Source organism: Paroedura picta, chromosome 15, assembly GCF_049243985.1.
Source record: "Paroedura picta isolate Pp20150507F chromosome 15, Ppicta_v3.0, whole genome shotgun sequence".
Taxonomy (NCBI): domain Eukaryota; kingdom Metazoa; phylum Chordata; class Lepidosauria; order Squamata; family Gekkonidae; genus Paroedura; species Paroedura picta.
The window spans coordinates 16,658,696-16,794,905 of NC_135383.1; the positions used below are offsets into that span (position 1 = coordinate 16,658,696).

At 52.0% G+C, this 136,210-nt stretch overlaps 8 protein-coding genes and 2 non-coding genes across 16 annotated transcripts in view; 5 read left to right on the top strand and 5 right to left on the bottom strand.

Moving 5' to 3' along the window:
* Positions 1-2,579: 2,579 nt before the first annotated feature.
* On the bottom strand, positions 2,580-36,195 carry BLTP2 (bridge-like lipid transfer protein family member 2). Its single transcript, XM_077311778.1, has 39 exons — positions 36,053-36,195; positions 34,232-34,361; positions 33,059-33,108; positions 31,796-31,955; positions 31,267-31,385; positions 31,044-31,104; positions 30,581-30,761; positions 29,198-29,324; positions 28,452-28,576; positions 27,478-27,545; positions 27,208-27,365; positions 26,579-26,694; positions 26,301-26,464; positions 24,882-25,149; positions 22,863-23,068; positions 21,011-22,094; positions 19,863-20,054; positions 19,492-19,694; positions 19,253-19,371; positions 18,563-18,783; positions 17,219-17,409; positions 16,486-16,585; positions 16,184-16,386; positions 15,332-15,614; positions 14,239-14,396; positions 12,959-13,165; positions 12,371-12,470; positions 11,705-11,887; positions 10,577-10,698; positions 8,692-8,847; positions 8,448-8,569; positions 7,496-7,676; positions 7,330-7,416; positions 6,726-6,836; positions 6,484-6,619; positions 5,768-5,892; positions 5,249-5,350; positions 3,712-3,846; positions 2,580-3,076 (listed from the first exon to the last, which is right to left on the bottom strand). Exons 1-39 carry the CDS (start codon positions 36,121-36,123, stop codon positions 2,894-2,896), a joined length of 6,708 nt encoding a protein of 2,235 aa, XP_077167893.1. The 5' UTR covers positions 36,124-36,195; the 3' UTR covers positions 2,580-2,893.
* Positions 36,196-38,564: 2,369 nt separating this feature from the next.
* SDF2 (stromal cell derived factor 2) lies at positions 38,565-42,697 on the bottom strand. Its single transcript, XM_077311788.1, has 3 exons — positions 42,356-42,697; positions 41,110-41,306; positions 38,565-39,657 (listed from the first exon to the last, which is right to left on the bottom strand). Exons 1-3 carry the CDS (start codon positions 42,519-42,521, stop codon positions 39,370-39,372), a joined length of 651 nt encoding a protein of 216 aa, XP_077167903.1. The 5' UTR covers positions 42,522-42,697; the 3' UTR covers positions 38,565-39,369.
* A 76-nt stretch (positions 42,698-42,773) lies between these two features.
* SUPT6H (SPT6 homolog, histone chaperone and transcription elongation factor) lies at positions 42,774-85,114 on the top strand. Of its 2 annotated transcripts, none has more exons than XM_077311779.1 (37): positions 42,774-43,249; positions 49,684-49,812; positions 51,194-51,349; positions 51,520-51,590; positions 52,442-52,637; positions 52,945-53,029; positions 53,426-53,702; positions 53,834-53,935; positions 54,719-54,835; positions 55,017-55,106; positions 56,100-56,242; positions 57,285-57,436; positions 59,577-59,675; positions 61,045-61,174; positions 61,277-61,427; positions 62,018-62,172; positions 63,407-63,602; positions 64,527-64,666; positions 64,744-64,861; positions 67,332-67,408; positions 67,601-67,736; positions 68,237-68,374; positions 69,201-69,368; positions 69,861-69,988; positions 70,839-71,046; positions 71,128-71,275; positions 71,503-71,645; positions 73,021-73,161; positions 74,364-74,559; positions 75,432-75,670; positions 75,773-75,886; positions 76,187-76,311; positions 76,531-76,643; positions 80,012-80,089; positions 80,180-80,346; positions 83,652-83,842; positions 84,718-85,114. In XM_077311779.1, exons 2-37 carry the CDS (start codon positions 49,707-49,709, stop codon positions 84,902-84,904), a joined length of 5,181 nt encoding a protein of 1,726 aa, XP_077167894.1. In that variant the 5' UTR covers positions 42,774-43,249; positions 49,684-49,706; the 3' UTR covers positions 84,905-85,114. The 2 variants fall into 2 exon arrangements, with proteins under 2 accessions (XP_077167894.1, XP_077167895.1); XM_077311780.1 differs by having other exon boundaries at positions 49,688-49,812.
* Positions 85,115-88,456: 3,342 nt separating this feature from the next.
* Positions 88,457-96,997, bottom strand: PROCA1 (protein interacting with cyclin A1). Its single transcript, XM_077311781.1, has 4 exons — positions 95,597-96,997; positions 92,169-92,301; positions 90,350-90,484; positions 88,457-89,685 (listed from the first exon to the last, which is right to left on the bottom strand). The coding sequence occupies exons 1-4, from the start codon at positions 96,018-96,020 to the stop codon at positions 89,193-89,195; spliced, it is 1,185 nt and encodes a 394-aa protein (XP_077167896.1). The 5' UTR covers positions 96,021-96,997; the 3' UTR covers positions 88,457-89,192.
* A 3,100-nt stretch (positions 96,998-100,097) lies between these two features.
* LOC143824454 (adenine phosphoribosyltransferase-like) lies at positions 100,098-107,482 on the top strand. Of its 2 annotated transcripts, none has more exons than XM_077311789.1 (6): positions 100,098-100,581; positions 101,072-101,228; positions 102,390-102,483; positions 102,938-103,084; positions 106,012-106,107; positions 106,190-107,482. In XM_077311789.1, the coding sequence occupies exons 2-6, from the start codon at positions 101,106-101,108 to the stop codon at positions 106,345-106,347; spliced, it is 618 nt and encodes a 205-aa protein (XP_077167904.1). In that variant the 5' UTR covers positions 100,098-100,581; positions 101,072-101,105; the 3' UTR covers positions 106,348-107,482. The 2 variants fall into 2 exon arrangements, with proteins under 2 accessions (XP_077167904.1, XP_077167905.1); XM_077311790.1 differs by lacking the exon at positions 100,098-100,581 and adding an exon at positions 100,609-100,685.
* Positions 107,465-120,014, bottom strand: RAB34 (RAB34, member RAS oncogene family). Of its 5 annotated transcripts, none has more exons than XM_077311783.1 (11): positions 119,814-120,014; positions 117,529-117,625; positions 116,425-116,516; positions 114,187-114,255; positions 113,438-113,539; positions 113,241-113,305; positions 112,219-112,270; positions 111,139-111,220; positions 110,435-110,525; positions 109,934-110,041; positions 107,465-108,609 (listed from the first exon to the last, which is right to left on the bottom strand). In XM_077311783.1, the coding sequence occupies exons 2-11, from the start codon at positions 117,580-117,582 to the stop codon at positions 108,542-108,544; spliced, it is 783 nt and encodes a 260-aa protein (XP_077167898.1). In that variant the 5' UTR covers positions 117,583-117,625; positions 119,814-120,014; the 3' UTR covers positions 107,465-108,541. The 5 variants fall into 5 exon arrangements, with proteins under 5 accessions (XP_077167898.1, XP_077167900.1, XP_077167901.1 ...); XM_077311785.1 differs by having other exon boundaries at positions 114,187-114,252; positions 119,814-120,013; XM_077311786.1 differs by having other exon boundaries at positions 114,187-114,252; positions 119,682-119,901.
* A 3,519-nt stretch (positions 120,015-123,533) lies between these two features.
* Positions 123,534-127,369, top strand: RPL23A (ribosomal protein L23a). Its single transcript, XM_077311129.1, has 5 exons — positions 123,534-123,689; positions 124,522-124,702; positions 125,659-125,835; positions 126,521-126,590; positions 127,299-127,369. The coding sequence occupies exons 1-5, from the start codon at positions 123,665-123,667 to the stop codon at positions 127,311-127,313; spliced, it is 468 nt and encodes a 155-aa protein (XP_077167244.1). The 5' UTR covers positions 123,534-123,664; the 3' UTR covers positions 127,314-127,369.
* Positions 125,494-125,566, top strand: LOC143824968 (small nucleolar RNA Z17). Its single transcript, XR_013226930.1, has one exon. It is a non-coding gene; the product is annotated as a small nucleolar RNA Z17 (small nucleolar RNA).
* Positions 125,876-125,940, top strand: LOC143824967 (small nucleolar RNA SNORD42). Its single transcript, XR_013226929.1, has one exon. It is a non-coding gene; the product is annotated as a small nucleolar RNA SNORD42 (small nucleolar RNA).
* A 7,197-nt stretch (positions 127,370-134,566) lies between the features above and the next one.
* Positions 134,567-136,210, bottom strand: part of TLCD1 (TLC domain containing 1) — a 7,717-nt gene continuing 6,073 nt past the window's right edge. Inside the window, exon 4 of the mRNA XM_077311128.1 lies at positions 134,567-135,270. Coding sequence (XP_077167243.1) covers positions 134,884-135,270 — 387 coding nt within the window. The 3' untranslated portion in view covers positions 134,567-134,883. The remainder of the gene's footprint in view (positions 135,271-136,210) is intronic.

Genomic DNA, 136,210 nt, shown 5'->3' on the forward strand with positions numbered 1-136,210 from the left:
TCTGAGGAAGTGTGCCTGCGTAACCTATATCATTTTGTTTTAATAATTTTTGTCAGTTTAGGATTTAGGACTAGGGAGGCAAAGGTTACTGAGCATGGGCAGTAAATTCAGTTGCTCACATATCAGTTGCAAAAGCCCCACCTCTCAGTCAGTCTGGCCCTGCACCAGGAGAGAAAAGAAGGTCCAGAGCTTGACTGAGGAAAACTGCTAATTCCCCCTTCCCTCGGCTTCCCTCCCCATGTAAACACTCTGTGCTATTAAGAGAGGCATGCAAGTGCTACTTAAATCAACAAAGGGCTCCTGGTAGGATTAGAAGCAAATCCCTTGGGCCTGGCTACCTTAATAGCATGGCAGAGCCGAGAGATAACAGCTTGGCCCTGGGATGTCAGCGCTCCATACGTCTGTGTAGAGCAGGGGTAGTCAAACTGTGGCCCTCCAGATGTCCATGGGCCACAATTCCCATGAGCCCCTGCCAGCATTTGGGAATTGTAGTCCATGGACATCTGGAGGGCCGCAGTTTGACTACCCCTGGTGTAGAGTAACTGGGTGAAAGCACAGGGGGAGGTACCCAGTGCCAGCTCGAACGGCTTCCAGGCAGGCCAGAGAGTGATCACTGAGGCACATGGACACACTTTCTTGCCAGTTCTATGTTCGTTTAGTCGGGCATCTCGGCCCTAGCAGCCCAGTTCTATTAGTGCATGGGAGCTAAGCAGGATCAACCCTGGCTGGTATTCAGGAGGCAGAGGTTACTATGCGGAGGAAGGCCATGGTGAACTACAGGCAGGGGCTCATGGGAATTGTAATCCATGGACAGCTCGACAGCCACAGCCTGGCCACCCCTGCTCTAGACACCGCACCTTTCCGAAATAAATCAAAGTCACAGCTTCTTTCAGATTGGTAGCCCATTGGTGGGGCCAAGTTAGCTTTAAAAAAAGAAGAAAAAAGTGGGGAACCATTGCCTCACTACCTCCAAAATTCTACACCAGCCTTTTGCAATGTCCTGATCATGGAAGAGCCCCTGAAATAATGTTTCAGGCTTCGAGGAGCACCAGAAACCATGTCAGTTGGCCCCGCCTCCCTGCCCCGCCCCCAGAAGTGATGTGTTACTGGAAGTGACATCACCACCTGTGTTGACAGGCAGACTCAAGGACTGAGAGGGGAGGCAGGTGGAGGTGTGCAGGCTCCACCCCCTCCCAGGCCCAGAAGCCACAAGAAAATGCACTCATGCTCAGGCAGGGGAGCAATGGAAGCGGCCAGTTCCCCAGCTGGTGGTCGAGTTCATTAAGGCAGGAGGAGAAAGGCTCCCCTTGGTTGCTCCCATGGACCCATTTGAGAATCCCTGCTGTACACTCTCGATGCAACCGCTCTCTCCCAAACTACACAGAACGTATGAAAACTTGGATCACTGCGGAATACATTCACGCAAGAATTTTGCGTCATACACAAATGGCTATCTCCACATCAGATTCTCGTGGGCTCCCTGCCTTTCCCGCTTGCTAAACCTGAGAGCAAAGAGGACAGCAAGACTGGACCGAGAGCCCTGGAAAGGACTCCCAATTTCTCCTCCGCTGCCGGAGGAGTTGTTGCAAGGACACCGACTCCTAATGGAACCCTTCCCCCACTGCGTTTGCTGCTGGACTATAAATTGCAATGGATATTTTGAGTCTTGTAGAAGAAAGTGTCCAGAATACTTAAGCGCTCTTGGGACAGGCCAGCACCTGATTCATCTTCAGCAGTGGTCCATGTGCCACCCAAAGGGGGTCAACTGCATTAAGAACTGTGATCTCCGAAGCGCGAAGCAGCTAGGGCTGAGGTGCAGTGGGGAGGGGTGGCGGCGGTGCCTGTGTGCTCTGCGCCTGTGCGCATTTGCGTGCGGCTACTTTCCACACACCACACCACACCGTGGCACTGCACTGGTTGCTCCAGGTGTCGGAAATCGTGATGCACCCAACTTGCACCTGAGCACACAAGCCGAAATTGGAAGAAGAGTTAGTTCTTATATGCCGCTTTTCCCTACCCGAAGGAGGCTCAAAGTGGCTTACAGTCGCCTTCCCATTCCTCTCCCCACAACAGACACCCTGTGGGGTGGGGTGGAAAGAGGGTCACGGCAGCTCGGCGCCAGAGGCCTCGGCAGTGACCCCTGGGAAAGGGTTGATCGACCCTCCAAGGGGTTGCGACCCCGAAGTTGAGAACTGCTGATCTACAGGGACCCAAATGCAGGTACAGGCAATGGGGAATCTTTGTCTCAAGACGTGACTTCTGGTCTGGTCTGGCCTGGCAGGGGTGAAATGTCCCTGGGGACCCGCTCTGTTCTGCTAACTCCTTTCTGGGCTAAAAACCATCCCCTGGAAACATCCGCAGCATGGTGCGTGCAACAGTCTTGGAAAGGACAAATGAGAGCCTCAAGGAGCAGTGTGTGCCTCGCACCAGCTTCTCAGCAGGGTAGAGAATCGAATTCTTACCAAGAGTGGCTTTCTCTGAGAAGACCTAAGGGGTAGACGGGGCCAAACAGCACCCGGCAACCAGCCGGCCAGGACCGCTCACCCCAGTTCTCGGACAAGGACGACCGACAAGCAACGCCAAATAATAAACTCTCTTCTTTAAACTCTTCTGCTCCCCGATTCCCAACCAACAATGCATGAAGCTGCCCGGCCTGTCCAGGGAAGGCTCCGGCAGCACCGAGAGGCCAGTGGGCCCGCCCTGAGCGTGTGGCTTTCAGCCTCCAGGCCCACGATTCCAGCCCAGGCTTCGCCATGCGGTGCTCCTTCATCTGCACGCAGCCGATTATTTGGCCCCGGCGGTGGGGGGGGGGGGGGGAACACAGTCAGTTATTGGAGATGCCCGTCTCCCCTTCCTTCCCTGGCCAGCCGGGGCGGGGTCTGTCTGTGCAATCTTATTTGTGCCTGCTGAAGATGGACTTCTTGCCAGGGTTCTTTTCACCGACGCTCAAGCCGATCAGGAGCCGGGCCTTCTCGTCTTCTTCCTGTTGCTGGACGTGGCCCTCCAGCTTGCCCTCCTGCTTCCCCCGGGACTCTGAGCCAGCAGCTGGCTTGAGACGCAGCTTCTCTTTGATGACCTGCAAAGGGCAGACGGGCAGGATTCACAGGTGGCCAAGAAAGGAGGTGAAGGCACTGGGTTTTTTTGTTTTTTGTTTGTACTCCGCTTTTCCCTTCCCGAAGGAGTCTCAAAGCGGCTTGAAGACACCTTTCCCTTCCTCTCCCCCATCACAGCCACCCTGGGAGGGAGGTGAGGCTGAGAGAGCTCTGCGAGAACAGCTCTAAGAGAACTCTGAACAGCCCACGGTTACCCAGCTGGCTGCATGTGGAGGAGGAAAGAGGAATCAAACCCGGTTCTCCAGATTAGAGGGTGCCATGCTTAACCACAGGTGGAGGAGGGTGGGGAGCCCAGTGCAAGCTCTGCTCCTCCAGCATTATGATAGCAGGCCAGCCACTACGCTAGAGTCTGCACCCTCTGTGTAAAATAAATACACGTAGGAAAAAACTGTGTGAAGGGGATCACGGAGTTACCTCTGAAATAATGCAGAAACACAGAAAGCTGCCTGGGAACCACACCTGTGCAGGGATGCAGATCTCCAGGGGCGCAAGCCACTCCCCGCCATTCCTGCAGAGACGCCTTGGTATCGGCTCTCTCCTGCTGCCCTAGGGGCGTTCCCTCCCCAGGTGCCTCATCAAGCCCTGCTTTCCTCCTTACCTGCGCCACCAAGGCCTTGCGACTGTCCCGCTTGACAGCCATGGCAAAATCCAGCCATGTCCAGGTGTTGTTGTGATATTCCAAGAACGGCAGCACCAAGTTCAGGTCCCCCCAGTCCACGCTGTTCTTCTCCCCCTGAGACAGAGACGGGACACGGCGGTTCAAGGCCCTGGCCTGACCAGACTGCCCCATTCCCTACCCCGAGAGAGGAAGGGCTGGCACTCACACAAGCTGGCTGCTTGAAGCCCCTTCCAAGTCTACAATTTTACAATTCTATAAATGTCCATAAACAAAAAAAAAACACCCTTTTTACAGGAAGGTTAAATAAAAGCCCTGGTCAACCCCTTTGGTTCCTAGCTTGGTTTACAGGTTGGGTTTGTTTCTTTTCCCTTCCCCTTTTTGTTTTAACACAAAACTGCTTCATCAGAATCCCCTTGACAATTTTGTATGAAGAAAGAGAGTGAGGGAGTGTGCATGTATGTGTGTGTATCATTGTGTATATATCATGCCGGGTTGTGTGATCCAACTCAACGGAGAGAGCAATTCAGTGGGGGAGAGGAAACCAGGATGACCAAGAACACGGTGGTTATATGCCATCGAAAGGGACACCGGTCAGAGCATCATTCAGCTAAAAGAAGTGGTGCGAGATCGGAAAATGTGCCGGCAGTTGAGCCACAGGATCGCCAAAGGTTGGACGTCACTGAATGGCTGACATCATCATCATCATCATCATCATCATCATCATCATCATCATCATCATAATATATAAATGAATTAAACATTGATCCGGCCTCAGCTACGGTGTACAATTGCCAAAGCCTAAAGAGCTGGGCACGAAATCTGGCCAAAGAACAACAAAAAAAGCGGGGGGGGGGGGGAGAAAACCCAACCTGGAATACAGTTGAGAGCCTAAAAAGGTTGAGAAAGCTGAAACTTTGTATGATATAAACATATTTCATTTGACTTTTATTTATGGAGCTCAAATATATAAGAGTATTAAAAACAATACAAAACAGCAGAGAGTGACACTTTTCCTAGAGATCAGACATATAAAAATTAGTTATAGCCTAACATCCAAAGACCTAATGTGTTTCCTCGGAGGTCAACATCAAACACACACAATTGTTTTAACACGCACAAGATATACGTAAAATATGTTTTGATGTCCTTTTTTTAAATCACCGGGGTGGTCAAACCAACATCTATATTCCAGTGAAGGTCCCTTGAATCTCCACTGGATGTTAAAAAGCTCTTATACAAACCAGGGTTTGTTTGTTTTCAAAGGGCTGCCTTCAGTAATCTTCCCTGGTTTCAAACAAAACCTGCTGGGTGCTCTTGTGTGCCGATCAAAAGACTCCTGTCAGGCACAAGGTGCTCCAGCCTAACTCTGAGAACTCATCTAACAATTCATAATGGCTAGATTCCTAATAGGTTCATAATAGGGGGGGAGCAGTGGCTGACCCCCAGCCAGGAAAATCAAAACCTCGTGCATGGAAGCTAGGACCTCCCCAGCACCACCAACGCAGAACTCACTTACCTTATAACTGACACACAGGGGCACCTGGGGGATCTTGATGTAGATGAAAGAGTTGTTCATGGCGGCTCGCTCCTTCATCTTGTCGATGTCGTCCACCGGGTGCTGGAGGAAGGCAATAAAGGTAAAGGTAAAGGTATCCCCTGTGCAAGCACCGAGTCATGTCTGACCCTTGGGGTGACGCCCTCTAGCGTTTTCTTGGCAGACTCAATACGGGGTGGTTTGCCAGTGCCTTCCCCAGTCATGACCGTTTACCCCCCAGCAAGCTGGGTACTCATTTTACCGACCTCAGAAGGATGGAAGGCTGAGTCGACCTTGAGCCTGCTGCTGGGATCGAACTCCCAGCCTCATGGGCAGACAGCTTCAGACAGCATATCGCTGCCTTACCACTCTGCGCCACAAGAGGCTCTTAGGAGGAAGGCAATAGGACAAGCTAAATGCTGCACGGGGGGGGGGGGGATACCCCTGAGCTCTGCCCACCTCTGCAAACTTCACCAACTTGGGAGTTAATGGAGCGGTTACCTCGGGCGTCTTGCGGAAAGAGCGCCTCACCCCCGATGTTCGGTTCAGCCCCTGGGCCATGCCTTTTCCTGACCCCATTGAGTCTTCGGAGACCATCAGCTGGCGTGGCTTCACCACCGGCATCCCTGTGCAGGGTGGGAAGACCCAGGTTGTCAATTCCCGGCAGGTCCTTCCCAGAAGGGTGGCAAGAATTCAAGAGCCTCTACAGCAAGAGGTGGAGCTGCTGCAATAAAGCCCAGGTACTCAAAGGGACTTCGTACAAATGAAAATGGGGAGTTTGAAGGGACCAAACAAGCAGAGATACAGGAAAGGGAAGGGGATTGTAAGCTGCTTTAAGACTCCTGGTAGAGAAAAGCAGCATACAAGAACCAGCTCTTCTTTTTTTTCCAGTAATCTCAGGGCTCTCTCAGCCTCACCCACCTCACAGGGTGTCTGTTGTGGGGAGAGGAAAGGGAAGGCGCTTCTCAACTGCTTTGAGACTCCTTTGGGTAGAGAGAAGCGCCATATAAGTACCAACTCTTCTTCTTCTTAACGTTTAATATTGAATTTGCTATTTGGGGGTTTTAAAGTTTACCTGTAGATTTGGTTTGACTAATTTAACCCCCCCGGTCCTTGGGGGTTTTAGATATTTTTTTATCATTCTGCAATCTGCCTTGAGTTTCTGAAGATGGGGCGGAATATAAATCTTGAAATAAATCGGCGTCCTGGGAGCTCACCCGTCGTCACGAGCTTGGACTTGTCCTCCTCGTCCCCCACCTCCTCCTCTTCCACGTTTCGCCCCGGGAAGAAGAAGCCCATCATCCGCTGGAAGAACTGGTGCGTCAGCTGGATGGTGAGGGGCACCACGTTCACCTGCGAGGGCAAGCGCAGCAGCCGTGGGTGAGGTCACAGCCTTCCTTGGCTCGCCACATCTGCTGGAGGACCAGTGGGGTCCCGCTCTCCCTCTCCTCCTCCTCACCTCAAAGTGCTCTTTGATGGAAATGCCTCCCACCGGAGGCCGGACTTTGCTGAAGATGCGCAAGGCCAGCTGGCGGCCGGACTGGCATGCACTCTGGGGCCGCAATACCACCTGCAAGGCAACGCAGAGAAGGGGGAGCTTGCAACAGAAGAGGCTGAGAAGAGAATTTCAAAGCCACCAACTTCCTAAAGCCCAGGGAGGCTAGCATGGTCTGAAAAATGAAAAGCACTTTGGGTAAGCTCAGAATAATAAGACTAATATGAGAATTTCAAAGCTAGCAACGTTCTAAGGCCCAGGGAGGCTCACACCGCCTGTGAAAGGAAAGGCGCTTTGGGTATGCTCAGAAGTACTCTTCTTAAAGGGGCTGAACCCATATCAGCCCAGGTTCGATTAGAGCGATCTCAGATTTCTGCGAGAAATGGTGGACAGTCACCAAAAGGCCAAGGGACTCCTCTTCAAAGGGCAGAGCCAGGCGTTCCCACCCATGGCCTCATTTATGCCCCTTTGACATTCAACAAGGCTTCCGGGGCTCAACTCTGGTAAGCGTATCACCACCACCACCATTACCAGTCTGGCTCCAGATCCTGGCCTCTCCTCAACCAACCTTGTAAACCGCATTGGGCAGGAGATTGTTCATGGTGAACCAGCCCAGTTCCAGGAGGTGCTCTGCGGTATCGTCTGATTTGTTCACCTGCAAAAGGACAGTTAGGCTGGCTGTGCCTGTCTCGTGCTACTCCGTGCCCTCCCTGCTTTCCCGCACCGGGCATTACCTTGCTGTAGAGGAAGCGCTGGAGTTCCAGCTCAGCGATGCCCAGCTGCCCGTCCTCTTCGGTAAGGCGCCACCGGGCCTGTGCAAAGTAGAACTCGGTGCGCCGGGCCACGCTGACATCCTCGGGCTGCTTCCGCAGCTCCATCTTGTTGGCGCGTTGAAGCTGGAAATCTTTAAAGCACCTGCAACAAGGCCAGGGACGTGAGAACAAGCTGGTGGGGGGACAGGCTTGGGGATTGGGAGGAAGGAGGCACATGTATCGTGGCAGTCCAGGTTGACGCCGGCAGCATGATGCCACACTTCTGCCAAAGCAATGGGTCATATTTCTATTTTGTGCCCCAACCAGGACCCAAAACAGCTTACAAAACTATCCTCTCTTCCTTTTTATCCTCCCAATGAGGGTGGGTTAAGGCTGCAGGTGTGTGACTGGCCCAAGGTCACTTAGCTAGCATCCGCAGCACAAGTGGGGACTCGACACTGGGTCTCCCAGATCCCAGTCTGAGACTTTTGCTATTCCTGACCTAACTCTTATGTGCCAGGCCCTGTTCTAAATTCTCGTGACCCGCAGAGGGAATTACAAGCTATATGTTTTGAATGAGAGTCTCCGCTTCTTGAATGCAGTATTTTGTATAGTTTCACAATTGGAAAACGGCAAATAAACCTACAACAGAGGACTGGTTTGGATTAGCAGAAAGGGATAAACTTTCTGGATCACCAGATTAGAAGCTGCCGCTCTTAACCACTTTGCCAAGCTGTCTTTAGGTAGCATTTAGTGTCGGACTAGGATCTGGGGTAATCAGGTTCAACTAAGCAAAGCTCTCGGAGGAAAGCCAAAGACCTATTTTCAGCCACTGCTAGTGACAGGGGAAGCTGGACTAGATGGCCTCTGTCTCTTCTCCCAAGCGAGCCTTGAGCTCAGCTCTATCTGCTTCCCGTCTGTTCCACCCCTGTACCTGATGAGGATATTCAGCTCCTCGCTCTCCCGTTGCAGCTCAGCCTTTTCCCTGCTCAGCTGCTGCTGCAACTGCTGATTGGCCTCCAGCAGAGCCTCATTCCTGCCGTCACCTTGCAGGGACTGCCAGGGGGAGGGAAGAGGAAGGTGTCACTGGGAGGGGATGAGCCAAGTCTGCCTCTCACGCCCTCCCAAAGATACAGGGTGGCCACGTTGTCAGGGCGATGACAGGGGGAATCAGTCACCTTCATGTTAGAGTACATCTGCTTCTCCAGATGCCGGATGAGAGCCACGTGCTGGCGGACGGCCTCCTGGAGGTGCAGGATGCTGCTGCGCTGCTCCTCAGGGTTGCTGGAGATCTCCAGCTGGAAGCGGACACGCTGCTTCTTCTCGCTGTGCTCCTGGCGGCCGGGAGAGAAAGGCTGAAGTCAGCAAAGGGAGAGCCCGGCAGCTCGGTTTGCAGACACTGATACCCCATCCTTCGTTTCAGCAGCTCAAAGAGGCTTCCGTTCCCAAATACCCAGGGGACTTTGTGGACGTTTATGACAACGGCCACAAGACTCTTATATGCTCATAATTGGAAAGCAAACAAGACATGCAGTAGTAGGAAGATGCACTCCAAAAGTATACAAAATACAAAAGACTCTCACTCAAAACACATAGCATAAATTAACAAGTTACATTACATTACATTAACGGCCATTAATAACCCCAAAAAACCCGCAGTCCACACACTACACAAATTTTACATTCTTTCTTTGCACACTGTCTTTTCTTGCCGGGTGGGAAATTTCCATGGAATCACAATCGCTGACTGTTGAAATCAATGCTCCAAATGGTAACAGTCCTCTTATACAGTGGTCCCCAACCTTTTTTTTAATCACCGGGGACCACTCAACGCTTGACAATTTTACTGAGGCCCTTTGGGGGGGGGAGGGTAGTTTACTCCTCTACTCTCAACCACTGCCCTAGTGCTCTCTGATTGCTATGGTAATGTTTAAACATCCCTTCAAAATAAGATACAGACACGCCACAACAATGAACATAAGGAACATTTTATTTTCATGGAAATTTTAACTCATGAACAATGACAAATCAATGGGAACCCTGAGCTTGTTTCTCTGCAACAAGATAGTCCCATCTGGGAGGGATGGGAGACAATGACACCCGAAGTGTGATGTAAAGGGCCGGGGGGGATGAAGTAAAGGGCCGGGGGGGGGGAGGCATCCTTCGGGGCCCACCTCCAATCAGTCGACAGACCACATGTGGTCCGCGGCCCACAGGTTGGGGATCGCTACTCTTATAGACAAAGGAAGACCAACAGAACTCCCGGTTATGGTTATTGTTTCTAATATCTTCTTCCCAGGGTCAACTGGGACTCACAAGTACATCTTGTAGTTCTCATAACAATCTGGAGGGCCACAGTTATTTGTAAGACTGTCTTAAAGCATGTTGTCTAGTCTCCCTAGTCTCACTAATACAAGCTATATGTTTTGAATGAGAGTCTTCTCTTCTTGAACGCAGCATTTAGTCTAGTTCCAGAATTGGAAAACTGCAAATAAACCTACAATAGCAGACTGGTTGCTAAAGAAGTTCGGATTAGCAGAAAGGGCTAAGGAAAAACTAGAAAACCTCTTATCGACCTCTTGCAGGAAAGAGGAAAAAATGAGTGGATGATTTGTGGTTTCAGAGTTTACAGAAAAGACATGCAGAAACAACTTCCATTCTAATACTGAGAAAGGTTTGGTATAAATTGATGAGTTTGATGTAGAGGTGGCTTATAATCTGGTTGGCTGGAGACTTGAAAAAAAATCAATGCAATAAATTTAATACTTCTTTGCTTTCTTTTTTCCTATTCTCTTTTACGCCCTTTTTAATTTGTGTAAACAAACTTTAATTTAAAAGGCTTTTAAAAAAAGGCTTCTCTTCCTCTCCCCAAACAATTCTGCCAGGTACACCTGTGACCAGCTCACTGTTCACCCAGAAAGCAGAATGGAGATCGGAGCCCGAATCTTGCCACAGCCTAAAGCTACAGAGATTATGGCAGACCCCACCCAGTCTCCTCCCATGGAAACTGCCCCCATCAAAGTGCCCCAGCCCTTTCCTGGCACTTGGGAAAGCAAAGCGCACCTTTCGCTTGGGCTCCACGTGCAAGAGCAGGTTGTTGACTATGTCGAGGATCATGGCATACTGTGCAGGGTTGGTGGAGATCTCCAGGTCATGGTGGATGAGCGTGAAGGTGTCTGCAGCCCCTGGAAGTGGCAAGTGAAGAAAGGAAGGAAACAGTAAAGGGACGCTGGCTGGCAAGTGCCCAGCAGAAAAGGCTCTTCTGAACCACCTGGCACAGACAGAATTTTCGCTGCATAAAAAAAGAGAAAGCTTAAATAAAAATGCAGGCCAAAGAACAGAATGCGCCTTTGAGGACGTCCACGAAAAGAGTTTCCGAAGAGTGACAGGTTCTATCCATTCAAACTGACTGGTGGTCCCTGGCGCAAGGAAATTCACCGGGCATCAACCAGAGACATGGCCTTCTCATCCATGGCCCCAACCTGGTGGAACAAGCTCCCCCCCCAAAATAAAGGCCCTGTTGGAACTCAAAACAGTTCTGTGGGACCTGCAAAATGGAGCTCTTCCACCAGACCTCCTGCTGAGACCAACTCCAGGGGCTTCCCTCAGCCTGACCCCTTGCCAGGCAACTCTGTCAACTCCACACACCCCAGCTAAAAGCTGCTACCCAGCTGCTATCTACCCCCCCCCCCCAACCTGATCTATTACCCTGTGCACAAATCCCCGAATTTTGGTTGCTGCCATGTTCATTTTGCTTTCTGTTCACCCTGTTATATAAGCTTTAAATGTAATAGTTCTGCTGTTTCCATGTATAGCAGCCCAAGAGGTCACAGCGAGGGGCGGTATATAAATTGATTGAATGAATGAATGAATGAATGAATGAATGAATGAATAAAAAATAAATGTCCATGTTTAGACCCAGTACCTCTGAGTTACGGATGCTGGGGAAAAGAAACGAGAGAGGAGAGCTATGTTCTCTGCGCACTCGACTGGAAAAAAAGGAAACGGCTGTTCTGGATCAGATCCAACCCTGACCCTCGCATTTCTCCTCGCTCTCCTGATGCCCTGCACCACCACAGCCCCCCTCTCTCCCACTGTGACCACAGTCTAGCAAGAGAGAAGAGTGGTCCGTGTGCCACAAGGGGCCAGCTCCACAGGGTGTGCATCCCCCCCCCCCCCCCATTACTGCACCCTCTTGCTTCTTGAGCAGGTCGTCCTTGTCCGGGTTGGCTGGCAGCTGGGGAGGCTTGATCTGGGCAGCCAGCTCGGGGTTGATGTCGTGGCTGTAGCTGATGTAGTACATCCGGCAGCTGCAGCGGGAGATGATCCGCTGGACTTGTTGCATCGGCTGGACCTCGTGGGGCTGGTTCCAGTCTGGGGAAAAGGGAGGAAGGGAAGGTTGCATCCTGGCTCCTGGGGAGGGCCCTGTCCCACCGAAAGGCTCAAAGCAGCCTTTCTCAACCGTCATGGAGAAACCCCGGAAACAGTCTTCAGGATCAAGAACCCCCAGAAATGTTCCAATGGTGCAGAACAGGGCTTGGAGGCATAGCTGTGTACATGCCCATCCAGGGCCCCACCCTTCCCCACCCCTTCCAGGCCCATCACAGGCCATTTTGGAAAGGAAGGGGGCAGGACCACATGATCATATATGGTCATGTTGCCTGATAAATGTATAACCAGTTTAAAAAATATATCTAAAAAAATCAACTTCCACCCATTCAAGAAACCCCAGGGTATCATGAAACCCAGGTTGAGAAAGCCAGGCCCAGAGGAAGGCTGCCTGACAGATCCCTGCAGGTCAATGGCAGGCCCTGGGGCTCCAGCCTTGGCCTGCCCGCTTCCCCGCGCCACACTGACCTGTGGTGGTGCTCACCATCCCACCCACCGCTTGCCCGCTCTCCATCAGCTCCTGCACGGAGTCCAGACTTCGTTGCCGATGTTCCTCAATGTTCTTGACCTGGAGACAGAGGAGGAAGTAGAGGACAGCAGCGGTTTGCTGGGCGCAACAGGAGGAAGAAGGGTTTGTCCTTATATGCTGCTTTTCTCTACCTGAAGGAGTCTCAAAGCGGCTTACATTCACCTTCCCTTTCCTCTCCCCACAAGAGATACCCTGTGAGGTGGGTGAGGCTGAGAGAGCCCTGATATTCCTACTCAGTCAGAACAGTTTTATCAGTGCCGTGGTGAGCCCAAGGTCACCCAGCTGGCTGCATGGGGAGGAGGAAAAGGGAATCAAACCCGGCTCGCCAGATTACAAGTCGGCGCTTCTGACTATGCTGGCTCTCTTGGACTGTCAACAGAACCTGCATATTCAAAATGCCAGATACTAGGAACCGGCATTAGCTGCTGCCTTCAAGGTCTGCTCGAGCGTTTTTGGAGGTACGTGGCAGAGCTCGAAAATAAAAGCAGAGATGAAGCAGTCGCCAGTCTCTCGTTTCTTTTGCTCACCTCCAGCCAGAGTTGCATATCCTCGTGCTCCGAGGGGCTGCTTTCCGTGGTGGCAAAGTACTGCATCCCATCCAGCAGGCACGTCCATGAGGTCTTCTGCTTGAGCGTGTCCCCGTACCAGGCCGGGTGGTGCTGGCACTGGAGCAGCTGGGCCTTGGCAGCGGAGACGATCACACAGCCTTCCGTTTCTGCTCCACGGAGGACCATCTGGGCAGCAGGAGAACCAAAGAGAACACTGGTGAGAGCCTCCTTGCCATTGGCTGAAACAGGGCTCACGCCCTCTTGAAGCCAGAGGTCCCCGGGGGACACAGGGAAAGTGAGAAAGCACAGGAGATCTCAGGGCCAGAAGGCAGGCCAAGTGGGAGGGGAGGAGGTGAAAAAGGGAGCGGACCCCAGAGAGAGGGGTGAGTGCCAATCAGTGCCAGGAGGCAACATCAGGGGGAGGCCTTGGCCCCCATGCCATGTCATTGGCCCTCCAGAGGAAATGATCTGCCACTGTGTGGGACAGGATGCTGGACTAGGTGGACCACTGGTCTGATCCAGCAGGGCTCTTCTTATGTTCTTATGAAGGCCTCAGCCTCTATGCCCTGTGGTTGGCCCTCCAGAGGAACTGGCTGACCACTGTGCAGGACAGGGTGCTGGACGAGGTGGACCCCTGGTCTGATCCAGCGGGGTCCCCATTGGAGAGAACGGCCACGTTCATTACGTTCTAACATCTATGCCCCCCCCCCAGGGACCCGGGACCTGGGATTGAGATTGGGGATTAGTACCATCAGTATCCCCTCTCCACCTGCTTGTAGTAGGAGGGGGAGGTTGATTAGCCTATCTTGCCAGGTTAGCTTGCTAACCGATAATGTTATATTGTAATTGTTGCTGAGGGTTTTTAATGGATTTTATTGGGGGTTTTAAAATGTTGTAACCCGCCACGAGCCGTAAGGAAGTGGCGGGCAATAAATCGAAAGATGATGATGATGATGATGATAATAATAATAATAATAATAATAATAATAATAATAATAATAATAATAATAATAATAATAATAATAATAATAATAATAATAATAATAATAATAATAATAATAATAATATCTGTTCCTGGCTACAGCAACCCGTTGGCCTGATTCGGCTGCCATTCTTCAGGCAGAAGGGCAAGGAACAGGATTCTTCTCTGATTCCCCCCCCCCCAAACCTGGACCCAGTTCGGCCCACTCCCAGGAGCAAACCCAGATTGCTCTGCCCGGTGATATGCCAAGGAAGAGGGGGGGTCTCCAGGTGGGCACCTGGCAGTTGACAAGCTCGATAAGGCAGTTGCGGTTGAAGATGTCGTCCGTCTGGCAGGCAGCGATCCCACAGAGCTGCTCGCTCACCCCCGACTCCTCCTCCGTGAAGACCACAAACTTGTCCGTCTCCTCAATGAGTTTCTGCAGCATGTAGGCGCCTGGGAGGGCAAGTGGGGCGGGTCAGATTGTGGCAGGCCAGGCCAGCGGCCTAGAAGCGTAGGGCCTGGGCTTCGCAGTCAGCCTAAGGCGGCCAGGCCAGGCCAAGCAAGACAATCGCCGTGGTCCTCATCCCAGCCACAGTGCAAACTGCCCCAAGGAGCACCTTGTGAACCCAGCGAAATGCACTGAGATCTCTGTGGTACGCGAGACTGTGCTCCAATCTAGGACCCCTTCTCACAATGCTCCTTGTTCCCAACTGGACCAACATCATGTCAGAGTATTCTTCTCTCTCCTTCTGGTTGTTCCCTACCCCTCCTCCTCCTCAAATTATAACATTTGGTTTATCTACACGGGACCTCAGGACGTTCAGCCCAGACACCTTCCTGTTTTGGTTTGCCCCCAAATAACCCAAGCCTTAGAAGAAGAGCTGGCTTTCTGCACCCAACTTTTTGCTACCTGAAGGAGTTTTAAAATGGCTGACAATCACCTTCCCTTCCTTTCTTCACAACCAACACTGTGTGAGATAGATGAGGCTGAAAGAACTCTGCGAGAACTGGAACTGGCCCAAAGGTACCCAAAATGACCAGCAGCTCCACGTGTCTCAAAGAGGCTTACAATTGCCTCTCCCACAACAGGCACCCCATAAGGCAGGTGAGGCCAAGAGAGTTCTGAGAGAACTGTGACTGGCCCAAGGTCACCCAGCTGGCTGGCTGTGGCAGAGGAGTGGGGAATTAAACCTGGTTCCCCACATTAGAGGCCACTGCTCTTCACCATAACACCAAGCTGTCTTTCAGAAGGCTTTGTTTCAAAGAGAAGCACGACTGAAACAACTCCATGGGATGAACAGGCGCTCCATGTGGCAGCAAAGCCGTGGCACTCGAGCCTCACAGAAGAAACATTGCCAGAAAGGTTCCCACCCCCTCCTTTCCCTCACCTCCAGAGGGGCTTCGCTCCATCCGGGTACTATTGGCTCGCAGCGGGGGCTGGGGGCTAGGGGGCAGCCCTCGCTTCAACTTCTTGGCGGGCAGATGCGTGTCGATCTTGAGGCCTTTCATGGCCTCCGTAGAGAGGTTGCGTTTGAGCACCGCGGACTTCTTGTAGCCGTCGTAGAGGCCAAAGGCAATGTCTCGGTTGGTGGTGGTCCAGGAGGCCCGCAGATCCACCAGCTGCAGTTGGTGGGTGTGGAAGGCGTCGTCACTGTCGCGAGGGAGCAGCTCCTAAAGGAGACACAGCAAGCCGCCTCGGTTGGCATCAGCTCGTTCATTCACCAGGGTCAGCGTTGCCTGCTCAGGTTGACAGGGGCACTTCAGGGTCTCGCACTGAGGTCCTTCCCAACTCTATGATTCTATGGATGCTATAGGCCAGGGGTAGTCAAACAGCGGCCCTCCAGATGTCCATGGACTACAATTCCCAGGAGCCCCTGCCAGCGAATGCTGGCAGGGGCTCCTGGGAATTGTAGTCCATGGACATCTGGAGGGCCGCAGTTTGACTACCCTTGCTTTAGGCTGATCCTGCACTGAGCAGGGGGTTGGACTAGATGGCCAGTCTGGTCCAACTTTATGATTCTTACGAATGTCTGAGGCCGATTCTGCGTCGAGAAGGAGGCTGCACTAGATGGATTGTCTAGTCCCTGCCTGCTCTATGATTCTACGGAAGCTTTAGGCTGATCCTGCACTGAGCAGGTGGTTGGATTACATGGCCTGTCTGGCCCCTCCCAACTCTATGATTCCAACGGGCTCAGTTTGCAGGCTGGCTGCCCCAGGCCAGAGAAACCAGGAAGAAGTACCTCCTCCGCCGTACGGACGCTGTGGCGCTGGTAGGTGAGGGACGAGAGGCTCAGCAGGTGGGTCTTCTTCACCACCAGGTCGAGGCGGTGGTCTGCGTTCTCATCGCAGGTGGAGGCCATGAGGTGCACCGTGACCAGGCTCAAGTCGCTCACCATCTGCGTGATGCTCCACTCGGAGATGAGACGGCGCATCACCGTGCCGGCTGCAGGCAGGGCCACGTTGTTAAAGGAGGGCCGCCGCAAGGGGTGCCGCAGGAGACTGGCCTCCCCACCTGGCTCCTCCCCCACCCTGCCCCACTCACCCTGGGGGATGAGCCGCTGGGTGCCGCGAGTGAAGATGTGCCCTTGGGCACACTCCAGTTGGATGCCACGCTGCTGGGCGAAGGAGGCCCAGTAATGCACCTAGGGAAGCAGAGAGAGAGAGGAGGCAGGGATGGGTTTGGTCCCCAGCTGGGGACCACCAGGAGCCTTGCTGGCGACAGTCAAGAGTTCAGGGCAGGATCCTGCCTTGCCGTGATGCTGGCTGGGGAATAAGAGGTGGGAAAACGAGGCCCGGGCCGACGGTACAAAGCAGTCAAAATTATTTCAGTACACAGTTTGTTAAAACTACCCTCCAAAAATTGGCAACGTGTTTCAACCCTAAAAAGCCTTCTTCGGGGAAATCTGCAGTGCGCAATGCAACAACAACAGTCCTGAGCTCCTGTCTATTTTGCACCATCAGCCTCAGCCTTATTCTTCGCAACGGGCAAAATCTGCCTGTGTTGCCCAATGCCAACACAGGAAAGGTGGTTGCCTCACCTAGCTTTCCAATGCTCAAGACTTCAGCGAGAAGCAAGAAAGACGGATTGTTGCGGGAGAAGGAGCTTAGAAATGTGAATCGCAATCTACCCTTTCTGCCGCAGGACGTGGACCCATATGCTACCAAGGTCCCTGGCCCCCCATCTCTGGGCAACTCAATGTCGAATTTGCTGTCGGAAACTGCTCTTGAAATTTGCCACCCCGCCGGGAGGCTAGGCAGCGAAGGGCAAGCCTCACCTGGAGCTTGGGGAAGAGGGCTGTGAAGGAGAGCTGGCGGTAGTGCTGCCCCAGCTTCTTTTTCCCGGGCTTCATGTTGCCGAAGAGCTTCCCGCGGCAGATGGGCCGGGTGATGCTGGTCCAGGTGGCCCAGAAGTTCTGCATCCAGCGGAGGGTGCTGCTGTAAAGCAGGATGCGGGGCTGGGAAGGCTCTGGGGGGGCGGAGACAGAGGAGCGTGACGAAGCCCAGCCCGACCCCAAGTCTCCTCCAAGGTGCCTAAGAAAGGGGCTCCCTGCCCAGTCTGAGAGGGCTCAAACCAAGAAGAAAAGACCTATCCTTATGGCATTGGACAATAATAAAGGATGTTTCCAAACCATGTCCTTTCTTGAGTTTACTTTTAGTTTATTTCATTTCCAAGGGCGTCAGACGGAACGGTTTTACAGATAAACTCAGTTTTCTATTCTCTTTTCCTTAGTGGCAAGTCCTCATCATCAATAAAGGTAAAGGTATCCCCCTGTGCAAGCACCGGGTCATGTCTGACCCTTGGGGTGATGCCCTCCAAAGATTTCATGGCAGACTCTATACGGGGTGGTTTGCCAGTGCCTTCCCCAGTCATTATCGTTTACCCCCCAGCAAGCTGGGTACTCATTTTACCGACCTCAGAAGGATGGAAGGCTGAGTCGACCTTGAGCCGGTTGCTGGGATTGAACTCCCAGCCTCATGGGCAGAGCTTTCAGACAGCATTTCTGCTGCCTTACCACTCTGCGCCACAAGAGGCTCTTTCATCATCAATACAAGTAATAATATAAATTGGCCGATGGCTCAAGAGTATGGAGATCCTGGTCCAAAAAGGCAAGGTCCCCAGGGGATCAGGATCTCCAAACTATTTTGAGCCATCGGCCAATTTATATTATTACTTGTACTGAGGACTTGCCACTGAGGAAAAGAGAATAGAAAACGGAGTTTATCTGGAAAACCGTTCTGGCTGACGTCCTTGGAACGAAATAAACTAAAAGGAAACTCAAGAAAGGACATGGTTTAAAAACATTCTTTGTTATCGTTTAATGCCATAAGGAAAGGTCTTTTCTTCTTGCTTTATCTGAGACCGTCCTGTGTTTTTCCTATTGTCAACCTGAAAGGGCTGCCAGGCCAGGGAGCCCAAGCCCAGGGCAGCAGAGTCCAAATGCATCTCGGGAGCTCAGCTCAGTCCCACAATCAAAAACCCAAGGCTGGACCTGGCCTTGGAACCACCCGGCCCTCGGTCCAGCAGCTCCCGGGTCACGCTCCAAAAGGGGGCACGAACCCCAAATCTATTGCTAGGGGCGGGGGGCCACCCTGCATCCAGCCAAGGCGGTAGCACGTACCCCCGCTGTGCCGCGACAGGTCCATGCGGATGGAGAGGTTGAGGTTTTCGGAGCGGAAGGCCCGGTAGGAGTCGTGCTGCTGGCCCACAGGCACCTCGGGCAGGAATTCCGGCGAGCGCAGCACCACGCCGTAGTGGTCATGGGGGTTGCCGTGGCACAGCCAGGTCAGGTCCAGCGTCATGCACAGCTGGGGCAGGTGGAGGAAGCAGCAGTCGTCGTACCTGGGGGAGTGTGGAGGAGGGAAGTTTACCCCTGGGGTGGTCTTGACGGTGGCTGCCCCCTTCAGCATATCCTGCCAGCTGGTGGGGCTGCCGGATCCCATCCTTGGATGTGTCAGATGGGTGAGGAAGCAGCCTCGAGGCCCTTCACGGGTGATCCCCGGGGTCAGCTGGTGTCTCCTCCTATCCTGCCTTCTCCCCAACCTCTCCAACACTGATGTCCGCAAACCTTTTCCCTCCTCACAGCGGCTGCGGGCATCTTGGCACAGCCGGCCGCAGAAGCCTGCAGGGGTGTTACAACCAAACAGAGGCAACGCCTGGGCCCAGGGCTCTACCCAATATGGCCGGGTGCAGGGTCACAGGATGGGTGAGGGCCCTCCGGGAGGCAGTCCGGCACGGTTGAGTCGTCACCGATCCGAATGAAGTAGCTGCATGGAATGCATTCCCCTGCCCCCCCCCCCTGAACACTCACTTGGATGCTGTGCGGACGTTGACGTCCAGGTCTCCCTTGAAGACGAACTGGCCGGGCTGCCAGTGGAAGGACAGGCGGCTCCACTCCCAGTGCATGTTCTCCGTGGTGTTGTAGGGGTCCTGCAGGAGAGGGCCGCATGTGGAAACATGGCAGAGGCCAATCCTGACCGAGGCTCCCAATCCCCCCTCCCCTCGTCTTCTCTCCCTGGCTTCCCGTGGCCCTCCTCCTCCGGGCTTTACCTCCGTGGCCACCTGGTGGAGGTTGGCCTGCTCGATCTCCATGTGCCAGTTGCCGTGGAAAAGCAGGCGGCTCTTGTCCCACCAGGGCAGCGGGGGGCTGGGATCCTCCGAGGGCTTGGTCAGCAGGTCGACGGCTTGCCCGATGAGCGTCCAGGCGGGGTCCCAGCACGGCCCCCACACAATGGTGTACTGGAAAACCTCCGCTGGGCCAGACAGGAAAAGCCTAGGTCAGACACGGGGAGAGGGGGCGGGAAATCCCTCGTGATCTTCCCCGCCCCCCCAGCAAACCATCACCCATCGCGCTGCAGAGGCTGGAAAAGCCGGCCTCTGCTTTGCCCTCTGGCTCGCACTTTGCGCTCCTGGGGACTCACAGTGGAAGTCGTGGTAGAACTTCAAGGGGGGCATGTTCCTCTCCACGATCGCGTCTCCCCAGGGGGCCCCAAGCTGCAGGACTTGCCGCCGGCGAGAACATGGCAGGCCTCGTTGCTCGGCACCAGCCAGTCGGCCGGAGAGCCTCCATTCCCGGATCTCAAACAGGTAGCGAGGGTAATCCCGTATGCGCACTGTGGATCGATGTGGAAAGCAGGGCAAAGGTCACTGGAAAGCAAGGACTGGGGAACGCGCAAGACTCCCTGCTCTCCGCTCACCATTATTAGAAAACTTTTTTATAAAGGTTCCCAGGAAGAGAACTCACTGGCAGGGGTAGCTTTCATCCAGCAGGGATCTGCAGCCTCCAAGACTTGGAGGGGAGGGGGACAGAAGGTGATTGGTTGGCTGCGGGACAGACAGGCAAGCCGGTTGGAGGAGGAGGCACTCAGGGGCGGGACAGCCGCCCTGAGTGGGTGTTAAGTGCTGAGTGACACTTAAACCATGAGACCAGCTCCTCCTCCAAGCCTTTACCAGAAATATTAAGTGGAACAGATTTCTCAACTGCCGCTCTTGGTCCAGCCGGCTCACAGCGGTTTACAACAATAAAAAACAAAATACAGTAAACCCCCACGGGCCCATAACCCTCGCTCAACTAAACAATACCCCACAACTAACTCAAAGGAACCCCTCCAGTTCAATGCCTCAGGGTGGGTGCACAGAGGAGGGACTCAGCAGATCTTCCTTGCCCTGGCCTCAACCAACGCCCGCAGGAAGAGCTTCGTCTTCCAGGCCCTGCAGAACTGTGATAACTCCGACATGGCTCTCAGCTCTTCCGGGAGCTCATTCCACCAGGTAGGGGCCAGGCATGAAAAGGCCCTGGCCCTGGTTGAAGCCAGGTGCACTTCCCATGGGCCAGGGATCACCAAACTATTCGAATTTGCAGAGTAAAGAGCCCTGCGGGGAGCAAAGGGAATAAGACGGTCCCTCTGGTTTTGAATAATTTTCCAAAAGTTTGTATATGGTTTGAATGATGCCCGGAGACCATTGTCAGAGAGGGGTGGCCTAACCCCCCCATATAAACAAATAGAATTAATTAAACAAAATGCATGGGAGAGAGCCAGCAAGGGTAGGATCCCTCCTGAGGACTGACCCAGGAAGGACTTGACGCTGCCTTTGACCATGCGGCACCAGTGGGTCACCAGCTCCAGGCCTTCGGGTGGGAAGGGGCTGGCGCTATCCAGCTCCTGGACCTGCTGGAGGACGCGTTCAGCACCGTGGAAGGACTCATCAGCCAAGGCCACCAGCTCCAAGTCCGATAAGGTCCAGGTGAGCAGGGCCTTGCGCATGGGCGTGTTGCTGTAGAGGCGATGGGAGCGCTGGATGTAGATCTCAATGTTCTTCTTCTCCAGGGAGGCGTACAGCTCCTCGATCTTGCGGGCCGGCAGCAGCTCGCCGTGCTGTTTGCGCAGGGCGGCCACCTTGGCGTCCAGCAGCCCCAGGCGCTTGGCGCTCTCCTTGCTCTCGTCCTTCATCAGCTCGTAGTTGTCCCGCAGCTTCACCTCGAAGACGTCGTCCAAGAAGACCCAGGAGAACTGCCGGACCTTCAGGAGGAGGTCCGGTGGGAGGACGGCCGGCTCGCAGCCAGGGTCCCGGTCGGCATAGTGGAGGCCCTTCAGCCACTTCTGCACGCCCAGCGCCTCGTCCAGCGTGGCGGAGAAGTCGTACTGGTAGGGGAACTCCACAGACACGCTGGAGCACGAGAGGACCCAGACGCGGTTCCGCAAAGAGGCCAAAGTGGAGAAGGGCCCACGGTGAAGCATCATCTCTTCCAGCTCGGGCAGGGCCTGCACTTCCATCTCCTTGAAGGCAAAGATGCCGTTGCCGTCGAAGCCTGCGGCCAGGCCGGGGCAGTAGGCGTGAAGGGAGGTGCCGTGCCGGTTCACTTGGACCCGGTCGGCCGCCAGGCTCAGGTAGTGGGTCTCCGAGACGAAGGCCGTCACCTTCAGGGAGCTCAGCTCCAGCGTGAAGCCCAGGAGCCGCTTGGGGGGGGAGCACTCGGTGACGGGGGCCTCATCGGTATCGTCGGGGCCCTGGAGGGCTGTGGGGGGTGAGGGCTGCGGCGGGAAAGTGCCCTGCAACATCTTGTAGCACTGCAGGGTAGCCAGGAAGTGCTGGAACAGGTACATGTGGTCAGGCGGGCTCCACAGGATGCTCAGGCTCTCTCCGCTCTGCACCTAGAAGACAGCCGTCAGGGGCCCTGCGTTACTTTGGCTCCGTTGCCTGGATCAGGTCCCGCTTTACCTTGGCCCCACTGTCTACGTCACAGATTCCCAACCTGGTGCCCTTTTCTGGTGTCTTACAAGTGCTTTAGAAAGTGGGTGGAGCCAGGTGCCTTAGAATGTGGGTGGGGCTGAGTGCCTTAGAAAGTGGGTGGGGCCGAGTGCCTTAGAATGTGGATGGGGCCAAGTGCCTTAGAATGTGGGTGGGGCCAAGTGCCTTGGAAAGTGGGTGGGGCCGAGTACCTTACAAAGTGGGTGGAGCCGAGTGCCTTGGAAAGTGGGTGGGGCCGAGTGCCTTGGAAAGTGGGTGGGGCCGAGTGCCTTGGAAAGTGGGGCAAAGTACCTTAGAAAGAATTAAAATAATAGTGTTTTGGTGGCAGCTACCATTACGGTGTTGATTTTATTCCTCTCTCTCTCTCTCTCTCACTGTTTTTTCCAGTGTCTTTTTATCACTGGTCCTCTTGGGCTGCCTTGGCGTGTTGATGTCTGCTCCCATGGCCGCAGTTCTCTGGCTGACTCCAACCCCCACAGGGGCCCTTTGGTGGCTTCGCCCTCCACCTTGGATCTGCTTTCAAAAGTTGCCCCCGGGATTCAAAAACCCTGATGACCCCTGGTCTGCATACGCCTCCCCCCGCCCAAAAAAATAAAGCTTGGACTAGCAATTCTGCCATTTTCTTCCCTCCCACGGAAGTGAGAAAGGGGAGGAGCTTCCCCAGCAGGTACCTCCAAGAAACAAATGCTGCTGCGGTAGGTGAGGGACAAGGCAGAGAGGCTGGCCACGGGGTTTGGGATAGCCGGGGCTTTGCAGCAGGGCTGCATCTTATCCGTGACGCTCTTCACTAGGGCGAGCGCCACCCCCTGGATGCTGACAGTACTGCTCTCAGCACTGCCCAGTACGGTCAGGGTGTCCACGCGCACCTCCGCAGCCCCTGGAAAGACAGACAGATACAACGTTCAGCTCAGAGGTCTGTCAAAACTACAAGCAGATACAATCAAATCAACAGAACCACAGAAATAACAGATACAATGAATTGCAAGCACATGACAGCTCCTGTGCATATGCTCCCCAGAACAATGTGACGGACTACGTCTTTGCTTCAATACTGTAAACTCGAAACAGGGATTTGTTTACTAATCAATACTATACATTTCAACATTAAATATTAATACAAAGCCAATATCGGTATACCAATACACAAATGCAATATCAGATTTGACACACACACACACACACCCCTGCCTAAATTAATTGAGGGCTACTGAAATATAAAATGTTTTACTGGTTATAGTTATTATTTGGTTTTATATTCCATGTTTTCAGCCACCCTGAGCTTCCAGGAAGGGTGGGCTACCAGAGATAGGGTGCCCCTGAGGATGGAAGTTCTCCTTAGCTCAACGGGTTGGTTTGAATTTTCTAACCACTTGTTTTTTTCATTTTGTTGTCATATCACAGCTGACTTATGGTGACCCTGTAGGGCAGGGTAGTCAAACTGCGGCCCTCCAGATGTCCATGGACTACAATTCTCATGAGCCCCTGCCAGCAAATGCTGCCACTCCCCTGAACAGTGAATGCTGCCAGCGAATGCTGGTAGGGGCTCATAGAAATTGTAGTCCATGGGCATCTGGAGGGCCGCAGTTTGACGACCCCTGCTGCAGGGTTTCCAAGGCATAAAATATTCAAAGGTGTTTTGCCACTGACCCAGATTGTGTGGATCTTGGAGTTGTGCCATCCTTGGAGTCCTCCCATCCAAATACTGGCCAGGGGCAACCCTGTTTAGCTCCTGAAATCTAATGATACTTGGCTAGCCTGGGCTATCCTCATTGACGTTAAATATACAGAACAACAACCGATACTTCAAAAGCAGAGAAATGCAGCAGCATCCTTCACATGGAGCACAGAACGTTATGTCATCCTTGCAGAGAGAAGAAGAGCTGTTTTTTCGTACCGACTTTTCACTGCACAAAAGAGTCTCAAAGCGGCTTACAAACGCAGATAAATATTACATTAGATAACATTAGATAATTGGCGAAAGAAAATAAGGCAGTTTATGATTTTGGAAAAAATTAACAAATAACATTAAAGTAATTCAAGGGGAGAGAAACAATGAAGATTTCAATACCATTTGGATTGATTTGGCAAATTACCTAAGGAAATTTTCAGACTGTAAGGCAGGGGTAGTCAAACTGCGGCCCTCCAGATGTCCATGGACTACAATTCCCAGGAGCCCCTGCCAGCATTCGCTGGCAGGGGCTCCTGGGAATTGTAGTCCATGGACATCTGGAGGGCCACAGTTTGACTACCCCTGCTGTAAGGTATGTGAACTCATATTGTCACTTGAGACTTGAATCATGATTAATGGTTGTAATATATGAAATGGACATGGTGATATCAAAAGATTGATGAAACTACAGAGTTGGGTTGGGATTTTGTTTTTGTTGGGGATTGTCTGTTGATAGCGTGATATTTAATAAAATAAAATAAAAAATTGCATTCCCTTCCTCTCCCCGTAACAGGCACCCTGGGAGGTAGGCGGAGCTGAGAGAATTCTGAGAGAACTGTGACTAGCCCAAGGTCCCCAGGCTGGCTGCATATGCAGGAGGAAGAGTGGGGAATCAACACAGTTCTCCAGATTAGAGGCTGCCACTCTGAACCACGACACCAAGCAGGCACCTTAACTGGGAATGCTCCTTAGTATGACACAGTCGTTCTGCATGGGTCATCCCCAGCCCAAGAGTACTCACCAGCCAGGGCAGACAGGGTGAATAAATTAACATCCTCCACTTTCAGGTCAACCTTCCACAGGATGCCCAGATCCTCTGCCAAGGACGGATGCAGGGCCTCCAGGGACTCCTTGGTCTCCGCGTTCCTGGGACGCAACTGCAACAAGACTCTGGAGAGGCACTCGGAACAGGTGTCTGAGCACTCCACCTGCAGGCCACGAAGGGTGCAGTCCAAAAAGAGGGTGTCTGCGTGGGCGCTGGAGGTGCCAAGGGGCTGGTTGTAGCTGCCCTGCAAAGCATGATGCAAATTTGAGTAGAGGGGAAGACTCTAAGAAGGGAGCTACACACTGGAACATCCTCTTCCAACCCTTTGCCCGTGGAGGGCAAATAATTTTTCAGACTTTGAGGAGTCCCGGAAGTGATGTCAGCTGGCCACGCCCCTCCCCCCGTGCCATGCTCCCAGGTGTGACATCACTACCCGCACCCTTAGCCCTCCTTTTGCAACCGTCCCCTTCCATTTTGTACTACTATGGCAGTTCTGACCTCATGTAGGCCAGAAAGAAAAGTCAGAGCTGAGAAGAAATCCTAGACCCCCTCCCATACCACGCCACTTCAGTGCTCCGGCAGACCCCCCAGGGGTCCATAGAATCTCTGCTCTAGAAAAAGTCTACTGATTCACCAGCTATCTGACCCTGGATTATGGAGCACAACCAGGTTGTGCCAGTCTGCAGCACTCCAGTGAGCACCCTGCTCATAGCCACAGTCCCAGGCTTTTAGCAGCTCTGGTGAGTCAGGACTAAGGCCAGGAGGAGTGGACCGTTCAGCCTAAATATCCCTGTTTCAGTTTCTCTGCTCTAAGAGAAACTGATGAGCACATTTTTATTTGTGCACCACTTTCTCTTTCCGTGTGCCAAACTTCTCTCTTAACAACCAGGCATTTTCAGTCTTCTTTCGACATTAAGGATGTAGAGCTTAATGCTCTACAGCAACATTAAGGATGTTAATGCATTCACTGGCAGGGGCTCGTGGGAATTGTAGTCCATGGACATCTGGAGGGCCGCAGTTTGACTACCCCTGCTCTAGAGCAACAGAAGAAACCGGAACGGAAGCAGCAGCACACGAAACTGAAATGTAAAATATCCAACTTGGCCTGTCCCTGGGCTACACGTTTGGTACCTGCCAGAACAAGGGACGCATCCTGTCTCTTTCCCTAAACAAAGTGCAACCATTCCCACCCATTTAGCGAGGCCGAACCTCTGTTCCGTTTCTGTGGCCTTTGGCCTTCTCGAGGGAGGAAAAGACACCAGAGCTGAATTCCAAAGCAACCCATCGGGGGAAAGAGGATCAAAGGGGCAGAAATCCTGCCAGGCAGGGGAACCCCCCCCCCTCCTGTCCCCCTCCTCTGGTTGAACGGCTCCCTCCGACCCCCCGCTCACTCACTTGCACGCTGAAGGAGTCGAGAATGAGGGCCTCTCCCCACACGTGCATGTTGGGGGGGTGCGGGGCCCGCTGGATGTGTGAGTCGGCCCCCACGCGCCAGCAGAAATGGTCGACCACAAGCACGGCCCGCTGGTGCACACTCTGGGGACGCAGGTGCTGGTAATCTGAGCGGGAGACAGAGAAAGTGGTCAGCCTCCCCTCACCTCCGGCTGTAGCCACCGAGAGGCGGCTTGGACACCCCCCCCCACCTCCCCTGCAAAGAAAGGACCGGATCTCACCGACAGACACAGAGTGGAAGCCTAAGGCAAAGGGCAGCATGTCTCCCAGCTGCACGGAGAGGTTGACGTTGGAAACTGAGGCACTGAGGATGATGGTGGCCAGGATCTGGGGCATCCTACACGGAAGAAGAGGAACTGCAGCTCAGTGGTTGCAGACCCTGCTAAGAGCGAGTCGCTAAGCCCGAGGTTCATATAGGCCTCTCCCCCCCACTCCGCCAACAAACACACATTTTGCCCTCCAAAATCCTTTCCCATGGAACACAGGCTTTGACCTACGCAAGAAAGTCAAAACAAGCAGTGGAGGGCTGCAGGATCCAGTCGTGGTATGCAGAGTTAGAACAAAACATCCAGGGAATGAATAGCAAAGGGAGGAGGGGAGTCAGAAAACCAAAGTGCAGAAATGAGCTGGATGTTGCAGCCGTGTAGCTTTCCCAGGACTTGGGAGTCCAAAGCGGGGGGCTACACGGCAGCAGAGCCAATACAACGGAGGGACTAGCATCAGTGTGGGTCACCTCTCCCCTTCGCCTGTCCCCGGGCACAGTTTCCTTGGAGGCCTCTGGACAACAGCCCACCCCAAGAGGCCAGAGGAGCAAAGAGAAACAGCTGAGCCCAGCCAGGGCAAAACTCACCTCCGGATGCTGCTGCCGTCGCCACTGGCTGGAGCAGGCAACCATACTTGCTGCTGGGCTAAAGCAAGCAGGCCCAGCCAGTGCGAGAACTCCTGGTGGCGATAGTGGACGATGCATGTGTTGAGTGTCACGGCCACCGAGATGTCTATGGCCATCACCTGGGGGGGGGGGAGGGCAGACAGTGAGAGTTGTGGCTACGATGAAAGAGGGGCAGAGAAGCAAATGCCAGGCCCCCTCCCTCTCCCGCTGCCACATCCGGGCCCTGCTCACCTGCAGGCTCGCTTGAAGAGTGTTGAGACACACGATCCGCTGGCGGCTCTGAGAGAGGAGCAACCCGTCTGGAGGGACGAGAAAGGGGAGAGGCAAGGCTGACTGGCGGGGCATGGGGGAGCACTTCACCTCCCCTGCAACTTCCTCTACTCAACAGCCTCAGGCTGCCCACCGTTAGAAAGCTCAGCTTCAATACGCGGCCCCTCCCTGCCCTCTGCCAAGATCGCCTTCGCCAGCTGTCACCCTTGGTCTATGACCTAAGAAGCCAAGATGCTGGCTGTAGCTAAGGACATAACCTTTCACGGGTGACCCCTAGAGTCATCCCTCAAGGAAAGAAATGTCTGTGAACTTCTAAGGTGGGATACGAGGATACCCTGAGATTATGGAGACCAGTGATGGAGACCAGTTCTCCTGGAGAAAAGGGCTGCTTTGGAGGGTGGTCTACATAGCATTCTACTCCACCGAGGTCCCTCCCTCTCCCAAATCCTGCCTACTCCTAGCTCCAGCCCCCAAAGTGTCCACCTATTTCCCAGCCCAGAGCTGGCAACCCTGGGTCCAGCGAAAGAGGAATATTCTTAAGAGGACAGGCTTCGAACCACCTCCTTCCATTTCACAGGGAGGTTTTGAGGATGGAATCCAGGTTTGGTAGGTCTAACACATGTCCGGGGACCATGGAGATTCTCGGTACAAGAAGAGGAAGAGGTAGCCAGAAGGAAGGAATCCACTAGAGCAGGGGTAGTCAACCTGTGGCCCTCCAGATGTTCATGGGCTACAATTCCCATGAGCCCCTGCCAGCATTTGCTGGCAGGGGCTCAAGAGAATTGTAGTCGATGAACATCTGGAGGACCACAGGTTGACTACGCCTGCACTAGAGGATACTCCAAAGGAGCAAATGGAGAAGAACGGGGAAGAGCCAAAGGGTTTCCTCCTTCTCCAAGGTTCCTCCGTTCTGGGCCCTCCCCCTCCGCACTTGCCTTCTAGCACAACCTCAACACTCATCTGAGGCAAGTCGCAGGTGGGAGTGAAGCTGCGGAGGGGGATCTGATCCCGGTCGCATTGAGACACAAACTGCAGCCGCTTTAAGGTCCATGTGAGGTGCCTGCAGAGAAAGAGACAAAGATATGGATGCGGTAGCATCACATCAGCATCTACCTGTTTGTCACCCTCCTGCCATGACCATTTGGCATTTTTATTCGTTATTTGCAAGATATCGACAAGGAGCCAGCTGCCAACATACAGTCAATTGTAAAAAAGGGGAATCAGGCCTGAGAAAATTCTAAACGCCCGTACCCTGCTTTATCATTTGGCTTTGCTTGAAGACTGTGTAGGCTAATTGCTGCATTCCCCTTGGGAGACTGGACTTGCAGGGGGGGGGGGCTGGAACGTTATCGGGGGAGCCTGGCCCTGGTCGACTCACCACGAGTGATGTCATGGGTGCCTTCTTCAGTTGGGGCGTGTTTAGGGCTGTCAGGGGGCGGGGACTCTTGGGGTTACATTGATCCATGTGTTGCCTATCAAATCAGTTCCAGCAAGATCATGAGCTTTGTAGCGCTGCCTCAATAAACAGCTTGTGCTGCTGGAGCCCAGTGCGTTCATTGGGAAAGCTGACGGGGATCTGACACTGAGGCAGGCTGGAGGGGGCCTCCCCAACTCATTTGCACTGAGAGGGACACGGTACGGGGTCTGTGTGCCCGGACACTTCCCCAGCCCCTCCTCTTACCGCTTTTGACTGTTCATGGAAAGAACCACGCTGGTGTTCTCCAGGTCCACCCTGACCCCAGAAGGCACGTACTGCAGGCCAGGCACGCTCATCAGCGATGATTGCGGCTCTCCATCTTCCACGGGACCTAGGGATGGGGAAGGTGCAGGTGAGAAGCTGCAGTGGGAGTTGCAGCACGGCCCTTGCAGGGAGCAGCGGAGCATCTGCTTTACATTAAGAAGGTCCTAGGCTCTGTCTCCAGCATCTCCAGTCCAAACACTCTGGTCACAGGCGATGGGAAGGACCGCCAATGGAGAAGCCCAAAAGGGCCGCCCACTACCAGGCAGAGCTGTCCTTGACGCGTGAACCAGGACAGGCACAACGCAAGTCAGATCACCAAGAGGTGAAAGTGAACTGCAGAAAGCAAATCTGTAGGCCTGGATGGATTTAACTCCTCCAGGTGCAGCCAGGCCCAGTTCTCTCAGAGCTCTCTCAGCCTCGCCTACATCTCGGGGAGGTGGGGGGTCCATTGTGGGAAGAGGAAGACAAAGGGGTTTGTAAGCTGCTTTGGGATTCCTTTGGGTAGTGAAACGTGAAATTGCCCTCCTCCTCCTCTGCCCCTTGGCCATGCCCCTGGTCAGAAATGCCATTCCACCAAGTGGCTTTAACTCCCAAGAGGAAGGGCATGAAAACCGTCCTGTTATCGTACTTTGGCATTCCTTCCCCTGCCCAACAACTGCATTCACCTCTGTGGAAGGGGTGCCTGCCTGCTGCTGGGCTGATGCCCCATCTCCTGGGGGCCTCCCCATCCGCTCCTGTGGCAGAACTCTCCCAAGCCCGCTGTGGCCCTTTGCAGCCCTGAAAGGCCCACTGCAGCATCATGGGTGGTGTCTTTTAACAGACCTTCGAGCCATCGCAGTCAACCCAGACTGGCAGCAGCTCTCCAGTGTCTCAGGGGGAGGCTTTTCACAGCCCCTCCTGCCTGACCCTTGCCACTGGGGGTGCTGGGGATTGAACTGGGGACCTTCATGCACTCAAAGTGGATGTTCTGCTGGCGAGCCACAGCCACAGCCCTTCCCTTTGGGCTGATCCTGCGTTGAGCAGGGGGTTGGACTAGATGGCCTGTATGGCCCCTTCCAACTCTATGATTCTATGGTTCCCCTAGCTCCTGGGCTCCTGGTCTGCTTTCTGGCTCCTTGAAGCTAAGCTGCTGGGGTGGAGATACTGCTCCGCTCCCTTCTCCCCTGAGCTCAGGAGCCCGGCTGCCCTTCCCCGCTTCCCGGAGCAGCCAGCCTGGCTAAGCCCCTCAGCCCCTGGCCAGCCGTCTCAACGTGAGATGCAGCAAAGTGGCGACGGGTACCTCAGCCCGCGGGGAGGAGGGGCCGGAAGGGGGACTCTCCTGACCTGCGTCCTCTCCGGGGCTGCCTCCCACTCTCCAGACAAGCTCGCTGAGGAACAGCCCCTCGTGCAGCTCGGCGTGGGTGCCCCGGACCCTAACGGCCATGCCCAGCAGCCGCTTTTGGCTCATGCAGACGTCCAGGGAGACGGTGAGGGCCAGGGACAGCTCCGCCAGGCAAGCTTCGTCCTGCGGGGAGAGGGGTGCACGCGTCAGGGCCCACCCGTGCGCATCAGCCCGGCCCCCTTACCCTCTCCCCACCCCTCCTCCAAAGCCAGCATCCCACAGGAGAAGCTTTTGCAGCAGACAGCCCAGAGTGCCCCACGGGGGCCCAGAGCCCTCGTCATCTCTACTTTCTGCTTGTGAGGACAAACTGCGGAGGTGGACTAAGCAGGATCCGGAAGGCTTCATGAGAACAGTGGCGTCGGTCGCCAGAATCCGGCACCGGGCTTTCTTTACCCCCCATCTCACCTGCTGGCTGCTCTTGAGCACCTTGCTGTTCACTTGGCCGAAGGTCACCTCGCAGGCCACGCTAGGAGGAGAAGGGAGGTTCCGATCAGCACTGGGGTGTGTGTGCAGAGAACTGCATCCAAGTGGGGAGGCCTGGGGAGACAACGTCCCCTGCAAGGTTCCTCCGCCCCTGGCCGGTCCCCACGGCATCATGACAACGTCCCCGCCCCCCGACAGGACTCACCTTTGCCCTTCGCAGCCCAGGAGGAGGCATGTTCTTGTGATCTGGACGTGCCACAGAGACTCAGAGGCCGCCACGTGCAGGACCATGATGTTGACGGAGTCCACGTGGACGGAGAAGAGCTAGGGGCGGGGGGTGAGGACAGGGATCTCAGCAGCTGAGAACCGTCTGGAAGGAACCCAGGCTCCCCCCCCCCCCAATGCCCCAGCATTCCACTGGAGATGCCTGCAGACCCATCGGTGGGAACGCAAGTGCCTTCTGAGTTATTGTCACTCCCTTGTCACCGAGAAGCCTTTTCTGTTTTGACGGTCAGCGGCAAGTCAAGGCAACAGAAAAGCTTCAGGTTGGCCAGGAGTCTGAGCCCAAAGACTTGATGGGAGAGGACAGTCGCACGCTTGCTCAGCAAAGAGCGATTTGAGCCAATGCCGTTTCTCGTCATGGCTTGAATGCTGAGCAGGTTGGGCCCTGGTTCAAGCTCGGGCGAGAGACGTCCAAGGAAGGGAGCCTGAACCGCCCTCCGAAAGCACCCTACCTGGTTGAGCAGTCGCAGCAGAGAGGGCCCGAGGGACAGCACCTTGCTCTGCTCTGCATCTTCCTGGGCTGGCACCTTGAGCGCTGGCGGCTGAAGCCCAGGAGCCTTCTGGAGGTCCATGCGGACACGCACTTCTCCAAAGCACAACGCCAGGTAGCGCCTGCGCGAGGAGCAGAAGGAAAGAACAGCCATGGCCACCTTTTCCCACCGCGTACACAATCGCCTGCCAAAAGGCGGGGTCTCCATGTGGCTACCCAGCAGCAGCAGCGATTGGTTTTTCTCAGCGCCTAAGACCACCGGTCTTCCCAAGGGGACCCAGAGCAGATTGTGGCGGTTGCCTCTCCTCCATCTTATCTTTGAAACAGCCCTCCAAGGGAGGTTAGGAGGAAGGGTATGCACCTGGTCTGAGGTCACCAGAGAGCTTTAATGATGGAGTGGGGATCTGAACCTGGGTCTCCTAGATTCCGGCTGGACACTCTAGCCCTGCCTCCCCTCCCCCCCCCTGCGGCGTGGTGTTGGCTGTGTCGGCCTGGAACGGCCGATTCGGACAACCCTGACAATGCCAGAAGGACCGCTGGTCCAGACCTACCAATAGCGCCTTGTAAAATACAACTTCAGGGAATGACAACCGTGTTCTCAAGGGAACTGTATTCCGTATGGCAATCGCCTGAGGTTTTCACATCTCCTACTAGTCTCTCCAGGACTAATCCCCAACTCACTAAGATGGCTGTGAAATTTTGTGCAATGGCAATCAAATCACGTCCAACAAATACGAATTCCTAAATTATTTTGAACAAATCTATTTAAAAATAATGTTATTAACTTTTCACTGAATATTATTCTCTATTTCCACCCCTTCTAAGTGCAACAATTTCTCCTTGATCTGTTTAGATGTTTTCTCCTGTGCTCAGTTATTTTTAGGCTTCTGCTTTTTCCCCTCTGTTTTATGAGCGGTTGTTGCAAGATAATTTCCTGATTTTAATTCTACGGTAAGCAAAATTTTTTGCATTCCATTTTGTACTTGCATTTTTTCGTATCACAAACTGGCTAGACGGCCGTAATAAATGAACTTGTCTTGGTATTCCAGATGGGCACCACTCGTGCCCCCAAATAAAACCCACCATACGCTGCAAGAGACAACACTCTGGAGTTGCACAGCAAACAGGTGAACATGGATGGTATTCTTTGAAGGTCAAAATTCCCAGTCAGGCTCCGAGCTGCAGCTCACACACAACCAAGCATGCTCACGGCGCAAATACTCACGGCAGATCATGTTTCCACAGCTTACTGGAGACCCAGATACTGTCAATTTCCTAAAACAATAGAAGCAGACCCTTTTGGTACATGGCATCTTTTGGTTTCACTGCTGCAGGAAACGGTAGCAGCTATAAGCATAGACAGTTTCAAGAGGGTACTAGATAAACATATGGAGCAGAGGTATCAACAAGTTAGCTCAGTGGTTCTCAACCTTCCTAATGCCGCGACCCTTTAATACAGTTCCTCATGTTGTAGTGACCCCCAACCATAAAACGATGCAAGTGTTCTTTCACAGAAATTAAACCAAAACTGACCAATGGCGTGAAAATCCATTGTTCATGATTGTATATAAATTGGCTATAAATTGTATATAAATTGTTGGGCGCCTTCAGGAGGAGTGACTCTAACATTGTAGAGAGTGATTAATTAGAAAATGACGCAATTTGGACTGTTATTCAGACTGTGTAAAAATCTTTACCCAATGTGTCTTGGTGTGGACGCTGGATTTTAGACGTGAGCCACAGTGCCACCCCTTTTCACTGCTGCAGCTATTAAAATGGTATCCGGGAAGAATTCTCTGGCATTGTGGATAATTTGGATCTCTCTTCACAATCTCTTGTGGCGCAGAGTGGTAAGGCAGCCGTCTGAAAACTTTGCCCATGAGGCTGGGAGTCCAATCCCAGCAGCCGGCTCAAGGTTGACTCAGCCTTCCATCCTTCCGAGGTCGGTAAAATGAGTACCCAGCTTGCTGGGGGGTAAACGGTCATGACTGGGGAAGGCACTGGCAAACCACCCCATATTGAATCTGCCATGAAAACGCTGGAGGGCATCACCCCAAGGGTCAGACATGACTCGGTGCTTGCACAGGGGATACCTTTACCTTTACCTTCACAATCTCTTAAAACGAACCTGACCTTCTTAATGATGGATGCACCAGTGGAAAAAACATTTTGGCTTCCCCTGTGCTGGACTCATTGCCAAGAAGGGGATGATCCAACCCATCTCGGGGACACAGGCACCAGGCCTGGTCTGACTTCACCGCATGTGGCAGCCAAGGCACAGAAGCAGGTTGATAATAGAAGCAACTGCTGTCTTCCACTTTAAAAGAATCCCCCTTCAAGAATTGCTTCCGAGAGACCTTTCCCAAAAAAACAAAACAAAACAAAAAACAGCACTCACCACAGTCTGCTGCTCCTCCTGGAACTTCAAGCTGAGATTGTGGATCCAGAAAAAGCCAAAAGAGCCGATCTTCAATTCTGCCTGGAGCCGCCGGTGGCACCAGCTGGTGACCAGAATGTAGAGAAGGCACCTATAAGAGGAAGAGAATTCAGTGGCTGGGCGGCTGCATCTCCTTCCGAGTATTGTCTTCTCCCTGTTCAAGGGTGTGGGGTAGGAACCTGGACAGGCTGTTTCAAGGCTCCCCAGCGGGACCCTTCAAAGGAGTCAGAGAAAGCGTCTACAAAGACCTCACTGGTAAGACAGATCACTGCCTAAAACGGATCCACTAAGGCAGGGGTAGTCAACCTGTGGTCCTCCAGATGTCCATGGACTACAATTCCCATGAGCCCCTGCCAGCAAATGCTGGCAGGGGCTCATGGGAAATGTAGTCCATGGACATCTGGAGGACCACAGGTTGACTACCCATGCACTAAGGATCACCTTAGTTATCCTAAAAGAGGAAATCGTCACCCCAATGACCAGCATTTTATGTGGAGAAAAGCAGAATTTTGCAGGCTGAAATTTAAACAACCAAGCAGCATTGATGGTAGAATCATGGCTCTTGCCTTGCACAGACAGACACATTTATGTTGTTCCAGCACAGGGTACAAGGATGCACAGGAGGTCCTCAACAGAAATTTCAGTTTGGTGCAATTCACCTGCCCAAAGACCTGGCTGGTTAACAGGCCAACACCAAACAGGAGGAGCACCCGTAAGACACAGAGAGACCTCTGCAAAACCAGACTGGTCCAAGATAAGCCAGAGCAGTGCCGAAAAGGCACCCAGCACATGCTCAGGAGCTCTCTCATCCATTTGTTTGGAGGGGGGGAGCATTCAAAAGAGAATGGGCTACATACTGAAACACACTGTGCAATGGGCAAAATTAGTAGACGAGCTGCCATAAAAAATTGCTGACACACAAAAAACAGTCTTGCATTTTGTCCAAAAAGGAACTGTATCACACAGAGAGGAATCCTCAAAGAAACCAGAAAAGAATTGTAGAGTTCACTAAAGAAGACCTGTTGACCCAAAATGGGTCTTTTTCGATTCACAACTGTCTCGGGTTCAATGGAATCTCAAGGCTCCTCATGCCCTCACATACGGTGCAGTAGGTTGAAGGTCCAACAGACCTTCAACAAGAGATCACCCCTCCACTTCCGGTGTGCTGAATACCCCCACCCCACAATCGACCATGTCCCATTACTGGCAAACATTTTTTTAAAAAAACTGTGAGCATATCTACTAATTTTGCCAGTTCAGTCTGCACTCACGTGTCACCCCTTTAAATATTTCAGGCAAGGAAGTGAGGGGACGTCTTGCATGCGTCCCAGGACACACACATGCACACGCACATATACACCCAACCAGCAAGGAAATGAAGCCTTCAAATCAAGCCACTGACACTGGAGGGCACTGGAAGGCACTGGAGGGGAGTGGGGAGCCCCAGGTAAGAGCCTGGATCCTCTGGGGCCAGGTGCCACACGGAGGGCGAAGACCCGTGCCACGTCCGGTCTGTCAAGCCGAGCAGGTTCGATGCCCTGGTGGACCCACGCCTCGCCAGACGCGCTTCATGTGCCCCATGCCAGGGTGGCCATCGTGCGGCGCTCCCGGGACCCACTGGCTGGCGTGAGGGGGACCCCTAACAAGCACCCCTGCGGGGCTGCACACCCGACAGGCCGCCAGGAGGCCGGGCAGGGGAGGCCGCGGTGGCCAAGCGGGCAGGCCGAGCAGGCAGGCAGGTGGAGGGACCCGGGAGCGGGGGAGGTGGGACGGGGCGCTCACCTGCCCAGGTAGAGGCCGCCCAGCAGCGCCAGCAGCGCCCCCAGCAAGGCGCCCAGCACCGGCGCAGCCATGAGCCGCAGCCGCCGGCCTCCGCCAACCGCCCGTCGCCGCCAGCGCCAGGGAGGGGCCGGCCGGCGGGAGCGCGCGCGGAGGGCCGCCCAGGGGGCGGGGCCAAGCCCGGGCAAGCCACGCCCCCGCCCGCCTCCCGCGCCCGGACAAGTGGCGCGCGGCTGCTCTGGCATCCTGCGCCAGGTCGACAGGTGCTTTCGCGGCAAGCGGGGGATCGCGTGCAAAGTTATTTATTTAAATTTCATCATTTATTAAATTTTATCTCGCCCTTCCCTTGTGGTATCAGATATAGATATATAAAATAAAATCATAATAAAGTTTGTTGCAGTTATTAAAATTGTTAATATTATTGCGCATCAGCCCCTTTAAAGAAATTTCTCTGCCGGGCCCCGGCGTGCCTTCTAGGTCCGATTTGAAGTCTCTCCCCGTTTGCAAGGGCTGGCCGGAGGTGTCTCGAGACCTGCTCTGGTAAATGCAGAGGCCTCTCCCCCCCACCCCGTTAAAAAGCCATGTCCCTTGCCCCCCACAAGATGCAACGGCTCCAGTTGCAAGAACGGTAAGCAGCCGCTTGTTGCCCTTTTATCTCCGCCTCCCCTGGTGCGTCCTGGGAAATGTCCCAGGAGAGGCAGACGGGCTGCTAACGAGGAAGCGGGGGCTTCAAGGCTGTGCATGAGGAGGGAGGGATTTAACCCCCCCCCCCCCAAATTAAAGAAATCATTAAAAGCTACTCATTGAATCAATGAAAATCTATTAACAATGGTCCAAGATAGAACATAGAAAGTCTGAGAATGCAAGAAAAAGTCAGGAAGAACTCATTGAGAAGTTTCAGGAAGGCTGTGGAATGTATTGCAACCACCACCACCTTTTAAAACTCCTGTGCACAGGTCTGGAGGTGTGCCAAGCAGAGCAGTCATGGAGGGCTCTCCTGTGCCAAGTCTTCATCTCCTGGGACATCCACTGGAAAAGCTTCGAGGATTTCTGGCTGTAGCTTTCATGGCTGCACTTCTCCAGATGCACATAAGAAAGCTGGCTCTTCTCCAGCCTAACAGACCACCACCCCCACCCCCAAGTCTCCAGAGGCCACCCACACCCACTCCTCAGAGCTTTTGCCAGCCTGGGACCTTCTGTCTTGCTCCCCAAGGCCAGCCAGCCAGCTGCCTCACACCAACTTTTGCAAACATTTTCAGAATTCTGCCTTACTGCTTGGCGGCCCCCAGGGTGGAAACACTGGTCATCTATGGCCTTGACCCCTGACACCTCCTCCACCTCCCTCCGCTGCAGGCCACTGGCCAATATTTTTTTGTTAGGATTGCAAATGAGTACAAGGGCAAGCAGTTCATCCTACATTTGTACAAAACTGCCAGGTTTGTACCTCCAAACAATTATTTAACTGGTGTGTGATGCAGGTCAAATGTCTGTTTGGTTAGAAATATGAAACTTAGAAAATGCTAATGTAACTTCTACAGGTAAGGGCACTAATGATCAAACTGTTCAACATCCTTGAAGGAAAATGTTCTCAGAACTGAAGGCTGCTGGAAGAGAGTGAGAAATCATGAATTGAAACGTACCGTTGGGAGTTCCAAACTGTGATGCTAAATCCAAATGAACAATTCAGTGCTCTTAATAACTTCAGCGTGCTTAAAACCTTACAAGGTGTCAAGTAGTTGTGCTAGTAGATTATTTTTAAATATATCATTCATTGAAGTGTATGAGTTACATTCCCATCAAGTTGCAACCCCTGATGGGGCTTTCAAGCCACGAGATTAAAAGGTGTGATTGGCTGTCCATGTAATGATCTTGGTCTTCTTTGGTGGCCTCTCTAATACTGGGTTGACCCTGCTTAGCTTCCAAGAATTGGCAAGACTTTTTATGAGGTTCAACAAAACCACCTAAGTAGTAAGCAACCTTACCTAATTCCCCACTGCAGAACAGATGTTATTTAAAAGGGACTGGGAGAATGATTTTTCCAGACATAATGGGAAAAGCTCGCTGTAGTTTTTAACAAGGGCAGCTCTATCAGGTTGGCTCCACAGCTCCAAAGATGCTCAAACCAGGTGCAGTTTGACACCCCTGAAAACTATATGCAGGGGACAGAGGCCCTCTCACCCTGGCATTGCTTTCAAAGATTTACTACACAATTACTGTTTAGTACTAGTTAATAGTTTGGCCCTTCAAGGCAAACGGTTGGTCACTGTATGAAAGGGGACAATGGACTATTGTTCTGATCCAGCAGGGCTCTTTTTATGTTCAGATCTTGGTGCACCATTTTCGGGTCTGGCATTGGCAATGCCTGTTTACTATAGCTCAGGTTTAAAACTTTCATTTATCTGTGTACTTTTAGTCATTTCTTTCCTACTATCTCCCAAAAACCACCTGAGATGGCTTATAGGCAAGTGAAGAAACAACAAAAGAATTAAAAGTACCAAAATAAAATAATCCTGCATTAAAATACCTTTTTTTTTTAATCAACAGAAAGCTTGGATCCCTGTTCAGCAGACACCAAAAACTCATACCTGGGGGAAGGGCATCCATAATAACATTTGTACAATACCTATCAGGTATTTCCAATACCTATCAAGCCTGATGAAGCAAAACAATTGTCCTGTGGGATTTGGCACTTGCGCGCCATCTTTAAACCAAGTTGGGGAACTGTATGCCAATGTAGGCTAATTGGGCATGTCACACAGCCACTTTATGTGGGTGGCAAATTAACCAGGTAGTATGTGCATGCCTAGCCCCATATGGAGAGCTTTATACCTCAGCAGGCATCACCATTAAATAAAAACCTAAGGAACACTGATGTACAGGAAAGAACTTCCAGGTCACAGGCCTCTTTGTCAGTTTTTTCAGATTAAGTAGCACAACCAGGACTCCTGCACGGCTAGCCACTGAACTTGGTGGGGAACTCAGACTATTCTTCTAAGGCTGACAGGAGAAATCAAAAGTGCTGTTAACAGCAAAGACAGTAGGATCGCTGTTTCCACTCACAAAGGAGTGTGCTCAAGCTCTCACGGAACTGTCAACGTGTCCTTTGACCACAGGTGTTTTTTGACGGCTGGTTCTTATGCACGTATGTGCCTGGCATGTCGGCAACAGAAGGTGAGTGGGGAAGGAGAACAAGGACAAAGGGAAATACTATTGGGTGGTGACAGAAGTCCTTCCTCCCATGGCAGGACATCATGCAGAGGAAACTGCATGCCCAGGTCACTCCTGCAGTTCAAGTCCAGAGAAAGGGTCAGATTTTACTGTCAGAGTTCTGTGCGGTGCAGTTCCATCTTCAGCAGCTCCGTGGGCCTCATGAAAATACCTTCCATTGCCTTCCAGTAGCTGTCCTGGCTTGCATAAGCCATCCCATGCACCTCTCGCTGGCCATGGATCGGCCGTCCATACTGTTCGCCAGTCACAGAAAGGAGCACGTCTGTGGAGGAGTGCTTGAACTGCACTTCACTAGCCTGATCCCAGTAGGGGCCACTGCATAGCACAATCCAGTCATCCAGGAAGTCTCCTTCACCATCTTCCCCAAAGGCACTGACCTCCTGGAACAGAGAATGGAATGGGTGAAAGAACAGCCCAGCCAGAACAGTCCCATAAGGCAAACCATGAAAGACCACCTTCCCAGCAACTGGCTTTCATGAGTCAACTGTCTCTGATCTAAAGGTATAGGAAGAGTTCCAGAAAGAGTACCCTAAGCAAACTCAGATTGTGTAAAACAAGTATTCTCCCCTCCACTGCTGACTATGAGGACATAACGTGGCTCAAGTTTTGGGGAGATACAGACACCCACTGGGATGAGTATGCTCCCAAGCAAGCCAATGGATGAGGGTGAACTGGTAGATGTTACATGCTTGAACTTCCAAAAAGCTTTGACAAGATCCCTCACCCCATTGTTCTTCCGTTCGACTATGTTATTGTTACTGCCATATTATTTTATGAATACTCAGTTATCTGTATTGTTCTTGTTTATGGAAACCGCCCTGAGCCTTTGGGGAGGGCGGTGTATGGGAGGGAGGGAGGGAAGGAAGACTGACTCTTGAGTAAACTTAGTCATGGGATAAGAGGATGAGTTCTCTCTGAAGGATTAAAAACTGGTTGAACAACACAAAATAGAAATAAAAGGACAGCCCTTGCAAGAGAGCATTGGTATTGGGACTGATACTATTTAGTTCGTTTAAAACTGATCTCTAACTGTGGGTGACAGTGTATTAGCCAAGTCTGCAGATGATGCCAAATTATTCAGGGTGATGAAAGCCAAAGAGGAACAATGCAGTGAATGCCATTCAGGGTAGACATGCATAAGGTGATATACACTGGAACAAAAATTCCAAACTAATGGAGTCTGAACTGGGAAATATCAAGAGGAAAGAGATCTTGGGGCTGTAGTGGACACCGTGAGGAAAATGTTAACTTGGTGTGCTCCATAAGTAAAAAAAGCCAAACTATGCAGGGAATTATTAGGAAATTGAAGGGAGGGGAGAAGTAGCTAATATTGTAATGCCCCTTTATAGCTCTCTGGTGCAGGTTCAATTTGAATATAGTGTACAGATCTAGTAATCAAGTCACATTGTGGAGCTGGAAAAAAATGCAGAAGACAGCAGCACTTTTCCTGTAGGGAAAAGCTCAAGACTCTGGGATTGTTCAAGAAAGACTTCAGTCTTAAATTGAGGGATTTACTGTCAGTGGATGTGGTGAGAACTACAAGCACGGCTTTAAAATTATATTAGAAAGAATCATGTGGCAGAGGTCCATCAACAACTCCTAGTCCTACTGAGTATATGGAATATCTGTATCCTCAGATGGGAAACCTCTAAATACAAATGCTAGGAGGCAATATCATATGAAGAAAGCCTCGACCTCTATGCTCTGTTTGTAAGTCTTTCAGGGCAAATGGTTGGTAGCCATGTGAAACCAGATGCCGGAATAGATGAATTACTGGTCGGATGAGACTCAAGCAGCTGGATCAAGTCTCCACTCCAGCCCGCCAGTCTCACCTGGTTGCTTGAGAGCGGTGACGTGAAGTGATGACTGTGCAAATTACGGCCTGTGTTGAGGTGGGTCAGCCTGATTGCCTGTCCGCACTTCACAGGGGTACCCCTTTCACACACAGTGGATGTCTTGCCCCGAACACGCCAGTAGCTGTTGCTGTCATCCATGGCCACAATCCCCGTCACTGACTGTTGCCCACTACCTGTGCCAGCCGAGAAAGCAGAAGTTAGTTTTGGCCTGCCACGCAGCACCTTTCCACCATGCCTGAAGAGTTCAGAGGCAGGGAGGCTTAAACTGGAAATATGCTGAGGATACAATATGTGATCGGCCCATGAAGGCGACTGTAAGCCACTTTGAGACTTCTTTGGGTAAAGAAAAGTGGCATATAAGAACCAACTTTTCTTCTTCTAAAAGTCATGGGTTAGAACAGGCTTTCGCAACCAGAGCTTCAAGAAATCCTGCATGGGAGAATTTTTAATATAGACGTTAAATTTGTTAAACATTTATTAGGTGATATGTCTACATATGGTGATGTAAACCTGCCCTCCCCATCCCCAAATGGCTAATGATGGGCCTGGAGGGGAAGGAGACAGGTGAGCACACACAGAGCTTTGCTTCCCAACCATATTCTGCATGAGTCTGCTACTTCTGGGGCTTCCCAAAGCCTAACAAATGTTTCAGGGGTTTCTCAATGGTAAGAAAGTTAAGAAAGGCTGGGTTAGAAGGTTCAGACCAGGTGGGGATGTGTGCCTTTTCCAAGCGAAGGAGAGGATGCTACTGAACAGCAATAAGGCAATGCTATACACTCACAGCAGCTGTCCCAATCAGTTCTCCATAGAGTTCCTAAGTTCCTCCTGGCCCTTGGGGGGGGGGGGGTAGAGTTGCCAGATCCAAGAGGAAAAGCTCCTAGAGATTTAGGGATGTAGCCTGGGGAGAACAGAGGGGCACAACGCCACCCTCCAAAGCAGCCTTGTTCACTGTAGTCCGGATAAGACCTGTAATTGCGGGGGACCCCTGCTCCCACCTGGAGCCTGGCATCCCTAGAACTTGCCAAGTGTCCTCTGGTGGCTACCCCAAACAAATATATGCTACTGCGCTCCCAGTCCGAAGGCAGGAGATGGAGAGGCGGTTTCCGCCGAGCGTCTCTGACTTAACAGAGCTCAAAAGGCGCCGCCCGGAACAGTCCCAGAGTTCCTAAACATGTGCAGAGTGCCCCGCTCATCTCTCCCTCCCTCCCCCGCGGGTGCCTACCGGACCCATAGCGGACGTCGTGAGAATGAAGCCGGACTCCGTGGCGCGCGTTCAGCAGCTTCACCACCGAGCCGCACGTCACCAAGCCGCCCCTCGCGACGCCCGGCCCGACGAGGAGACGCAGCAGCAGCGCCGCCAAGAGGCAGCGAGGGCTCCGAGCCGCCATCTTCCCTCAGGAGCGGGGAGGAGTGCCGGAAATGTAAACTCAGCGCAGCTACGGGACAGACACCACTTCCGGCCTACGGGGAGGCGCACCGGAAGTGAAACCGGGAGGGCACGCCTTTCCTAGAACAGCGAAGAGGATCGAGACCTCCGGTTGAACGCCGCCATTTTGGTGGCAATAGATGAAGGGGAAGAAAGGCACTCGGGAAGAACCTTTACGTCACTTCCGGGGATAAGGACTTCTGTCATTTCCTTTCGGCTACCTCCGCCTATATGGTCCAGCGCTTATCCGGCGCTGAAAGCTGGGCCACGCATGCCGCATCCGGGGCTTTTCATGGCCTAGCTCTTTCATATAGAGCGGCGCATGCGGCGCCTGTCCAGCCGGAAGTCCGGGTGGTCTCCGGAAGTGACCTCACCGCCGTCCATTCCCGACACGGAAGCTTAGGCCACAACATCCCGCCACGCCGGAAGCGGGGCCGCGCCGTTCTGTCCGACGGGTCCTCCGGCGCTTTTCTGCTCCCCACCCCCGCCGGGGCCGCGCCGCAACGACGGTCTGAGGGAGCGAGGCCTCCATTTTGCCTCCCAGAGGCCGGGCCGGCGCCTGCGAGGAGGGAGGCCGGGAGAGCGAGCAAGCCGAGCCGAGGCCTAAAGAGCTGCCTCCCTCTTCCACTCGGGGAGGGAAGGAGGAGGAGGCGTCGTCGTCGTAACTGCGGCTGGGCGCTGCGGGTCCAGGTGGGTGAGGCCTACACGGCGAGGGGAGAAGGTTGGAAACATCCGCAGGCCGGGGAGGCTCCCAGACCGGCCCTAAAGGCCGTGGCGTGTCCTCCCTCCCTACATTCCTCCTTTCGCAGGCCGTCCGCGGAGGATCGGGGGCCGCCTCCTCCCCCCCCCACAACCCGGTCTCAGGAGGGTGTCTGAGCCGATCCTCGCGTTCAGCCCGTCGCTGTCTGGGTCGAGGTCCGAGGATGGGCGGGCGGACGCCCTGCTCTCTTGGGGGGGGGGGGGCTTCGCCGCGGGCCTGGCGCATCTCGCTCTTCAGGCTGCCCTGGGCCGCAGTGGCCATGAGCTCCGAGCATCTCTGCTGGGATACGGCAAGATGTCGGCTGGGTCTGGGAGGGATTAGGGCAGAGGCTGCCAGCTAGGAGTCCATGCTCCAGTCGCCTCCCCTCTGCAGAGAAAGATCTTGAGAAGCTGGCGTAGACTCTAAAAGAGTGGGAGGGCTTCATGTTTTTAAATGCTACTTTCTGTGGGGGGGGGGGGACCTTGGATATAGAAATATTAAAAAACACAACATAAAAATCTTTCTCCCAGGTTGGGTTAGTTTTGTATTAACATGCAGGGCTTTGTACCATGTCAATTTCAAACTCTGCTTTCTTGTCCTTCCATACCCTCTATCAGGGTTTGAAATCTAAGATGCACCTCTACCACTCAGCTCTTAAGCCAGGAGTGGCTGGCTCATGGTAATTGTAGTCCATTTGGCCACCCCTGATTTAAGAGCTGAGGTTTTAGAGGTGCTTCTTAGATTTCAACCCCCTGCTGGTAGAGGGTCTCAGTTCAAGTATGTGGATTGGCTAGGAGGCAGAGTTTGATGTGGTAGAATGAAGTGTGTGTTAATACAAAGCTAACACAACCCGGGAGAAAGATTCCTATCTAGCCCCTTTTTATGCTGTGCTGGATTTGTGTGTCCAAGGCCCTCCTTGCAGAAAGTATTTAAAAACATAACCTCTTCACACAGAAGAATCTGAGGAAGAGTGCTTGCACTCGAAAGCTCATGCCTTGAATAATTCTTTGTTGGTCTTAAAGGTGCTACTGGACTCTGATTTTGTTGTGCTACTTTAGACCAACATGGCTACCCACTTGAATCTCTTCATACAGAGTCTGTGACAGCTTCTCAAGATGTTTCTAAAGAGAACAGGAGCATGAATTCCTAGTTGGGAGCCTCTGTTCCAATACCTTGCAGATACAGCAAGCAGCTTGCTGAGAATAAGAGGGATCTGAGGTTTGCTGGGCAGGGGATGGTTGTTGGCAGTCTCACCTCTTAAGTGAAAACTGTATTTTTGCCCATAAGAAGTAAAGAACTTGCCAGGTGGGACATGGAAAGTTCAAGCAACCCCAGTTGGGAATTGGTATTCTGGTCCCTCCCTGCAAAAGTACTTCTTGTGTCCTTTCTGGGATGCCGTAGAAAGCTGCAGGGATGAGTCAGGATACTGATTCCCCAGTGATGGTTCTACACTACAGCATAATTCTGCCAGGCTGTGTGAGTTCTGTAGGTCTTGTATTGTGTACTCCATCCTTGTATACTCTTGGGCTTGTGCTTAAAAAATCTTTGTAACTGCACCAAGGTTTTCCTGTCTAGAGCAGAGAAATCAGAGCCTTACTCTAAGGCTGCAGCTCTGTTTTCAAGTTCAGGGTTGCTTGAATATTTCTCCAGCTGTACTGATGTCTGAAAACGCCTTGATGCTCCACCCTTGTCCAGGCAGGGCTCCTAAGAGCTCTGCATTGTGACTGCTGGGTTGTGGGAGATCAGGCTTGTGGGAATTTCAAAGCAGCTTTATGTTCTGTATCTGATTTCACTATCCAGATCAGGGAGGTGGCTTGGATTAGGTGTTTTATGAACAAAACACATTGCCTCTGTCAGAAGACATTACTTTTAATAACATTTTTCTCAAAATGATTGAGAGCAAAAACATGTCACTTATAAGGATAAAGGAAGCAGAAATATAATAATATATATAGTACATGAAAACTCAGCTGAACTAGGAAGCAGAAATATAATAATATATATTTCTGCTTCCTTTCTTGTGGGGATTAAGCGTAGTGCATTTGAGGATTAAGCCTGTGAGAGTTGCAGGCAGATAATACGTTGGTGAAATCTTTGGGCATGAGTTGCAAGATGCCTGAACCTTCCATGGCAGGCATAGATGGAAATTAATCGCTGTGTTTGTTCATTGTATCTAATCAGACAAGTGTGAATCCCTTCTCCTCTTGAATGATTGGGTTGTGTGTAGAATTTGGATTCATGAACTCTTCTTTTCCTTAGCCAGTAAGTTGCATCAAGAATTGCTTGTGTTTTGGACTGGCGTAGGAGGCATGACTGTTTTGGATCAGAGTGCATCTCACAGAGTGGGCTATGGTACATGAAAACGCAGCTGAACTAGGAAGCATCCAGTTCAAATTTCACCCAGTCTTTCACCGCATTGGGGTTGCTTTGCTTTCCTCCCCAACCATCTGCTAGACGGCTGCCTATTCTGAGAATAATGTATACAAAACACTAAAGCATTCTTCAGATACTTTGTATTTGAAGGACTGCTGATAGTCTAAGAACTGAACTGTGAAGTCTCGAATTCAAATCTCTTCTTTTCCATGGACTCACTAGGTGGCCCATAGATTAGTATGGAAGGTAAATCTCATATCATAGAACCATAGAGTTGGAAGGTATCTCCTGGGTCATCTAGTCCAACCCCCTGCACTATGCAGGACACTCACAATCCTGTTGCTCATCCACTGTCACCTGCCACCCCCTTGAACCTTCATAGAATCAGCCTCCATCAGATGGCTATCCAGCTCTGTTTAAAAATTTCCAAAGATGGAGAACCCACCACCTCCCAAGGAAGCCTGTTCCTGTTCTCAGGTACCTGACACAGTAATTACTCAGACAACATGTGAATGCTTTGAAAGCCTTTAAATCAAGTACTTACCTACATGTTACAATGAACTTAAAAAGTAGACATTCCTCAATGCAATTATCCTAATAAGGTGGCTCCAGGTGAGCAGAAGGTTGGGGTGCTCTTGAACCCAGACCTATTGTTGGATAAGCAGGCAGCAGCAGTACCCAGGAATACCCTCTGTATGCTTCAACTGATTGGCTGGCTAGAACCTTTCCTAGGTAAAAATGATCTGTCCACTGTAGCTCATGTCAACATTCTGTGTGATGCAGTGGTCAAAACCCAGATGCCTTCAGAAGGTCCACCAGCGGGACCAAAGAAAAAGTTCCAATGCTGCAGCCAGGATGTTGATGGGAGTGGCTCATGGGAACCCTGTTCCTTCCACTAGTTCCCAGTATGTTTCTGGAGACAATTTGAAGTACCCGGTGTTCACCTTTAGAGCCCTACATGGCTAGGGACCAGCACCCGTAAGGGACCGCCTACTGTCTTACAAACCAACCAAGTCTCTATGGTCATCTTCGGAGGCTCTGGTTTGGATGCCACCAATGTCTGAAATTAGGCAGGGGGCAGCCCAGCCTTTGTGATTGTGGTCCTGAAACGCAGGAATTTTCTTCCCAGAGGGATCTGCCTGTCCCCTTCTGTTGTCATCTTCCACTAGTTAAACACTCTGCTTTTTTACTTTGTTTTCCCTCCGTGATCCCTTCTTCCTGCCCAATCTTTTAACTGTTTTAAAGAATGTGGGTTTTATTATGCATACTTGTTTTAGTGGTGCACTCTAGTATTTTTGTTTATGCTACTAGTCCTTTGTTACCTCAATGGCCCTGATGAGGGCAGAGAAGGCAGGTTGTAAGTTTTGTAAATAAATTACAATTTGGGGCAAACCCAAAAAACAATTATTTGTGTGTGTGGGGGGGGGGGGGTTGTTCTTAGGAAAGTAGTGGCCTTAGTACTGTTTGTGTGTTTTTCGTTTTGTTGCCCACTTTGTGACTCAAAGGTTATAAGCAGATGGGTAAAAGCTTTACGTTGCAGTCAAGTCTTTGCGGTGTTTCCCCCTGTCTCCCTTAGCCTGTCAATCCTACTACATGAGATGGCTGTTTCTCCCCAGCTCCCATTTGTGGTTTGCTTAGCTGCATCATCCGGCTCTGGCAATGCTCTGATTCCTTTTATTTATTTAAAAATATTGATGCGTCTGCCTTTCTCCTGAACATCCTGGGACCCGTGCCCATTTTCCTCAGAGACGATGCTGGCTTCCTGTTCTGCTTTCTGTACAGGAACACATTTGCTTGCCCAGTTGCATTTGCTTCTCGCTCTCTGTTCTGATCAGGACTTCTTTGGGGGAGAGGCTGTGGCTGAGATCAGAACGGCTCAACCTTAGCCCAGGACTCTGGCTCTGCCATGAAAGTTCTCCAGCCTCCACACCCTTGAAAGAAGGATAGAATATACAATGCGGCGAGGCAACGTGCTGAGTCCATCTCCCGCCTGTGGGAAGCATTTTCTCCTGGCTATGCTTTATTATATTTATTTATTTATTTATTTTAGAATTATTTCCTGCCGCTCCCTGGGTAGTCTCGTGGCGGGTGACAATTATCTAAAAAAACCCAATTAAAACCGCATTAAAAGACATTAAAAATCATACCATAACATGGCAGTAGCCAATCACAATCTACTCTCACCTACCAAGGTGATAGAGAATGGGGGGAGGTGATGTATACTTCAGACCCCCCCGGGGGGGCAATGCTCTACCTCGCAGACACCAGCCTCAACCATAAACCTGGCGGAAGAGCTCCATTTTACTCACAAATCCTGCAGGACCCGCAATTTGGTTTTCCAAAGCAAGAGATGTTCAGAGGTGATTTGCCATTGCCTGGCCTCTGCATAGCGACCCTGAGCTTCCTTGGCGGTCTCCCAACTGAATGCAAGCCCTGCTTAGCTTCCAAGATCTGCTGAGGTCTGGTTAGCCTGGGCCATCCAAATCAAGGGGAAAATTTTCGAGCCCTGATTTACATGTGAACTGCTGGGTACATGAATACAGGAGGCGGGAGTATCTGGTTGCTCACAGTTCTCTTAGAGTCACAGTTCTTTTAGAGCTGTTCTTGCAGTGCAGTTCTCACAGGGCTCTCTCAGCCCCACCTACCTCGCAGGCATCAGTTATGGGGAGAGAAGAGACAAGGTGTTTGTAAGCCACTTTGGGACTCCTTCAGGTAGTGAAAAGGGGGTATAAAAAAACCCCAGCTATCGTCAACTAAAGACCAAGGGAAGAATTCCAGGAGCAATGGAGCTTCTTGGACTATCTTGCCAAATGAAGCTTGGAACAAGCAAAGAAAAGAGACTACAGGAAGTCGAGGGATGGGGGTATACTGTAACCAAAATATATTTGTCTTCTTTTCTGTATATCTTTATTTTTTTTAAAAATCCGTAAAAAAAACGCTCTTCTTTTTGCCCATTGTGCTCTTTGATGGGCAGCTGCATCTCTCAGCAATGCATCGTATCTGCATTTAACTTCCAATCTTCTTAGAGGTTAGTAGGTTTGAGATCTCCACAGCAAACCTTTGAAATATCCACTGAGAAGTGAGGCTTAGGGCTCTAGTAATACTGGACGAACAAGAGAGCGTGCTTGTTCTAAGTCACAACGCCTGGCGATAGAGAGCAAGGTGCTGGATAATTGGTGTTTGCTTGTGTCTGCGGAAGACTGCCTGTTTGATAATGGGCCTATGGTGAGGGTTATGATCGGGCACGCAGAAACAGTAGTGAAATATGCAGTTGTACACGGGTGCCGTGGATTTGCTGTCTGAATGGTGCTGCATGTATTATTTGTTTATTTGGCTGCATTTCTACCTCGCCTTTCTCTCCAGTGGGGACCAAAAGTGGCGTCCCTCCTCCATTTTCTATCCTCGCAGCAGCCTTTGCCGCGCCGTTCCAGAATGGAGCACAGACTGTTCTGGCGAAGTCCTTCCTTGCCCTTTGTACTAGGCCACCAGGTTTATCATGAGCAAGGGTTTATCATGAGCAATGCTTTGATTGGCTCCCTTCGCAGGCTCAAGCAACTAAAAGCCAGCAAGCACACCTATTGCACAGTCTCAAACCTGCCTGCAAGTCTCGTGAGTCGTTTGCCAGCAAACAAATCTCTGGGTCATCTCATTTCGATAAGAGTCACCAAACCATGTGAATTCAACGGTTGGATTTGTGGCAAAATCCTTGGCATTCCCCAGCCACATTGCCTCATTCGGCCTTGAGAGCCTGTTTGTGACGGTCATAATGTAATGCTGTTTCAATGCAGTTGTGAGAGAAAGCATGGTAACTGTTTGCTTTAACCGTTAGGACTGCACTAGTGGAGTATTGACGGAGATGCATCATGTTCCTCCAGGGCTTTCTGTGGCCTTGGACATTCTTGGAACCCTGCTTGCTGCCCTTCTACTCCCTTCAGGTGTTGCAGCTGGGGATGGAGGGCAGGGGAACCTCTGTCTTGTATCTCTTCAACCTCTGCTTTTTCCACTTCCCCAGACAGTTTTTCTACCACTGAGGCCATGTCTGACTTTGTGGAGAGCGAAGCCGAGGAGTCTGAGGAGGAGTACGATGAGGATGGAGCAGTTGTTCCCAGGGCCCCGAAGAAGTTTGTCGAGGAAGAAGACGGTGAGTTGGCTTCTTTTCTCTTCAGTGGCTTGCAGATGTTCAGCCAGTAAGCATCCGTGACGTCCTTCTAACAATCTGCCCCAAAGGTCAGTAAATGTAAAATCCACGCTGTCTGCTGGCCTCTGAAAGCAGCGTGTAGCGTATTTATTTACTTAGTACAATTTTATCCCGCACTTCCTCCAAAGAGCTTACAGTGGCGCACATTGTTCTTTCCTCTTCTGATTTATCCTCGCGACGACCCTGTGAGGAGAGCGATTAGTCTGAGGTCACCCAGAGTAGGGATTTGAAGTTGTGTCCCGTTCTGCATCTGGCAAGTTGGGCAGCCAGGCTCAAGGGGTGCAGGGTGACAGGAACAAGTAGGGCCGGATCCAAGGGCTGAGGCTGGATCTGGAGGCTAGGAATCACACCCAGGGGCAGGCAGGACCTGCAGAGCTGGCACTTGGCAAGAAGCTACTCCAGACTGAAACACCTGGTCAACAGAAGGTGCTGAGCCAGCAAAGAATGAGACAGCAGGGGATAATACAGGAAACTGAGAGCTCCACCCTTTCCTGTAGCTAAGCTCTGAAGAGTTGCATCTTCTTCCTGAGAGAGGCTGGAGGCTGGGAGGCTCCAAGCTGCCTGGTGTGCTTGTCTGGGGCAGGTATTGTCTCTGACCTTCCAACCTGTGTGTTCCTGGGGGGCACCCTGGAGGTGAAAACACAAAGCTGAATTAGACTCTTGGCCCATCAAGGTCAGAATTGTCTGCTCAGACTGTCCACAGCTCTCCAGCATCTGAGAGGTCTTTTCTATCACCTGCTATCTTGTTCTTCTAACTGGAGATCCCAGGGATTGAAACCGGGGCCTTCTGCATGCCAAGCAATCACTCCTACCCTGAGCCATGGCCCCTCCCCAGCTGGAGGTGTACAGGTTCACTTTGGGCTCCTGCTCTGTTGGTGCCAATACCAACAGGTGAAGTGTGGAGTCGTTTCCAGAGTGCATGACGTTGTGGGCACAGCAAGGGCCACAAGGATCTGCTCATCTTCCCAGATGCTTGACCAGAGCGATCCTTGTCCTTCAGTTGAGCTTTAAGGCATCACGAGGCTCTTGGTTGAGAAAGTTTTCAGTACATGTTGTAGCTATAAATACACCAGTGTCTGAAGGGATGCGATCCCAGCCAGTTGTCCGGGTCAGAAAAGCCATTTACTTTGCCATCCACCTGCTATTCCGTCCACAAGTCAGAACGCATATCTCGTCTTTCAGGTCAATGATGCTGCTCCCTGGGACATTGAGGCCTGCAGAACAAATCCCTCCCACCACTGCCCCTGAAAAGCATCTCTTTCCCTCATGCCTCCTTGCAACATCATCTACCCAGTTTAATTTTATCTCGCTCTTCTGCTTTCAGATGAGGAAGAAGAGGAGAACCTGGATGATCAGGATGAACAGGGGAACTTGAAGGGGTTCATTAATGATGACGATGATGAGGAAGAGGAGGAAGAGGAAGAGGCCAGCGATTCGGGAGACTCTGAGGATGATGTCGGTCATAAGAAGAGGAAGCGCAGTAAGTATTGGGCAAGGGTCAGTGGGCTAAGTTTTGGGGGCAGGAAAAGGGTTGCCAGCTAGCCTTAAACTCACCCTTTATGGTGGAGACTATGGTCTCTTTCCACCTCCCCCCCCCCCCGGGCTTCCTTGTTTGGGCAGATGCTGGCCGTTCGACCTTTCTCTCAGCAGATTTTGATGACCGCCTCGAGGATGACGATTTCGACCTCATTGAAGAAAACCTGGGTGTCAAAGTTAAACGAGTGAGTTTGGAACTCCCCAGTGATTTCCCTGCTGCTCTCGATGCAGGAGCACAGAAGGGTTATGAAAGCGGCGAGCCTTGATCAAAAGAGGGCTCACTAGTAATTGGCCAGCTCTACTCTTAGCGGGCATGGAAGGTATGACCTCGTGCTCGCTGCAATTTAAGGATGGTGCAATATGGCCTGGGTGCTGCTGGACCAACATTCACCCTCGGATGCCTAGCTGCCTTCCTGCTAGCCAGATCCGCAGGGACATCTGCTACAGGCAGTCCTATCAAGGACTGAGAGGTTGGTGAGGCTCTAAGCCAGGGTTTCATGAAACCCTGGGGTTTCTCAACAGCCCTGGAAGGGTTTCTTGAATGGGTGGGAGTTAATTAAGTTTAATCTGTTTTTTAAATTTGTTAAACTTTTATCACGTGATAATGTCGACCCACCCATCCCTCCCAAAATGGCCAAGGACGGGCCTGGATGGGAAGGGGAAGGGGGCCCAGTGAATGTGTACGTAACTATGCTTCCCAATCATATTCTGCACAATTGCACCTCTTCTGCGGTTTCTGGCAGCCTGAATAATTTTTCAGGGGTTTCTCAACAGTAAGAAAGTTGAGAGAGGCTGCTCTAAACAGAACCACTTTCTTAGCCACATGTCTTCCTTGTGCACCTCCTCCTGGAAGTGGAATGAAGAGTTCTCAGCCAAGTATTCGGACCTCATTGGCCAAGGAATTTTAAACAAGCCAAGAGGGTTACAGAAGAAATTTTTCCTGGGGGGAGAGGAAGGGTTGCCCCTCAAAGGTAGTAGGAAATGTACAACTCTGTCTCAAGAGCTTGGAGAATCAACAAGATGTGCCTCTTGGCAGCAAAAATTCAGGCGGCTCCGGAAGATGTCAGACGACGAGGATGACGAAGAGGAAGATTACGGGAAGGAGGAGCATGAGAAGGAAGCCATTGCCGAAGAAATCTTCCAGGATGGGGAGGGAGAAGAGGGGGTCGATACTGTCGAGGGTCCTATTGGCCCCGCTGACGATGAGGAAGAGGAGGAGGAAGACGAGTCTGGTAAGTATTTTCAACGCACAGGGTTCTGCGTGGTACTGGGATGCTGGTGACATGGCAGAGAGGGCCACGAAGGGACCCTGAGTCCATCCCCCACCACACACGGGTTGAAGAATCTGGCCAGTGGGTTTACAGGCAGAATCCAAATGTATTTAGGGTGTTGTTCCCTCCCCTCCAGTAGGTAGGCACAAACACCTCTGCATCCCTTATTGGTCATGGGCCAAAACATCATCAGAGCTCGGAATTTCCCAAAACGGGAAGGCAAGTGCCGTCTTCCGGCCACCCTAGAAATTTGGCTTTCTTTCTCCAGACATCGACGACTTCATTGTTGACGATGACGGGCAGCCTCTGAAGAAGCCCAAATGGAGGAAGAAGCTCCCCGGCTGTACAGACGCGTAAGTCCGAGCAGGGAAGGTTGCGGCTCTCTCCAGTCATTGGCAAGGGCTGTCTGTGGAGTGGAAGCCCCCTTCTGTGCCAGAGCCTGGGGATTCTGACTGCCATGCGAGAGACTCTTCTGGGAAGAGGGCGGGTTCACCTTGGGGTTGGATAGTTCTGGGCAGCTCCTCCTTGATAAGGTGTGCCATGGGCAAGGTTCCCTAGAGCAGGGGTAGTCAAACCTGTGGTCCTCCAGATGTCCATGGACTACAATTCCCATGAGCCCCTGCAAGCATTTGCTGGGAGGGGCTCATGGGAATTGTAGTCCATGAACATCTGGAGGACCACAGGTTGACTACCCCTGCCCTAGTGCACCAGCAAGACCAAGTCCCAAAGTCTCCCTTTGCTTTCCCCAGCGCTTTGCAAGAAGCTCAGGAGATCTTTGGGGTGGATTTTGACTACGACGAGTTCGAGAAATACAACGAGTACGACGAGGATCTGGAGGAGGAGTACGAATACGAGGCCGACGAGGCGGAAGGCGGTGAGACTCGCGTCCGAGCCAAGAAGGCCACCAAGAAGCGGGTCAGCCGCCGCAGCATCTTTGAGATGTACGAACCCAGCGAGCTGGAGAGCAGCCACCTGACAGACCAGGACAATGAGATTCGGGTGACGGACATGCCCGAAAGGTTCCAGGTGAGGAGCTCAGGCCGTCTCCCTGCCTGCTTTTGTCTCCTGGGTCTTTCGACTGCTGCATGCGCGGGAGATGGTTCCGTGGGCCTCAGAAACAAGGCTCACCTCTTGCCTTTTGTCTTCCCTTCTCCCAGCTGCGCTCTATCGCTGTGAAGAATGCCGAAGACGATGAGCTGGAGGAGGAAGCGGACTGGATCTACCGGAATGCTTTTGCAATGCCCACCATCTCCTTGCAGGTGAAATTAGTTGTTGGGAAGCCATTAGAATCATAGAATCATAGAGTTGGAAGGGACCTCATGGGTCGTTAGCAAGTAGAGCTTTGTTTTGGAGTAATTTTCCCACCCCAGAGAACCCAGGGCTGTCCAGGTGGGCTCCTCTGCTCAGGTTGCAGTGGCCGATTTCCATTGTTTCCTGATTTCCTGGAGGGCTCTGTGCTTTCCTGTCAACTGAACGCAGCCGACGTTTGGGAGCTTGGCTGTCTGCCGTGAGGTCAAGCAAGGCAGAAGACCTAGTAAGGATAGCAGAGTGTGCAACATCTAATCTCTGGAGCATAGCCTCCCCAGGGGATTCTCCTGTGCTCGCCTGAAAATGAATGGCGGAGCTTTAATGCATCTCCAGTGCATTTGTACACCAGTGAATTGAGACCTCCAAGAGCAAAAGAAGGGGAGGTTAACATCTGGATTATCTGTCTCTGGCACCACGATGTCTCAAACCAGGCTGGGTGAACTTCACTGGGGAAATCTCCTCACGGATCCTTTCTGCACTGGAGGCTTTGTGCTGGGCTTCAGGCTGGAGTTTGTGTCAGGGCAGGTTGCCCTGCCTCTTTCTGCTCCTGCACGGGGGGAGCATTTGGCCCAATGCACTTCTTCCGCCCCAGATTTGTGCTCCTGCATTGGGAGCCAGGGCAGCGAAGTTCTCAGTGCAGAAACAGTCACAGCAAGGCTAAGCAGCAAGCATCAGTTTGGCAGGAGTGGCAGCAAGAAGCTGTCCCCAAAGCCATCTTCTTCTCTCTCTCCTAGGAAACCTCAGATTTCTCAGACCGCAGTCAGGCCGGCAGCAGCTTCAGCCGCAAGGGCCCCAGCACCATTCAGAAGATTAAAGAAGCCCTGAACTTCATGCGCAACCAGCATTTTGAGGTGAGTCTAGATGCAAAGACCCAAGCTCTTTTTCACACAGCTGGGGAAGAGCCACGGGCCCCTCAGGAGAACCCAATGTGCATTGAGTTGGGGCTCTTCCCACATACCTTCCTCTCCCTCACCAGAGAGTTTGGCCTGGCTGGGAGCACAGGCTATACCATTGCTCTCTGATCTATCCCAGGTCCCCTTCATAGCCTTCTACAGAAAGGAGTATGTGGAACCAGAACTGAACATCAATGACCTGTGGCGTGTTTGGCAGTGGGACGAGAAGGTGAGCATTCGCCTGGCAGCAAGAATTGGTTGGTGAGGGTGAATGGAGGTGCTGCCCAGTGTGCCCAAGGAAGGAGCAAAAGAAAAGCACATTATGGGAGCCAGCTTGGTGTATTGCTTAAGAGCAGCAGCTTCTAATCTGGCAAGTCAGGTTTGATTCCCTACTCCTCCACATGCAGCCAGCTGGGTGACCTTGGGCACAGCCCTGCAAAGATCAAGAAGAAATAGTGGTGATATTTTTTATTTTGCAGCTACACCACTTTGAATCTACCGTGGGGCAACTTTGGAACACAATGGTCATAAGAATATAATATTTTCCGTTCTGGATAAGATAAGATCATCTAGAATGTATGGTCTAGTGATTAAGAAGTGGCGGCTTCTAATCTGACAAGGCAGGTTTCATTTCCTGATCCTCCACATGCAGCCAGCTAGATGACTTAGGGCTAGTCATAGCCCCGATAATGCTGTTCTCACTTGAATAGTCCTGTCTGGGCTCTCTCAGCCCCACCTACCGAACAGGGTGTCTGTTTGGGGGGCAGGGAAGGAAGAAAACTGTAAACTGATTGGAGACTCCTTTGGGTAGTGAAAAGCAGGATATAAAAACTCTTTTTAAAAGACAGTAGGTTGCTTTCTTCAGACTGGGGGTGCCAAACTCGTTTCCTTAATGACTCAAAAAGGGTCTTCCTGGAGATGGGCCATGTCACCATCAGGGGACCGTAACAGTGTGAGTGTACGCTTCAGGGCATGCCTGTGGACGGATCCAGCTCTACCCGTTCTAGCCCATCAATAGCGTTCACTGTTTGTTTGTTTTTTTCCAACTAGAAAGAACTTGATTGGAAATGCCCCATGTTTCCAAACTTTGCACTTGCAACCTTTTTGGACCTCTCCACCCCCGCCCTAGTAACTTCGCTGTTCTCCTGCTGTGCCGTTAGAAAGGAGCGCAGAGAACAGAACTCGAAATCAACCACCTTTGCTCTCCGCTGTTTTATTTCAGTGGACCCAGCTGAAGATCCGTAAGCAGAATCTGACTCGCCTCTTTGAGAAAATGCAGGCTTACCAGTACGAACAGATCTCCGCTGATCCAGACAAGCCCCTGGCTGATGGAATACGGGCCCTGGACACCACTGATATGGAAAGGTACCCCCACACACACATGCATGTTCTCTCAGCCTTGTTATGCTATTGCAAGCAGTGTGCTGCTGTCATAGGGAAAACCCATAGAGAGGAAGCTTAACTGCCCGGAGTTACGACACTTGCTTTAACCTGTGCTTGATTAGCTGTGTCTCTTGAAGCTTTTCCTCTGCCCCATAAGTGATACTTGCTGAAAAATATGAAATATTTCTGGATATCTTTTTAGAAATATATAGCAGGAAAAGGGCTTTTTTTTTTTTTACTGCATAGCTAAGAATAGCAGCAAGGTGGTTCAAGAATGCACTTTTAACCGGTATTAACACTAACCCCCACTTCATAAATAGTAACTGTTTTTAATGCAAGCTTCCTTCACCTAGAGATATGGGTTCTGAGCAACAGAACATTTAACACTAGACAGACGTCCTGTCCTCTCCTCAGATCTAGATAGGGTATCTCCATTGCCAGTGAGTATTTTATCAAATAACAACTCTCCATCTGGATCAGCAGCAGAGTGGCAGAGAGAGGGAGAGAATCTATCAACATTTCAAAATGGAGATTCTAGTAGACGCCTGTCCATAATACTGTCCCACCTGAATACCCTCTCCCCTAAAGTGTACCTTGGTCTGTTCTGTGTTGCCTTTTCACTGGGTGCAGAGCTTTTTCAGGTTTGGCAATGCTGGGAAAAGACTGCTTGAGCAGTTTAGAGAGCAAGAACCCTTGGAATTTGTCTCTCCCCCCCCCCCCCCAAACACACTCAGAGACAAGCTGTGCAAATCAGCCTTTTTCAGGTGGTGTTTGCCAGCTGGCATTTGTATGTTACCTGCAGCATTTTGTCTTCTGCTGGACAGCTGACAACTCTTGATGACCATGAATTTGTTCTAATTATCAATTAGTTCCCCCTTTTAGGTATTGTATGTGTGACTGACTATGACAATTTTTGAGGGATTTTTAATGGGCTGCTTTTTAAAGCGGCTTCATGAATGGATAGGTGGGATGTAGATTTTGAGAGAATAGGATGCCAAAGCGTGCCTGCTTTCTGTCCTGCAAGGCTGAAGGATGTGCAGTCCATGGATGAGCTCAAAGACGTGTACAATCACTTCCTGCTTTACTACGGCCGAGACATCCCCAAGATGCAGAACGCGGCCAAAGCCAACCGCAAGAAGCACAAGCGCGTCCGGGAGGATGGAGAAGAGGAGGAAGGTTTGCATTAAGCTCTTTACCGCCTGTAGGCAGCTCGGCTTCAAAAGCTTGTGGGTGGAGTGTCCTTCCTTGGAGACGGGGCAGGTTCATGGGTAGCACGACCAGCCTTGGCAAAAGTGCAAGTGACAGATTCTGTGTATTGCCTTATCTATGGTGGCCGAGATTAGTGGTCCCCAACCTTTTTATCATAGGGGACCGGTCAACGTTTGACAATTTTACTGAGGCCCCAGGGGGGGTAGTCATTTGCCGAGGGACGCCACAGCCGCCTGAGCCCCTGTTCCACTTGCTTTCCCGCCGGAGTCCCTGACTTCCCGCTGCCAGCTGGGGGGGGGCCCTACCAGCAGGAGCTGCGCAGTGCCATGCTGAGGGGGAGCCCCAGCTATGGCAGCCACCAGAGAGCACCACAGGTGAGCCAGCAGCAGAGAGGCAGGGCAGCCCCCGAGGCAGCAGCCAGGGAGGAGGACGAGGAGGAGCCGCAGCCCGGTACCGACTGATCCACAGACCAGGATCGGGGGTTGGGGACCACTGGCCTAGATCACAAATGTCACCCACTGGGCATCACCGTTAGGCACGACAAGCTACACCCTACTGGTCACCATCCAACCGTGATCCATGCACCGGTCACTTCCAGACTACTATAACTACTATAACTTGCTCTTATGCAGGGCTGCCCTTGAAGTTGCTCCAGAAACTCCCAACTGATCCCTAAAACAGCAGCTCGGGTCCTTACTGGGACCCAGTGGAGACACATATATGACCCGTGTTCTCCCAGTTGCACTGGCTCTAGATTAGAGACATAAGGTTCAAGGTTTTAGTTTCACTTTCAAAGCCCTAAGTGGTGTGGGACCCTCATATCTATGGGACCCCCTCTTCCACTACAACCCTCCCCCCCCCCAAACAGCATTGAGATCAAGCGTTCAAAATATGCTCAGGATCCCCAGCCCTAGAGAGGTAAAACTGGCCTTGACCAGGGGCAGGACCCTAGCCTGGTGGAACGCTCTGCCTGATGAGATCAGGGCCTTGGCAGGACCTCAAACAGTTCCTCTGGGCCTGCAAGACAGAACTGTTCCGCCAGGCTTATGGTCGAGGCCTGGGAATAACATCAAGAAAACACTGGCCTCCAGACCCGAAATCCACCCTATGAACTTAACCCGCCAATAACCAATCAGCCCCCCAGGCGGGGGCTTCTAAGTGGTTTTAAACTCTAAATTTAAACTATACTTTTGATTTAAATCTCTATGTGCTATATTTAATTTGTCTGAATTTGATGCAATCCACCCTAAGCCTCCAGAGAAGGGTGGAATAAAAGTGTAATTACAAAAAACAAATTAAAAACTAAAAACTCCCAGGCCCCTTTATTTCATCTTGTTTCTCTCTTTTCTCCCTCCGCCCACTCATTCACAGGAGAGCTCCTATGCCTTGTTCACACATGCAAACCTGTGGCCAAGTGCTCTGAAAGGCTTTGTGCTTTCAAGCTGCTTGCAGGTGCTGGCTTTTAAGGCTGCTTCTCATGAAAAACTGCCCTGCATATAGCAGAGAGAAGGCTTCTGCTCCTCTTTCGCTTGCCAGGCTGGTTCTCTCTTTGCAGGGACTTTGAACAGAGGGGAGCATTCCAAAATGTGGCCTTCCACTGGCAATCTATCCCACCCCTTCACATCTTTAGTCTGTCTGCCTGTCTGTCTATCATATTTGTATACCACCCTCCCCTGAGGCTCAGGGCGGTTCACATGCAACATAAACAATACATAGAACTTTGTTTCTTCATAATATAAAAGTGTACTATAGCAGTAATAACAGTAACAACTATAACTGAAAGTAACAGTCTAATTCATAATAGTACAACAGGTCCATGGTTGAGGTGTATGGGTTCTTGGGATGGAGGTTCAGGGGCCTTGCAGATGTTATTGATTCCCGTTTTAGCTCTTCCACCTCATCCCCATGTAATCCTCTTGCATTCGGGAACCACACTGCCAAGGAAACGTTAACCATGAGTTTGCTGGTGAACTCCCCAAAGAAGAGGCCCGACCTCTTACGATTCCCATTTCCTTTGATTCTGTGTTCTGATGCGGCTGCCTCCACAGCTTCTCCCTGTTCCGCCCCTGCCGGGTGTGTTGCCAACCATCATTTCCTGTTTTTCCAGGGGAAGGAGAGGATGCAGAGGATGACGAGCAGAAGGGCCCCGAGCTCAAGCAGGCATCTCGTCGGGACATGTATACCATCTGCCAAACAGCTGGTCTAGGTAACGGCATACATTCTCACCTGGCCTTTGGTGGACTTCTGAATTGTGTTGGCCCCATTACTGTAGGATTTGGACTTGCACCCAGCAAGTCCTTCTTTGTAGTTTTGCTTCTGCCACAGGTGTAATCTGGAAAAGGCTGGTTAAAGACTCACTCTTTCACTGTTGTCTGGGACATCTGGGAATGGGAGAGGGAGAGGGACTCAGCGCCTTTCAAAATGGGCAAGATCTCAGCATAACTGAAAAGACAGGAAAATCTCCATTAGGCCTCAGATACCTTAGAAAAATAGTCCCCCCTTCCTTTGATTTGCAAGATCAGTGAATGTTAGAAGACCCTCTAACGTCAAGACAAATGTGTATATACTAAAAGAACAACCGGTAGATGTTTTATATGTTTATTTGAAAATGCATCGTATCGCTGGCAAAAACTGACTTGTAAAAACTCACTTTTCATCTCAGTAGTAAGGCAAAAGATCTTTTGAAAAATGGGCAGTTGCCTTTTTTCTTCCCGAGGAGTCTCTTGTTAACCTGTTACAGTTTCAAATTCCGAAGGAAGTTCCGTGGACTCAGCCCAAATTTAGTGCTTCGAAATGCTGATTTCTGCTATCTAGATTTGAAAATACTGAGCAGGCCTGCGCAATTTCTCTTACCTTGCCTAGTTTATTATGAAGCATGCACTGACCGTCGTAATTTTCCTGTTCTATAATAATAATAATAATAATAATTTGGTAATAAGTGACAACTGGCTCATGGCCATCCTAGGACTGTGGGGATTTTAGGACAAAAGTGGTCTGCCGTTTTGTATAGCAACCCAGTCTTCCTTGATGGGGGTCCCTTATGACCAACCTGGCTTAGTTTCCGAACTCTGAAACTAACTTCCAAGCTAGTCAGGACTTTTCCTTCATTTTAATTTTGCTCTTCTTAAAGGATACGCAGTAAGATCTGCAGGACGCCGAAGCCCTGCCTTGCTCATTGGGAATTTTTTCCCCATCCAATTCTTTGGTTTATATGATTCGTAGCATGCACTGCTCACGTACAATCATGTATATCTTGAGGGCTAGCAACTTTAAAAATGGATATTCTTAAGTGGCTGCATCCTGCGAGTCTGAAGCTGTCTTGTGGCCCTGGGCTTGAGCAGTCCAGTTAAGAATTGTTGAGGCACTTAACCTGCTTGGAGAAGTGTGTCTAGTTGCTGTAATTCTGTTATGAGTCCTTTGGAGAGCTGATCTTAAGATAACCCAGCCTTGCGGAGAATGTGTTGGCTGCCTTCTGGCCCCTTAGGCTTTCTTGCTAGACTTGCAACCTCAGGAAGAGACTGGCTGGCTGGAACTCAGGGGTCCCATGTGCATTCTTCCTGCGCTTGTCTCCTTAGATGGCCTCGCCAAGAAGTTTGGTCTCACACCGGAGCAGTTTGGTGAGAACCTGCGCGACAGCTACCAGCGCCACGAAACGGAGCAGTTCCCAGCAGAGCCGCTCGAGCTGGCCAAGGATTACGTGTGCAGGTAAAAGGGGGTGTGGCGGGAAAGGGAGGCCTGGCAGGGACTCACGTCTGTCTGGAAGGTGACATCCCCCTGTGCCATACTCATCCAGCTTTGCCTCTGCAGCCAGTTCCCCACCCCAGAGGCCGTGCTGGAAGGCGCCTGCTACATGGTCGCTCTGCAGATTGCTCGGGAGCCTCTGGTTCGGCAGGTCCTGCGGCAGACCTTCCAGGAAAGGGCCAAGATCAACATCTCCCCTACCAAGAAGGGCAAGAAGGTAACCGGTCCTAGGCAAACAGTTGCCCATGGATGTGTCTGCATCTGTTCATTAGGTGTAATTGCATCCAGCCTCAGCATAAGTGGGTGGGAACAGAGCCCCTTTGGATCAGTCTAGACTACCTTGCAGGGTTGAGAGGAGAAAGTAAGGGAAAGGAGACCCACATGCCACCCTGAGCTACTCGGAAGAAGGGTAGGGTACACAACTCAGTAGAAGCGGATTCTGGTCATCATGAGGCTCCTAGGCAAACTCCAGAAATGTTGTGGCTAAAATGACAGTGCAAGCCCTTGGGCAGGGGGAGTCCCCATTGCAGGGAGGCAGGCAAGTGTTATAAATGAATTCAATACATTTGTCGGTTGAAACTGGCAGAAGAATGGCTTTATGCAGGGCAATGAACAGACGGAAACAGCAAACCCTGGCCTGGCTCTCAAGAGTTCACGTACAGCTAGAGAAGAGCAGATGGGCACATTGGAGGGAGGCCCCAGGGCTAGAATGGACTGGGAGGGGGCTCTCTGGGCCCCATGCGCTCCTGGAGGTGGGCCTGAGCCACCCCTTAAAGGCTGTTCCTTTCCCCTTCCCCTCAATGGCAGGATATAGACGAGGCCCATTACGCGTACTCCTTCAGGTACCTGAAGAACAAGCCCGTCAAGGAACTGCGGAACGACCAGTTCTTGAAGATGTGCCTGGCTGAAGAGGAGGGGCTGCTGACCATAGACATCTGCATTGACATGAAAGGCGTTGAGGGGTAAGTCAAAGGGGATTTTGCAGAAACGTTGTATTTATAGCAAAGAACAAAGGATGAAGTCACTGTCAAAACATGTAGGTGTGTCACCCAGCATCCCTGCTGTTTACATTATCCTCTCCGTAAAACAAAAATCATTGGAACTGATAGCTAACTGTCCAGGGCCTAATAACATATGAAATATATGAAGCTTCTCGCCATTAAGTTGGTTCCTATTGTATGCTAAGAAACATAATGGATTTGGGGTGCTTGGTGAAAGGCTTAAAATAGTCAAGATTTGACTCCCTGACGAATCAGGATGGAGCTGTGATTCAAAGGCCTTTTGTGGATTAGCCGGTTAGTTTCTGCCAATCAATCAAAACAGCGTATCCATCCATTGGTCACCAACAACATATAGAAATACGTGGGTTAATAGGCAGCATAATGATTATATAGCCCCAGTGACCTCCATGGACATAATATTAAAATCTGTCCTAACAGATGACTGGACAAGCACATCCATGGTGTGTTATGGATGCTTCTCTGGGTGTGCTGCAGTTAGCCTGCCCACAATTTTCAGGGCCTTTGGGGTTTTTTTGTAACTCAAACAACATTAGGGGCAGTGCATGATTGCCTTTGAATATTTGCAGTGACTATCTCAGTGCAAATGATTTCTGTATTAAAAATGTGATTGGAACATCTAAACCACACTTGATTGTCCTCCCCCCCCTTTTGATTAGATACTTTGGCTGAAGCATTTGTTGCTACTAAAGTATAACATTAACAGAGGGAATACAATTTAGTTTTTTGTTCAATAAGTCTAAGTCAAAATGAAACAGGGCAAATCAGATTACTGGGTATTTAGGGCAATGGAGAATGTTCCAACTGAGATTTTTCTCTAGAGTGCCTACACGGCTGGTTCTGTATTTTGTGACACACCTGCCCCCCTCCCTCCCTGTGGTGCATTGCTATCTAGATTTTCTTTTTCCCTTGCAGCTAGGTCAGATGTTAGCCCCTTGCATCTTGAACTCATGGCATGGGATGCTGGGATGGTTTTGTTTTTGGGGAGAGTTGACCACGTTTAGAAGAGATCCTGCCCCATTAGGTCCAATTTCTCTCAAATTGAGGGCCCTGGCCCTGGTTGTTATCTTCCCCTGCCCTCATTTAGCCTTCCCCTGCCCTCATTTAATAGGCACTTTCCAGTCTCAGGTCCAAAACCTCCAGAGAGTTAGCCCTAAGCCTCAGCCTTCCCTTTCAGCTATGGCAGCGACCAGACCTATTTTGAAGAGATTAAGCAGTTCTACTACCGGGACGAGTTCAGCCACCAGGTGCAAGAATGGAACCGGCAGCGCACTTTAGCCATCGAGCGGGCCCTCAACCAGTTCCTCTATGTGCAGATGGCCAAAGAGCTGAAGAACAAGTTGCTGGCGGAAGCCAAGGAGTGTGTGGTTAAGGTGAGCGCCACCTACAGTGAAGGGGGACTAAATGCTGAGCAGCCACTTCCACCAGGAGTCAGTAGCCCAGGTGGCTTTCCAGGAAGAGGTCTGGGCCATATGCTTGGCCATGGGGCTCTTTCACCCCATAACGATGTCTTTCCTCTGCCAGCCTTTCCCCCATCCCCCAATTCTTTGGAAGCATGAATCTTAATATGCAGGATAAAGTCTTGCAAAGCAGATACTGGCTGACTGGTGGGTTTGATTTGCATAGCGCTAAATACAAAATTGGGTGCTGAACATACTTACATTTGCTATCACATATGCCGAATAATAAAAGCCTCTTTGTGGCGCAGAGTGGTAATGCAGCAGAAATGTTGTCTGGAAGCTCTGCCCATGAGGCTGGGAGTTCAATCCCAGCAGCCAGCTCAAGGATGACTCAGCCTTCCATCCTTTCGAGGTCGGTAAAATGAGTACCCAGCTTGCTTGCTGGGTGGTAAACGGTAATGACTGGGGAAGGCCCTGGCAAACCATCCCGTATTGAGTCTGCCATGAAAACGCTAGAGGGCGTCACCCCAAGGGTCAGACATGACCCGGTGCTGGCACAGGGGATACCTTGATCTTTATGCCGAATAATGGACTTTCAATCTAATTTCAGTGTCCTTTGCAATTGGGTCTTATTTCGTGAAAGGGTAAGATCCACTTGCCAATAATCACTAAAGTAAATTGAAAGAAGTGCATTCAATATATGTGAAAGTGTTCTTTCTGCTAATCTAGGGTGGGGCCCCAGAGAATGAGGCTAAAAGCTATGCTGGGCAGGAGGGGAGGCACTGAGATGACCATTCTCTTAAGCACTCAACGTTTTGCTTCCATTCTCGGCCTGGGGGCTGCCTTCCTTTGCACAGGAGAATAACGCCTCTTTCTCCCCACCCCCTTTTTGCTTAGGCTTGCAGCCGGAAGCTGAACAACTGGCTCAAGGTGGCCCCGTACCGCCCTGACCAGCAGGCGGAGGAAGACGACGACTTCATGGACGAGAGCCAAAGCAAAGGCATCCGAGTCCTGGGCATCGCGTTCTCCTCGGCAAGGTATTTGGAGGGGGTGCTGGATTCAGGAGCACCTCCTTGGCTCTCTCCGTCCCTACACGGCCGCTCTTGTTTTCCAGGGACCACCCTGTGTTCTGTGCCCTGGTGAACGGAGAAGGCGAGGTCACAGACTTCCTGCGCCTGCCTCACTTCACCAAGCGAAGGAATGCCTGGAGGGAAGAAGAGAGGGAAAAGAAAGTGAGTGGAGGGGCAGGGAACAGGGGGTGGGAGGAAAGAAACCTACTCGGAATAGGATCCCGTGCTCTGTCTTCGGAAGGCACTGATGGGGTTGCAGATCTTTCCTGATCTCTGTATGGGTCCCCTGCGGAAGTCGATCAACAGAATTCGGAGACCTTCATGGAGTAACAGTGGCTCAGTCTGTGGGGGTGCCGTGAGAAGGGGGGGGGTTGGAAATGGTGTTCTCTGCTGATTGAAAAGGTAGCAGGGAGGGGTTTTTATCCCCTTCTCTGACCGGCGTAGCTGTTACTCTACGTGGCTTCCATGACCCTGAGGATCACCTTTCCAGGGGTCTGGAAGATCTGCTGTGGGAAGGAAAAAATAGGGAAGATCCTTGTGGTTTCTTCTGTCAATAATAAGAGGTTTGCAGACTTTGGTGGGGAGGTCACCTGCTCAGTTTTCTTCATGCTTCGACTGCGGAAAGCAGATTGCTTTCCTCCCCATCTTGTCAGGAGCCTGGAATTCTCATTCTCTCTCATTCTTCCGTTGTTCATCGATGTCCTTTATGTGGTGGGATCACCCCTCTTGATGTGGAGCTTAAAATTCTACTTGAGCTTGGATTTGTCCTTTGCTCCGCGGAACTCTTCAGAGCCATCCTTTTTCGGGAGAGGGGGTTCCTTGCGAAAAAGATCTCCCTAACTTAGCTTCTGTTCAGCCCTTCTCCCTCTACCTCACTTCTTCTGATCCCATTTGAGCTCTGCTGTCTTAAAAACTCCCATGAATAGTTGTGGCCACCGGCCTCCAGGCGTCAGCAGCGAAGGCAAAACTGGTTAAGCGGGCGCATCACGGGCCCTCCTCTCCCTCACTGCAATGGGAGCACGCTACAATGCCAAGTGCCACCTCAGCCCCCACCACTGTATATCCAGCTGCTAATAATTCATTGGAGTCTGAGGCCAGAGAAGCAGCTAAAGCCACCCTCCCCCTAATCGCAACAGTTTTGTCTCAGATATTCTGGTAGGCAGCAGAATACCTACCAGAATGGTAGGTATATCTTAGAATAGCCGAGGAAACCTCGGTTACTTATGCAATGAATATTGGGGCCCTTTTCGCTTAGGTCTTCTGAATTCTGAACAGCCCAGTCTGACAGCAGCTGTCTCATTTGGGTGGGGAAACAGAACCACACCGAACTCTTGAGTCCTAGTGAGTCTGCCCCCCTTCCCAATTACAGAGAAGGGACTGTTTGCACCCAGAGTTCTCCCAGTACCTAATATATAAAAGCATATTGGAAAAAATGTTTTTTAAAGACCTCATGGGGTTGGGAAAGAGTGCAGAACTTCAGCACAGCTGGCAGGGCAATTGACCTCCAATTCCTCCTCTGCCCGCAGGGGCTATAAAAGCCTTCCATGGAGCGCTTTGACAGGGACTGGCAACTCCATGTGCTTCTCCTGGATGGGGGGGGGGGCTACTCTTTGCAGAGGGAGAGACTTGGCTGCCCCATGCCAACAAGCTTCTCATCCCGCTTTCCAACTTGAAGCAGAGCCCTAAAGGAGAGAGGAGAGCCAAGAAAGACCCTGGCACAGAATGAATCTGTGGGTTGTGATCATTCTGGCAAAGAAATACTTGGGGGAGGAGTCGTTTTTCTCACGAGGAGCCTTTCATTTTACATCATTCAAAGTTGATTTCTCTCCCTTCCCATGAATGCAGTTCCAGGCCCCAGTGTTTTTCATGGGCTCTGCAGAAACTGAAGTTTCCAAGTTTCCCCCCCACCTTAACAGTCCATATATCCTTAACTGTTTGAAAACTGGGCTACAGCAGAGTGGTTCGAGTGGCCATGTTGACCTGAAGCAGCAGAAGCAATTTTGAATCCAGGGGCACCTAAAGACTCTGTCAAACATTTTCTTTACATTGTATGCTAATGTACTGCTTATGTTTTGCCCGTAAATAGGGGCCAATCAGTTCAATTTCATGACTGTGTCTGAGGAAGTATTCATGCACATGGAAGTCCGTACCTTGAATCAAACTTTCTTGGTCTTAAAGCTGCCCCTGGACAAACTGTAAAGAAAGGGGAAATTTGTTCTTCAGCAGAGTGTGGACATTCCAGGCTCTTTGCAAATATAGCCAAGGCATTTTAAGCCTTCGTTAAACCAGCAATGGACTTATTTAGTGTTTGCAGCAGTAGAAGCCCTCCTGTGAAGCAGGGCCTAAACCCCTGGGGATTTCTGCTTAAAGGACCTGATTGCCACGTAAAGGACACCTTCTTATGTGTCCAGTATTCCTTTCTCTTTCACTTCCTTTCCCCCACTCCCATTCCTGACTTATTTATTTTTATATTAAAATGTATTGACTGCCGCTCCCAGGCTGCACTGGCTCATGGCGCTTTACTGCAAAACCCATAAAACAGACTAAAATACAACTCTTTGCAGTATAATCCCATCTGTCCCCTCCCAGCCCACCAGCCCAGACCCAATACGCGTCCTTTCCTCTGTTTTAGACCCAGGATATTGAATCACTGAAGAAGTTCCTGCTTAGCAAGAAACCCCACGTGGTGACAATTGCCGGAGAGAACAGGTGAGAAAGGGCGGGCTCGGGTCGCTGTTCTCCATCTCAGTGGCTGTCTCCCCAGCAAGCGCCATTCCCGTAGTGTGTGTTTTGCCCCGAAGTGCTCTTGGTGCGTTGTGCTTTGCTGATGCATTTTCTCACCTGTGCGATGCATTTTCTCACCTTTGCTCTCCCCCTCCCCCCATCGCCTGCCATTTTCAGGGATGCCCAGATGCTGATAGAGGACGTGAAGCGCATTGTCCACGAACTGGAGCAAGGGCAGCAGCTTTCCTCCATTGGGGTGGAGCTGGTGGACAACGAACTGGCCACTCTCTACATGAACAGCAAAAAGTCCGAGGTAGCCCCTTGAGGTCGATGCCGCCTGCAGTTGTCTCTTCCCCCACGCTGCTTCCAGGGGTACCGGTGGAATTAGCCTCCACATTGTCTGCCTTCGGGAGTTGCCACAGGCTGAGGCTTCCTGTGTTTTGTTTACAAAGCCAACTTTTGTTAGTTTCAGCTTAGTTTTGAGTGTCTTCTGGTCCAGGGGTAGACAACCTGTGGTCCTCCAGATGTCCATGGACTACAATTCCCATGAACCCCTGCCATTTTGCTGGCAGGGGCTCATGGGAATTGTAGTCCATGGACATCTGGAGGACCACAGGTTGACTACCCCTGCTCTAGTCAACCAAGAGCAGCCTCTTGCAGGAGGAAGGTGTCTGTAGAAGGGGGGAGGGAGGGTGGCTGCTCTGTACATACATCTAGCAGTTCGCTCAGAAAGAGCAAATGAAGCCAAAAGGGAAATGGAAGGCATCAAGGGAAGGGAGCTCATGTGCTGACTCTGCTTTCGGCCTCCTCCAGAACGAATTTCGGGACTACCCCCCTATCCTGCGCCAAGCCGTCTCCCTCGCTCGACGCGTGCAGGACCCACTGATTGAGTTTGCCCAGGTGTGCAGCTCGGACGAGGACATCCTGTGCCTCAAGCTCCACCCTTTGCAGGTAACCTCACACTGCGACTGTTTTTAATCCTGTGTAGATGCGGTATTTGAAACTGGGTAGTTCCTATAGGACATGAGAGGCAGTTTCTCTGAGACAGGATTTCGGATTATCAGGGGTCAGATGCAGGAATATTTCAAAATATATCCCAGGCTCTGTGTTTAGGCCAGGGGCAGTGAAGTGGCACACCTGTTCCTGATAGGATGTTCTAGTAATCCTGCCCTGAATGCCATGAGAGCCAGAAAGTCTGTGAATATCATAGAATCAGAGTAGGAAGGGACCTCCGGGGTCATCTAGTCCCCGATCCCCTGCAGAATGCTGGAGATTCACAACTCCATAAGTGTAGTTTTGATAGGGCAGACCACAGGGTATCTCCAGTTCTACAAGCTCAGAGTTCTCTCTAGCTCAGAGGAGGTCCTTTCTGCTGGCGTGCAGCCTCTCACATTCATAGGGTGTGTGTTTTATCACTGAATAGTTTCCTAAAGAAACATTGGCCCATTGCGAGGCCGGTTGAAAGAGGCTACTCCTGAGAATATAAAAGTGGCCATGCTGGATCAGATCAGTGGCCCCTCCAGTCCGACACTCTGTGTCACACGGTGGCCAAAATCCAGGTGCCATCAGGAGGCCCGCTCCAGAAGCCCCCCCCCACTGTTGCCCCTCAAGCACCAAGAATGCAGAGCATCCCTGCCCCAGACAGAGCATTCCACCTATATCTTGTGGCCTGAAATCCACGGAGGGACCTCTGCTCCAGATGTTTATCCACATGTTTACTCCCGAGCAATGCAGCCTACCAGATCAGCATATTAAGAGCATTCCTGTCCTTGCCCAGGAACACGTTGTGAAAGAGGACCTGCTGAATGCCTTGTACTGCGAGTTCATCAACCGCGTGAACGAAGTGGGAGTGGATGTCAACTGTGCCATTGCCCATCCGCACAGCCAGGCCCTCCTGCAGTACGTCTGCGGCCTGGGACCACGCAAGGGCACTCACCTGCTGAAGGTAAACCTCTTCTGTGAGTCACTATACTGGGCCGGAGGGCAAGGAAGCCATTCTTAGAGGCTGCCTCTGGAGGGCTCAGATGGCCCTTGTGAGCTTAAGAGTGTGCTGTTGGCCCAAAGCCATCTATAGTGCATCAGGTTTTTAAATGTGAATGCCATATACAGCCGGTGGTTGTGCAAAACCGTCTGAGTGTAACTCCTGTGTCTATCCTGATGTTATCATGTTTTTGATTGTGATGATTGTGTGGGAAATAGTCATGGCTTGGGGGAAAGGGACCCTCTTTGGCCCTATTATCCTGTGTATATCCAGCCCCTTGGATCCCATGACTTCCTTGAAAGTCTGAACAAAGATGCTTTTCACAATAGGAATTCCTGTGTTCTGCAAGCAGGATCAAGTTACCGGTATCATCTGATCAATGTGCCGTGCTTTTGCAGTGGCTGAAGTTTAGTGTCTTCTGAATTCTCTCTCATTCTCCCCCCACCCCTTGTGCAGATCTTGAAGCAGAATAATACACGGCTGGAGAATCGTACCCAACTAGTCACGATGTGCCACATGGGACCAAAGGTCTTCATTAACTGCGCTGGGTTCATCAAGATAGACACGGCCTCGCTGGGTGACAGGTTGGTGCCAGGCTATAGCAGAAGGTCATTCCTCTGTTAGGGAAAGAGCCAGTGCCAGAATGTACAGAACTCTCCCCTGCAATACAGAAAACTGTGCAAAGAAACAAACCAGTCAAGGCAGGGTGCTGTTCTGACAGTCCCTGCTTATGAACACCCATGAAGCTTCTTTATAATGAACTAGTAGGAAAGCCCACTTTAAAAACAGGCTGGGAGCTCTGGTGGACACCTGCAGTTCTCCCAGCAGGTAAGAGGCCAGAGAAAGTAGTGTGCCTAGTAATCTTAATATAGAGCTTTTCTTCCCCCCCCCCCCAATCACAGTCACAGAGTGAGTTGCCTTTTCATTGAGCTGTCCATTGTGACTAGATCTCTTTTTTGCTTAGTCACCAACCACACAGACCTCACCACCATATTTGCAAAATTGGGATTTTTGTTTCTCCCAGCGGATACCACTTTGCACTTAAGTTCAACTTCACTGTTTTGTCCCCCCCCCCAATCTAATTTGGAGAGGTTCTCTCAGAGCCCCTCACAACATCCTAAATAATTGGTTCCTTCCAGAAACCCCACGTCTTCATCACACACATTCAGTTAAAAATCCCTTTATGAACAAATTTAATACCATCAGCCCTAACACAGTTTCCTGGGACTCTTCACCATTTACTTCCCTCTGTTGTGTGAGTGATTTACTAATTCACGGGAGGGTCATGGTTTATATCTTATCCCATAACTGTTCAGTTTGTTCATGAGCCTTTGGTGAGGGCCAGAAATCAGGCAAAAGAATAGCATAGCACATCTTTTTATCGACTAGCAATAGTGCATCTTTCAAATCCAGCTGTTTTCTCCCTACCCTTAGCACGGATTCCTACATTGAAGTCCTGGACGGGTCCAGGGTCCATCCAGAAACCTACGAATGGGCCAGGAAAATGGCGGTCGACGCCTTGGAGTATGACGAGTCAGCGGAAGATGCCAACCCTGCCGGTGCCCTGGAGGAGATTCTGGAAAACCCAGAGCGCCTGAAGGACCTGGATCTGGATGCCTTTGCTGAAGAGCTGGAGCGACAGGTCACTACCTTTGAGTAGCTTCTCAGCTCTTGGCTCTGCCCAGGTGACCTGCAGGCTTGTCTCACTGTGGCTTTCTCACAGGGCTACGGAGACAAGCACATCACCTTGTACGACATCCGGGCCGAACTAAGCTGCCGCTACAAGGACCTGAGGAGCCAGTACCGCTCTCCCAATTCCGAAGAGGTCTTCAACATGTTGACGAAGGAGACGCCTGACACCTTCTACATAGGTACGCCCTTCCGTATGGGCAAGAGGAAACGCGGCAGGAGAACGCTTGCTTATTCGCATGCTTAGTGCTCAGACTCTTCCATGCCACCACGCCGCCATAGACGCAGCCTGGAGAGTGCCCATGTGGCTCTTAACAGCCCAGGCGCATAAGCCGCAGAGCCTCCTGAAAGAGTTGTGCTTAAGGCTCTTCCCATGCCGTTCTTCTTTCTGACCCTTTTCTACCTTCAGGTAAGCTGATCATCTGCAACGTGACAGGAATAGCCCACCGGCGGCCCCAGGGGGAGAGCTACGACCAAGCCATCCGGAACGATGAAACGGGCCTGTGGCAGTGCCCCTTCTGCCAACAGGACAACTTCCCTGAGCTCAGCGAGGTAATGGGGCCAGCATGGTGGCCTGCATGCCAGCACTTCCCATTAAGCCAGAATCCCATGTGTATGTACCACCCTTTCCCAGTCCCATATGCAAAAAAACTTGGAAGCAATATTTGGGGCAGTCAGCAAACCAGAGAGCCAGCTTGGTGTAGAGGTTAGGAGCGCAGACTTCTAATCTAGCAAGCCAGGCTTGATTCCACGCTCCCCCACATGCAACCAGCTGGTTGACCTTGGGCTCGCCACGGCACTGATAAAGCTGTTCTGACCAAGCAGGAATATCAGGGCTCTCTCAGCCTCACCCACCCCACAGGGCGTCTGTTGTGGGGAGAGGAAAGGGAAGGCGAATGTAAGCTGCTTTGAGCCTCCTTCGGGTAGAGAAAAGCGGCATATAAGAACCAACTGTTCTTCTTCATCGTAGCCACGCAGAATCATTATACACATCGGGGTGCATGGAAAGTCAAAATGGAAAGGAGTGCGGGGGGGAAGTCACATTTACAGGAAGTCACATTTCCTGTAAAATATGCATCTGTTTGTCAGGTGCTGGAACCTTTTCCCCTGGATCCTCCCTGAGTTCTCCTGGAGGGAGGTGGTTTCTTACTCCTGTGCCTGATTTTCCCCTGTGGGGTGCCTCTTACCATGTGCTGGCTTTCTGTAGGAAGTGTGAATATGCTTCTCTCTCCCTGTGCCTTTGAAATGGTAAGCAAGTATTTGTGTAGGCTAGCTGTGGCCAACTGTCCATTTGCCTCTAGATTTCTCACCAACTAGGATCAAACATTTTTTCATGGGAAAGGTCTTCCCGCGTTTTTGGAAGGGCGGGGGATCCTGTGTCTATATCAGGGGTAGTCAAACTGCGGCCCTCCAGATGTCCATGGACTACAATTCCCATGAGCGAATGCTGGCAGGGGCTCATGGGAATTGTAGTCCATGGACATCTGGAGGGCCGCAGTTTGACTACCCCTGGGTTATATTATCCCCGTTCAAGCCCAGAGCTCTGTCACAGTCAGTACTTCTGTTCTACCTTTGGCAAAGTGATCTCCTATATGTCTCTTATTCAATAAACCAGCTTTGGTTAAGTACCTGAGCCTTAGTATTTGCCATGTTAGGGGATGGAAGGGGACTTTGCAGCAGCACACGCCTAGGGCCATGACACCGTTCTTGCTGCCAAGGCAGGTGTTCAGTTCCTCTGAAAGCACTCCAAGGCAGCAGAGCCCGGTTTTCCATCCTTTCATCGGCCTGGCCAATACCACGGCACGCCTCAGCAGCCATGAAAAATGCAGTGGGGAAACAGGAGTCTATAACGTAACCCCCTTACAGGTGCCTGCTTCTGTGTGAGGCTTGCTTGTCCCCTTACGCTTCGCATTCCTCTCCTTTCCAGGTCTGGAATCACTTTGACAGCGGCTCCTGCCCCGGCCAGGCCATCGGGGTGAAGACTCGGCTGGACAACGGGGTGACCGGCTTCATCCCAACCAAGTTCCTCAGTGACAAGGTGGTCAAGCGGCCTGAGGAAAGGGTCAAGGTAAGGCAGGCCGGGGGCAGGCTCTGCTTCCTATCTGGCTCCCTCTGCTCCGAGCGTTCAGTCAGTGATGGGGGAATCCGATTGACCCACAGCCAGGTGGTTTCTGCATCACAGTGCATTTGCCTCCATTGTGAGGAGGATTTTAAATTTTATTTTATTTATTCCATTTATTGACTGCCACTCTCAGGCCAGCCAGCTCGTGGCAATTTACAACAAGTAAAATACAATAAAATGCAATAATCCAATACAGTAAAACTTCTAACAATGGAATACCAAACCATCCACCTCAAAATTCCTGACTCCACAGCCCCATATCAACCCAGTGTCTTATAGATGCTTGGGGAAGGGGCCCAACAAGACCTTCCTTGCCCTGCCTCAACCAAATGCCTGCTGGAAGAGCTCCATCTTCCAGGCCCTGTGACAGGTCCCTTAGCTCTTCCGGGAGCTCATTCCACCAGGTGTACCTCACGTGTGCCAGGGATCACCAACCTCTTAAGAGTTAGCAGAGCAGAGAGCTTCTGGTCCAATCTTTTTCAAACTTGGGAGGGGTTTGAGGAGAGGCACCAGCAAATTCAGTGTCTCTGCCTTGAAAAACATCCCCATTATATCCTGAAATACTCCTGGATTTGATTCCCCATTATAGCCCTCATATGGTCCCCATAGGCTGTAATGGACCAAGGGGAAATATTTACTGAATCCAAATATATTGGAATGGGATTTGGGAATTTGAGGAAATATCGACATTTTTCACATTCCGTGTACCCAGCACCCACCCAAAAATGTTATGGTACAGCCCTAATGCACACGCTATGCCTATTCCCCATCTGATGTTACACAGTCCTTTGCATATGAGTGACAGCTGCTATGCTGCTACACCCAGATACGCTGGGTCCAGACTGAAAATGCCCTTGAAGGGTAAAACCAAGACCTTGAACCTGCTCTGGAATTCCACTGGCAAGCAACACAGCTGCCTTTTGCACCAGCTGCAGTTTTGGGGTCAGAGACAAGAGCAGGCCACTTTTCTGTCTCCCCCAGGATTCCAGGGAGTGACAATTTTTTTTTTCTCCCCATCAGACGAGGAGATGGAAAAGGGAGGTTACTCTCACACTGTTGTCGTCCCTGCTTGTTAGGCATTTAGCCAGTGTCCCCAGGGCGCACCCAGCTTTTCCTTCTATCTGAACCTTCCTTTCTTTCGTGCCCAGGTGGGGATGACGGTGCACTGCCGGATCATGAAGATCGACATCGAGAAGTTCAGCGCCGACCTGACCTGTCGGACGTCCGACTTGATGGACAAGAACAACGAGTGGAAGCTGCCGAAGGACACCTACTACGACTTTGATGCGGAAGCAGCCGACCACAAGCAGGAGGAGGAGCTGAAGAGGAGGCAGCAGCGCACGAGTGAGTCTTCCAGGGGGGGAAGGATGGCATGGCACGGCTGCGAAGGGCACGATGATTGCACTCTTTGCAAGAGAGGGAACACCTCCTAGCCAGAAGGATATTTGGCATGGCAGAAGAGCGGGAGGAAAGAAGCAGTACTGTAGATTTAGCATCTTTGTAAAGAGGTTCAGCCTGAATGAAATTGATATGGGATTTGCTTCTTTTTGTTAGTTTACATAATAAGAGCCAGCTTGGTATCATGGTTAGGAGCGACGGCTTCCAATCTGGTGAGCCGGGTTTGATTCCCCCCCGCTCTTTGGGCTTGTCACAGCCCAGATAGTGCTGTTCTGAATATCAGGGCTTTCTCAGTCTCACCCTCCCTCACAGGGTGCCTGTTGCGGGGAGAGGAAAGGGAAGGCGATTGTAAGCCGCTTTGAGACTCCTTCGGGTAGAGAAAAGCGGCATCTAAGAACCAACTCTTCTTCTCGAGATAATCATTGGATGTTTGTCCTTCCATCTATTGGATGGTTGTAGTCCTACAATTCCCTGTTGTATGCTTGGTGCTGTGTTTTAATTGTTATCTAGCCTCACAGTGCTCACAGGCTCAAACAGCTGAGATTTGGGGAAGGGTGGTGTCATCCTACCTCATGCAGAAATATCCTAAAGCCTTGATACTTGTGGGTGGGGTTCTAAATGCAAGGATCAGGCCCAAGGATGAGACATTATTACATAAGTTCAGACCAAGCCCCCCCCCCCCCCCCCCTGCTGAAGACATATGATTATTACAGAACATCCAAAGGTCTTTAGCTCTGGAAGCAAATTTTGCTGATTTCTGTTTAGCACAATTCGGTGCGGAGCAGTCTGAGAAGCACCTGCTTGTCTCTCTCCTGCAGCTTACATCAAGCGGGTCATTGCCCACCCGTCCTTCCACAACATCAACTTCAAGCAGGCCGAGAAGATGATGGAGACGATGGACCAAGGCGACGTCATCATCCGCCCCAGCAGCAAAGGGGAGAACCACCTGACGGTCACCTGGAAAGTCTGCGACAACATCTACCAGCACGTCGACGTGCGTGAAGAGGGCAAGGAGAACGCCTTCAGCCTGGGCTCCACACTGTGGATCAACACGGAGGTGAGCCTGACCTTGGGAGCATGGCAAGAGGGGCAGGGGGGTCTTTCTCTCTCTGCCGGATTGGTGACCTTCCCCCCCCGCCCTCCCTGTTTTCCTTCAAAGGAGTTTGAGGACCTGGACGAAATAGTCGCCCGCTACGTCCAGCCAATGGCATCTTTCGCAAGAGATTTGCTCAGCCATAAGTATTACCAGGATTGCAACGGAGGAGACAGGAAGGTGAGCTTTTGTTTAAGGAGATTCCTGATTTATTTGTTTAATCCGTTTTACCTGGCCTTTCTCCGCAGAGGCGTGGGGGTGTGGGTGGGCATTACATTATTCTTCCCTTGTTTGTTTCATCCTCACAACGAGGTAGACTAGGCTGAGAGCAGGTGGCTGGCCCAACATGCTGGCAGTTGCCCTGTTGACGGTCCTCCAGGCAGCAGCCAGGGTGTGGGAACCGGGTACCGCAGCATGCCAGTTTGCTCGGTGGGCAGAGGCACCTCCAGCTGAAGCCCTACTTGTTCCTCTGTGTTCCAGAAACTGGAAGAGCTCCTGATCAAAACCAAGAAGGAGAAGCCCACCTTCATCCCATACTTCATCTGTGCCTGCAAAGAACTTCCTGGCAAATTTCTTCTGGGGTACCAGCCGCGAGGGAAGCCTAGGTGGGTGTGCTTGTTGGGGGTGGGTTGGAAGAGGGCTTCTGGCAGCTTCAGGCAGGGGTAGTCAACCTGTGGTCCTCCAGATGTCCATGGACTACAATTCCCAGGAGTCCCTGCCCGCATTTGCTTTGGCAGTGTGGTTCTGTGGGGTGCCTTCAGGCCATGCGCTAGGCACACCGGTAGGCACACACAGAGTTGTTGACCAGGGTGTTCTTTCTGCAGGATCGAATATGTGACGGTGACGCCCGAAGGGTTCCGGTACCGTAACCACATCTTCCCCACAGTCAATGGGCTGTTCCGGTGGTTCAAGGATCACTATCAAGACCCAATGCCAGGTAACTGTCAGGGGCTCAGAGGTCGGGATTGGGAGAAATCATTAGTCAAGGCTCAGTACCTTCTCTGCAAAAGTAGGCATAGAATTAAAAGAGTTTGTTCTTAAATGCCCTTTTCTCTACCAGAAGACATCTCAAAGCAGCTTAAAATCACCTTCCCTTCCCTCTCCCCTGTGAGGTAGGTGAGACCAAGAGAGCCCTGATATCACTGCTCGGGCAGAACAGCTTTCTCAGTGCTGGGACAAGCCTACGATCACCCAGGTAGCTGCCTGTAGGGGAGCGGGGAATCAAAACCAGCTTGCCAGATTAGAAGTCCGTGCTCCTAACCACTCCACCAAGCTGGATTTCATTTCTGGTATTTCGTTTCTGCGGAAAGAGGCCTCAAAACACAGTATTAAGAAGAGCTGGGGTTTTTTTGTTCCCTGCTGAGAGAGCTCTGAGAGGCCTGTGACTGGCCCAAGCTGGGGAATCAAACTCAGTTCTCTAGATTAGAGGCCGCTGCTCTTAACCACCACTCCAAGGCACACGAGTGGGCGGTCCCATTCCCCCCTCTAAAGGAGCGGCTACATCTCGGCATGGCTCCCAAGGTAGAACAAAACACATTAAAGAGGGATTCTGGGATACCGTCCTCTGGATTCAAAAGTGGGCACGAAAGGACTCGTCCGCTCAAAGTGACTGGTACCAGTTTGGGTTGCCTGACCTGAGCCCACCTGAGCCCACTATCAGCCTGGAGCGAACTGTGGCTAACTTTACTTCCTGGAAAGACTCTTAAGTTCTGCATCATGGGGCATTTCTGCAGGACCAGAGCATCAGAGAGCTACTGTCAGGATCTGAAACTCTGGGAGACGATCCCGACCTTTTTCATGCTGCTCGGGCTTTAGTCGAGACAGACAGCTGCCGGGATTGCTAGGCATCTGGCCGCTCCGGTGGTTTAATTCGGGGGAAAGGTTGAATTTAAAAAAGAAAAACAACGGAGAAAGGATTTGGATGATGTCCTCCCTGCAGGGCGCTGGTGCGGCATTTGGTCCGATGCCTGCCCCTCCCCAGAGGAGAGAGCGAGTTTCTCATTTGCTCACCCTGCCAACCGCTCTAGATTCAGCTCCCATTTGCCAAAGCACCGAGCCGAAATTTGGGGGGTAGGGGTGAGAAAGACAACCTCCTCAATGGGAAGCCTTGAGAGAAAGCGAAAGGGCTTCCCTCCGGTGCCAAACCACTCAACCGGCTTCGGTTTTCGGAACGAACCCAAAGCCCCGGCGGCCCCTTAAAAGAGACGGCGTTTCTTTCAAGAGGAGCTCTTGTGAATCAAGGCTCAGTTCTTCAGACACGGGGAGGGGAAGACCGTCCTGTGAATTCTTCTTGGGTTGGGAGGGCAATTGGAGGCAGCGTGGTTTGGTGGGAGTTGTCATGTGTCTGGGAAACAGGGAGGAGTTGAACTGGGAAGGCACTCCGGTTAGAACTGGCACAGGGGGAGCGCTGATGTTTTTTAAACCCAGGAAATAACTGGATGGGTCCTTGCCTGTGAAATGTCACAGTTGTTTTATCTGGATGCCTTGTCAGTAGGGCTGCCAGCTGTGGGTTGGGAAATACCTGGAGATTTGGGCAGGGGGGGGGGAGTTTAGAGAAGGCAGCGCTTCTGGAGCAGAAGTGCTTCAGTAGGCGGTGTTGTCACCGGAGACACCCCCCCCCCCCTCCAAAGCATCTGTTTGTGCAAGGGAAACCGATCTTGGCTGCTTGGTTCAAGTGTAAGAGCGGGTATTCCTCAGTCGCTACCTGCAGGCTAAAGCCAAACGATGCAAAAATACAAAATGCACCGTGTAGAACACTTACACAAGAGGGGAAAATCCTCTATAACAGGGGTAGTCCAACTGCGGCCCTCCAGATGTCCATGGACTACAATTCCCAGGAGCCCCTGCCAGCGAATGCTGGCAGGGGCTCCTGGGAATTGTAGTCCATGGACATCTGGAGGGCCGCAGTTGGACTACCCCTGCTCTATAAGAATAGGAATTTGCCCAATATGGAGAAAAGCTTTATCCAGTGCACAAACAAATCGTAGAAACACCGCAAAGATACTAAGCTGTAGGAATGGCACTGCATTTATTGTATTATTGAATCTATGTTATAATTGTTGGGGTCCATCGAGGAAGCATTCACGAGTGAAGCGCAGAGTTTATGGGTTCCTCATTTGGGTTTGGAATTTCCAGTGCCGTTCCTACAGCTTCTTAATATCTTTGTGGTATTTTTATGATTTTCTTTTTGTGCTTTCAGAGCATTGGATAAAGCTTTTCACCATATTGTTCCTTTTCTTATTGTCTTTATATGGTGGGTTTTTTTCTTTTGTGTAACCACCTGCAGGTTGGCAACTGTCTTTATAAGATAAATGGGGCAGATTTGGAACTGTGCATTTGCCTACGCCTGCCAAATTGAACCTTCCAGCTTTCTGGAAAATGAAGACGCTGGTCCAGGAGAATTGAGCCTTTTATGTTAACTCTCCAGTCAATAGATTGATGGCTCCCCTTTAAAGCAGATAAATGCAGATAGGATTGTGTTTTATTGGAGGCTGCCTTCATCCTTGTGTTTTCTCATGCCATGCTATAACTTTTAATGAAGTTAATAGCTGAGGAAGCCTTTAGCTGTATCCCTTTTCTCCTCCAGCTCCATCCTTCTGTTTCTTCTCTACATTTTAACCTTCTGATGTCATTTTTCAACAACTGAGCAACACCTTTGCAGGGATTACGCAAATCAGCATAAACCTTGTCCTTTTTGTGTTTGCTTATCCGCACTTAGAGCCTCTTGTGGCGCAGAGTGGTAAGGCAGCAGACATGCAGTCTGAAAGCTCTGCCCATGAGGCTGGGAGTTCGATCCCAGCAGCCAGCTCAAGGTTGACTCAGCCTTCCATCCTTCCGAGGTTGGTAAAATGAGTACCCAGCTTGCTGGGGGGTAAAAAGTAATGACTGGGGAAGGTAATGGCAAACCACCCCGTATTGAGTCTGCCATGAAAACTCTAGAGGGCGTCACCCCAAGGGTCAGACATAACCCAGTGCTTGCCTTTACCTTTACCTTTATCCGCACTTCTGCGCATTTAAGATCCGTAGGCCACACTTTAAAACTGTAGAATGAACTTAGCAGAACATGCAAATTTGCTGGCTTGGCATTCCCTGTCTGGTTTGCCGCTCCGACTTTGGCCGCTTCCCAGCCCCACTTCTTGTGTGCCGGCTCTCCTCTTAGCTGGTCAATAGAGGCTCTCTGCTTTGAATATTGTAAGCTCCTAGCATCTAGAGACGGACTGAGCGCAGGGCTTTACACCCAGAGGGCTTTTGCTTCATGCCAGTTGGCAGGACTCACTGCTTGTCTCCTCTCTGCCTCCCACCCAGGGATCACCCCCAGCAGCAGCAGCAGGACCAGGACGCCGGCTTCGATCAATGCTACCCCCGCCAACATAAACCTGGCAGGTGAGTCGCGCCTCCCACCTCACGGCTGCGCAAACATTCCTCCGTGCGCGGTTGCTGCTAGCGCGCCCCCTGCACATTTCTCTTTTGCAGATCTGACCCGAGCCGTGAACGCCCTCCCACAGAACATGACCTCCCAGATGTTCAGCGCCATCGCTGCCGTGACCGGTCAGGGACAGAATGCCAACGCCACACCTGCCCAGTGGGCCTCCAGTCAGTACGGCTACGGAGGCAGCGGTGGAGGGAGCAGCGCTTACCACGTAGGTGGCTGGAAATTTGGAGGGGGGAGCTGATTGCTAAAACTGCACTGATCTTGTCCACAAACACACAGCTGGGCCCAGACTTGAGGGCTGGGTCATCTCCGGTCCAGGCACCGTGGTCCTCGTTCTGATCTGAGCTCTTGGATATGCTATATGGCCAGGAAACAAGGGGTCCAAAGTTTGGTAGCAGGCAGAGCTATTTACACTTGGTGTAGTGGTTGTTAAGGATGACAGCCTCTAATCTGGAGAGCTGGGTTCAGTTCCCCCCGTCTACTCCTCCACATGCAGTCAGCTGGATGACTTTGGGCCAGTCACAGTTCTCTTATAGCTGTTCTCAGCAATTCTCTTAGAGCTCTCTCAGCCCCACCTACCTCCTGGGATGTCTGCTGTGGGAAGAGGAAGGGGTGACCATTCTAAGCAGCTTTGAGATTCCTTCAGGTAGTAAGAAGTCGGGGACAAAAAAAAATAGTTCTCTTTTTGGGAAACTATCAGAGCCCAAGCAGCTGAAGACTAGCTGTTTGTCCATAGCATATTGGAGCCACTCAGAGCCAGTTTGAAGAAGAGTTGGGTTTTTTATATGCTGCTTTTCTCTACACGAAATCTCAAAGTGACTTAGAAGCACCTTTCCTTTCCCCACAACAGACACCCTGTGAGGTGGGTGAGGCTGAGTGAGTCCTGATATTATTACTGCTCGGTCAGAACAGCTCTATCAGTGCTGTGGCAAGCCCAAGGTCACCTAGCTAGCAGTGTGTGGAGGAGCGGGGAATCAAACCCAGCTCACCACATTAGAAGCCGCTGCTCTTAACCACTATGCCATGCTGATTCTTGCTGCCATTAAGGAGCTAACCAGCCAAGAAAGAAACCACCGTTCCCCTCTGTGCTTGTTCTTCATCCTGTTTTGCTCCAGTGGGTCCCTGCCTATCCAGCTCCTTCCTTCCTTCCTTCTACTTGTCCCCGTTGCCTTTTTGCCAGCTCTCAGGAGGTTGGCAGGCTGGCCCACCCCACCCCAGAACATGTGGTGAGCTACATGGCAGGGGGAGAGCCTCATTAAGCTGCCAGGCCTGGAACGCGAGGGCTTAGCGGGAGAAAAAATTTGCTGAGCCGACACGTGGTCCACGATGGCTGAGCTCGCTAACCACCTAGCGGGTTGCCGGCAGGAGCCAGAGCAAAGGAGCCCCCCACAGCTGCACCAACCAAGAGCCGGGGGGGGCACCTCTTGGCCTCTTCCAGCCTTCTCTCTTTCCCTGGCTGCACCATGGGGCCATTTTGCTTCTCACTCCCGGGCCCCCTTGTCTGGAAACGAGGGTTGATCCACACGTAGAATACTGAGCGTGTCCCTTAAAATTCAAGCAAAGGGGGACAAGTGGGTATGTGAGCTTTCACTAAACAGCGGGGGCATCGGTTGCAAAATGCTGGCAAGGATTTGGCTGTGGCACAGTGTGAGAGCAGAATGAGGAGGAGGGGAGCAGGTTGTAAGGGCTGAGCAGGAGTTACCGTTACTTATGAAAAGGTTGGCCCAAAGCCTTCATCTCTACGAAGCTCAGCCTCAAAACCATGAGGGCTGTCTCAGGAGGAGCCAAGACTGGAGACCAGCTGGGATTTCCTAGCTGAGGGCTGGACACATCATCGCCCTCTCCAAAGATTTCTTCTCATCAACGGACTGGAAGCTATCTCAGGGATGGCCAAACTGTGGCTCTCCAGATGTCCAGGGACTACATTGTGCTGACGGGCTCATGGGAATTGTAGTCCTATGGACATCTGGAAAGCCACAGTTTGTCCACCCCTGCTTGAGGGGGTTGCACCTCCCTACTTGCAGGGTGCACCCAACTTAATTGTGAAGGTCCCCCATCTCCTTCTGAAGGTAGATCTTCAATCCATGGCTTCTTGGGCTTCTAGGCATGCAGCACGGGGGATAGTCAGCGACAGTCAACCGAGTGGTATAAAAGAAAATCAACAGTGATTACCTAGCTAAGTAAGAAGACACAAAATTGGGAAGAACCTGTAGATGAAAGCTATGATTCCCAGAGAGGAACTTTTCTGGGAGTATACATGGGGAAGGAGGTCTAAGCTGTGCATATCTAAGGGGCTGCATCTCTCAGTATGCTCCCAGAAGATCCTCTAGTCCAGGGGTAGTCAAACTGCGGCCCTCCAGATGTCCATGGACCACAATTCCCAGGAGCCCCTGCCAGCATTCGCTGGCAAGGGCTCCTGGGAATTGTAGTCCATGGACATCTGGAGGGCCGCAGTTTGACTACCCCTGTGTCTAGTCCCTTACGTATTGATGGTCCCTGGCCTGAAGGAAGCGTGTCTAGCCTAAGCCAGGACCAGGGCCTTTTCGGCCATGGCCCAGCCAGGTGAAGCAAGCTGCCAGTCATGGCCCGGGCCCTGACCAAACTACCTAAGTTCCGCAGGGCCTGCAAAACGGCGCTCTTCCACCAGGCCTTCGGTTGAGGCCAGAACGAGTTTGCAGCCCAGAAAAACAATAGGCCTCCCTCCATCTCTGGGTTATTCCTTCCATCGAACCAGAATCAAATCAAAACGGACTAGGGGTGGGTCGGTGAGCCAAGGAGGAGAAACAAGGGAGCGCTGTTAGTTTTAATAATGTTTTATTATTGTTGTTGTTATTATTAATTATATTTCTTACCTGCCACTCTCAGCAAGCTGACTCGTGGCGGGTGGCAACCTAAAAAACCCTCAACAATAAATCCCCATTAAAACAGTACAAAACATTACAAAAACAACATGGTGGGAAAATCCTTCCTCAACGGTACTCCTGCCACCGAGGTGTCAGAGGGATATGTCGGCCGATCGTCACCCATGATGTTCTAAGAAGTGACGCAACTTCCTAAGGGGGGACCAACCAGATCTTCCTTCTGCACCAGCCTCAGCCATAGACCTGGTGGAAGAGCTCCGTCTTATAGGCCCTGCGGAAAACAGACAGCTCTCCCTTGGGTCGTTTTATAAGCTTATATGCATGTTTTGAACCACCCCAAGCCTGTTGATGGAGATGGGCAGCATATTGAAACTAATAAATTCACAAGGAAGAATGAATCTTGAGGCTCCATTAGCACCAAAGGTAGAACAGTAGGAGCGCCCTGCATGGTGCATATTTTCATAATACTTAACAGAGGTCCATCTCGAGCATCCTGTGCAGGAAGGCAACGAGGCCCAGAGATCTGCCAGCCTTTCGCTCGTCCCTGTAGCGTCACGTTCTGCAAGCGCTCCACCAAAGCTGTAACGCACATGTTGCCATTCCTCAGAGCCGCCTTTAACCCCGGTGTGTTGTGTCCCTCCCTCTTTCCCAGGTCTTCACAACTCCGGCTCAGCAGCCCGTGGCCACCCCCCTGCTGACTCCCAGCTACTCCTACACGACGCCCAGCCAGCCAATCACGACGCCTCAGTATCATCAGCTTCAGGCCAACACTACACCCCAATCCACTCAGTCCCAGCCGCCGTCTCAGCCTTCCTCCAGTTCTGGGCAAAGGCAGCAGGCCAAGTGAGTACAAGGCGCCGTGTTCACGGGAAAGGCGGAGCGGGTGTCTGTCCCGCAGGCCGTCAGGAGAGGGAAGGGGCAGTGGGTGCGCTGCAGTGTGTAGCCCATCGGTCAGTTGAGTTAATCGACAGAAGCCTTCCAGGTAGGTTGAGATCCTGGGCGGATCCTGGCTTGATTGGGTGGCGTCTTGTTTTTCGGCAAGTGCCTGGCAAGTGCCAGGCCCCTTGCTAGCAGGGCGGGATGCCGTTCCTCAGATGCTGCCAGCCGCGAAATGTGTCTGCTTCACCACAGCCCAGGGAAGTGCACCTCTGTTAAATTCAGCTGGCCCCATAAGGTCGAGGAAACTGGGGAACAGCCCTGGTTGGTGGACTGTGCTCATCTGCTTGGATCAGAGTTGGCTCTGGAGAGACAGTATGGTGGGTTACGAGGAGCGTCCTCTAATCTGGTGAGCTGCGTTTGGAGAAGAAGAGTCGGTTCTTATATGCCGCTTTTCTCTACCAGAAGGCGCTTCAAAGTGGCTTATAGTCGCCCTCCCTTTCCTCTCCCCACAACGCACACCCTGTGAGGGAGGTGAGGCTGAGAGAGCCCTGATATCACTGCTCGGTCAGAACAGCTTTATCAGTGCTGCGACTAGCCCAAGGTCACCCAGCTGGCCGCATGTGGAGGAAGAGAGGGGAATCAAACCCAGCTCACCAGATTAGAAAGTGCTCCTAACCATTATACCAAGCTTGGCTCTCTTGAGTCCCCGCTCCTCCTCCACACAGTAGAGAAAAGCATCGTATAAAACCCAGCTTCCTCTTTAAAGGACTGGTCCGGAGGTCACCAGAGGGAATGACGTTTGTCCCGGCCCTCACCTGCGTGTCTCTCTCGCTTCTCAGGTCCAGCAGCCACACAGCGATCGACTGGGGCAAGATGGCCGAACAGTGGCTCCAGGAGAAGGAGGCGGAGCGGCGGAAGCAGAAGCAGCGGTTGACGCCTCGCCCGTCTCCAAGCCCCATGATCGAGAGCACCCCCATGTCCGTCGCCGGGGACGCCACGCCGCTGCTGGACGAAATGGATCGGTAGTCCTCCCGCCCCTTCAGCTTCCCTTGCAGGGAGAGCGCGCCCGCAGAGACCAGCTCTTCTACCTTAGTCTTGTTGCTCCTTGTTTGGTTTTGTTTGGTTTTGTTTTTGGCTTTTTTTACATCCGGCCAGCGGGACCCCAGGGACGCTGGGCAAGCGCCCTCCTCACGGCTGGCGCCTCGGGGCTCCGTTCCGAGAGGCTGCAGAAGGCGGTACTCGCTGCCACGCTAGGCGGCCTCCCGGTCGGCCGAGTCCTCGGCTCACCCTGCACTGGCGTGGGCGGACCAGGCCTCTCTTTCCGAGCAAGGTTATCTTCCTAGCAGCCACAGTTCCGGCCGCTGCCCGGTCTTTACTCCCAGATGTTGAGAAATAAACATTTTAAAGCGGTTACGGAAGCACCCTCCGCCAGCAACTGAGCCAGCAAAACCCATTGGTTGGTCCGTCTGGGGCCTTCTTCTCGTTCCCCCCCCCCTCTCTCTCTCTCTCTGCCCTCCCCTTCCTTTCCTACTCTTCGCTGGGTCGGCAGCATTGTATGGCTAAAGGGCTTTTTTTCAGGAGACCCTCCAGCCTCCCGGAGGACCTTGGCTGGAAGGGTACCGGCTGTAGCTTCCCCCTCTCCCCCACCCTCCAAGTTGAGTTGGGTTGGCGCTCCCCAGGACAATATTTATTCAGTTGTATTACACACAAAAAGGGACCTGAGCCGCAGCGCTGAACCCCGGGCAAGGCGGCTTTTGTCACTGAGCCGGGAGGTCCTGAGAGCTTCTGTGCACCCGACGGTGTGGCTTGAATGCCAAGTAGCCTGTCCTCCCACCTCTGTATCTGCTCAAAACAGAACCCGACGGAATAAATTGTGTTTCTGCTGAACTCTCTCACGGAGGTTCTCTCTCCGCCTCCCAGCCGACGGTGGCAAATGGAACGGGGGAAGGGGGAAGGGGGCGGGGGAAGCGGAGAGGATTGGCCGGCTTCCATGCCTGCAAATTCAAATGCTGGCAGGGGTCAGCTGGTGATTTTTCTTTGGCCATTCTAAAAGGTTGTCTTGCGTTGGCAATTTGGGAAAGGGCAGCTTTGGTGTCGTGGATAAGAGCGGCAGCCTCCAATCTGGAGAGCGAGGTTTGATTTCCTGCGCCTCCTCCACATGCAGCCAGCTGGGTGACCTTGAGCTAGTCACAGTTCTCTCAGAGCTCTCTCAACCCCACCTACCTCTCAGGGGGCCTGTTGTGGGGAGAGGAAGGGAAAAGGTCGCTGTGGGACTCCTTCCGGTACTGAAAAGCGGGTTATGGAAACCAACTCTTCTCTCGCAGTACGCTGGTGTAAAAGTCTGAACTGCCCTTTGCCGCAAAAGCGGAATCTTAAAAGAGGGAGGGGGCATGACTTGGGTGCGCTGGACAAAGCAGGCGGGGTCACCCCTCTCTCCTGATCTTGGTGCCGAGGACAGTGGCCTCCCTGCTCCTGCTGCCGGTGGGCAGAACAACGGGTCAATTGTGCAGTAGGGGCGTCCCCAGGAGCCGGCCCATTTGAGGAAGGAAACGGGTCTTTTCACTCAAACCCCCTCCCTTTAATACAGATCTGTGCTAGATTTGCTCTGTCTCGTGGCTCCTCGCTCTTAGTATCGAGGCTGAATCTGTGAAGGCTCAAGGGGGTGGCAGGTGACCGTGGATGAGCGATTGGGATGTGAGTTCTTGCATAGTGCAAAGGGTAGATGACCCAGGAGGTCCCTTCCAACTCTGTGATTCTATGATTCTCTCTTTGGGGATGTTGCCTGTACATTTGGATTTGTGGCTCTCAGCTGGGAACTCTCCCTTTCTGGCTCCAAGCGCAGAGCGGAGTGTCTGCCCCTATTCATGCAGTGACAAGTGGGGGGGGGGGGGACTGCTTGCCCTGTAATTCTCACTGCAGAGAAGCAGGCTTGTCACCTGTCTAGGGGACGTGTGGCCCTGCTTTCTTTCCCAGGGGGCCTTTTTCAGTTGCATTTTGTTTGGTTGCACCAGGAATGGGATCGCAGGAAGGATGCTATAATTTCTGCGCCGAGTTCTGCTCTGGGCTTTCTTTGTGACGGGGAGGAGCAGTTCTCAGGGTGGTGAGGGCTGCGGAGACAGGGATCTGGGCCGCAGCTTCGAAAGCTCCTTAACGTCAAAATATTTCCCACAAATCTAGATCCAGCACAGCAGGACAAAAAGGGGGTGGGTGGGGCTAGAACCTTCCTCTCTGCTATGTTAAGCTTCTGTTTGCAGGCAGTGTTCCTTCCCCCCCCCCCATGCCAAGGAATGTCCGCCTTCCTGCATTCTCTTGCCGCTGGTTCCGTCTCCTGCCTGCATTTCCCAGGTTCCACATGTGTGGGGGTAAAGCTCGCTTTCAGGGTCAATTCAGCAGCCAAGCAGCTCCCTTTAAATATTCTCCTTAGCTGGCTGAGCTCTTTATCCCTAAGTAGGTGTGGAGGGGAAGGAGGGGGACTTCAAGGGAACAGTTGAAGCAGGGGGTCTTTCCCTGCTGGGAGGAGAATGCTGCGCTCAGGTGGGTGGAGACTGGAATGGTCCCCCCAGCTTTACAGAGCAGCTCCTCCCAGGAAAGCCATGAGTTGGAGGGGGTGGGGCAGAAATCCTTGCAACTTCAGCTGTTTGAGAAACGCTCATCCGGCCCCTTAAAGAGAGCCAGTTTGGTGTAGTGGTTAGGAGTGCGGACTTCTAATCTGGCATGCCAGGTTCGATTCTGCGCTGCCCCACATGCAGCCAGCTGGGTGACCTTGGGCTCGCCACGGCACTGATAAAACTGTTCTGACCGGGCAGTGATATCAGTGCTCTCTCAGCCTCACCCACCCCACAGGGTGTCTGTTGTGGGGAGAGGAATGGGAAGGCGACTGTAAGCCGCTTTGAGCCTCCTTCGGGTAGGGAAAAGCGGCATATAAGAACCAACTCTTCTTCTTCTTAAAGGGGGGGGGGTGTTGCTGCCATGGCAGGAGGGCTAATCCTCACCCATCCCAGCTTCCTGTGCTGGACTGGCCTGAATTCATCTATGGAACAGAGTTTTTGACCCTCGAAAGCTCGCTGCCCGAAACTGTCATTGGCCTCAAAGACTCTGCCGGGCTGGATTCTAACATGACTTCCTTAAAGAGCCGGTGGAGACCCTGCTTGTGCCCCACCCCTCATCGTCCAAAGGAGACACATCTGAGCTGGCGTGGGGATGTCAGGGCCCAAATGCTGCTCCTTGCTTAGATAACCTTTCTGTCTAGCCTTGGAGTTAGACTGTGGCCACCCGGCACGAAACTGCCCCAGAGGGGACAGCCATCGGCAGGAGCAGAGGGGGAAGCTTTCGGGAACGGGCAGCACATCTACCAGAGCGGCCTGGGGCAGGAGGAGCGGGGCCAAAGCCGCAAGGCTTCCTGGTCGCTTGACGGAGGCCAAAACCCAAGCTGCCCATTGCCTACTCATTGGCGGAGGGGCTGGGAAGCCGGGAAGGGGTGGTTGTGTAGCAGCTAGCAAAGCAGATAACGTTGACATCAAGAGTGCCAGGAAGACAGCAGCCCCCCCAAACAAAAACAGCACACTAGAGACAAGCCTGTGTGTGTAAAGGAGGTGCCAAAGGGTATGCATCATTGGTCTTTATTTTACAGTGTCCAAAGAACCAGCCGGAGCTTTGGCTGGGAGGAGGCCTCTTGGTGGGGGGCGGAAATCTGCACTGCACCGGACGGGAAGGGGCACTGGGGTTTGGGGGGGCGGAGAGCCATCTAGGCTGCTGCTGGTGGTAACAGGAGCCCCCAGCCGGTCTTTGGCTTAGAGGCCTCCTCAACCTTTTTCTCCTTCCCTCGGGCCAGCAAGCAGGTAGACTGTTCCTACCGTGGCATGCCTCTCTCTCAAGGGAAACCAAACCGGCAAGCTCCCATTGCAAGTCGTGTGGGGCTCACCAGGCCCCTCCCCGGTCATGGGCCTCCAAAGGACAGAGCTACGCTTGGGTGCGGAATCGGGGCGCCGGAGAATCCCCGTGGTCCGGAAACACAACCGAAAATCTGTTTTAATGCTGTGTTGAAAATCTTGGGATTCTCCGCGCCCTCCTGCCAGGACCAGAAGCACAAATTCTGCAAAACGCATGCCAGCGTGTGTGTCGTTTGCAGAATTTAAGCAAGTCTCGGCATGCCACTGGGCCCGTGCCCCAGCCTCGGCTGCTCCGGACCTGGGGAGGGGGGGGCAACGGCTTCGCTGGCAGGAAGGGAGGAGGGGGTTAGTAAGGGGAGACTGCCCTTAATGGTCCGGACTTGCTTACGGATTGGGTCCCCTGGAAGACTCAGCAGGCCGGGATCTCAGCTGGGCTTTTGCATCCGAAGACGCTTCCTCCTGCCCTTCCTCTTTTTCGGGGAGGGGGTGGGCAAAGGGCGCAAGGAGGCGGACCGTGCAGTGCCCGTTTTCTTAGTCCGTGTGCCAGTTGGCTCATCACTGAGGACGGCGTTAAAGGTCTCCTCTTCTGCCACAGGGAGCTTCTGCCCGGGGAAGGCACCTTTCCCCAGCCCTGGGGCCTCTAGGGACTTGCCAGAGCTGCCCCCCTTGATCCTCTTTGACCCCTTGCCCTTCCGGCCCTTGCCCTTTCCTTTACGCCTCTTCGGAGGGGAGCTGCTTGGCCTGGCTCGGAGGGTGGTGGTGGTGACGGTAACGGTGGTGGTCTCTCGTCCAGGAGCTGCGGACGTGGACGTGGCAGGTGGCCGCTGCGTGGCTGGGCCGTCGATGACCTCCCCGCCGTAGTCGTACAGCACCGGCTCCTGGGCCTCGGCCACAACCATGGTGCTGTAATTCTTGCACCTAGGAAGAAATAGGAAAGGAAAAAAGGGAAGCAACTGGGACCTGCATACAGTGCAAAGGAGTTTTGCTTCAGCCTGAGGCAGTGGTTCTCAACTTTCCTGATGCCACGACCCTTTAATACAGTTCCTCATGTTGTGGGGACCCCCAAGCATAAAATGATGCAAGTGTTCTTTCACAGAAATTACACCGAAACTGACCAATGGCGTGAAGATCCATTGTTCAGGATTGTGTATAAATTGTTTTTTTTTTCCGGGGTTTCTCCGTTCAGTTCTGCCTCTTGTCTCACCATGCCAATCTCGTTGTTTTCCGCGGCTCCCGACAGGCGAATGCTCTATCTCGATCTACCCCACAAGGCTGTTGTGTGGGTGGCGTTCCCCCTCCCCCCCGGCCAAGCTGCTTGCCTTGCCGCAACCCATTTGACCCCCCAAAGGTGTGAGCAAAAGACCAGTGCCTATAAACTGTGCCTACCTCCAAAGAGACATTGACATTCCAACTTGCTTGCTGGAAACTCTCTTTTCTCACCCTGCGTTATTTTGGTTTTGCTGATACCAGCCGCTTGCCCCAAGGCCACCCTGATCACCCACTTTTGCCTAGCCGATTCAAGGAACCCTTCCTCCTGTTGCTGTCACCATTGCTGGGGCCTTGGTTGGGAAGGCCCACTTACCAAACGTAGAGATACGGTTCCACGCATTGCTTCTTGTAGACAAACTCGAAGCAGGGGACCTGGATGACGTTGAAGAAGGCCTGGCCCACCACGCGGGAGGCGGTGTCGTTCACCTTCCTCAGGCAGGCCTTTAACCTGGCCGGTGGGGAGAGAAAGAGCTCCAGTTAGCAGGTGGCTCCAGCAGGGCCCGTGTGGCCCTGAAACCCCCACGCTCGGCCTTGTGGATTGTTTCGGGGAAGAATGATAAAACCAATAACAAAACATTGCGGAATGTTAAAGGATGTGGACAAAATTGAGAGGGGGCAGAGGAGAGAGACGATGGTGGTCCCGGGGCCTGGGGACCAAGTGTTAGGAGGAAAGGCTGAGGGGCTTGGGAATGTTCAGCCTCAAGAAGAAGTTGAGAGGGGACAGGGTGGCTCTCTTGAAGTATTTGAAAGGTTGTCACTTAGAGCTGGGATAGTCAACCTATGGTCCTCCAGATTTCCATGGACTACAATTCCCATGAGCCCCTGCCAGCAAATGCTGGCAGAGGCTCAAGGGAATTGTAGCCCATGGACATCTGGAGGACCACAAGTTGACTACCTCTGACAGGGCAGGGAATTCCTGTTGGCAGCAGAGGTGAGGATCTGCTGTAATGGGTTAAACTGCATGGAGAACAATACCAGCTAACTGTCAGGAAACAATATTTCACAGAGTAGTTCAGCAGTGGAACAGGCTGCCTAAGGAGGTAGAGAGCTCCCACTCACTGGCCATCTTTAAGCAGTGCCTGGCCAGAGACTTCTCACGGATGCTTGAGGCTGATCCTGCATTGAGCAAGGGATTGGACCAGGTGGCCTGTCTGGCCTCTTCCAACTCTATTATTGTTTGTCAATTAAAATGGAGCTTTCAGTCCCCAACCCAGGCCTTATTAGGCTTCTCCCTTTGGTTCAAATGCTTTCACCATCACAGTCCCTCCTTAGCCTTTCTCTGCCTAAAGATGTTGACTCTCAGTGCTTGTGTTGGCCGCTGTGTCGAACAAAGGGCATACAAGGAAAAAGGAAAAGCCAACCGCAGAATTCACCTGCTTCCAAAGCCTGGGGGACTCCGACTTGCACAGGGATGGCCAAACTGCTAGCACAAGCTGGCAAGGGCTCATGGGAATTGTAATCCACGAACGTCTGGAAAGCCACCATTTGGCCACCCCACAAGACACTTATATTCCACTTTTGCTCTTGGGTCAAAGCAGCTTGCAAGAACAGCAGGAGAGGAAAAAGTATCTGGGATTTCTTCAGGATCTTCTTACCAGCAAGCGGCTGGCTTATATCAGAAGTGGGAGTCCTGCAGAGGCGGGCTGAGCCCAATGTGGTTTGCGCCTCCTCTCCAGCTGCCTTTCTCACCCACCCCACTATCAGTGCTCCCTCTAAACCAGGGGTAGTCAAACTGCGGCCCTCCAGATGTCCATGGACTACAATTCCCAGGAGCCCTCTGCCAGCGAATGCTGGCAGGGGGCTCCTGGGAATTGTAGTCCATGGACATCTGGAGGGCCGCAGTTTGACTACCCCTGCTCTAAACCCTGGGCTGGGGTCGTTGCTGTTAACTCTGCTCGACAGCAGTCTGGAGCTGCACAGGGTTTCACACTGCCTATTGTAAAACTACGGCAGTCCAGTTCTGCTTAGCAGGCAAGGTAGTCAACCTGTGTTCCTCCAGATGTCCATGGACTACAATTCCCATGAGCCCCCTGTCAGGGACTCATGGGAATTGTAGTCCATGGACATCTGGAGGACCACAGGTTGTGACTACCCCTGCATTAGAGGGAACGCTTCCCAATACTCCTGCTCACCTCTTGTCGCAGTCGCAGTGGCTGATGGTGTGCCAGCGGAAGTTGCGGTACCCATACTTCAAGGTGAAGGGGTGGATGACGTCTCGGCAGTGGTCGTGCTCCCGGCAGCACCTGTCTGTCTCCCGGTGCACCCCTGGAAGGATGGAGAAGGGAGGCAGTGCCAGAAACCCTCTGCAAGGGGATGAGCAACCCGCTAGCCCCTCGACCTGAGCTCAGGCACTGTAGGCCGATGATCTTCAACTTTTATTGTACTTTCATCCCGCCTTTCCCTAGAGGCTCAGGATGGGTTATGGCATATAAGAACATACAAATCTGATTCAATTTAAACATAATCCTAATTTTATGGAGAGCCAATTTGGTGTCACGGTTAGGAGCAGCCGCCTCTAATCTTTGATTCCCCACTCCTGCACATGCAGCCAGCTGGGTGACCTTGTGCTAGTCACAGTTCTCCTAGGGCTGTTCTTGCAGATCAGTTCTCTTTGAGCTCTCCCCCCCCCTTCCTCCCAGGGTGACTGTTGTAGGGAGAGGAAGGGGAGGCGATTGTGAGCCATTTTTGAGATTCTTTCAGATAGTTAAAAGTGGGGTATAAAAAATAGCTCTTCTAATAATTTACATTAAAATACAATACAGGATTCCAAAATACACAGCTATTTGTCTCATCAAGATGCCACATTTTGGCCAGACAGAGAGAGAGAGGAGGGGGCAACATATACATAGCAGCCCCTAAATAGGGTTGCCTGATGGACATAGACAGGCAGGCAGGCCTCTCCAAGAACTGAACAGGCCCCAGCCACGCAATGTGACCAGCAGAAAGCAGGATCAGTTGAATATAGAAGACTGGTAACGTCCAATGAAAGGTTTCCATGTATCCCTCTCCTCCACAGGCAGCCAGCTGGCTGTCCTTGGGCCAGTTACAGTTCTCTCAGAGCTGTCTTCATAGAGCAGTTCTCTCAGAGCTTTCCCAGCCCCACCTACCTCCCAAGGTGTCTTTAATGGGGAGAGGAAGGGAAGGTGACTGTCAGCCTCTCTTCTTCTCTATAACCTCCATGAACCAGGGCAAATTAAGCCCTGACAGGAAGTCTGCATTGTCCTGAAATACCTGTGTATTGAGGGGAATTAAAAGGGAGAAGGCAACAAGATGCATGCCTTGTCCTGCTTTGCCATAGAATCCGGGGCCTTTTCCAGACCTGCTGAGCTGTAAGCATATGGCGTCATGGTCATGTGACAGGAAGACTGGGAGCCAGAATCATGACCCCACCAGCACCAAAGCCAGGACCAAGAGAGGCAGGGAAAAGAATCCAATCCTGAGCAGTGGAACTCATCCCATCCTGAGGACCAAGCCAACAATCAGAGTCACGGAGGGACCCTTGCCACTGCATGACCTTGCTGCCCTCTTCTGCATTCTTCCCAGAGTATGCATACAATGCAGCAAGAGAAAAAGAGGAGGAAGAAGAAGAGTTGGTTCTTATATGCCACTTTTCTCTACCCAGAGTCTCAAAGCGGCTTACAGTCGCCTTCCCTTTCCTCTCCCCACAACAGACACCCTGTGAGGTGGGTGAGGCTGAGAGGTGGGGCACCTTGATTCTTCACACATGCACACCAGCAGCCGGTGCTTCCCCAAAAACATGGGCCTGCAAGGGGCTTCTGACCCACAAGCTGCTGACCCCCCTGCCCTACTGTCTGCATGCTCATCTTTCTTTTATTATCTCATCCTGCAGCCTTAACTGTGAAGCTGGGGCTCTTAGCAACAGGCCCAAATATCACCAGCCTCCTTCCCTGTTAGCTTGGGTTGCCAGCCTCCAGACGGGGTCCGCAGACCGCCCAACATGGCACCCCACTGCCAAATGATAAAGAGATCAGTCCCCCTTAAGCAAATCCCTCTTTGGGAGGGTGGCCTCTCTGGCCTTCTAACCCGCTGAGCCCCCTCTCCACCCCCAAATCTCAAGGAATGTCCCAATCTGGATTTGGCAGCCCTGCCGCTGGCCCTGTCCCAAAGAGCTGGGAGCCTCCAGGGGGAGGGATCACCCACGGTTGCAGAAGAGAAGGGGCAGCCGGGGAAAGCTCTTCCCGGAAGACCCGCCCGTCTTGAAGGGGCCACTGGCCTCTTGGCTTATTCGGAGGACTTTTGAGAACACTGCAGCAGGCACTTTTCTTGTCGAAGGAGTTCTCTCACACAGAGAGGGACACACACACACACCCACACACACATGCACGTTACCCCTAGGTGCTGCTATGCCCTGGCCTGGATATCCTGATCCCATCCATTCTCGGCTAACCCTGGTCAGCAGTGAGAGGGGAGACCCCCAGGGAAGCCCAGGGTCATCACGCAGAGGCAGGCAACGATAAGCCACTGCTTGTCACATAGAATCATAGAATCATAGAGTTGGAAGGGGCCATACAGGCCATCTAGTCCAACCCCCTGCTCTACGCAGGATCATCTTGCCTTAGGTGACTTGAAGGCAAAAGAAGGATCGTTGTCACATGGCACAACTGATCTCTGCAAAATTTGTTCCAGTGAGTAGCTGTGTCAGTTTGGAGTCATAAGACAGCGTTTGAGTCCAGGGCCCCCCTTTAAGAGTGGCAAGGTTTCATTCTGGATGTATGTTTGGTGTGCAGGCACACTGCTTCGGACAGGTTCAGGTGAGCCTATGTTGGTCTAACCTGTGTTAATCTGAAGACGCAGAACAGGTTTCAAGTCCAGGGGCCCCTTTGAGGCCTGCAAGGTTTAATTCTACATAGAAGCTTCCATAAGCACGCACAGTTTGGATCAGGGGTAGTCAAACTGCGGCCCTCCAGATGTCCATGGACTACAATTCCCAGGAGCCCCTGCCAGCATTCGCTGGCAGGGGCTCCTGGGAATTGTAGTCCATGGACATCTGGAGGGCCGCAGTTTGACTACCCCTGGTTTGGATGAACCGACCCATTGACTCACCTGAATCTACCTGAAGAAGTGGGCAGGCACACCAGAGCTTGTACCTAGAGTAAAACTCGGCCGCTGGGCTCAAGGTTTGCTCTGTTGCTCCAGACCGCACATCTGCCCACCCATCTGGGCCAAAAGACCCAGAATTGAACTGTGTCGGTCTTAAAGCACCAAGGCTTGTACCCAGAATAGAACTTCCTGGTTCGTACAGGTGTCACGGGACTGAGTCTTTGCAAAAATCCTGCTCATTTTTTTCTGCCAGGGCCTGTCCCCGTGTGGTGACGTAACGTTGGCAGGCCATCCTAAACTCTCGATTGCGGTGGGCTTCAGAGGGTCTCAATGCAGCCAGGGCTGCTGTCTGGCAGGGCAGAGAGCTGTCTTCCACGGGAGATGGAGCGCCGCAGACGCGCCCCCTCGCCAGCCCCCTCCCCACAGCCGGCAGCCAAAGCCCCTTTTCTCCTTAGAGGCTGGAAAGAACACGCAAGCGCGCACCCCACACCCCGCTTACCCAGCTGCTGGTAGCTCTCGGCGATGTTGCCGGCGCCGCACCACAGCGTGCCCGGGTAGGTGAAGCCGCGCTTGGTCCGCCGTCGGGGGGAGGCGTGGCCGGGCTCCTGCAGCCGGCAGGCCTCTTTGGCCGCCTCCAGGTCGGGGAAGGCCGGCTCCTGCGGCGACTCGCGACGGCTGCAGCGGCTCAGGAAGGCGGCCAAGGCCGGCGGCTCGACGGCTACGCGGCAGGCGCTCAGGACGCCCCGGCCGGGCTCCCAAGTGGCGCTGAGCAGCTCCCGCCCGTCGGAGGCCTGGAAGCCCAGCCGCCCGGCGCCCAGCGGGCTGCGGAGGGTGCAGAGGGCCGGCCCGCCGCCCGCCAGCCCCAGCCCCAGCCCCAGGCCCGCCGCTAGCAGCGCCAACCAGCGCAGCACCGCACCGCGCATCCTCGACGGGCGGCCGCTTTCAGCACCAGGGCGCACAGACAGCGCCCGGCGCCGCCTTTAAGCCGCCGGAGCGGTGGCCTGATCCGACGGGAGGGGGAGAGGAGGGGCCCAAGCAGCTCCCTCCCCGCCTCCGCACCCCCCGACGGCTCCGAGCCCTGAGCGGGGAGGGGGCAGGTCCGGAGTCTCCAGAGGCAGAGGCAGCGCCGCCAGGAGGGTGAGGGGAGAGCCCCCCCCTCCCGTCGAAGATTGACAGCGCCCCTCTAATGGGGGAGGGGGCTTGCGAGAGAGGCGAGGGTCGGGTTTTGTACCTACTATTTTCTATCCAAAAGGAGTCTCAAAGCGGCTTGCCTTCCCTTCCTCTCCCCACAACAGGCCCTCTGTGAGGGAGGTGAGGCTGAGAAAGCTCTCAGAGAACTGTGACTGGCTCAAGGTCACTCACTAGGCTGCAGATGAAGGAGGGGTGTGGAATAAGACCCGGCTATTCAGATTAGTGTCCGCTCCTCTTAACCACGACAACCACGCTGGCTTTTAAGAGTTGGTTTTCATGCCCTGATTCTCTCTATCCCGAAGGCGTCTCAAAGTGATTTACAAACCCCTTTTCCTTCCCACAACTGACACCCTCTGAGATAGGAGGGGGTTGAGAGAGTTCTGAGAGAAATCGGGACTGGCCCAAGGTCACCCAGCTGGCTGCATGTGGAGAAGGAGGAGGAGGAGGTTCTTATATGCTGCTTTTCTCTACCCGAAGGAGTCTCAAAGCTGCTTACATTCGCCTTCCCTTTCCTCTCCCCACAACAGACACCCTGTGAGGTGGGTGAGACTGAGAGAGCCCTGATATCACTGCTCAGTCAGAACAGCTTTCTCAGTGCCGTGGCCAGCCCAAGGTCACCCAGCTGGCTGCATGTGGACAAGCGGGGAATCAAACCCGGCTTGCCAAATTAGAAGTCCACGCTCCTAACCACTCCCCCAAGCGCCTTCTCTCTCCGTCACACCCCCCTCCCCTTAAATGCAAGCAGTCATGCTGCAAATTGCAAAGTTTAGTTTTCGAAAGCTGGGGAGAATCGGGCTGGGGGCGGGGTGCCCGTCTCCATTCTGGCTCTGAGAGATCCTTTCCCAGGGGCACAGAGGCCCCCTTGCAACTGTGCTGCCCCTGTTCAGTGGGGGGGAGGGAGCGATCTTCCCTTGCATCCATCCTCCCAAGTCTTGCCTCCTCTGTCTGGCAGCGGCTGCTTAGAGGGCCAGAGAGGGCCTCTGCCTGCCAAGTAGATGCCCCCTGCCTGGGCTGCGGCCCTTCTAATGCCCAGAAAGATGCCCCCCTCCTGTTCCGAGATCCGACACCCTTCCCCCTCCGCGCACGATCACACGCACCACAAAGGGCAAACAGGATTGGGCTTTTCCTAATCTGCTCAGCCCAAGGCTCCAGGCTCCCTAATGCCGCTTTGAAGAACGTGCTTTGAGAAAGGGGGCAGGAGGGGTCACCTCACTGACCCCGAGTGGCAGGCCTACCCGGGAGACAAAGAGCTCTCCCAAGCCTTGAAAGGGACTGGGATGTGGGGGGGGGGGAGAACTCCGAAAGGAGGCCGAGTCCCACAGGCCGGGCTGCATCACCCCACCTCTGTTGCCATGCCAACCTGCCTTGGCCCACCCCCTTGGAAGCCCGTCCTGCATCCAGGAGAGGGGCCTGGGAGGTAACTCTCGGTCAGGCCCTGCAGCCGAGGCTAACCCTTCCCTTGTCACTGCCAGGGTGGCTTCCTGCCCGGGCTGGGGGCACAGTCAGGACCCCCCCCTCAGGCCAAGGGGCTGTTGCTTTCCCAGCCTGGGAGGAGGCGGGTGAAAGAAGGAGCCGCAGGGAGTTCCTCAGAGGGGAACTGAGCCCGGCAACAAAGCACCTGCCACCCTGTGCTTTCGAGGGCTGCACTTTTATTGGCGTTCATTGATTCGGTTGGCCGTTGGGCTGACTTGTTGTGGTGACCCTGTCAGGTTTTCAAGCTGTCATACAATCGTAGAACCATAGAGTTGGAAGGGGTCAGACAGGCCATCTTGTCCAGCCCCCTGCTCAGTGTAGGATTAGCCAAAAACATCCAGGATAAGTATCACAGAATAATAGAGTTGGAAGGGACCTCATGGGTCATCTAGCCCAACCTCCTGCACTATGCAGGATACTCACAACCCTATCGCTCATCCACTGTCACCTGCCACCCCCTTGAGCCTTTACAGAATCAACCTCTCCGTCAGATGGCTCTTCAGCCTCTGTTTAAAAATCTCCAAAGATGGAGAACCCACCACCTCCCGAGGAAGCCTGTTCCACTGGGAAACCGCTCTAACTGGATTTAGAACTCCCTTTTAGCGCTTGGTTCCATTGCCTCATGCCACCGTCTGGACGATCGTGGGTGTAGGCCGTCCAGGGGAGCTAGACGCCTGCAAATTTAAATGCCACCCAGCATTGCACACCATGAGCAGCCAATCTCTTTGGAAGTGCCCCCCACTGCCCACAGGGAAAACACTGAACCCGGTCGCCAGACCCTGTGGGCCCAGGTGGTCTTTCAGAGTTTGGAAGCCTGGGGTTTCGGTGGGGTTTCGGTGCTTCTACAGGACCTTCTCGTCCTACCAGCATGGCACCTCAACCCCCAGTTTGGAAGGGAGGTTGTAGAGGCATAAAGTGGGCCTGTCCTACATCAACAGTATGCAGAGTCTTATTTTTGAACCCAGGATGGGCCGGGTGTTTGTTTGGAGTGTCAAATGCCAATTTTTTTATACCCCACTTTTCATTACTCAAAAGAGTCTCAAAACGGCTTACACTGCACCACTAAATACAATATTATAAAGAAGATCCCAGCAGCCGGCTCAAGGTGGACTCAGCCTTCCATCCTTCCGAGGTCGGTAAAATGAGTACCCAGCTTGCTGGGGGGTAAACGGTAATGACTGGGGAAGGCACTGGCAAACCACCGTGTATTGAGTCTGCCATGAAAACGCTAGAGGGCGTCACTCCAGGGGTCAGACATGACTCGGTGCTTGCACAGGGGATACCTTTGCCTTTATAAAGAAGAAAACCTGGCAAGAGAAGTTCTTTACAATATTGATTGCCTCGAAACGGTTCATATATCTTGCAGCCCTTAGGAGGGCCTGGCTGGAAGAAATGTGTGGCTGGGAAGGAACTGTGGGTCAATGTTTGGGGCCTCTTGGATCGGGCTGCTGCCATTGTGAAAATCTTGGAGCAGAAATTCGTAGCAACCACCGTCAGGGTGAAAGCGCTGGAGTAACTCAGGCCCTGTCCTTTTCCATCCTGTGCAAATGAAGGAGATCTAGCAGACTAGGCTGAAAGGCCCTCTATGGATTTTCAAATGTTTCAGGCCGGTCCAAGGGTGGTTGTGGGCTTTCTGGGCCATGTGGCTGAGGTAGTTTAACTTCCTGACATTTCACTGGCAACTGTGGCTGGCATCTTCCACTTCTCGGTGCGTGTGCGTGTGTGAGATGCATCACAATTGCATCTAGACTAGATGGACTAGAACTAGCCAGTGAGGCTTTTCCTGGGTCTGGGTAGAGTTCCAGCCAAAGAAATGAGCAAATGGCGCCCTCCAGTGGCAACGTGGCTTAATGATTAAAATTTAATTATGTGGAATTCGGTATTTACGCCCTGCTTTTCCACCCAAGGGGGGACGACCCAAAAGCAACTTACAAACACTCTATTTTCTCCTCACTACAACAGGGGTAGTCAACCTGTGGTCCTCCAGATGTTCATGGACTACAATTCCCATGAGCCCCTGCCAGAAAACGCTGGCAGGGGCTCATGGGGATTGTAGTCCATGGACATCTGGAGGATCACAGGTTGACTACCCCTGCACTACAACACCCCTTCCATGGAGCTAGACCCAGCTGGGTCAGTCTGTGCGTAGCAGCAGAAAAGAGCAATATTCCAGGAGCACCTCGAATAATACTCGAAATTGTGGCTCTTCCCCAGGCCTCAGCTACGAGCCTCGCTGCTTGAGAAGCCCCTCCGCGCGCTGCCCAACCTCAGAAAGGTGTGTCTCATCAGCAGGAGGGGGGAGTTCAAATATTTAACCTTTTCCTTAATTCCCCACGACTGTTTGTTCCCGGCCCTGGGCTGACCAGGGAAGGGCGGGCTCGAAACAAAAAGATACGGGGATCGTGCCAATTCGCCTCAACGGCGCTCCTGGACGCTTGCTCTTTTCCACTGCCACGACAACCCTGCGAGGTAGGCCGGGCGGAGAGAGACCGGCCCACGGCGCGTCTGCAACGGCGCCCGGGATTCCCGGCTCCTGGGCCAGGATCCAGGCCGCTGGCTGAAGACTTGTCCTGCTCAGGGGACGCAGGGGCGCCGAGGACTGGAGCAGAACTGCTGCGAGCGTCCGGCCCCGTCGCCTCGCCTGGCCTGCGTCCGGGGCTCCGACGTGCCAGCTGGCCGAGGCTCCTCAGGGGCCGGACTTGGCAAGCGCCGCCGAGGAGGGGCCGCCGCCGCCGCTGCCCTTTGGCCCGTCCAGGCCCGCCTGCGCCCGAGCGTCGCGTCCCTCCGCAGGGCGGCGAAGAGGAGCGGCCCGGCCGCCAGGTAGGGGGCGTGGGAGGCGAGCGGGTGGGCGGGCGCGCAGGGGCTCCGTCTCCAGCCCTGGCCGGGCCGCCGCCAGCTTGTGGGCGAGCCCGCTCCGTTGCAAGGTGCTGCAGGAGACTCGGGGGAAACGGGCCGTCCGGGGAAGCCTCTGGGAGCAGGGACAGGCCTCCAGGGCGGGCCTGGAGATCTCCCGGAATGGCAGAGACCAGTTTCCCCCGGAGAACATGGGTGCAATGGGGGGGGGAGCCTCCCTGAGGTCCCTGCCCTCCCCAGGCGCCATCTCCAAATTCCCAGGAGCTTCCTAACCCAGGTCTGCCATCCCAAGTGACAGCAGCTCCCGAAGGCTCTGCCCCGCTGATCCTTAGGGATGCCCACAAAGCTGGCAGGGGCTCATGGGAACTGTAGTCCATGAACATCTGGAAAACCCCCGTTTGGCCACCCCTGGCTGCTCATCTCTACTTGCATTGATGTCTCCATTCCTTCACTGCAGGTTTCTCTTCACTGAGGCATCCTGACCTCCTTTCATGGACTTGCACAAAGTTGTCGCCTCCCAGGAGCGAGGCTGGTATCTGGAGCTGATGGCGCCCAACGCCAAGGGCCCCGGTTACGCCTGGCTGGACCCTTCCCGGCTCTACTGCCACCCTCGAGTAAGGACCCAGGGGTGGGGGTGGGGGGGAGACACCAATAACACAGGAGGGGGGCTGCCAGGTGGGAGTCACTTTTATTTAGGTGAGCTCAGAGCAGAACAATAAAAAAGCACTCCGCCTCACCAGAAAACAACATGAGACAGGACATCCCATCTGCAAAAGCGCATCGAAACATATGCAGAATTAGCATTTCAGGCCACTTTGAGCATTAGTGCAACCGAAGGGAGCCTGTACCCCTGGCCATGCTTGCATGCCCTGAGTGTTCGTCTCAGCGTTCCTAGAGAAGGGGCATTACGCCAGCAGTTGGTTTCATCCCTGCATGGTGAAGACGAGGACGAAAGGGAAGAGTCCCCGTTTTCTGGGTCATCTAGCCCAGCCATTCTCAGCAGGGGCCCTGGAACATTAGAAGGAGGCCACAGCTGGAAAAATGTCAGGTGAGGAGCCGAAAGGGTTTATGGGGGGCTCTGGCAACTGAACCAATGACATGCCCTTTTGGCATGAATTGCGAGAAAGTTCGACCTCTGTTAAGGGAAAGAAAAAAGAAATGACACCATCCGTTCCTGTGGGTGTGCTTGAATTAAGGCATCAGAGAAATAGCTGGATGTGCATGCTTTCCTGGCTGGAACGTTCTAGAAATCTGGCTTGTGTTATCTATAAGACAAGGTATATCGGTTGAAGTTCATAGTCTGAGGAAGAGTGCTTGCGCTCGAAAGCTCACGCCTTGAAGCAATCTTTGTTGGTCTTGAAGGTGCCACTGGACTCTGGTTTTATTGTGCTTCATCAGACCAACACGGCTACCCATTTGAATATATCGAGTATAGTTTACTCACTCTTAGCTTAAGCCTTTTTCAGCCTACCTCATTATGCAAGTGGCCAGCCTTCTGCAGGAACCCAAGAAGAGCTCCTCAAGGGGCTGTGGCCAAAAAACAGGTTGAGAATGGCCGATCTGGCCAATAGAGATGTCAGCCTTTCGACTGACCCTTGCTCTGTGCCTTGGACATCCCTTTGACCAGCAGGGGATCCTTGTAACGTTGGGGATCAGGCAGTGGTCAAAGGGAGAAGAGCAACAAAGGTCAACAGCCTGGCTGGCCGACTCGCCCACCAGCATGTCTCTGCCCTTCTAACCTGGTATCGTCTTGACCCTCCTTCCTACTTCCCCAGGCCTTGCAAGACTGCATCGAGGACCTGGTGCAACCGTTTCAGGACGAGGCCATTGACCTGGTTGCGGGGATCGATGCCATGGGCTTCATCCTAGGTAAGGTCCACATGGTGGGCTTAATCCTCAAGGCAGAGCCCCGTCAGGGAGCAAGTGGTGGCAAGCAGACAGCTTTGAGCATATGCAGAGTGCTTTTCTTCCCCCCCCCCCACTCCACCCGCTTGGTGTTCTTTGTGTCACAGGGCATAACTCTTGCCCTCCAGTCAGAGATGCCAGCTTCTTTAGAGGCTCTGCTTTTGTGCCACTCGTAGAAACCAGCCTGGTGAACCTTTTCCCAGACTTCCCCTCCATATCTGGAAAAGTTTCACCGGCTTAGAGTGCGCCAAGCCTCCAGAGACAGCCCTGGGGCTGGGCCAGAAGAATCCTGCCAGGCTGTCGTGTTACAGATGCGAAGGTCTGATACTCCGTGGTTGAGGCTGCCCAAGCCTTAACGCAGAGGCGCCCCACACCCCTGCAAAGCGGCCCTCCAGAATCTGCTTTCCTCCGCCCTCAGGCGCTGCCATAGCCAACGTCTTTCAGAAGGGTTTCGTGGCCATCCGCAAAGCCGGGCACCTGTGCGTGGAGACCATCACCCACCCTTACAGGGACTACTCGGCCCGCGACAAGGTGATGGAGATGCGGAAGGATGTCATCAGACCAGGTGAGCCACTGGCCTGTTTCAGCCGGGCGCAAGAACACCAAGTTGTGGGGAGAGGAATGGGAAGGCGACTGTAAGCTGCTTTGAGCCTCCTTCGGGTAGGGAACAGTGGCATATAAGAACCAACTCTTCTTCTTCTTCAGTGATATCAGGGCTCTCTCAGCCTCACCCACCTCACAGGGTGTCTGCTGTGGGGAGAGGAAAGGGAAGGCGACTGTAAGCCGCTTTGAACCTCCTTTGGGTAGAGAAAAGCGGCATATAAGAACCAACTCTTCTTCTTCTTCAGTAATCTCAGGGCTCTCTCAGCCTCACCCACCTCACAGGGTGTCTGTTGTGGGGAGAGGAAAGGGAAGACGACTGTAAGCCGCTTTGAGCCTCCTTCGGGTAGGGAAAAGCGGCATATAAGAACCAACTCTTCTTCTTCTTCAGTAATCTCAGGGCTCTCTCAGCCTCACCCACCCCACAGGGTGTCTGTTGTGGGGAGAGGAAAGGGAAGACGACTGTAAGCCGCTTTGAGCCTCCTTTGGGTAGGGAAAAGCGGCATATAAGAACCAACTCTTCTTCTTCTTCAGTAATCTCAGGGCTCTCTCAGCCTCACCCACCCCACAGGGTGTCTGTTGTGGGGAGAGGAAAGGGAAGGCGAATGTAAGCCGCTTTGAGACTCCTTCGGGTAGGGAAAAGCGGCATATAAGAACCAACTCTTCTTCTTCTTCAGTAATCTCAGGGCTCTCTCAGCCTCACCCACCCCACAGGGTGTCTGTTGTGGGGAGAGGAAAGGGAAGGCGAATGTAAGCCGCTTTGAGACTCCTTCGGGTAGGGAAAAGCGGCATATAAGAACCAACTCTTCTTCTTCTTCAGTAATCTCAGGGCTCTCTCAGCCTCACCCACCCCACAGGGTGTCTGTTGTGGGGAGAGGAAAGGGAAGGCGAATGTAAGCCGCTTTGAGACTCCTTCGGGTAGGGAAAAGCGGCATATAAGAACCAACTCTTCTTCTTCTTCAGTAATCTCAGGGCTCTCTCAGCCTCACCCACCCCACAGGGTGTCTGTTGTGGGGAGAGGAAAGGGAAGGCGACTGTAAGCCGCTTTGAACCTCCTTCGGGTAGGGAAAAGCGGCATATAAGAACCAACTCTTCTTCTTCTTCAGTAATCTCAGGGCTCTCTCAGCCTCACCCACCCCACAGGGTGTCTGTTGTGGGGAGAGGAAAGGGAAGGCGAATGTAAGCCGCTTTGAGACTCCTTCGGGTAGGGAAAAGCGGCATATAAGAACCAACTCTTCTTCTTCTTCAGTAATCTCAGGGCTCTCTCAGCCTCACCCACCCCACAGGGTGTCTGTTGTGGGGAGAGGAAAGGGAAGGCGACTGTAAGCCGCTTTGAGCCTCCTTCGGGTAGGGAGCAGCGGCATATAAGAACCAACTCTTCTTCTTCTTCAGTAATCTCAGGGCTCTCTCAGCCTCACCCACCCCACAGGGTGTCTGTTGTGGGGAGAGGAAAGGGAAGGCGACTGTAAGCCGCTTTGAGCCTCCTTCGGGTAGGGAGCAGCGGCATATAAGAACCAACTCTTCTTCTTCAAAATGGGGATAGTGTTAACAAAAAAACAATACTCTTAACCAACCAGTTGGTAGGACCCAAAAGGTTGATCATGTTGGCCATTCAGTGATGTCCGATTCTTGGCGATCCTGCGGCTCAACTGTCGCCACAATTTTCGATCTTGCACCACTTCTTTTAGTTGAATGAGACTCTGGCCAATGTCCATTTCGGTCGTCTCTAATCTCCGTGTTCTTTGTCGGCCTGGTTTCCTTCCACCACTGACCCATCCTAGCTCAATCGCTCTCTCCATTGAGCTGGATCGCACAAGAGGGCCAAAGTAAGTGAACCAGAGTTTCCCGGTTTTGCTTACTAGAACAAGAGTTATGTAGGATTTTCCTTGTTTGTCACTTTTTGCTGCCCACGGAACCCGCAGAAGCGTTCTCCAACACCAGAGTTCAAAGGAATTTGGCACCCACATTACATAAATATTCAAATTACATTAATTGTGCGCCACTCATGAAGTCAAAACATTTCAAACATAGACATAGCCCGTAGGCCAGGGGTGGTCAAACTGCGGCCCTCCAGATGTCCATGGACTACAATTCCCAGGAGCCCCTGCCAGCATTCGCTGCCAGGGGCTCCTGGGAATTGTAGTCCATGGACATCTGGAGGGCCGCAGGTTGACTACCCCTGCCATAGGCTAATCGTTGGAACCCCAAAATAGTGATCGTACAATGCTAGACCTGATGCATTTCAATCTCATGCACAGAACCTTTTAGCAGCCGTGGAGATGGCGACTTGCATTTGATAAATGGGTGTCTCCCATCCATCCCATTCTTATTAGTCTTGTTATTCAGAGAGGAAAAATTGGAATTTTAAAATCTCACTGGCTGCATTTCCTACTCTCTCACGTGTGTGTGTTCCGGATTAGACCCCTGAGGAAGACCCATTTGGAGGAGGGGGGGGTCTAGCATTGTATGGTGCGTATTCTACGCTTTTAACTCTTTAACTTTAGAAGTTGCACACAATAAACATTAACGCAATTTGAATACTTATACCAGGGGTAGTCAAACTGCGGCCCTCCAGATGTCCATGGACTACAATTCCCAGGAGCCCCTGCCAGCATTCGCTGGCAGGGGCTCCTGGGAATTGTGGTCCATGGACATCTGGAGGGCCGCAGTTTGACTACCCTTGACTTATACCGTGCTTCAGCCAGCTGCCGGAATGACAGGGGTGGGGCCAAAAGCCAGCTTGCCCAACCCTCCACCCCAAATGCAAAGATCGCCCAGTCCCAAATTTCCTGATCGGAACCCCAAGATGGGCAGAGGCAGCCACGATCCAAGCAGAGAGGACAAAAGAGCCCGGAGCCCTAATACACCCTTTGTGGTACCTTCTTCTGCCAGGCCTCCGAGTCTTGCTGGTGGACCAGTGGGTGGAGACTGGGGGAACCATGCAGGCTGCTATCCAGCTGGTGGAAGAACAAGGAGGCGTGGTGGCAGGTAAGGAGCAGGGGGGCTTGACCGGTGGACCCCCCCACCTCCAATAGCGCTGATTGCTGCCTCTGCTTCCCCCCCCTTGTAGGAGTGGCCGCTATCTGCATCGAAGACAGCGAGGGAGGCTGTTGGCTCAAACAGCGCTACAAGTGGGCCCACTGCGTCCCGCACCACCTGATGCCTCAGTTCAATGCTCACTACCTGCACTCCTTCCGGGCCTTTGAAGCCAAACAAGGCCTACCGTAGCGGAAGGGAAGGGGCACACCCCTACCCTCCAGGGTCAGCCGGCTTGACGTCGCCCCACCCAGCTCTAACACCCCGGCACCATGGCAGAGAATACTCCAAACCCAGAGAATACTCCACAAACTCAAGCTTCCAGCCCTGCCTTTCAAAGGGGTCCTCTCTTAGCATCCTGTCTTCTTCCGGCCAGATATCCCGGAAATCCTACCAGCAGGGAGAGAAATCAGACGTTGTTGCCCCGCCACCGGCATTCAGAGGTAGTCTGCCTCTCCAGGTCCCCTTTAGCGATCACATCTAACAGCCACCAGTAGGCCTCTCCCGTGTCTAATCCCTTCACAGCTGTCTAAGCTAGTGCCTGTCACTAAATCCTGAGGCAGTGAGTTCCACAAGTTACGGGCTGGATGCTAATTTCCTGCCAATGGAAGGGTGATGTGATTTTTGCTGCTTTTCCTGCTGCCTACGTTTCCATTTGCCTGTTATGCCGATCCTGGGGGTTCCCTGGCCGGAAGGGACAGCCTTTCAGGGAGATCGAGGGGCTGATGCCTCTGGAGGGAGGGTGCAGGAAAGTCATATTCCGCTGCCTTGACCTGGATAGCTCAGGCAAACCCAACCTCATTAGATCTCAGAAGCTAAGCTGGGCTAAACCTGTCTAGTATTTGGATGGGAGACCAACAGGGATTTGCGTTGTAGTTCCTCCAAGGAACACCAGGGGTCACGATGCAGGGGCAGGCAAGGGCAATCCACCTCCAAAAGCCCCTTGCCTGGCTGCCAGACAATCCACGGATCTCCTGGCTACACGACACACATGCGATTTTACAAATAAAATACAAACCCTGGCAGAAGTGTCTTCCACAAGAGAAAAACATCAACAGGCTGAACCCTGCACTGCAGGACGCACTTTCCTAACTCCACTGCGGCCCGGCTTTCACGGAGTGCCTTTGAGCGCTCGTATCCGGCAGAAGTGAGAAGAAATCGCTTCTGCATCCACCACGTCCTCCCATGCTCCCTGCCACCACCCAGCAGTCGTCCCAGGCTGATAGGCTCCTCCAAGGTGCAGCCTTCCCTGCTCCCAGCAGAAGCTGCTGTAAGGCCATTGAACTAACCCGCGCTGGCAGAGATCAATAAACCAGAGTGAATCTTTGTTTTTTGGTGCTTGTTATTACCGTTCGGAATGGATAAAGTGCTGGAGGGTGGTTTCGTATTTGTCCTCTGGCATTGCTGGACTTGGAGGGAAGAAGGGGCTGCAGAGGTGAAGAGGACAAGGGGGCTCCCATGGGTGTCGTCCAGGGTAGGCAGGGAAGGTGGGGCTATGCTCCGCCACCTTGGTTGACAGCACCGGACAGAATGGGGGCGCTCAGCGTTCCTTTGGGGGAGAATGGCAGGGCCAGGACTCACAACCTCTCCATGGCAGGAAGACCCTGACCCAGCAGCATCTGGTCTTGGGAGGGGGGCAACTGGGATGCTACAGCTGAGGGGGATTCTGGGGAATCTTGATCTTGCTGCCCTGGTGGGCAGGATGCTCCTGTCCTGGTCCATCTGGAAGGCAAGGGGCTGGGGCTGGGTCAAGAGCTGAGGTTCCCAACTGGCCAGAATACGGACCAGGGCCCAAGGGGTTGAGCACGCCAATTCTGGCTACATCCCTAGCCGACCAACCCGCTGGGACCTCCAGACAGGGACAGGCAGGAGAAGCAGTGTTGGTTCCCAGACTGTGCAACGAGGTCCGAAGAAGAGCTGGGTTTTTATATCCCGCTTTTCACTTCCTGAAGGAGTCCCAAAGCAGCATACAAAACCCTTTCCCTTCCTCTCTCCACAACAGCCACCCCAGGAGGTAGGAGGGGCTGAGAGGGCTCTAAGAAAACTGCTGGAACAGATCAGATTTAAGAGAACTGTGACTAGCCCAAGGGCACCCGGCTGGCTGCATGTGGAGGAGGAGTGGGGAATCAAACCTGGTTTTCCAGATGAGCATCCTTGCCACTCTTAACCACAGCACCATGATGGCTCTGTTGGGCTGTGGCCCAAGAGGGAAACGAGCCAGGAGGGGCTTCTCCTATAAGAGGGGATCCCTCGTTCGCTGGATGGTCAACAGCCACAGAAATCGGGGGCTGCCCAGCTCGGGGTGGGGGAATTGCTGTCCTTTGGTATCAAAATGAGTTCAGTGCGAAGATGAGGCAGATGATGGGATGCAGCCGGCGGGGCTGCATCACTGGCAGCATTTGGCGTGTCGTCTCTTCTCGGTCAGGTACAAGTCCCGTTCGTCGCTAGTGATCCCTGGAAGAGACAGCGCCAGGTGTGATCCCGGCAACGCAGGACCCAGCCCAAATCCTGTGCTCCACTCCCCTGTCAGCCAGGCTAAGTGGATGGCCCAGTTCTGAAGAAGAGTTGGCTTTTATACCCCGCTTTTCACTGCCTGAAGGAGTCTCAAAGCAGCTTACAATCGCCTTCCCGTCCTCTCCCCACAACGGATGCCCTGTGAGGTAGGTTTGGCTGGGAGAGTTCTGTGAGAACAGCTCTCACAGGGCTGTGACTAGCCCAAGGCCACCTGGCTCCCTGCATATGGATGAATGGAAAATTGAACCCAGTTCACCCAATCAGAGGCCACTGTTCTTAACTATGACAGCACACTGGCTTTCTGCAAAGGGCAAAAGCACTAGAGGGGATGCTTATAGGTTCAGAGCTCAGCATCCAGAGCAGGTCAGCAGTCATTTTGGGTTCTGCTTTTAAAGCCAGCCCCTCAGCTTCACGGCTACTGAGCTGCACCCAAAAGTGGGCAGGTGACCAAGTTGGGCAGCTCCCCACTGTTGACTCAAAAATTTCCCTGTTGTTTTTCCTTCTCCCTTTCGCAGGTCAACCTCGTACGTATTTTAACACTTGTTTCTATTTCCTCAAGCCAAATATCCACCCTCCCCTTAACACGATATGGCTCTTATGGTTATTTCTGCTTACTATCATTGGTGGTGTCAAAAAACAGCAATAAGAGAAGTAAATGGTTTAAAGCAGGGGTAGTCAAACTGCGGCCCTCCAGATGTCCATGGACTACAATTCCCAGGAGCCCTTGCCAGCATTCGCTGGCGAATGCTGGCAAGGGCTCCTGGGAATTGTAGTCCATGGACATCTGGAGGGCCGCAGTTTGACTACCCCTGGTTTAAAGCATCATTGAAAAGGCCTGTGCCTTCTGAGCAGACCCTAGGAGCCAGGGGTGGCCAAACTGAGGCTCTCTAAATGTCAGTGGACTACAACTCCCATGAGCCCCTGCCAGGAAATCCCCAATGCTGGCAGAGGCTCATGGGAATTGTAGTCCATGAACATCTGGAGGACCACAGGTTGACTACCCCTGCTCTAGATGTCTGTGGACTACAATTCCCATGAGCCCCTGCCAGCGTTTGGAATTTTCTGGCAGGGGCTCATGGGAATTGTAGTCCACGGACATCTGGAGAGCCTCAGTTTGGCCACCCCTGGTGTAGAGGCAATCTGGCTCCAAAGGTCTGATCGATAGGCGTTGTAGCATGGAGACCAGGAGGCAAAGCGGCTCTAGCCTCTTCCGCACGTGTGATGAGCACAGGGGCTGGCCACCCGCACGCAGCACGGCACTTACGCACGATGTCGCCGATCCGGCGAGCGCTGCTCTTCTCCAGCTCCGCCAGGACGCTGCCCTCAAAGGTCTGTGCCGCCACCCGGAAGAAGAATTCCCGCACGTTCTCGCCTGCAACGAAGGGGAAGGAAACCCAAACATCTCCAGCATGTGGGCACAATGAACACATACAGCAGGGATGGCCAAGCTGTAGCTCTCCAGATGTCCATGGACTACACTACCCATGAGCCCCTGCCAGCACGCTGGCAGGGGCTCATGGGAAGTGTAGTCCATGGACATCTGGAGATCCACAGCTTGGCCACCCCTGACATAAAGCAGTCCTGAACCATTGGGGAATGGCAGCTTTAAACGTTCACACCATGGCAAGATTCCTAGAGCTGTAACTTGGTATTTGCCACATGGTAATCCAGCTCAGTGCAGGAGGACGTCTTGGGAGGAGACGTGCCCCGAGATGGAGGTGCCCCATTGTTCCAAGGGTCCCAGGCAGGATTTGGAAGAGCTCACCTGTGAGAGATGACACAGCCCAATATTCCGCCTGCATCTCTTTAGCCACCTTGAGGGCATCCTTCTCCATGAGGCTGTACTGTGCAGGTGACTAAGAAGAAGAAGAGTTGGGTTTTATACCCCGCTTCTCACATCCCAAAGGAGTCTCAGGGCGGCTGACAACCTCCTTCCCTTCCTCTCTCCACAACAGGCCCCCTGTGAGGGAGATGGGGTGGAGAGAGTTCTGCCAGAACTGCTCTATGAGAAGAGCACCATCAGGGCTGTGACTAGCCCATGGTCCCACAAGCTGGCTGCATGTGGATGAGTGGGGAATCAAACCCGGCTCGTTGGATTAGAAGCCATCGCTCTTAACCACCACACCAAGGAGACAGGGAAAGGGAAAGTCAGCAGGTTCAGGTTCAGCCAGCAAGAAGGAAATGAGGAGGACCTAGGAAAGGTAGCAACATGGTTCTCAGAGGGAGGCTGGCAGGGACTCTCCATGGTCTCAGACAAAAGGCCTTCACATCACCCACCACCTTTTAGCAGGTGGTTCCAAGAACTGAACCCAGGACCTTCCGCATGCCAAGCAGGGGCTCTTCCACTGAGCCATGGAATCAATGAGTGATTCTTCCCTTAGCCAGGACACAGTAGGACGCATGCCCTAAGAGTCCTGGGTCGCGGCAGGGGGTGGCTGTGCCTCTCCTCTTTGCCCCCGTCCCTCTTACACTGAGATCCTTCTTGGTGCCCACTAAGAAGAGGATGACGCTGGAAGGATTGTTCTCTTTCAGGGCGTCCGCCAGCCACTGCCTGCAAGGGAGAAGCGGGAGAGACACACAGGTTTCCAAGTCGGGTTTTGAGTTATTTTTCTCAAATTAACCTCTGTCAACCATTTGACTGTGGGGGACCCCTGGAATATTTTTCAGGCTTCAAGGAATCCCCGAATTGGTGCCATGCCCCTTCAGAGAAGGAGACGTGGAAGTAAGGTGTGGAAGCCAGCCAAGTAATCATTCATCATTTCCATAGGCCTGTAGAGAAGCAGGGGAAGTCGGATCAGACCTTAGGAGCGACTAGCCGAATATCTGGGAAAGGCCGTGGAACCGCTGGGGAGCTCTCATGTAACCCCAGAGTTCCCCAGGATCTCTGGTAGGGAACCCCTGCTTTAAATAAGTTCTCCAAGTGGTGCAGAGAGGAGAGAAAGAATTTTAGAAAGTTCACCACGTTTCAAAAGACACTAAAATGTTTTACAGCCTTTACTATTATAACATGCTGGAAGTTTGGCTGGATGTGCCTCATCCTCCTAGGGCTTGTATTAATTTTCGGAGTAGTACATACATCTAAATAAATAAATATTTTTATTGCCTGCCCTTCTTGGGCAGGTATCAATCACATACAAATCTAATTATGGTCATTAAAAACATACCATACATTCCTTCAGCCGCCAGTTCTTGAACTGGGGGGGGGGGGGTGTCCCAGATCTTTGGAGAATAAGGAGACAAAACTAACTGGGGGAGGGGACAAAATGCAGACTAAAATTTGCTTTGAAAAATTTGCTATCTCTGAATCGGCATTGCCAATAAAGGAATTTCCCTATTGAACGAAGGTACAGGGGGAGGAGGGGAATGAAGGGCTGTAAAATCCAGCCAAACTGTAAAGTAACCAACTTGGGGTTTCTACCCATTCACAATTTTATTGATTTTTGGAACAGAAGAGAAACGAGTCTGGACCTGTAACAAGCAAGCCTGCCCCCCTCTCCCCAGGATCCCAGTGGGCCTTCCACATCCCCCCCTTCCCCCAAGATTACACACCTGGTGTGGTCAAGAGATGTCACGTCGTTCACGTCAAATACAAGAATGATGGCTGCAGAAACAGAAATTGGGAGAGGGGGGGTCGCAGGTGAGCAAAATATTTCCAGAGGAATATGCTACGCTCTGCCCCTGGCCCACAGATGACATGGGACGGGGTGGTGGGTGGTGGTGGATTGGGCAATATTCCTTCACATTCAAAATTGCCACACCTGGCCAATCCACCCGAAACCCGGAATGCACGGAAGGTTGCTGGAACGCAACAGCCTGTGCTTTTCACAAGGAGAACGGACAGGGCCCCCGTCACTTTTAAAAGCTCGCAAAGAAAGAGAAGAATTTTTACTAGCCCAGCCAGCATAGAACACCAACAGCCCCCCCCCCCCAAAAGTCAGAATAAGGCTTTCATTCTCCTACTTGAGGTTAACCTGGAACCAGCTGTATAAATCCCGACTTGCAAAGACAGGGAAGCCTGCAGATTCCATTTTACCCCAGGCTGCACACCCGACAACAGTAGCTGAATGGTGATCTTGCAGCTCCCCTTTTCTCCATCCAACTTTGTGTCCCCCACCTCCACTGTTGCTACCATTAGACGTCAGGAGGAAACTGCTGGCTAAGTCCCCGTCCCCGACCACCCTGGCAGCCACCCAACACTTTCAGAATGCAGTTCGGGCCAGTTGGGGCTTCTGGCCGGCCACCAGAGATCTGACTGGCTGTGCAGTTTTTTAAAATATCACTTCAGTGAGCGGCTGTCCTCATGGCACAGGGATCTATCTGATCCTTTTAACTGGGAATGCTGGGGATTGAACCTGGGTCCCTCCGCACTCCGAGTGGATGCTCTGCCATGGAGACCCCTCCTCCTGAAAGACACTTGACCCATGAAGCTGCCTTATGCCGAACTGGACTATTGCTTCATCAAGTTCAGTACCGTCGATTCTAGCTGGCTCTACAGGGTCTCTGGCAAGTTTGATTCCTCACTCCTCCACATCAATTTCACGCACACACGGATCTCTCTGCTAGCATCTTACCTTGTGCTCCTCGGTAGTAGGTGGACGCGATGCACTTGAAGCGCTCTTGGCCAGCCGTATCCCACCTGGTGCAGGGGGAAGACGCAGCCTGTAAGCTCAAAGCCCCTTGAGGGGCTGCAGCAACCCAGATGGTCTCCCCGTGGCTAAAAGGGCCCCCAGGACAGGTGCCCAAAGTAGGCAAAGGTTTCCATACTCACAGCTGCAGGCTAAAGGGGACCCCCAACACCTCAAAGCGCTCCATCTCAAAGTCCACGCCGATGGTGGCTTTGTAGTTTTTGTCGAAGGAGTCTTTGCAAAATCTGGGGAGACAAAAGAAAAAATGAGACCCCCAATTCTTCAGGCCTGCCTGAAAGAGCCATTCCTCTGCTTTCCTGCCCCAACCAAGTTTCCAGCTCACATGGCTACATGGATGGGCGAGGAGCAGAAGTGCTTATTTGGTTTTTCTTTATTTTTAAAGACCGTTTTCTTATTCATGGGCTTTAGTCAGTCTCTCTCTCTCGCCCTTTTGCATCATCATTGTAATATTTTAATTTGTATCCTGCTCTTTCCAACGCTCAGGGCGGGTAACAGCATTAGAACGTATTCAAAGACTAAAAATTTAAAGCATTCCAGATACCACAACTCATGTCCCGACTAAAATCCCAAATTAGAGCAGGGGGGGGGAGTTTTGTCAGGAGCTGATCTTCCTCCTCCCCTAATGATTTGTGTAGGAACTGCTTTAGAAAGTTCAATGTTTTAAAGAGCCGTTAAAAAAAGGCCATAGGAGGTCAGGCCAAGGAGAGCAAATGCTTCAGCCATACAATCAAGGAGGTTGAGGCACCCAGGCCTGGCCTCTCAGCTCTCTCCCGGCCCGGAGGAATCATCCAAGCCCCTCCCTCCTTCCTGCCCCAGTGACACTCCAAAGGTGTCTCTCGGAGCTCTCCATCCCAAACCGCCCCAGAGTTACCTGTTGATCAGACAGGTTTTGCCCACTGAGAGGTCACCCACCACGATGATCTTGGATATTTTGAACCTGCTGAGTTAAAAACAACAACAGGTGAAGACCCGTCAGCCGGAATATAAGCAGAAGAAAAAAGTTTCAAGCTGGCAACAGCAAAATAATTGATTGCAATGAAAACAATGTTCAACATAATTTCAAAGCAGATCCCTAGGTCTAGGGAGCCAGTTTGGTGTAGTGGTTAGGAGTACGGACTTCTAATCTGGCATGCCAGGTTCGATTCTGCACTCCCCCACATGCAGCCAGCTGGGTGACCTTGGGCTTGCCACGGCACTGATAAAACTGTTCTGACCGAGCAGTGATATCAGCGCTCTCTCAGCCTCACCCACCCCACAGGGTGTCTGTTGTGGGGAGAAGAAAGGGAAGGCGACTGTAAGCCTCTCTGAGCCTCCTTTGGGTAGGGAAAAGCGACATGTAAGAACCAACTCTTCTTCTTCTTCTTCTAGTCCGTTTTCGACAGCTTCATCAGTGATATTCGCAACACAGTTAATAACTGAATCTTCTCTAAACGCAATCTTTTGGATGAAGAAATTATTATAGAAAATGATTTTGTCTCTGGTAATGTTTTGCCTTGCATAGTTCAATCCCCAAATAGTCATGCCATATCCAAATTTGTAGGGGGTCTACTAATATTAATACCACAATGTGTGACCCCTACTGCTGAAGAGTAATTACAGATTGCGATACTATTTTCTAAGAATTCCATATGCTGCCCCGGCCCAGTTCAGTAAGTATTTCCTTGCTTTGTGCAAAGAAGAGGTGGCCATAGGGTTCTGTACAATCAGAGCTGTGTAAAACTTTTAATTTATTTCTTTTTAATTTTAGAATTTTTAAAACTGAGCTATTACCATGTATTTTAAATGCTACTGAAATCTGACAGTCCCCTGGGAGAGGGCAGGGTATAAATATATATATTAATAAATAAGGTGGAACCTCCATGTTCAAGGGCAGTCTACTTATGCCAGGTGATTGGGAGAAACTATAGAGCAGGGGTAGTCAAACTGCGGCCCTCCAGATTGTCCATGGACTACAATTCCCAGAAGCCCCTGCCAGCGAAAGCTGGCAGGGGCTCCTGGGAATTGTAGTCCATGGACATCTGGAGGGCCGCAGTTTGACTACCCCTGCTATAGAGCAAGGGTGGCCAAACTATAGCTCTCTGGACTACAATTCCCATGAGACCCTGCCAACATGTGCTGGCTCATGGGAATTGTAGTCCATGGACGTCCGGAGAGCCAGTTTAGCCACCCCTGTTTTAGAGGCTGCCCCATCAATTCCACATTCTGCCAGAGACTCTTTTCAATGAAACATGGTTGGGCTAGTGCCAACTTGCACCTACAACCCAGCTAAGGGTGCTAACCTCCAGGCAGGGGCTGGAGCTCTCCATACATCCCTTATTTATTTATGCCTCATTTATTGAAAACATTTGTTTCGCCTATCCTGACACAAACGGCTGCACCAGAAGGTGGACTGCCTGGCGTTATATCTTACCATGGTCTCTCCTCTCCCTAAACCCCGCCCTCCCAGGTTCTACCCTCCAGGTATTAGGAGTCGACAACCTAAATGCAACACCTGGCTCCTCCCTCCAGAAGTGGAGACTGGACCGTTGAAGGCACAGAAAGTGCTTTCCGTTAGCAGGCGGAGTCCCAAGTCTGCCCTCCAGCTGCATTCCTGCTCTATGACATGCCTTTGACATGCTCCGGCACACCCCAGGCGTCAGAAGGGGACTCCCCGCTGCCCTGTACTGCTGGAGAAGCAAGCGGGACAGGAAAAGCAGCTGGGAGCCCTGTGAGGCTGGGGCCTGCCCTGGAGATACGTTCTTCTCTTCTGGCGCTGCGTGTTCATGCACGAGGCCGGGGCGTCTTGGAGGAGGGCAGGGAGCGGTTCCTGCTGGCAGCAGAGGACAGGACTTGCAGTAATGGGTTTAAACTACATGGAGATCAGCACCGGCTAGATATCGGGATAAAACTGTCACATTAGTTCAGCAGTGGAATTGGCTGCCTAAGGAAGCATTGAGCTCCTCCTCATGGGCAGCCTTCAAGCAGCAGCTGGACAGATCCTTCTCCTGGAGGCTTGAGGCTGATCCTGTACTGAGCAGGGGGCTGGACTAGATGGCCTGTCTGGCCCCTTCCAACTCTATGATTCTTTCAGAGCCTCTCCCTCACCTTTTGCTCTCCAAGTGCTACATACCCCACAGTGCCGGTGCGCTGGGCCTGACACATCCCGACCACTTTGGAGTGGAAGGAGGTTCTGGTATGCAGAGCTGCCTCTTTGGTGAAGCACTGAAAAAGAGATCGGGGGGGGGGGGGAGGAAGCACAGGGCAAGGGGAAATTAGGACACTCTCAGATAATCTCCTGCAGCCCTCCACCTGCTCAAGGACCGGGGTGGGGCTGGAGGGAAACGCAGTATAAGATTTCAGCCCAAACCAGAATCTGCTGCAGGACGGTGAGGGAAGAGGCAGCACAACCTCTTGTAATATTACCCTGCTGCTAAATTATCCCTGACCTGGATAGCCCAGTCTAGCCTGATCTCAGAAGCTAAGCAGGGCCGGCCCTGGTGAGTACCTGGATGGAGAACACCACGGAGCTCAAGGCCGCCATACAAAGGCAGGCAATGGCAAACTACCTCTGACATCCCTCGCCTGGGGAACGCTACAGCAGAGGTGGCCAAACTGTGGCTCTCCAGATGCACATGGACTACAATCCCCATGAGCCCCTACCAGCACATGCTCATGGGAACTGAAGTCCATGGACATCTGGAGAGCCACGGTCTGGCCACCTCTGCCTCACAGGGTCACCATATGTTGGCTGTGATTTGACAGCCAAACAAAAAGCAGCTGAATTGGCCAAGAACGGTAATGAGTAACGATAGTGTGTAAAATGATTATGAAGCAGCTAGGACACGGTTTGCATTTGCATGCTGCAATCTGCCAGGTCTGTTGCCCCTTCCTGTGGGCAATGGGGTCCCCTGGGCAGCCGTGCTGCTCTGAGGGCCCACAGGGTGCAAGGGACACTCCCCAGCCCACTGGCCACTTCCAGGGCATCCTAACAGCAAGACATTGAAATGACCGAAACAGGAGGTCCCTGGAATGCATATGCCTTGAGGGACAACTGCCTAGCTTTGTCCCCACTCCAGATACCAAAAAGAGGCCCACCCAAGGCTTCTTGCCCCCTGCTAGGGCAGCCAGGCCAAAAGCCACCCTCCGCTGCTCACAAGGAAGATCCTAGCCCCAGCAGTGTGTCTCTTTTTCTGCTTCCGTGCCCCACAGCCCTCAGGAACTGTGGTCTGCTTACCGGGGGCAGTTCAGCGATGACCCGATCCCTCCTGACGGGCGCAAGGAGACTCATGATTGGGACTCAGGGCAACTGCAGACGTCTTAGGCGTTCATACCTGGAAAGAAAAAAATGTTGGTAGGGATTGTAATGTGGGCATTTTGTTTCTAAAGGACACCCTGGCCTCCCATCCTCTTGGTTCTTCTTCCACTCAGGCCTGAAAGCCCTAGCAACTGTGGACAGGGGTAGTCAACCTGTGGTCCTCCAGATGTCCATGGACTACAATTCCCATGAGCCCCTGCCAGCATTCGCTGGCAGGGGCTCATGGGAATTGTAGTCCATGAACATCTGGAGGACCACAGGTTGACTACCCCTGCCGTATGAGACAATCTTCCTTGGCCATTTTGTATCATCACCACAACCACAAACGGTGAAGTTCAGCCAATTCAGCCTGAACCTGGCCCATAGGGAGCTTGGAGACCCCCCCCCCAAAAGGACCTGCCAACGTCTCAAAGACAACCCTGGAACTTCTGCCTCAAAAACTTCCCCCAAACAGAAGCTGGGCTTGGATTCAAGGAGTCTGAAGGCCTGGAAAATAGAAGAGAAAGTCATTCCACAGCAGGACTCACAGCCAGAAGATGGAGGGACAAATCAAAATACAGTGGGACCGTGCTGAAAAATGGTACACGCTCAAAACAAATCAAAGCGGCTCTGTTTGGCATACTTTATTCAACAACGCCACCTTCTCCTTTGCATTTCGCATTCATGGGCTCTCTAATCATAGCCTCATGTCCCCAAATGTTTTTAACCGGCACAGGGCAACCAGGAGCTAGAAGAATGTTCATAGAGAGCCCACGCATGTGAAATGCAAGGCACGGTGCACCGAGAAGGTTGCATTGTTGGAAAAGTGTGCCATAGTCAACCTGTGGTCCTCCAGATGTCCATGGACTACAATTCCCATGAGCCCCTGCCAGCATTTGCTGGCAGGGTCTCATGGGAATTGTAGTCCACGGACATTTGGAGGACCACAGGTTGACTACCCCTGCCATAGAGAGCCACTTTGATTTCTGATGGTGCTTGTTTTGCGTGCGTACCGTTTTTTCAACACAGCCCCACTGTATTTTGGGTTGGTCTCCAACGTGCTGCTGGATCCGAATTGAGCTACTCCAACCCAACACGGCCGCCCTCTGAAACGGTGTCCAGGTGATCTTATGCATAAGGAAAAACATTATATTCTTAGGAACTTCGTGTTCCGAAGTTGCCCCACTTCAGAGTCAAAGTGGCATAACTGCAAAATGGAAAATATCACCACTACTGCTTCTTAATCTTTGCAGGAGTAGGGTGGGAGCGGAGTCTGATCCCAAAACAACTTTATTGTTCATTCAACACCTTTGAATCCTATCCTTTTCCTAAGGGGTCCAAGGGGGCAAACCCTCTTCCGCTTTATCCGTACAACAGTCCTGTGAGGCAGGTTATGCCACCCAATAATTTTCTGGGCATAGCGGGGACCGGTCCCCTGTAGTGCTTAAGGGAGACTGCCTCTAATCCAGAGAACTCCCAGTTTGATTCCCCAATCCTCCACATGCAGCTGGTTGGGTGACCCTGAGGCTCTCACCATTCTCTTAGAGCTCTCCCAGCCCCATCTACCTCCCAGGGTGTCTGCTGTGGGAAGGGATGGGCATGTGATTGTAAGCCGCTTTGAAACTCCTTCGGGTAATAAAAAACGGGGTACAAAACCCCAGCTCTTCTTCCCGGCGGCTACTCCCGGCTCCCTACACCGCAGGGGCATTGTGTAAACGGCATCAGACGGCGCCACCCCCCTCTGCCGCTCTGCTGCACGTTCGCGGGGCGCCTCTAGTCCCGCGCCCTGGGAGGAGAGGAGGAGACCCGGATCCCGGGGAGCCATCGAGGCGCCTCGCCCGCAACGTCGAAGCCGCCGGATTCCTCCCTCCGGCGGCGCCATCCCGCCCGCCCCGTCGCGCAGGAAGCTTGGAGGAGAGCGCGGCCGGTAACCCGATCCCCGGAAATTCCAGAGGACGCTCCGGCGGAGGGAAGGCGCGGGAGTCGAGGGATGCCCGCCTCGCGAAGGCAGGAGAAGCGCAGCGGCCTATCCGTCGCAAGACACAGCTGCTAAGTCTACAAGGAGGGTGCGTGGGGGGGGGGGGTAGACTTGCCGACGCTCTGCACGTGCCCAGAGGCACTCTCGCCTTCCCGAGCCGCAAGCAAAGGTCCGCTCGACGAGGCAACGCGGGCTTGGACGCCGGGGGCCCCGTCGAGGATCGGGCCGCGGCGTGCCGGCCCCCTACCTTCTCCGGCGGCCAAGCGAGCAGGCAGACGAAGCGCCCGGCCGCGCCGTCCCACCCGGCGGCATCTGCTCCCAATTAGTGACTCAGAGGCTGGCGGGGGCGGGCAGAGCCCCCCGCAGCGAGGGGAGGGCGGGAGGAGGGGCCCGGGGCCGGACTGGGAGAGCGCGCCTGCCGAGCCCCGCGACGGGCCCGCCCGCCGCCCAGGAAGCCACCCCCTCCTCTCCCCTGTGCCAACCCGGCCCGCATCTTTCCAGCATCTTGGTTCCTGCCAGCGGGCACCCAGGGCAAAATCTCTGCAAACAAGTTGGGCTTTATTGCGCCAGGGGCTCTGATGCTGTCACATCGAGGAGATCCGGGTTCAAATTCCTTCTCAACTTTCTTCTGCCCCTGCCCCTCCTCCTACCGCTATCGAAATTGAAATAATCCAAGGATATATGTCTTCTCGAAAGTGTTTTAATAAGGGCAGCTGTGGCTATGCTAAGAATTTGTGCCTTGTTCTGCACTACAGGCTCGGCCTCAGACTGTCCTACATGACAAAAGGTATTGGAATAAGAATCATAAGAAGAATTGGTTTTTATACCACCCTTTTCACTACCCAAAGGTGTCTCCAAGCAGCTTACAATTGCCTTCCCTTCCTCTCCCCGCAACAGGCACCGTGGGAGGCAGGTGGGGCTGAGAGAGCTCTGAGAGAACTGCTTTGTGAGAACAGTCTGCTTTGTGAGAGCTCACCGGGAATGCCAACTCTGCCTGCAGCGGGGATTGTAAAAAGGACGGTTTGATGCTCAGGATTGCCAGGAAAGGGAGGGACCGAGAACAAAACTGCCAGTAGAAACAGACCTGGGTGCGGTCGCATGTCGAATACCATGTGCAATTCTGGTTGCTGAATCTCAAAGAGAATATGGAAGAGGAGGGGTTGTTTTTATATGCTGCTTTTCTCTACCAGGAGTCTCAAAGCCGCTTACAAACGCCTTCCCTTTCCTCTCCCCTGTGAGGTAGGTGAGAGGCTGAGAGAGCTCAAAGAGAACTGCTCCTATCAGTGCTGTGACTGGCTTTAAGCGACGTATATCAGCTAGATCGCTAACGATCTATCAACTTCTGTCCAATAAGTTTATTTCCTCTTATTCCACAAAGCCACAAGTCATCAGCTCATCCTCTTTTCTGCAAAAAAGAAAGACAGGCTGTCTTTTGCGCATGTGCCATTGTGTGCTTCCTTGTTGCTGTTGTTTGCATTCTCTCTGACTGGCAACAGGCTGGGGCTCCTGAGCCCCACCCTGCCCAAGGCATGAACCCCTGCCTGCGAAAGGGGAACCATAGAAACATGTGGCCCATGTAACTGGATTAGCAGTGATATTTCCTTCCTTGTGTGTCTGTGTGTGTATCTGGCGACAGGAAACTTGATTATAGAATTATAAACTAGAGTTGGCAGAGGCCAGACAGGCCATCTAGTCCAGCCCGCTGATCAAGGCAGGATCCGCCTGAACCAACCATAAGCATCTATCCAGTCGCTGCTTAAAGACCACCAATGAGGGGGAGCTCGCCTCGTCCTTAGGCAGTTGATTCCACTAGATATCCCCCTCGCAATATCTAGCTGATACACGTAGTTTAAAGCCATTTATGCAGGTATCTCCTCTGCTGCCAACAGGAACCACTCCCTGCCCTCCTCCAAGTGACAAACTTTCAAATCTTTAAGGACAGCAATTATAGCCTCAATTTCCTCTTCTCCAAGCTTGGTTATGTCAGCCTTTAAAGGTGGCACTGGGCTTGAACCTGTATCTGCAGATGTTCAATCCTCCAGGTGCATGGTGCTCTTTCCAGCAGAGGGCACTGTGTTCCCTTTCTATTCTCCCTTGTATTCTGCAGATGGATGCTACTGAATCAAGGGTTGCCCATACGTATGGTGGGGATGCCAATCTCCAGGTCAAACCTGAGGATTCCCCTGGAATTATCGCTCATCTCCAGGCAACAGAGACAGGAAGGTGTGGGACTGTATGGCATTATAGCCCATTGCAGTCCTTCCCCTCCCCAAACCCTACCCTTTGCAGGCTTTAACTGCAAAGTCTCCAGGTGTCTCCCAACCGAGAGCTGACAACACTAAGGACTGGAACTTTAGCAGTGATTTACTGAAATGTCATTTACCAAGTGCTGTTATTTACCTTCATTTTAAATATGGGGACTCCAGCCTCACACGTGAAGCTGCCTTCTACATAAACAGATAATTAGTCCATCAAGTGCCTGACAGCTGGCAAATACAATTCCTGTGAGCCAGCCTGATACAGTGGTTAAGAGAAGTAGCCTTTGATCTGGAAAACTGGGCTTGATTCCTGGAGCCAGCTGGGTGACCATGGGCCAGCCACAGTTCTTTCAGAGCTCTCTCAGCCCCACCTATCTCACAGGGTGTCTATTGTGGGAAGAAGAAGGGAAGGCAGTTATAAGCTGGTAGGCCAACGGTTCTCAACCTTCCGAATGCCGCAACCCTTTAATACAGTTTCTCATGTTGTGGTGACCCCCAACCATAAAATTATGCAAGTGTTCTTTCACAGAAATTAAACCAAAACTGACCAATGGCGTGAAGATCCATTGTTTGTGATTGTATATAAATTAGTTTCCCCCCTGGGGTTTCTTAGTTCAGCTCTGCCTCTTGTCCCACCATGCCGATCTCGCTCTTTCTGCTGTTCCAAACAGATGAACGCTCTCTCAATCTACCCCACAAGGCTGTTGTGTGGATGGTGCTTCCCCAGCCAAGCTGCTTTCCCTGCTGCAACCCCTGTGAAAGGGTCATTCAACCCCCCCAAATGATCCCGACCCCCAGATTGAGAACCACTGTGGTGGGCAATTGTAAATTGCTTTAACACTCCTTCAATTAGTAAAAAGCAGAGTACAAAACCCCAGCTTTTTCAGCAGTAGTTCTTTCAATGAAAGACCAATAACAATGAGACATCAATAACCATGGTGGGCAGGGCTTATAACTGGGTCTGGGTATAATTCAGCTCAACTCCAGACCACAGAGAATGGTTCCTCTGGAGAAAATACATGCTTGGGAGGGCAGACTCTATATTAACATTATACCCTGCTGAGGTCTCTCCCCAAACCTTCCCACACCAAGAAATCTCCTGACATTTCCCGACCTGGAATTGGCAGCTTTATCTCCAGGCTAGGGAGAGCAGTTCTATTGGTGAACATGGCTACTAGGGTTGCCAATTCTGGGTTGGTTGGGAAATACCTGGAGACGTTGGGGGTGGAGCCAAGAATGGGCAGGAAGGCACCTCAGTGGAATATTCATTCATTCATTCATTCCACCCTTCCCTACAGCTCTGGGTTGGGCAACACCTGGAGATTTGGGGGGGGGGGGTGGAGCCAAAAGTGGGCAGGATTTGGGGTGGGGAGGGACCTCAGTCAAATACAACGCTACGGAGTCCACCCTCCACTTCCTCTAGAGGAACTAGGGGGAATGAGCTACAATTCCAGGAGATCCCCCGGTCCCACCTGGAGACTGGCATCCCTCTTCCGCTGAGCTTCCTCGCCAACCCCCTGGGGTCCACCCCAAATCCCCAGTAGTTTTCCAACCCAGAGCTGGCCTGTGACAACTAGAAAGAACAAAGACCGAGTGCCTGACACGTAGCAAAGGGGGAAAAAAGCAAGAACAGCTGCAAACTACAACTCCCGTGATGCACTACACACGCGGGGACGTTTCCGCGTGGACTAGTGCGCATGATCATCTCTGAGGCCGCTTGTCAAAGTCGTCCTTCTCTCTCCCGACATGCCTCGGGGTTTCCTCCGCCGTAGTCTCGCGAGACTTGGGTGCTATAAGCTCGTGGGCGGCGCACGCGGTCCCTCTTTTTTGCCTCCCCAAGATGGCGCCGAAAGCCAAGAAGGAGGGTGAGGCGGGCTGGAGTGGGCGACGGCGAAAAGGCGGGGAGGGATCCCAATGGGTCGTATGGAAAGACGGGGGAGGGGGGGTTGGCGGCGGGGTGGGCTTCTCCTGCGGGCCAGGCCCTCCTTGTGGGGTCGGGGTGGCTTAGCGTGGCTCGTGTTGTTCACAGGGCGGGAGATGGGGCTGGTTTCTGGGGACGAGGCCTGTGGAGGCCTGCAAAATCGAGGCGGGTCTTGCAGTGATGCTAGGGGGTGGTCTTTTTAGCTGGGGGGTGTGTGTGTTAGGAGTGTTTGGCTCGCTTTAGGAATCGGCCGGCCGGAAGCGATGAGGCTGAAGCTTAAGGTACTTAAAAGTAAAGCTTGCGCTGCAGGTTTCATAGGTCTCGGGGGTGCTGAGTATGACACGCGTTTCCAGATGCACGAGAAGATAAAAGCAATCCCGCTCTCATAGAGAATGTTAAGCGCCTGTCATTAACCAGGTGCTTCCAATGCGAGGTTCAAATTCTCTGCAAAACGGATTAATTTTAGGGGTGGTGGTGTACTTTCGGATTGTTATCATCATCTTGTGCTTAGCCAATGTTGCCTTCAGATTGTTATTTTCACCACGTGCTTAGCTGGTGTTGTCCTAAACCTGTTATTGTCATTCCCTCTATTTTCTGTGGTGTCTACATCACAAACCTGGTGTAAAAGCATGAAGGGATTCGTTGGGGGGTGGGGAGAGAATAAACTTTGCAAGTAAATGGCGTGTGCTCAGAGCATGGCACCCATGTACATGTTTGCTGCATAGGGTATATTAAATATGCTTGCCTGTTTTTTTCAACCGTGCTTCTTCTTGTAGCTGTCCCAGCTAAGACTGAGGCAAAATCCAAAGCCCTGAAGGCTAAAAAGGCGGTCTTGAAAGGTGTCCATAGTCACACCAAGAAGAAGATTCGGACGTCACCCACCTTCCGGAGGCCTAAAACTCTGCGGTTACGGAGGCAGCCCAAGTATCCGCGGAAAAGTGCACCAAGAAGGAACAAGTATGTTGGGCATGTTATCTACATGTGAACCACTGAGAAATGGCTAGAGAATGGGCTCTGTTGACCTGCAGAAGCTAGCTGGGCTGCTTCTGATAGGGGAGTTTTATACCTATACCTATGGCTAGTGACATTGACATGCCTCCATCTGTCTAAATCATTTTTATCGTCCCTGACTTGGCAGCTGCTGAGAAACTGGTCTCCACTGAGCTTATGTAGTCATGTTTTAAATAATTTGTCAGAACCGTATCTTGTGGCAGTGAGTCCCATAGGCTCTCACTAGGGTTTTAGGGTTTTCAAGGAAAGAGATATTCAGAGGTGGTTGGCCATTGCCTACCTCTGCATCAACCCTAGTCCTAGGATGTCTCCCATCCAAATACTAGCCAGGATTGACCCTGCTTAACTTCTGAGATGTGACAAGATTGAGCCATCCAGATCAGGGCATACACAGATGCGATCCTGTAGGTTATTGAGACAGTGGAACAGCTTAGCTAAGTGAGATCAAAAATTAAGGCACATGTTGCTAATTAAATAATTATTTATAGAAAATATATATACACCAAAAGGGCTTATGCTGAGTGTACATTGTGTCAGATAGCTCTCTAAAAAATATAGTGGCTGCCCTTCTGATAAAATCTTATACCTAACAAGCAGCTCATTTAAAAACACAGCAAGCATATTGTTATAGGATGTCTCTGTGGTCTTTTAAAATCCTTAATGTGGACGTGAGACTTCTCCCCACCCCAACATTTAGTTCTACACAATGAATATTCTGGTCCAAGATCTGGAACAGAGGTGCATGTGATGATTTTCTAGCGACCAAAGCCTGATTGCTTGTGATTATAGCTTATTAAATGCTGATGCACCTGGATCTGTGGGCAGAGATGGACCAGCAACTACCAGCAGTAAGAGATACTGCTGTGACTAAACTCTGCTTTTTTCCCTGTATTGGTCTGCAGGTTGGATCACTATGCCATCATTAAGTTCCCACTGACTACAGAATCAGCCATGAAGAAGATAGAGGACAATAACACGCTGGTCTTCATTGTGGATGTGAAAGCAAACAAACACCAGATCAAGCAGGCGGTTAAGAAGTTGTATGACATTGACGTGGCCAAGGTCAACACACTTATTCGGTGAGTAATGGTGGAGCATGTGTGTGTGTGGGGGTATCCTGTGCAGATGATGGAAACACTTTCGAACTGAACCATGTGATGTTTTCAAAGGAACCACTGATGCACAGAGATCCCTCCAGAAATAGTGGTGGGCAGAAAATGATTTCCAGAAGTATTAAATGTTTTCGCTGTTGGTTAAAATGAAACATGATTGGCTGTGCCTTGATCCTGGAATGCATTGTATATAATTTAGTGCACACAATAATTTGGGATATCTAGAAGATTAAACAAAACTAGTTGTTTGGTTCAAATAAGAATTTATGTATAAGACTTTATTGTTTCCAGCCATAGGCCATTACAATACAATCAATATCATATCAGTTGATATAAAAACAATAAAAGAATTAGAACAATACATTCAGTAGTCCATAAACAATAAAAGACAATGAAAGAATTCAGGTTTCTCTGGTGGCGTAAATTTGGCTCGAATTTTCCTTTAAAAATATCTTGAGGTTAAGGCACTTGATTTTTAGGGGTACCATAAAGAAGCTAGAAATGGAATATTGTTGGTTTCCCCAAATTAGTCTGTTGCATAATTGCTAGGAGAAAACTTTCAGGGTCTTTTTCTACACCTTCCCACTTCTCAAAAGCGGGAATGATGCATTATGAGCAATCCCAAAAGCTAATACCACTTGTCCCATTCTAGGCCTGATGGTGAGAAAAAGGCGTATGTCCGTCTCGCTCCAGATTATGATGCGCTAGATGTTGCCAACAAGGTAAGGAGGTTGATTTTCAGTGTTTCTCTTCTTCAGTGTGGTCTCTGTTGTGGCCTATTTGTTAGTAAGGGTAGAAATCTTGACAGTTGCCTGAAATTGCATGGCTGGTTCTGCACCTATGTCTAGGTCTCCTTCTGCAACATAAAACCCACCTCTGCTTTTACACTATGCCTATTCTGTTTAGAGTGACCAAAAAGACAATGCTCCTTCATAGAATTTGCATAGTTGCTGTTTGTCACGTATCTTTCAAATCATCTCTTTTTATACAGCTATTTCTTTGGTTGCCTTTTGTATCTGCTCAATATTTCTATCCTGAAAAGTGCTTCTCCTCAACCCAGTGGCACAAGCCACTGGTGAATTTTAATCCCTTAGTGACTCAAGAGTGCATGTGAGAACACGGTCAGATTTTGCAAACTCCATGAGATGTGAGCCAGTCTGTAAGAGTTGCAGTCTCTGGGGTCTAATTGCTAGCCATGGAGGGCTGAGTACTGGTGGGTTCATGCCTTTTGGGACTTTGCTTTCTTAAGAGATTCTGAGGCACAGTATTTTCTGCTGGCAGGCTTCAGTCTTCGAGTTCCCACTGACTACAGTGGGAGACAGTGGAACAGTTTAGCTAAGTGAGATCAAGGGCGGTGGGGTCGGATAGCTTCCTCCTGTTGCGGCAGCTGCCAGACAGCTCACACAGTTGTTTTGTTTGTTTCTTTTCAGATTGGGATCATCTAAGCAGAATATTGCCAGAGCCATACAGTAGAATTCCACAATAAATCCATCTGACTTTATCCTGCTGACTCCAGATGTGTTTACAAACCAAAGAAATGGGGGTGGGTAGGAAGCAGAGATGGGCAACTTGAGTGTGTTCACCTGTGCCTTAGAAGCTGGAAGTATTTTGTCCTAAATATTTTCTTTGCCCCTTGAATTCTCATACCGGTGATTTGCATACAACACTGATTAATACATTATTGTAAGGAGGGTTCATGTAAAATTATGATTGAGTTAAGAGGACTGGGAAAAGAGTTTATGAAAGGGTGCACATCCATCAGCGCTATTGCAGGGCCCTGCTAGCTTCGAGTAAGGGCAATCTTGGGTTACTTGCATCATGGATGCGATTGGTGTAGGAAAGCTTCGCTGTGTCATCTTTGATTGGCTATAGAGCACCGTGACAGTGCATTCCTTGGGATCCTTGGTGACCTGGTTCATATAACAAAGGTGGGGCAAAAAGCCTTATTTTGCAGTAGCACAAGCGGAAGTAAAAGCTGCAGACACTTCTGAACAGTGCCGATTGTGAGGTGATGGGTGGTATTGGTGTTTTTTGACTGAAGGTTGAAAACAGATTTAAAAAACTGGAAGTTCTTCAAGCCATCGGCATGGCCCTTTTGTTCAACAGAATCGGAAACATAGACGGTGTTTACTTGTAAATTGTGGATTTTATTGCTTTAGCAACTAAAGATACATCACTTATAAATTGCCATATAAAATGACACTGCTTGGCATGCTCATGAAATTAAAAATGTGTTTGTTCAAGTAGAACTTAATGTAGAAGAGGAGCTGGGTTTTTGCACCCTGCTTTTAACCACCTGGAGGAGTTTCAAAGTGGCTTGCAGCCGCCTGTGCTTCCTGTCCCCACCACAGACACCCTGTGAGGGAGGCGAGGCTGAGAGATTTCTGGGAGAACTGTGACTGGCCCAAGATCACCCTGTTGGCTGCATGTGGAATGGAGAATAAACCTGGTTCTCTAAACCACTACGCCATGCTGCCTCTCTAGTGTTAGCCTAGGCTACCTTGTACTCGTCAGATCTCATAAGGGTGAACCTTGGCTAGTATTTGGAAGGAAGACAGTGGCAAACCACTCAATGTCTCTTGCTTTGAAAATTCTTCAGGGTCACCATAAGTCAGGTATGAATTGACAGCAAAAGAACAACAACAAAAAAGCGCTGACATGTAATGGATGGCCAAACTGGCTCTGCAGATGTCTGTGGACTGCAATTCCCATGAGCCCCTCTCTGTACATGCTGGCCAGGGGCTCATGGTAACTGTAGCATATGGACATCTGGAGAGCCACAGTTTGGGCACCCCTGTTCTGTTGGGTGCTGGGTGTGGCTGGCACCAGGCTGCATCTATAGCAGAAGAAACGAAAAGTAGGTGCCATCCAAGCTGACAAGTTCGGAAGAACCTGAAGTCTTAACATGCTGTGTGGTGTGACTGTGGCTGATCTTAATCACAGGTTATTACATGGCTTTTGTTTTTGGATCCTGCCATGACTCAGTGTAGCTATCTATTATACCTTGTCTATTTTGGGATATGCCTGAATTTAGCCAACCAAAGGAAAACATTCTTCAAGGGAAAGGAAAAAACCTTAGAAGACACAGCTAGGTAATACTTGCTGGGTTTGGTTTGTGTTGATCTGCTTGATTTACATTGATCTGAGTGGTTAATCTGAAGACCACTTTTTTCTTGCTGTAGTCCCTTTCCTTTGTGTTTTCAATTGGCGGGTGTCTACTTTGTAATGTGGCAGAAGGCCATGTTGAAATTGTATTGTTTAAAATTTATAGTCTGCTTTTGTCACTTGGATTTAAGGCAGTTTGCAGAGTGAGTCAATACAACTGATGGATGAGAGAGTCGATAATAAAAAGTAATAAGATTAGAGTTGTAGAATCAACCTGAAGTCTAAAAAACAGCTAATATAGAGTGTAAATGTTAACATGACATATTACAGAATCAAGTGGGTTATGTTTTGGTCTGAAGCAGCAGAACAAATCTAGAGTCCAGTAACACCTTTAAGACAGTTTTATTCAAGGTATGACCCTTTGTGTGCATGCACACTTCCTCAGATACAATGGCATATTTCATTCCTTAGTAGAAGCCCTAGTTTCACTTGCCTATCCACTGTAATATAGACCCCAGTTCTTAATGGTTTCTCCAAGTAACTGAATCATTCCCAATTTGTTCGGGCAGGCTGCTCCACAAGGTGGGGACCACAACAGAAAAGGCTGCACGTACAGACTGTTGGTGTTGTGTAGCCAGAAGTTGTGAGGATTGTCTGGTAGCCACCCAAAGGACCATCTGGAGGATTGCTATTGTCTGCCCGTGTCACGATCGCTAGTGTTCCTTGTAGGAATTTCCACCCAAACCATCGAAGATTTCCCAGCCAAATGCTAGCCAGGGTCAGCCCTTCTTAGCTTCCAAGGTCTGATGGGATCAGACTTGCCAGGCTGATCTTGCATTGAGCAGGGGGGTGGACTAAGTGGCCTGTCTTGCTGCTTCCAACTCTATGATTCTATCCAGATCTGGACGTCGGGGAGCTGCCTTTCCTTGTAGAGCAAAGCTAGGGAGAGCTGTCCTCTAAAAAAAGTACCCCTTGATCGATGATTATTCACGTACATAGGAGCCACTGACTTGCGGAGATCCCAGCAAGGGGCTTTCAAGGCCATGCCAGGAGCAGGGGTGATTGGCTGCCACTTTCTTCTGCCATCTCCCTGGGTGGTCCCCCACCCAAGTGCCGACCCTGCTTAGCTTACGAGAATCTGAGGAGAGGACAGCATGCCATTCCACATCCCGACTTGACCCTTTGGGGGCGAAAAGCACCATCAAGTTACAGCTGACTGATGGCAATTCTGTAGGGTTTTCAAGGTGAACAGAAGTGGTTTGCTCTTGCTGGACTCTGCATTAGAGATGCCAGCCTGTAGGTGGGGCCTGAGAATGGCCTGGAATTTCAGCTCTCTAGACTACATAGAGCAGCTCTCCTGCTTCAGAGGTGGACACGAAGGCATTGTACCCCACTGGGGTTTCTGTCAGCTTGGGGAGAGCCAGCGTGGGGTAACAGTTGAGCAATGGTCTCTAAACTGAAGAACCGGGCTTGATTTCCCCCCTCCACATGCAGGTGACTGGGCGAACTTGGGCCGGTCACAATTGTCTCGGCTCTCACAGCCTCACCTACCTCACAAGGCGTGTTCTGAAGAAATGAAGGGTAGGTGATTGTGAGCCCCTGTGAGACTCCTCAGCATAGCAAAAAGTAGGGTGCAAAAAAAAGCTCTTTACCCTAAATCTAAAGGAGTTTCCCAACCTGGAGTTGGCAACCCTACTTGCCAAAGAGCAGGGGAGACAGAGTAGCTGTACTTGCCATAGCAACCCTGGACTTCCTTGGAAGTTTCCCACCCAAGTACCAACGAAGGCTGACCCTGCTTAGAATCGTAGAGTTGTGACCTCCGGGGTCATCTAGTCCAACCCCCTGCACCATGCAGGACACTCACAACCCTCTCGCTCATCCACTGTAACCTGCCACCCCCTTGAGCCTTCACAGAATCAGCCGCTCCATCAGATAGCTATCCAGCCTCTGTTTAAAAATCTCCAAAGATGGAGGAGCCACCACCTCCCGGGGAAGCCTGTTCCACTGAGAAACTGCTCAGTTTCCAGGATATGATGAGAATTGTCTAGCGTGGGCCATCCAAGTCAGGACATGGCTCATTCTTTGGACTTGGCCTGGCCATCATGCTGGTGTGTGTGTGTGTGTGTGTGTGTGTGTGTGTGTGTCCCGTCCTGGTTAGAACACTGGAAAGAGGGAGGCAGACTCCGAAGGCCAGGTAAGGTGGCATCTCTGTTCTCTTTGCAGGACAAGTACACTCTGTCCTGCTCTGGCAAAAAAACAAATCACCTTGGTCTTGTTGTCTGTCTAAGTGGGACTGCCGTGGCAAGCCTGGCGGGCTTCTTGCCTGAGCGACTGTAACAATTGTGTGCAGGAAACTGCTTTTGAGCCTCTGAAACCTACAGCACCTGCAGAGGCAGGGCGAGCAGAGGGAGCAGGAAGACATGCTTCTTTTCAAGCGGAAATGGCTTTTCTGACTACCCAGTCGCAGATAGCTTTGCTGCTTATCTGAGCAGATTTTGACAACGGATTTCGCCTGTTCTCTTCTGCTCAAGCAAGGATCTGCTGGTACTTTCTGGCTGATTCTTCCATGGAGTCCGGCCGCTGATCTGTCTGCTGCTGCTGGCCGAGGGAGGGGTGTCTTTCCCTGCAGTTCTAACTAGAGCTGCCGGGGACTGTTGCAGGGGCTTCCTGCAGGTGCCTCAGGTGCTTAGCCCCTGAGCCTACTGCCCTCCTCCCCCTACGTGCAAAGAGCTGCTCAGCCACTTAAGCCTGGGAGGGGCTCTTGATTTGTCTGACTTCTCCAGAACCTGAAGTGATTGGCCCAGTGCCCAGGGAAGAAATTTCCCAAGGATGTTGGGGCCCTTTGGGGGAAGCTGTTTTCTGACAGGAGACCTTACCTGTTCTCATGCACTTTAGGCATTACAAAGAGTCTCTGTTCAAGTGAGCTCCGATGACTTACTGGCTTCGGTCTGGAATTCTGTAAGGGAAACACTGAGCACGTCTCAAAAAGCTATTGTGTGTCTGCGTGCTACTTGGCTGCTCCTCCCTCCTGCTTTTTCCTGTTCCCCTCCCTGGGTTAGGCACGCACAGTCCTCCTTAACTTTGATTCCGAATGGCTGACCCGGCAGAGTCCTTGTGTGTTTACAGCTGGGGCAGAGAAAGGCTCTCAAACCCAGACCCTTTGCGGCCAACTCATCAACTGGCCATGAATCCCACGGACGGCACTTTTTCCTTTCGAGAAAACCTGGTCTCCTGTGCTAGGTGGGTACCGGAATAAAGCATTACAGAAACTGCTGGAGAGTGGAAGCTTCAACCCTGACCCCGCACCCACACAGCCTCTTGCACCTTGGTTGGCTTTCCCTTCTAGTTCAATGGCAGCCTATTCCTCCCACAACCACACCAGAAACAAGCCACAGAAAAGTCACAAAGCCTTGGTGCCACCCTAAGCAGAGTTAGACCATTCTAAGCTACTTAACCTCAATGGGCAGAGGGGGGAGTAATCTCTAAAGACAGCCTTTTTCAACCTTTTGACAGTGGGGTGCACCTGGAATATTTTCCCGGCTTCGAGGTACAGTGGAAGTGACGTCGGTTGGCTGGGCCCCCATAGGCAAATTAAAATAAAAATATGTAGATAAACAAAAGAAAAGCAATCCCCCTTCACCTCACCCCATTTTGCCTGCAGTGCCCCGTGTGCAGATAAAAACAAAACTTGAGGAGTGACTGTAGTAGCCAGAGTGCATTTTTTAAAGCATCCCTTTCATTTTGCAAGTGTCTCCTTCCCACAGATGCGAGTGACGAGTGACGTACAAAAGTGTGGTCAATATGGGGGTGGGTGGGCGGGAGATGGTGTCCCAAACCCTCACCCCACCACAAAGTTCACTTGGGTGGCTTTGGAGCAGCCTGCAGCCCTGGAATGTTGTGGAAATGGTGACCTTGACCCCTTGTAGGTTCAATGCCCTGGGTAGGTTACAAAGAAGCCAGCAAGCTCGGTAGGTCTGAGAAACTCAAAAGGAACCAAGCTGTTTCTTCCCAGCCTCAGGCCTCCCCTTGCCCTTCCCTTCTATATGGGGGAAAGAAAGCTGGTCTACTCTGCAGGGTTCTTGCAAGAGATTCTGCCTGGAGCACTGCAAGCAAGCTGCTATCTCTCTACATGGGCCCTTGGGTCAGGCTAGGTGTTACTTGTTTGGGGAGCAGCGTTTGCCTTGTTTGTTATAAGAGAGTCAGCATGGTGGTGTGGTTAAGAGTGGCAGCCTCTAATCTAGAGAGAGCTGGGTTTGATTTATCCTCCGCATGCAGCCAGCTGGGTGACCTTGGGCCAGTTGCATTTCTCTCAGAGCCCTCTTACTAGCCTTACAGGATGTCTTTTGTGGGGAGCGGATGGGTAGGTGATTCTAAGCTGCTTTGAGACTCCTTTGGGTAGTAAAGAAAACAAAACCACGCAGCTCTTCTCTCCTTATGGACCTGTGACAAATACAGTGTGATCGGCAGAATTAGTTGTACTAAATCTGGGTCCATTTCCTTAACTGGACTGAATTATTCCTTCGCTTTCTTTGGTGTGGGAGCTGGTGCGGAATAGTGTTTTGAGTGCTGCCCTGGGGTCTGCCACGGAAGCCTTCTGGGTGACTTTGGGCTTAGCTGCACACCCGCAGCCTAACCTAGCTCACGAGGTTCTTGTGAGAATAAAATGGAGGAGAATGATACGAGCTGCTCTGGGTCCCCTTCGGGGAGAAAGGCTTGGGAATAAATGATGTAAAATAAGCAAAAGGTTAGGGAGGATATTACACTCTGCCAAGAAAGTCTCTTGGCCCAGGAAAAGAAATAGCTCCCAGCCAGCCTGTCGAGAGAGGCACCATTTCTATGCTACCCGGCTCAGGTGAGACGACCCAGCCTGGATTCCCTGGCAGGGATTGGATGGCTGGCTCAGGTGAGGAGCTGCCTGGGGAGACGGCCAGCCAACCAACTCTGAGTTCACTCCAGGCCCCGCTGTCCCATTGGCAAGGCAACAGCTCCGTTGCTTCTGCCGGCTTTGACTCCAAGGTAGCCGAAATGCGAAACTTCCCCCTCCCTCTTCAAAGCCCGGCCACCTCCTCCCTTTTGCAAGGTTCCAGCACAAATCCTTTGGCTGCACTCCTTAAAGAATTGCCATGCTGGACCATCCCCCTGCTCCCAGTCTGTAGAACCTAGCCCAGATTCCATCCCTTCTCCCTGGAGAAGCCCACAATCAAGCAATCGGAGCCGTGGCCTGTCAGTCACCTGTGTCTGAAATCGAGGGAGCCAGCTAGGTGTGGTGGTTAAGAGCAGCAGCCTCTAACCTGGCGAGCTGGGTTTGATGCCCCGCTTCTCCCCCTGGAGCCAGCAGGATGACCTCGGGCCAGTCGCAGTCCTGTTAGGGCTGATCTTGCGGTGCTGTTCTCTTGGAGCTTGCTCAGCCCCACCTACCACACGGGGTTGTGGGGAAGAAGAAGGGAAGGCGATTGCAAGCTGCTTTGAGACTTCTTTGGGTAGTGAAAAGTGGAGTATAGAAACCTGCTCTCCTTCATATTGAGCCCCAAGTACCATAAAACGTGATAGCCCCCTGTATGGCTGCACTAGAAAGACAGTCCTGGTCTGTGGATTCAGGGTGCAAAGAGACTTTAATGAGGAAAAAAAAATACCCTACAACAGCAAACACAGAAGACCAGTTCTCCTCCCCTCTTTGGCCCCTTCTGAGTTCAGATCAGCCTCTGCGGCCCTCTTCCTTCTAGAGGGCAGAAGGTTCCATCTGACTCTATCCAGCTGGATCTTCCTGCCCAAAAAGGAAGGAAGCGACTTAAGGAGCAGCACGGTGAATGCAGAGTTTACAGCAGTTAAGGCACATGGGTGGCAGAGTCAGAGTTCAAGGCCAGGACCGATGCACTCAATCCCTTCGCCGCCACGGGTTCTGGGGCACGCTCAGTCTATGAGGAACTTCTTCTCGCTATCCGGGCCCTCCTGCCGCGTTCCCGGGCAGAAGTCGGAGCGCAGCAGGCGTGAGAAGTACATCAAGATCATGGCGTCGAGGAGCACTAAGTTGAACATGAGGAAAGCTCCCTGCCCACGCACCTCCACGAACCGCGCAAAGTACCAGCTCAGGTAGGCCTGGGGCGCCAGGCGGAAGACAAAGTACACGACCAAGTTGGCGTACTTGTTGACCTGGTAGAGGGTGGGGAACGGCAGGTTGCCCAGCCGCATCATCATCCGGATGGTCAGGAAGATGTTGCTCACCTCCACAAAGAGCGAGATCAGCCCCGCCCCGACAAAGCGGTTCAGTAAAATCCCTGAGAGCAAACCCGAGACGGCCTGAGAGAAAGAGAAGAGGAGGAGGGGTTAGCCAGAGCGGTCACACCTTCATTTCACCCTTTTAAAAGAGCAGATCACAACAAAAGTTGGCCTGATGAACGCTGCAGCTGAGTCATGCTTCTGAAAAAGCATATTTCGACACTGTTGGTAATAGATAAATGCAGAGCATTTGTCTGGCTTCACTACAAGGGAATCCGGTTTACCTACATGGTGGAATCAAACCCTCAGCAGAGCCTCCGGCTGGCTTAGCCCCCTTTCATGCTTGGTGAGTCAGATTTTGCACAAGCAGGATACATATCCTGAACTGCAGCGATGTTTCTGTTTTGGGAGGTTTTGCAGAGATTGCTCAAAGAGAAAATCAAGGAGTTTGCAGGGGAAGGGAGGAACCCCAAGGCAGGACTCTCCCACTGCCTCAACATTTGGGACAAAGGAAAAAAGAATCTGTCCAGTGGCTTAATCAAAATGTAAGCGTCTCTGTTATCTCTTTATTATTATTATAATTTCCACCTGGACTCCGCCAAAACTACCTCTAGATTATTTTTCTGTTTTCAGTCCTTCCGTCAGCGGCAAAAATGAGTCCTCCACAAAGTGGTATTAATAAATTCAAACTATTCACTCAACATGATCTGTCGTATTGTTAATCTACTTGAAATATAATTAGACTTTACAGCCTTGACTCTCCGCACCATGAGAGCGTTTTTCGCCTAATTTATTAATATCACTTTGTGAAGGACTCATTTTTTGCCACTGTTGTGTTTCTGGGATCGTCCACTTACCTCTTTCAACATTTGGGGCGGCAACATGTGCAAACCAAGATGAATATATCCTGTGTGCTCTTGAAGTGGTTGAGGTTATGCACACAGGGAGGTATTGCTATTCTCCCAGGCAGAATCCCAGAAGCCCCTCACCTCTACCCAAACTCTTTCCTTTCTTATGGGGC

Excerpts from the sequence above, each read along its gene's own strand:
- BLTP2 (XM_077311778.1), bottom strand. The coding sequence starts at position 36,123 with ATGGCTGCGCCGGTGCTGGGCGCCTTGCTGGGGGCGCTGCTGGCGCTG. Across the intron at positions 7,417-7,495 it reads AGCGCTTCCTCTACAGCAAG|GTGAACAAATCAGACGATAC; the intron begins GTAATGCCCGGT and ends GTCCTTTTGCAG. Across the intron at positions 6,620-6,725 it reads CCATCAAAGAGCACTTTGAG|GTGAACGTGGTGCCCCTCAC; the intron begins GTGAGGAGGAGG and ends TTGCCCTCGCAG.
- SDF2 (XM_077311788.1), bottom strand. The coding sequence starts at position 42,521 with ATGGCGGCTCGGAGCCCTCGCTGCCTCTTGGCGGCGCTGCTGCTGCGT. Across the intron at positions 41,307-42,355 it reads CGACGTCCGCTATGGGTCCG|GTAGTGGGCAACAGTCAGTG; the intron begins GTAGGCACCCGC and ends CGGCTGGCACAG. Across the intron at positions 39,658-41,109 it reads CACCGCTCTCAAGCAACCAG|GAGGTCAGTGCCTTTGGGGA; the intron begins GTGAGACTGGCG and ends TCTCTGTTCCAG.
- SUPT6H (XM_077311779.1), top strand. The coding sequence starts at position 49,707 with ATGTCTGACTTTGTGGAGAGCGAAGCCGAGGAGTCTGAGGAGGAGTAC. Across the intron at positions 51,591-52,441 it reads TGGGTGTCAAAGTTAAACGA|CAAAAATTCAGGCGGCTCCG; the intron begins GTGAGTTTGGAA and ends GCCTCTTGGCAG. Across the intron at positions 62,173-63,406 it reads GACATGAAAGGCGTTGAGGG|CTATGGCAGCGACCAGACCT; the intron begins GTAAGTCAAAGG and ends CTTCCCTTTCAG.
- PROCA1 (XM_077311781.1), bottom strand. The coding sequence starts at position 96,020 with ATGCGCGGTGCGGTGCTGCGCTGGTTGGCGCTGCTAGCGGCGGGCCTG. Across the intron at positions 90,485-92,168 it reads CACTGCGACTGCGACAAGAG|GTTAAAGGCCTGCCTGAGGA; the intron begins GTGAGCAGGAGT and ends CCCACCGGCCAG. Across the intron at positions 89,686-90,349 it reads GAACCGTATCTCTACGTTTG|GTGCAAGAATTACAGCACCA; the intron begins GTAAGTGGGCCT and ends ATTTCTTCCTAG.
- LOC143824454 (XM_077311789.1), top strand. The coding sequence starts at position 101,106 with ATGGACTTGCACAAAGTTGTCGCCTCCCAGGAGCGAGGCTGGTATCTG. Across the intron at positions 101,229-102,389 it reads GGCTCTACTGCCACCCTCGA|GCCTTGCAAGACTGCATCGA; the intron begins GTAAGGACCCAG and ends CTACTTCCCCAG. Across the intron at positions 106,108-106,189 it reads ACAAGGAGGCGTGGTGGCAG|GAGTGGCCGCTATCTGCATC; the intron begins GTAAGGAGCAGG and ends CCCCCCTTGTAG.
- RAB34 (XM_077311783.1), bottom strand. The coding sequence starts at position 117,582 with ATGAGTCTCCTTGCGCCCGTCAGGAGGGATCGGGTCATCGCTGAACTG. Across the intron at positions 116,517-117,528 it reads TCATCGCTGAACTGCCCCCG|TGCTTCACCAAAGAGGCAGC; the intron begins GTAAGCAGACCA and ends TCTCTTTTTCAG. Across the intron at positions 114,256-116,424 it reads CAGCGCACCGGCACTGTGGG|CAGGTTCAAAATATCCAAGA; the intron begins GTATGTAGCACT and ends TTTTTAACTCAG.
- RPL23A (XM_077311129.1), top strand. The coding sequence starts at position 123,665 with ATGGCGCCGAAAGCCAAGAAGGAGG. Across the intron at positions 124,703-125,658 it reads AGTGCACCAAGAAGGAACAA|GTTGGATCACTATGCCATCA; the intron begins GTATGTTGGGCA and ends ATTGGTCTGCAG. Across the intron at positions 125,836-126,520 it reads AAGGTCAACACACTTATTCG|GCCTGATGGTGAGAAAAAGG; the intron begins GTGAGTAATGGT and ends GTCCCATTCTAG.